We start from the raw sequence: 144,179 nt of genomic DNA, 5'->3' as shown, positions 1-144,179 counted from the left end.
TCAAAGGAATGATTGATTACAAAGATTATCAAATGTGATAAGGGGGGAAGGAAACCTGTGTTTGGCACATATCTTGCGTTCTACAAAATTGCCAGGAAAACAAAAGGAGTGATCTTCATAGGGAACCAGTGTGATGATGGTTGGTGAAATAAAAAACATTCAAAAAATAATCAAAAAATATTCACGGAAATATTCACGGAAATATTCATGAAAATATTCAAGAAATATTCAAAGGAATGATTGAATACAAAAATTATTATATGTGATAAGGGGGGAAGGAAACCTGTGTTTGGCACATATCTTGCGTTCTACAAAATTGCCAGGAAAACAAAAGGAGTGATCTTCATAGGGAACCAGTGTGATGATGGTTGGTGAAATAAAAAATATTCAAAAAATAATCAAAAAATATTCACGGAAATATTCACGGAAATATTCATGAAAACATTCAAGAAATATTCAAAGGAATGATTGAATACAAAAATTATTATATGTGATAAGGAAACCTGTGTTTGCCACATATCTTGCGTTCTACAAAATTGCCGGGAAAACAAAAGGAGTGATCTTCATAGGGAACCAGTGTGATGATGGTTGGTGAAATAAAAGATATTCAAAAAATAATCAAAAAAATAATCAAAAAATATTCACGGAAATATTCACGAAAATATTCATGAAAATATTCAAGAAATATTCAAAGGAATGATTGATTACGAAGATTATCAAATGTGATAAGGGGGGAAGGAAACCTGTGTTTGGCACATATCTTGCATTCTACAAAATTGCCAGGAAAACAAAAGGAGTGATCTTCATAGGAAACCAGTGTGATGATGGTTGGTGAAATAAAAAATAATAAAAAAATATTCACGGAAATATTCAAGGAAATATTCACGAAAATATTCAAGAAATATTCAAAGGAATGATTGATTACAAAGATTATCAAATGTGATAAGGAGGGAAGGAAACCTGTGTTTGCCACATATCTTGCGTTCTACAATATTGCCAGGAAAACAAAAGGAGTGATCTTCATAGGGAACCAGTGTGATGATGGTTGGTGAAATAAAAAATATTCAAAGAATATTCAAAAAATATTCAAAAAATATTCACGGAAATATTCACGGAAATATTCATGAAAATATTCAAGAAATATTCAAAGGAATGATTGATTACAAAGATTATCAAATGTGATAAGGGGGAAAGAAACATGTGTTTGCCACATATCTTGCGTTCTACAATATTGCCAGGAAAACAAAAGGAGTGATCTTCATAGGGAACCAGTGTGATGATGGTTGGTTAAATAAAAAATATTCAAAAAATAATCAAAAAATATTCACGGAAATATTCACGGAAATATTCATGAATATATTTAAGAAATATTCAAAGGAATGATTGATTACAAAGATTATCAAATGTGATAAGGGGGGAAGCAAACCTGTGTTTGACACATATCTTGCGTTCTACAATATTGCCAGGAAAACAAAATGAGTGATCTTCATAGGGAACCAGTGTGATGATGGTTGGTGAAAAAGAAAATATTCAAAAAATATTCAAAAAATATTCACGGAAATATTCACGGAAATATTCATGAAAATATTCAAGAAATATTCAAAGGAATGATTGATTACAAAGATTATCAAATGTGATAAGGGGGGAAGCAAACCTGTGTTTGCCACATATCTTGCATTCTACAATATTGCCAGGAAAACAAAATGAGTGATCTTCATAGGGAACCAGTGTGATGATGGTTGGTGAAATAAAAAATATTCAAAAAATTAATCAAAAAATATTCACGGAAATATTCACGGAAATATTCATGAAAATATTCAAGAAATATTCAAAGGAATGATTGATTACAAAGCTTATCAAATGTGATAAGGGGGGAAAGAAACATGTGTTTGCCACATATCTTGCGTTCTACAATATTGCCAGGAAAACAAAAGGAGTGATCTTCATAGGGAACCAGTGTGATGATGGTTGGTGAAATAAAAAAATATTCAAAAAATAATCAAAAAAATAATCAAAAAATATTCACGGAAATATTCAAGGAAATATTCATGAAAATAATCAAAAAATATTCACGTAAATATTCAAGGAAATATTCATGAAAATATTCAAAAATTTTCAAAGGAATGATTGATTACAAAGATTATCAAATGTGATAAGGGGGGAAGCAAACCTGTGTTTGACACATATCTTGCGTTCTACAATATTGCCAGGAAAACAAAAGGAGTGATCTTCATAGGGAACCAGTGTGATGATGGTTGGTGAAATAAAAAATAATCAAAAAATATTCAAAAAATAATCAAAAAAATAATCAAAAAATATTCACGGAAATATTCACGAAAATATTCATGAAAATATTCAAGAAATATTCAAAGGAATGATTGATTACAAAGATTATCAAATGTGATAAGGGGGGAAGCAAACCTGTGTTTGACACATATCTTGCGTTCTACAATATTGCCAAGAAAACAAAATGAGTGATCTTCATAGGGAACCAGTGTGATGATGGTTGGTGAAATAAAAAATATTCAAAAAATAATCAAAAAATATTCACGGAAATATTCACGGAAATATTCATGAAAATATTCAAGAAATATTCAAAGGAATGATTGAATACAAAAATTATTATATGTGATAAGGGGGGAAGGAAACCTGTGTTTGCCACATATCTTGCGTTCTACAATATTGCCAGGAAAACAAAAGGAGTGATCTTCATAGGGAACCAGTGTGATGATGGTTGGCGAAATAAAAAATATTCAAAAAATAATCAAAAAAATAATCAAAAAATATTCACGGAAATATTCACGAAAATATTCAAGAAATAGTCAAAGGAATGATTGATTACAAAGATTATCAAATGTGATAAGGGGGGAAGGAAACCTGTGTTTGCCACATATCTTGCGTTCTACAATATTGCCAGGAAAACAAAAGGAGTGATCTTCATAGGGAACCAGTGTGATGATGGTTGGCGAAATAAAAAATATTCAAAAAATATTCAAAAAATAATCAAAAAAATAATCAAAAAATATTCACGGAAATATTCAAGGAAATATTCATGAAAATAATCAAAAAATATTCACGGAAATATTCAAGGAAATATTCATGAAAATATTCAAGAAATATTCAAAGGAATGATTGATTACAAAGATTATCAAATGTGATAAGGGGGGAAGCAAACCTGTGTTTGACACATATCTTGCGTTCTACAATATTGCCAGGAAAACAAAATGAGTGATCTTCATAGGGAACCAGTGTGATGATGGTTGGTGAAATAAAAAATATTCAAAAAATATTCACGGAAATATTCACGGAAATATTCATGAAAATATTCAAGAAATATTCAAAGGAATGATTGATTACAAAGATTATCAAATGTGATAAGGGGGGAAGGAAACCTGTGTTTGCCACATATCTTGCGTTCTACAAAATTGCCGGGAAAACAAAAGGAGTGATCTTCATAGGGAACCAGTGTGATGATGGTTGGCGAAATAAAAAATATTCAAAAAAATAATCAAAAAATATTCACGGAAATATTCACGGAAATATTCATGAAAATATTCAAGAAATATTCAAAGGAATGATTGATTACAAAGCTTATCAAATGTGATAAGGGGGGAAAGAAACATGTGTTTGCCACATATCTTGCGTTCTACAATATTGCCAGGAAAACAAAAGGAGTGATCTTCATAGGGAACCAGTGTGATGATGGTTGGTGAAATAAAAAAATATTCAAAAAATAATCAAAAAAATAATCAAAAAATATTCACGGAAATATTCAAGGAAATATTCATGAAAATAATCAAAAAATATTCACGTAAATATTCAAGGAAATATTCATGAAAATATTCAAAAATTTTCAAAGGAATGATTGATTACAAAGATTATCAAATGTGATAAGGGGGGAAGCAAACCTGTGTTTGACACATATCTTGCGTTCTACAATATTGCCAGGAAAACAAAATGAGTGATCTTCATAGGGAACCAGTGTGATGATGGTTGGTGAAATAAAAAATATTCAAAACATATTCAAAAAATATTCACGGAAATATTCACGGAAATAATCATGAAAATATTCAAAAAATATTCAAAGGAATGATTGATTACAAAGCTTATCAAATGTGATAAGGGGGGAAAGAAACATGTGTTTGCCACATATCTTGCGTTCTACAATATTGCCAGGAAAACAAAAGGAGTGATCTTCATAGGGAACCAGTGTGATGATGGTTGGTGAAATAAAAAATATTCAAAAAATAATCAAAAAAATAATCAAAAAATATTCACGGAAATATTCAAGGAAATATTCATGAAAATATTCAAGAAATATTCAAAGGAATGATTGATTACAAAGATTATCAAATGTGATAAGGGGGGAAGCAAATCTGTGTTTGACACATATCTTGCATTCTACAATATTGCCAGGAAAACAAAATGAGTGATCTTCATAGGGAACCAGTGTGATGATGGTTGGTGAAATAAAAAATATTCAAAAAATATTCACGGAAATATTCACGGAAATATTCATGAAAATATTCAAGAAATATTCAAAGGAATGATTGAATACAAAAATTATTATATGTGATAAGGGGGGAAAGAAACCTGTGTTTGCCACATATCTTGCGTTCTACAAAATTGCCAGGAAAACAAAAGGAGTGATCTTCATAGGGAACCAGTGTGATGATGGTTGGTGAAATAAAAAATATTCAAAAAATAATCAAAAAAATAATCAAAAAATATTCACGGAAATATTCACGAAAATATTCAAGAAATATTCAAAGGAATGATTGATTACAAAGATTATCAAATGTGATAAGGGGGGAAGGAAACCTGTGTTTGCCACATATCTTGCGTTCTACAATATTGCCAGTAAAACAAAAGGAGTGATCTTCATAGGGAACCAGTGTGATGATGGTTGGCGAAATAAAAAATATTCAAAAAATAATCAAAAAAATAATCAAAAAATATTCACGGAAATATTCAAGAAAATATTCAAGAAATATTCAAAGGAATGATTGATTACAAAGATTATCAAATGTGATAAGGGGGGAAAGTAACATGTGTTTGCCACATATCTTGCGTTCTACAATATTGCCAGGAAAACAAAAGGACTGATCTTCATAGGGAACCAGTGTGATGATGGTTGGTGAAATAAAAAATATTCAAAAAATAATCAAAAAATATTCACGGAAATAATCACGGAAATATTCATGAAAATATTCAAGAAATATTCAAAGGAATGATTGATTACAAAGCTTATCAAATGTGATAAGGGGGGAAAGAAACATGTGTTTGCCACATATCTTGCGTTCTACAATATTGCCAGGAAAACAAAAGGAGTGATCTTCATAGGGAACCAGTGTGATGATGGTTGGTGAAATAAAAAATATTCAAAAAATAATCAAAAAAATAATCAAAAAATATTCACGGAAATATTCAAGGAAATATTCATGAAAATATTCAAGAAATATTCAAAGGAATGATTGATTACAAAGATTATCAAATGTGATAAGGGGGGAAGCAAACCTGTGTTTGACACATATCTTGCGTTCTACAATATTGCCAGGAAAACAAAATGAGTGATCTTCATAGGGAACCAGTGTGATGATGGTTGGTGAAATAAAAAATATTCAAAAAATATTCAAAAAATATTCACGGAAATATTCACGGAAATATTCATGAAAATATTAAAGAAATATTCAAAGGAATGATTGAATACAAAAATTATTATATGTGATAAGGGGGGAAGGAAACCTGTGTTTGCCACATATCTTGCGTTCTACAAAATTGCCAGGAAAACAAAAGGAGTGATCTTCATAGGGAACCAGTGTGATGATGGTTGGTGAAATAAAAAATATTCAAAAAATAATCAAAAAATATTCACGGAAATATTCACGGAAATATTCATGAAAATATTCAAGAAATATTCAAAGGAATGATTGAATACAAAAATTATTATATGTGATAAGGGGGGAAGGAAACCTGTGTTTGCCACATATCTTGCATTCTACAATATTGCCAGGAAAACAAAAGGAGTGATCTTCATAGGGAACCAGTGTGATGATGGTTGGCGAAATAAAAAATATTCAAAAAATAATCAAAAAAATAATCCAAAAATATTCACGGAAATATTCAAGGAAATATTCATGAAAATAATCAAAAAATATTCACGGAAATATTCAAAGGAATGATTGATTACAAAGATTATCAAATGTGATAAGGGGGGAAGCAAACCTGTGTTTGACACATATCTTGCGTTCTACAATATTGCCAAGAAAAAAAAATGAGTGATCTTCATAGGGAACCAGTGTGATGATGGTTGGTGAAATAAAAAATATTCAAAAAATAATCAAAAAATATTCACGGAAATATTCACGGAAATATTCATGAAAATATTCAAGAAATATTCAAAGGAATGATTGAATACAAAAATTATTATATGTGATTAGGGGGGAAGGAAACCTGTGTTTGCCACATATCTTGCGTTCTACAATATTGCCAGGAAAACAAAAGGAGTGATCTTCATAGGGAACCAGTGTGATGATGGTTGGCGAAATAAAAAATATTCAAAAAATAATCAAAAAAATAATCAAAAAATATTCACGGAAATATTCAAGGAAATATTCATGAAAATATTCAAGAAATATTCAAAGGAATGATTGATTACAAAGATTATCAAATGTGATAAGGGGGGAAGCAAATCTGTGTTTGACACATATCTTGCATTCTACAATATTGCCAGGAAAACAAAATGAGTGATCTTCATAGGGAACCAGTGTGATGATGGTTGGTGAAATAAAAAATATTCAAAAAATATTCACGGAAATATTCACGGAAATATTCATGAAAATATTCAAGAAATATTCAAAGGAATGATTGAATACAAAAATAATTATATGTGATAAGGGGGGAAAGAAACCTGTGTTTGCCACATATCTTGCGTTCTACAAAATTGCCAGGAAAACAAAAGGAGTGATCTTCATAGGGAACCAGTGTGATGATGGTTGGTGAAATAAAAAATATTCAAAAAATAATCAAAAAAATAATCAAAAAATATTCACGGAAATATTCACGAAAATATTCAAGAAATATTCAAAGGAATGATTGATTACAAAGATTATCAAATGTGATAAGGGGGGAAGGAAACCTGTGTTTGCCACATATCTTGCGTTCTACAATATTGCCAGTAAAACAAAAGGAGTGATCTTCATAGGGAACCAGTGTGATGATGGTTGGCGAAATAAAAAATATTCAAAAAATAATCAAAAAAATAATCAAAAAATATTCACGGAAATATTCAAGAAAATATTCAAGAAATATTCAAAGGAATGATTGATTACAAAGATTATCAAATGTGATAAGGGGGGAAAGTAACATGTGTTTGCCACATATCTTGCGTTCTACAATATTGCCAGGAAAACAAAAGGACTGATCTTCATAGGGAACCAGTGTGATGATGGTTGGTGAAATAAAAAATATTCAAAAAATAATCAAAAAATATTCACGGAAATAATCACGGAAATATTCATGAAAATATTCAAGAAATATTCAAAGGAATGATTGATTACAAAGCTTATCAAATGTGATAAGGGGGGAAAGAAACATGTGTTTGCCACATATCTTGCGTTCTACAATATTGCCAGGAAAACAAAAGGAGTGATCTTCATAGGGAACCAGTGTGATGATGGTTGGTGAAATAAAAAATATTCAAAAAATAATCAAAAAAATAATCAAAAAATATTCACGGAAATATTCAAGGAAATATTCATGAAAATATTCAAGAAATATTCAAAGGAATGATTGATTACAAAGATTATCAAATGTGATAAGGGGGGAAGCAAACCTGTGTTTGACACATATCTTGCGTTCTACAATATTGCCAGGAAAACAAAATGAGTGATCTTCATAGGGAACCAGTGTGATGATGGTTGGTGAAATAAAAAATATTCAAAAAATATTCAAAAAATATTCACGGAAATATTCACGGAAATATTCATGAAAATATTAAAGAAATATTCAAAGGAATGATTGAATACAAAAATTATTATATGTGATAAGGGGGGAAGGAAACCTGTGTTTGCCACATATCTTGCGTTCTACAAAATTGCCAGGAAAACAAAAGGAGTGATCTTCATAGGGAACCAGTGTGATGATGGTTGGTGAAATAAAAAATATTCAAAAAATAATCAAAAAATATTCACGGAAATATTCACGGAAATATTCATGAAAATATTCAAGAAATATTCAAAGGAATGATTGAATACAAAAATTATTATATGTGATAAGGGGGGAAGGAAACCTGTGTTTGCCACATATCTTGCATTCTACAATATTGCCAGGAAAACAAAAGGAGTGATCTTCATAGGGAACCAGTGTGATGATGGTTGGCGAAATAAAAAATATTCAAAAAATAATCAAAAAAATAATCCAAAAATATTCACGGAAATATTCAAGGAAATATTCATGAAAATAATCAAAAAATATTCACGGAAATATTCAAAGGAATGATTGATTACAAAGATTATCAAATGTGATAAGGGGGGAAGCAAACCTGTGTTTGACACATATCTTGCGTTCTACAATATTGCCAAGAAAAAAAAATGAGTGATCTTCATAGGGAACCAGTGTGATGATGGTTGGTGAAATAAAAAATATTCAAAAAATAATCAAAAAATATTCACGGAAATATTCACGGAAATATTCATGAAAATATTCAAGAAATATTCAAAGGAATGATTGAATACAAAAATTATTATATGTGATAAGGGGGGAAGGAAACCTGTGTTTGCCACATATCTTGCGTTCTACAATATTGCCAGGAAAACAAAAGGAGTGATCTTCATAGGGAACCAGTGTGATGATGGTTGGCGAAATAAAAAATATTCAAAAAATAATCAAAAAAATAATCAAAAAATATTCACGGAAATATTCACGAAAATATTCAAGAAATAGTCAAAGGAATGATTGATTACAAAGATTATCAAATGTGATAAGGGGGGAAGGAAACCTGTGTTTGCCACATATCTTGCGTTCTACAATATTGCCAGGAAAACAAAAGGAGTGATCTTCATAGGGAACCAGTGTGATGATGGTTGGCGAAATAAAAAATATTCAAAAAATAATCAAAAAAATAATCAAAAAATATTCACGGAAATATTCAAGGAAATATTCATGAAAATAATCAAAAAATATTCACGGAAATATTCAAGGAAATATTCATGAAAATATTCAAGAAATATTCAAAGGAATGATTGATTACAAAGATTATCAAATGTGATAAGGGGGGAAGCAAACCTGTGTTTGACACATATCTTGCGTTCTACAATATTGCCAGGAAAACAAAATGAGTGATCTTCATAGGGAACCAGTGTGATGATGGTTGGTGAAATAAAAAATATTAAAAAAATAATCAAAAAATATTCACGGAAATATTCACGGAAATATTCATGAAAATATTCAAGAAATATTCAAAGGAATGATTGATTACAAAGATTATCAAATGTGATAAGGGGGGAAGGAAACCTGTGTTTGCCACATATCTTGCGTTCTACAAAATTGCCGGGAAAACAAAAGGAGTGATCTTCATAGGGAACCAGTGTGATGATGGTTGGCGAAATAAAAAATATTCAAAAAAATAATCAAAAAATATTCACGGAAATATTCACGGAAATATTCATGAAAATATTCAAGAAATATTCAAAGGAATGATTGATTACAAAGCTTATCAAATGTGATAAGGGGGGAAAGAAACATGTGTTTGCCACATATCTTGCGTTCTACAATATTGCCAGGAAAACAAAAGGAGTGATCTTCATAGGGAACCAGTGTGATGATGGTTGGTGAAATAAAAAAATATTCAAAAAATAATCAAAAAAATAATCAAAAAATATTCACGGAAATATTCAAGGAAATATTCATGAAAATAATCAAAAAATATTCACGTAAATATTCAGGGAAATATTCATGAAAATATTCAAAAATTTTCAAAGGAATGATTGATTACAAAGATTATCAAATGTGATAAGGGGGGAAGCAAACCTGTGTTTGACACATATCTTGCGTTCTACAATATTGCCAGGAAAACAAAATGAGTGATCTTCATAGGGAACCAGTGTGATGATGGTTGGTGAAATAAAAAATATTCAAAACATATTCAAAAAATATTCACGGAAATATTCACGGAAATAATCATGAAAATATTCAAAAAATATTCAAAGGAATGATTGATTACAAAGCTTATCAAATGTGATAAGGGGGGAAAGAAACATGTGTTTGCCACATATCTTGCGTTCTACAATATTGCCAGGAAAACAAAAGGAGTGATCTTCATAGGGAACCAGTGTGATGATGGTTGGTGAAATAAAAAATATTCAAAAAATAATCAAAAAAATAATCAAAAAATATTCACGGAAATATTCAAGGAAATATTCATGAAAATATTCAAGAAATATTCAAAGGAATGATTGATTACAAAGATTATCAAATGTGATAAGGGGGGAAGCAAATCTGTGTTTGACACATATCTTGCATTCTACAATATTGCCAGGAAAACAAAATGAGTGATCTTCATAGGGAACCAGTGTGATGATGGTTGGTGAAATAAAAAATATTCAAAAAATATTCACGGAAATATTCATGAAAATATTCAAGAAATATTCAAAGGAATGATTGAATACAAAAATTATTATATGTGATAAGGGCGGAAAGAAACCTGTGTTTGCCACATATCTTGCGTTCTACAAAATTGCCAGGAAAACAAAAGGAGTGATCTTCATAGGGAACCAGTGTGATGATGGTTGGTGAAATAAAAAATATTCAAAAAATAATCAAAAAAATAATCAAAAAATATTCACGGAAATATTCACGAAAATATTCAAGAAATATTCAAAGGAATGATTGATTACAAAGATTATCAAATGTGATAAGGGGGGAAGGAAACCTGTGTTTGCCACATATCTTGCGTTCTACAATATTGCCAGTAAAACAAAAGGAGTGATCTTCATAGGGAACCAGTGTGATGATGGTTGGCGAAATAAAAAATATTCAAAAAATAATCAAAAAAATAATCAAAAAATATTCACGGAAATATTCAAGAAAATATTCAAGAAATATTCAAAGGAATGATTGATTACAAAGATTATCAAATGTGATAAGGGGGGAAAGTAACATGTGTTTGCCACATATCTTGCGTTCTACAATATTGCCAGGAAAACAAAAGGACTGATCTTCATAGGGAACCAGTGTGATGATGGTTGGTGAAATAAAAAATATTCAAAAAATAATCAAAAAATATTCACGGAAATAATCACGGAAATATTCATGAAAATATTCAAGAAATATTCAAAGGAATGATTGATTACAAAGCTTATCAAATGTGATAAGGGGGGAAAGAAACATGTGTTTGCCACATATCTTGCGTTCTACAATATTGCCAGGAAAACAAAAGGAGTGATCTTCATAGGGAACCAGTGTGATGATGGTTGGTGAAATAAAAAATATTCAAAAAATAATCAAAAAAATAATCAAAAAATATTCACGGAAATATTCAAGGAAATATTCATGAAAATATTCAAGAAATATTCAAAGGAATGATTGATTACAAAGATTATCAAATGTGATAAGGGGGGAAGCAAACCTGTGTTTGACACATATCTTGCGTTCTACAATATTGCCAGGAAAACAAAATGAGTGATCTTCATAGGGAACCAGTGTGATGATGGTTGGTGAAATAAAAAATATTCAAAAAATATTCAAAAAATATTCACGGAAATATTCACGGAAATATTCATGAAAATATTAAAGAAATATTCAAAGGAATGATTGAATACAAAAATTATTATATGTGATAAGGGGGGAAGGAAACCTGTGTTTGCCACATATCTTGCGTTCTACAAAATTGCCAGGAAAACAAAAGGAGTGATCTTCATAGGGAACCAGTGTGATGATGGTTGGTGAAATAAAAAATATTCAAAAAATAATCAAAAAAATAATCCAAAAATATTCACGGAAATATTCAAGGAAATATTCATGAAAATAATCAAAAAATATTCACGGAAATATTCAAGGAAATATTCATGAAAATATTCAAGAAATATTCAAAGGAATGATTGATTACAAAGATTATCAAATGTGATAAGGGGGGAAGCAAACCTGTGTTTGACACATATCTTGCGTTCTACAATATTGCAAGGAAAACAAAATGAGTGATCTTCATAGGGAACCAGTGTGATGATGGTTGGTGAAATTAAAAATATTCAAAAAATATTCAAAAAATATTCACGGAAATATTCACGGAAATATTCATGAAAATATTCAAGAAATATTCAAAGGAATGATTGATTACAAAGATTATCAAATGTGATGAGGGGGGAAAGAAACCTGTGTTTGCCACATATCTTGCGTTCTACAATATTGCCAGGAAAACAAAAGGAGTGATCTTCATAGGGAACCAGTGTGATGATGGTTGGCGAAATAAAAAATATTCAAAAAATAATCAAAAAAATAATCAAAAAATATTCACGGAAATATTCAAGAAAATATTCAAGAAATATTCAAAGGAATGATTGATTACAAAGATTATCAAATGTGATAAGGGGGGAAAGAAACATGTGTTTGCCACATATCTTGCGTTCTACAATATTGCCAGGAAAACAAAAGGAGTGATCTTCATAGGGAACCAGTGTGATGATGGTTGGTGAAATAAAAAATATTCAAAAAATAATCAAAAAATATTCACGGAAATATTCACGGAAATATTCATGAAAATATTCAAGAAATATTCAAAGGAATGATTGATTACAAAGCTTATCAAATGTGATAAGGGGGGAAAGAAACATGTGTTTGCCACATATCTTGCGTTCTACAATATTGCCAGGAAAACAAAAGGAGTGATCTTCATAGGGAACCAGTGTGATGATGGTTGGTGAAATAAAAAATATTCAAAAAATAATCAAAAAAATAATCAAAAAATATTCACGGAAATATTCAAGGAAATATTCATGAAAATATTCAAGAAATATTCAAAGGAATGATTGATTACAAAGATTATCAAATGTGATAAGGGGGGAAGCAAACCTGTGTTTGACACATATCTTGCGTTCTACAATATTGCCAGGAAAACAAAATGAGTGATCTTCATAGGGAACCAGTGTGATGATGGTTGGTGAAATAAAAAATATTCAAAAAATAATCAAAAAAATAATCAAAAAATATTCACGGAAATATTCAAGGAAATATTCATGAAAATATTCAAGAAATATTCAAAGGAATGATTGATTACAAAGATTATCAAATGTGATAAGGGGGGAAGCAAACCTGTGTTTGACACATATCTTGCGTTCTACAATATTGCCAGGAAAACAAAATGAGTGATCTTCATAGGGAACCAGTGTGATGATGGTTGGTGAAATAAAAAATATTCAAAAAATATTCAAAAAATATTCACGGAAATATTCACGGAAATATTCATGAAAATATTAAAGAAATATTCAAAGGAATGATTGAATACAAAAATTATTATATGTGATAAGGGGGGAAGGAAACCTGTGTTTGCCACATATCTTGCGTTCTACAAAATTGCCAGGAAAACAAAAGGAGTGATCTTCATAGGGAACCAGTGTGATGATGGTTGGTGAAATAAAAAATATTCAAAAAATAATCAAAAAAATAATCCAAAAATATTCACGGAAATATTCAAGGAAATATTCATGAAAATAATCAAAAAATATTCACGGAAATATTCAAGGAAATATTCATGAAAATATTCAAGAAATATTCAAAGGAATGATTGATTACAAAGATTATCAAATGTGATAAGGGGGGAAGCAAACCTGTGTTTGACACATATCTTGCGTTCTACAATATTGCAAGGAAAACAAAATGAGTGATCTTCATAGGGAACCAGTGTGATGATGGTTGGTGAAATTAAAAATATTCAAAAAATATTCAAAAAATATTCACGGAAATATTCACGGAAATATTCATGAAAATATTCAAGAAATATTCAAAGGAATGATTGATTACAAAGATTATCAAATGTGATGAGGGGGGAAAGAAACCTGTGTTTGCCACATATCTTGCGTTCTACAATATTGCCAGGAAAACAAAAGGAGTGATCTTCATAGGGAACCAGTGTGATGATGGTTGGCGAAATAAAAAATATTCAAAAAATAATCAAAAAAATAATCAAAAAATATTCACGGAAATATTCAAGAAAATATTCAAGAAATATTCAAAGGAATGATTGATTACAAAGATTATCAAATGTGATAAGGGGGGAAAGAAACATGTGTTTGCCACATATCTTGCGTTCTACAATATTGCCAGGAAAACAAAAGGAGTGATCTTCATAGGGAACCAGTGTGATGATGGTTGGTGAAATAAAAAATATTCAAAAAATAATCAAAAAATATTCACGGAAATATTTACGGAAATATTCATGAAAATATTCAAGAAATATTCAAAGGAATGATTGATTACAAAGCTTATCAAATGTGATAAGGGGGGAAAGAAACATGTGTTTGCCACATATCTTGCGTTCTACAATATTGCCAGGAAAACAAAAGGAGTGATCTTCATAGGGAACCAGTGTGATGATGGTTGGTGAAATAAAAAATATTCAAAAAATAATCAAAAAAATAATCAAAAAATATTCACGGAAATATTCAAGGAAATATTCATGAAAATATTCAAGAAATATTCAAAGGAATGATTGATTACAAAGATTATCAAATGTGATAAGGGGGGAAGCAAACCTGTGTTTGACACATATCTTGCGTTCTACAATATTGCCAGGAAAACAAAATGAGTGATCTTCATAGGGAACCAGTGTGATGATGGTTGGTGAAATAAAAAATATTCAAAAAATAATCAAAAAAATAATCAAAAAATATTCACGGAAATATTCAAGGAAATATTCATGAAAATATTCAAGAAATATTCAAAGGAATGATTGATTACAAAGATTATCAAATGTGATAAGGGGGGAAGCAAACCTGTGTTTGACACATATCTTGCGTTCTACAATATTGCCAGGAAAACAAAATGAGTGATCTTCATAGGGAACCAGTGTGATGATGGTTGGTGAAATAAAAAATATTCAAAAAATAATCAAAAAAATAATCAAAAAATATTCACGGAAATATTCAAGGAAATATTCATGAAAATATTCAAGAAATATTCAAAGGAATGATTGATTACAAAGATTATCAAATGTGATAAGGGGGGAAGGAAACCTGTGTTTGCCACATATCTTGCGTTCTACAAAATTGCCAGGAAAACAAAAGGAGTGATCTTCATAGGGAACCAGTGTGATGATGGTTGGTGAAATAAAAAATATTCAAAAAATAATCAAAAAATATTCACGGAAATATTCACGGAAATATTCATGAAAATATTCAAGAAATATTCAAAGGAATGATCAAATACAAAAATTATTATATGTGATAAGGGGGGAAGGAAACCTGTGTTTGCCACATATCTTGCATTCTACAATATTGCCAGGAAAACAAAAGGAGTGATCTTCATAGGGAACCAGTGTGATGATGGTTGGCGAAATAAAAAATATTCAAAAAATAATCAAAAAAATAATCAAAAAATATTCACGGAAATATTCACGAAAATATTCAAGAAATATTCAAAGGAATGATTGATTACAAAGATTATCAAATCTGATAAGGGGGGAAGGAAACCTGTGTTTGCCACATATCTTGCGTTCTACAATATTGCCAGGAAAACAAAAGGAGTGATCTTCATAGGGAACCAGTGTGATGATGGTTGGCGAAATAAAAAATATTCAAAAAATAATCAAAAAATATTCACGGAAATATTCACGGAAATATTCAAGAAAATATTCAAGAAATATTCAAAGGAATGATTGATTACAAAGATTATCAAATGTGATAAGGGGGGAAAGAAACATGTGTTTGCCACATATCTTGCGTTCTACAATATTGCCAGGAAAACAAAAGGAGTGATCTTCATAGGGAACCAGTGTGATGATGGTTGGTGAAATAAAAAATATTCAAAAAATAATCAAAAAATATTCACGGAAATATTCACGGAAATATTCATGAAAATATTCAAGAAATATTCAAAGGAATGATTGATTACAAAGCTTATCAAATGTGATAAGGGGGGAAAGAAACATTTGTTTGCCACATATCTTGCGTTCTACAATATTGCCAGGAAAACAAAAGGAGTGATCTTCATAGGGAACCAGTGTGATGATGGTTGGTGAAATAAAAAATATTCAAAAAATAATCAAAAAAATAATCAAAAAATATTCACGGAAATATTCAAGGAAATATTCATGAAAATATTCAAGAAATATTCAAAGGAATGATTGATTACAAAGATTATCAAATGTGATAAGGGGGGAAGCAAACCTGTGTTTGACACATATCTTGCGTTCTACAATATTGCCAGGAAAACAAAATGAGTGATCTTCATAGGGAACCAGTGTGATGATGGTTGGTGAAATAAAAAATATTCAAAAAATATTCAAAAAATATTCAAAAAATATTCAAAAAATATTCAAAAAATATTCACGGAAATATTCACGGAAATATTCATGAAAATATTCAAGAAATATTCAAAGGAATGATTGAATACAAAAATTATTATATGTGATAAGGGGGGAAGGAAACCTGTGTTTGCCACATATCTTGCGTTCTACAATATTGCCAGGAAAACAAAAGGAGTGATCTTCATAGGGAACCAGTGCGATGATGGTTGGCGAAATAAAAAATATTCAAAAAATAATCAAAAAAATAATCAAAAAATATTCACGGAAATATTCACGAAAATATTCAAGAAATATTCAAAGGAATGATTGATTACAAAGATTATCAAATGTGATAAGGGGGGAAGGAAACCTGTGTTTGCCACATATCTTGCGTTCTACAAAATTGCTGGGAAAACAAAAGGAGTGATCTTCACAGGGAACCAGTGTGATGATGGTTGGCGAAATAAAAAATATTCAAAAAATAATCAAAAAAATAATCAAAAAATATTCACGGAAATATTCACGGAAATATTCATGAAAATATTCAAGAAATATTCAAAGGAATGATTGATTACAAAGATTATCAAATGTGATAAGGGGGGAAGGAAACCTGTGTTTGCCACATATCTTGCGTTCTACAAAATTGCCAGGAAAACAAAAGGAGTGATCTTCATAGGGAACCAGTGTGATGATGGTTGGTGAAATAAAAGATATTCGAAAAATAATCAAAAAAATAATCAAAAAATATTCACGGAAATATTCACGAAAATATTCAAGAAATATTCAAAGGAATGATTGATTACAAAGATAATCAAATGTGATAAGGGGGGAAGGAAACCTGTGTTTGCCACATATCTTGCGTTCTACAATATTGCCAGGAAAACAAAAGGAGTGATCTTCATAGGGAACCAGTGTGATGATGGTTGGTGAAATAAAAAATATTCAAAAAATAATCAAAAAAATAATCAAAAAATATTCACGGAAATATTCACGAAAATATTCAAGAAATATTCAAAGGAATGATTGATTACAAAGATTATCAAATGTGATAAGGGGGGAAGGAAACCTGTGTTTGCCACATATCTTGCGTTCTACAATATTGCCAGGAAAACAAAATGAGTGATCTTCATAGGGAACCAGTGTGATGATGGTTGGTGAAATAAAAAATATTCAAAAAATATTCAAAAAATATTCACGGAAATATTCACGGAAATATTCATGAAAATATTCAAGAAATATTCAAAGGAATGATTGAATACAAAAATTATTATATGTGATAAGGGGGGAAGGAAACCTGTGTTTGCCACATATCTTGCGTTCTACAAAATTGCCAGGAAAACAAAAGGAGTGATCTTCATAGGGAACCAGTGTGATGATGGTTGGTGAAATAAAAAATATTCAAAAAATAATCAAAAAATATTCACGGAAATATTCACGGAAATATTCATGAAAATATTCAAGAAATATTCAAAGGAATGATTGAATACAAAAATTATTATATGTGATAAGGGGGGAAGGAAACCTGTGTTTGCCACATATCTTGCATTCTACAATATTGCCAGGAAAACAAAAGGAGTGATCTTCATAGGGAACCAGTGTGATGATGGTTGGCGAAATAAAAAATATTCAAAAAATAATCAAAAAAATAATCAAAAAATATTCACGGAAATATTCACGAAAATATTCAAGAAATATTCAAAGGAATGATTGATTACAAAGATTATCAAATGTGATAAGGGGGGAAGGAAACCTGTGTTTGCCACATATCTTGCGTTCTACAATATTGCCAGGAAAACAAAAGGAGTGATCTTCATAGGGAACCAGTGTGATGATGGTTGGCGAAATAAAAAATATTCAAAAAATAATCAAAAAAATAATCAAAAAATATTCACGGAAATATTCAAGGAAATATTCATGAAAATAATCAAAAAATATTCACGGAAATATTCAAGGAAATATTCATGAAAATATTCAAGAAATATTCAAAGGAATGATTGATTACAAAGATTATCAAATGTGATAAGGGGGGAAGCAAACCTGTGTTTGACACATATCTTGCGTTCTACAATATTGCCAGGAAAACAAAATGAGTGATCTTCATAGGGAACCAGTGTGATGATGGTTGGTGAAATAAAAAATATTCAAAAAATATTCACGGAAATATTCACGGAAATATTCATGAAAATATTCAAGAAATATTCAAAGGAATGATTGATTACAAAGATTATCAAATGTGATGAGGGGGGAAAGAAACCTGTGTTTGCCACATATCTTGCGTTCTACAATATTGCCAGGAAAACAAAAGGAGTGATCTTCATAGGGAACCAGTGTGATGATGGTTGGCGAAATAAAAAATATTCAAAAAATAATCAAAAAAATAATCAAAAAATATTCACGAAAATATTCAAGAAAATATTCACGGAAATATTCAAAGGAATGATTGATTACAAAGATTATCAAATGTGATAAGGGGGGAAAGTAACATGTGTTTGCCACATATCTTGCGTTCTACAATATTGCCAGGAAAACAAAAGGACTGATCTTCATAGGGAACCAGTGTGATGATGGTTGGTGAAATAAAAAATATTCAAAAAATAATCAAAAAATATTCACGGAAATATTCACGGAAATATTCATGAAAATATTCAAGAAATATTCAAAGGAATGATTGATTACAAAGCTTATCAAATGTGATAAGGGGGGAAAGAAACATGTGTTTGCCACATATCTTGCGTTCTACAATATTGCCAGGAAAACAAAAGGAGTGATCTTCATAGGGAACCAGTGTGATGATGGTTGGTGAAATAAAAAATATTAAAAAAATAATCAAAAAAATAATCAAAAAATATTCACGGAAATATTCAAGGAAATATTCATGAAAATATTCAAGAAATATTCAAAGGAATGATTGATTACAAAGATTATCAAATGTGATAAGGGGGGAAGCAAACCTGTGTTTGACACATATCTTGCGTTCTACAATATTGCCAGGAAAACAAAATGAGTGATCTTCATAGGGAACCAGTGAGATGATGGTTGGTGAAATAAAAAATATTCAAAAAATATTCAAAAAATATTCAAAAAATATTTACGGAAATATTCACGGAAATATTCATGAAAATATTCAAGAAATATTCAAAGGAATGATTGAATACAAAAATTATTATATGTGATAAGGGGGGAAGGAAACCTGTGTTTGCCACATATCTTGCGTTCTACAAAATTGCCAGGAAAACAAAAGGAGTGATCTTCATAGGGAACCAGTGTGATGATGGTTGGTGAAATAAAAAATATTCAAAAAATAATCAAAAAATATTCACGGAAATATTCACGGAAATGTTCAAGAAATATTCAAAGGAATGATTGATTACAAAGATTATCAAATGTGATAAGGGGGGAAGGAAACCTGTGTTTGCCACATATCTTGCGTTCTACAAAATTGCTGGGAAAACAAAAGGAGTGATCTTCATAGGGAACCAGTGTGATGATGGTTGGCGAAATAAAAAATATTCAAAAAATAATCAAAAAAATAATCAAAAAATATTCACGGAAATATTCACGGAAATATTCATGAAAATATTCAAGAAATATTCAAAGGAATGATTGATTACAAAGATTATCAAATGTGATAAGGGGGGGAAGCAAACCTGTGTTTGCCACATATCTTGCGTTCTACAATATTGCCAGGAAAACAAAATGAGTGATCTTCATAGGGAACCAGTGTGATGATGGTTGGTGAAATAAAAAATATTCAAAAAATATTCAAAAAATATTCACGGAAATATTCACGGAAATATTCATGAAAATATTCAAGAAATATTCAAAGGAATGATTGAATACAAAAATTATTATATGTGATAAGGGGGGAAGGAAACCTGTGTTTGCCACATATCTTGCGTTCTACAATATTGCCAGGAAAACAAAAGGAGTGATCTTCATAGGGAACCAGTGTGATGATGGTTGGTGAAATAAAAAATATTAAAAAAATAATCAAATAATATTCACGGAAATATTCACGGAAATATTCATGAAAATATTCAAGAAATATTCAAAGGAATGATTGAATACAAAAATTATTATATGTGATAAGGGGGGAAGGAAACCTGTGTTTGCCACATATCTTGCGTTCTACAATATTGCCAGGAAAACAAAAGGAGTGATCTTCATAGGGAACCAGTGTGATGATGGTTGGCGAAATAAAAAATATTCAAAAAATAATCAAAAAAATAATAAAAAAATATTCACGGAAATATTCACGAAAATATTCAAGAAATATTCAAAGGAATGATTGATTACAAAGATTATCAAATGTGATAAGGGGGGAAGGAAACCTGTGTTTGGCACATATCTTGCGTTCTACAAAATTGCCGGGAAAACAAAAGGAGTGATCTTCATAGGGAACCAGTGTGATGATGGTTGGTGAAATAAAAAATATTCAAAAAATAATCAAAAAATATTCACGAAAATATTCACGGAAATATTTATGAAAATATTCAAGAAATATTCAAAGGAATGATTGAATACAAAAATTATTATATGTGATAAGGGGGGAAGGAAACCTGTGTTTGCCACATATCTTGCGTTCTACAATATTGCCAGGAAAACAAAAGGAGTGATCTTCATAGGGAACCAGTGTGATGATGGTTGGCGAAATAAAAAATATTCAAAAAATAATCAAAAATATAATCAAAAAATATTCACGGAAATATTCACGAAAATATTCAAGAAATATTCAAAGGAATGATTGATTACAAAGATTATCAAATGTGATAAGGGGGGAAGGAAACCTGTGTTTGCCACATATCTTGCGTTCTACAAAATTGCCGGGAAAACAAAAGGAGTGATCTTCATAGGGAACCAGTGTGATGATGGTTGGCGAAATAAAAATATTCAAAAAATAATCAAAAAATATTCACGGAAATATTCACGGAAATATTCACGGAAATATTCACGGAAATATTCATGAAAATATTCAAGAAATATTCAAAGGAATGATTGATTACAAAGATTATCAAATGTGATAAGGGGGAAAGAAACATGTGTTTGCCACATATCTTGCGTTCTACAATATTGCCAGGAAAACAAAAGGAGTGATCTTTATAGGGAACCATTGTGATGATGGTTGGCGAAATAAAAAATATTTAAAAAATAATCAAAAAAATAATCAAAAAATATTCACGGAAATATTCACGGAAATATTCATGAAAATATTCAAGAAATATTCAAAGGAATGATTGATTACAAAGATTATCAAATGTGATAAGGGGGGAAAGAAACCTGTGTTTGCCACATATCTTGCGTTCTACAATATTGCCAGGAAAACAAAAGGAGTGATCTTCATAGGGAACCAGTGTGATGATGGTTGGCGAAATAAAAAATATTCAAAAAATAATCAAAAAAATAATCAAAAAATATTCACGGAAATATTCACAAAAATATTCAAGAAATATTCAAAGGAATGATTGATTACAAAGATTATCAAATGTGATAAGGGGGAAGGAAACCTGTGTTTGGCACATATCTTGCGTTCTACAAAATTGCCAGGAAAACAAAAGGAGTGATCTTCATAGGGAACCAGTGTGATGATGGTTGGTGAAATAAAAAATATTCAAAAAATAATCAAAAAAATAATCAAAAAATATTCACGGAAATATTCACGAAAATACTCAAGAAATATTCAAATGAATGATTGATTACAAAGATTATCAAATGTGATAAGGGGGGAAGGAAACCTGTGTTTGGCACATATCTTGCGTTCTACAAAATTGCCAGGAAAACAAAAGGAGTGATCTTTATAGGGAACCAGTGTGATGATGGTTGGTGAAATAAAAGATATTCAAAAAATAATCAAAAAAATAATCAAAAAAATAATCAAAAAATATTCACGGAAATATTCAAGGATATATTCATGAAAATATTCAAGAAATATTCAAAGGAATGATTGATTACAAAGATTATCAAATGTGATAAGGGGGGAAGGAAACCTGTGTTTGGCACATATCTTGCATTCTACAAAATTGCCAGGAAAACAAAAGGAGTGATCTTCACATGGAACCAGTGTGATGATGGTTGGTGAAATAAAAAATATTCAAAAAATAATCAAAAAAATAATCAAAAAATATTCACGGAAATATTCAAGGAAATATTCATGAAAATATTCAAGAAATATTCAAAGGAATGATTGATTACAAAGATTATCAAATGTGATAAGGGGGGAAGGAAACCTGTGTTTGGCACATATCTTGCGTTCTACAAAATTGCCAGGAAAACAAAAGGAGTGATCTTCACAGGGAACCAGTGTGATGATGGTTGGTGAAATAAAAAATATTCAAAAAATAATCAAAAAATATTCACGGAAATATTCACGGAAATATTCATGAAAATATTCAAGAAATATTCAAAGGAATGATTGAATACAAAAATTATTATATGTGATAAGGGGGGAAGGAAACCTGTGTTTGCCACATATCTTGCGTTCTACAATATTGCCAGAAAAACAAAAGGAGTGATCTTCATAGGGAACCAGTGTGATGATGGTTGGCGAAATAAAAAACATTCAAAAAATAATCAAAAAAATAATCAAAAAATATTCACGGAAATATTCAAGAAAATATTCAAGAAATATTCAAAGGAATGATTGATTACAAAGATTATCAAATGTGATAAGGGGGGAAGGAAACCTGTGTTTGCCACATATCTTGCGTTCTACAAAATTGCCGGGAAAACAAAAGTAGTGATCTTCATAGGGAACCAGTGTGATGATGGTTGGTGAAATAAAAAATATTCAAAAAATAATCAAAAAATATTCACGGAAATATTCAAGGAAATATTCATGAAAATATTCAAGAAATATTCAAAGGAATGATTGATTACAAAGATGATCAAATGTGATAAGGGGGGAAGGAAACCTGTGTTTGGCACATATCTTGCGTTCTACAAAATTGCCAGGAAAACAAAAGGAGTGATCTTCATAGGGAACCAGTGTGATGATGGTTGGTGAAATAAAAAATATTCAAAAAATATTCACGGAAATATTCACGGAAATATTCATGAAAATATTCAAGAAATGTTCAAAGGAATGATTGATTACAAAGATTATCAAATGTGATAAGGGGGAAAGAAACATGTGTTTGCCACATATCTGGCGTTCTACAATATTGCCAGGAAAACAAAAGGAGTGATCTTCATAGGGAACCAGTGTGATGATGGTTGGCGAAATAAAAAATATTCAAAAAATAATCAAAAAAATAATCAAAAAATATTCACGGAAATATTCACGAAAATATTCAAGAAATATTCAAAGGAATGATTGATTACAAAGATTATCAAATGTGATAAGGGGGGAAGGAAACCTGTGTTTGGCACATATCTTGCGTTTTACAAAATTGCCAGGAAAACAAAAGGAGTGATGTTCATAGGGAAGCAGTGTGATGATGGTTGGTGAAATAAAAAATATTCAAAAAATATTCAAAAAAAGAATCAAAAAATATTCACGGAAATATTCAAGGAAATATTCATGAAAATATTCAAGAAATATTCAAAGGAATGATTGATTACAAAGGTTATCAAATGTGATAAGGAGGGAAGGAAACCTTTGTTTGCCACATATCTTGTGTTCTACAATATTGCCAGGAAAACAAAATGAGTGATCTTCATAGGGAACCAGTGTGATGATGGTTGGTGAAATAAAAAATATTCAAAAAATATTCAAAAAATATTCACGGAAATATTCACGGAAATATTCATGAAAATATTCAAGAAATATTCAAAGGAATGATTGATTACAAAGATTATCAAATGTGATAAGGGGGGAAGGAAACCTGTGTTTGGCACATATCTTGCGTTCTACAATATTGCCAGGAAAACAAAAGGAGTGATCTTCATAGGGAAGCAGTGTGATGATGGTTGGTGAAATAAAAAATATTCAAAAAATAATCAAAAAAATAATCAAAAAATATTCACGGAAATATTCAAGGAAATATTCATGAAAAATATTCAAGAAATATTCAAAGGAATGATTGATTACAAAGATTATCAAATGTGATAAGGGGGGAAGGAAACCTGTGTTTGGCACATATCTTGCGTTCTACAAAATTGCCAGGAAAACAAAAGGAGTGATCTTCATAGGGAACCAGTGTGATGATGGTTGTTGAAATAAAAAATATTCAAAAAATAATCAAAAAATATTCACGGAAATATTCAAGGAAATATTCATGAAAATATTCAAGAAATATTCAAAGGAATGATTGATTACAAAGATTATCAAATGTGATAAGGGGGGAAGGAAACCTGTGTTTGGCACATATCTTGCGTTCTACAAAATTGCCAGGAAAACAAAAGGAGTGATCTTCATAGGGAACCAGTGTGATGATGGTTGGTGAAATAAAAAATATTCAAAAAATAATCAAAAAATATTCACGGAAATATTCACGGAAATATTCGCTAAAATATTCAAGAAATATTCAAAGGAATGATTGATTACAAAGATTATCAAATGTGATGAAGGGGGAAGGAAACCTGTGTTTGCCACATATCTTGCGTTCTACAAAATTGCCGGGAAAACAAAAGGAGTGATCTTCATAGGGAACCAGTGTGATGATGGTTGGCGAAATAAAAAATATTCAAAAAATAATCAAAAAAATAATCAAAAAATATTCACGGAAATATTCACGAAGATATTCAAGAAATATTCAAAGGAATGATTGATTACAAAGATTATCAAATGTGATAAGGGGGGAAGGAAACCTGTGTTTGGCACATATCTTGTCTTCTACAATATTGCCAGGAAAACAAAAGGAGTGATCTTCATAGGGAACCAGTGTGATGATGGTTGGTGAAATAAAAGATATTCAAAAAATAATCAAAAAAATAATCAAAACAATAATCAAAAAATATTCACGGAAATATTCATGGAAATATTCATGAAAACTTTCAAGAAATATTCAAAGGAATGATTGATTACAAAGGTTATCAAATGTGATAAGGAGGGAAGGAAACCTTTGTTTGCCACATATCTTGTCTTCTACAATATTGCCAGGAAAATAAAAGGAGTGATCTTCATAGGGAACCAGTGTGATGATGGTTGGTGAAATAAAAGATATTCAAAAAATAATCAAAAAAATAATCAAATCAATAATCAAAAAATATTCACGGAAATATTCATGGAAATATTCATGAAAATATTCAAGAAATATTCAAAGGAATGATTGATTACAAAGGTTATCAAATGTGCTAAGGAGGGAAGGAAACCTTTGTTTGCCACATATTTTGTGTTCTACAATATTGCCAGGAAAACAAAATGAGTGATCTTCATAGGGAACCAGTGTGATGATGGTTGGTGAAATAAAAAAGATTCAAAAAATATTCAAAAAATATTCACGGAAATATTCACGGAAATATTCATGAAAATATTCAAGAAATATTCAAAGGAATGATTGATTACAAAGATTATCAAATGTGATAAGGGGGGAAAGAAACATGTGTTTGCCACATATCTTGAGTTCTACAATATTGCCAGGAAAACAAAAGGAATGATCTTCATAGGGAACCAGTGTGATGATGGTTGGCGAAATAAAAAATATTCAAAAAATAATCAAAAAAATAATCAAAAAATATTCACGGAAATATTCACGAAAATATTCAAGAAATATTCAAAGGAATGATTGATTACAAAGATTATCAAATGTGATAAGGGGGGAAGGAAACCTTTGTTTGCCACATATCTTGTGTTCTACAATATTGCCAGGAAAACAAAATGAGTGATCTTCATAGGGAACCAGTGTGATGATGGTTGGTGAAATAAAAAATATTCAAAAAATAATCAAAAAAATAATCAAAAAATATTCACGGAAATATTCAAGGAAATATTCATGAAAATATTCAAGAAATATTAAAAGGAATGATTGATTACAAAGGTTATCAAATGTGATAAAGAGGGAAGGAAACCTTTGTTTGCCACATATCTTGTCTTCTACAATATTGCCAGGAAAACAAAAGGAGTGATCTTCATAGGGAACCAGTGTGATGATGGTTGGTGAAATAAAAGATATTCAAAAAATAATCAAAAAAATAATCGAATCAATAATCAAAAAATATTCACGGAAATATTCATGGAAATATTCATGAAAATATTAAAGAAATATTCAAAGGAATTATTGATTACAAAGGTTATCAAATGTGATAAGGAGGGAAGGAAACCTTTGTTTGCCACATATCTTGTGTTCTACAATATTGCCAGGAAAACAAAATGAGTGATCTTCATAGGGAACCAGTGTGATGATGGTTGGTGAAATAAAAAATATTCAAAAAATATTCAAAAAATATTCACGGAAATATTCATGAAAATATTCAAGAAATATTCAAAGGAATGATTGATTACGAAGATTATAAAATGTGATAAGGGGGGAAAGAAACATGTGTTTGCCACATATCTTGAGTTCTACAATATTGCCAGGAAAACAAAAGGAATGATCTTCATAGGGAACCAGTGTGATGATGGTTGGCGAAATAAAAAATATTCAAAAAATAATCAAAAAAATAATCAAAAAATATTCACGGAAATATTCACGAAAATATTCAAGAAATATTCAAAGGAATGATTGATTACAAAGATTATCAAATGTGATAAGGGGTGAAGGAAACCTGTGTTTGGCACATATCTTGCGTTCTACAATATTGCCAGGAAAACAAAAGGAGTGATCTTCATAGGGAACCAGTGTGATGATGGTTGGTGAAATAAAAAATATTCAAAAAATATTCAAAAAATATTCACGGAAATATTCACGGAAATATTCATGAAAATATTCAAGAAATATTAAAAGGAATGATTGATTACAAAGGTTATCAAATGTGCTAAGGAGGGAAGGAAACCTTTGTTTGCCACATATCTTGTCTTCTACAATATTGCCAGGAAAACAAAAGGAGTGATCTTCATAGGGAACCAGTGTGATGATGGTTGGTGAAATAAAAGATATTCAAAAAATAATCAAAAAAATAATCAAAAAATATTCACGGAAATATTCAAGGAAATATTCATGAAAATATTCAAGAAATATTCAAAGGAATGATTGATTACAAAGGTTATCAAATGTGATAAGGAGGGAAGGAAACCTTTGTTTGCCACATATCTTGTCTTCTACAATATTGCCAGGAAAACAAAAGGAGTGATCTTCATAGGGAACCAGTGTGATGATGGTTGGTGAAATAAAAGATATTCAAAAAATAATCAAAAAAATAATCAAAAAAATAATCGAAAAATATTCACGGAAATATTCACGGAAATATTCATGAAAATATTCAAGAAATATTCAAAGGAATGATTGATTACAAAGATTATCAAATGTGATAAGGGGGGAAAGAAACCTGTGTTTGGCACATATCTTGCGTTCTACAATATTGCCAGGAAAACAAAAGGAGTGATCTTCATAGGGAACCAGTGTGATGATGGTTGGCGAAATAAAAAATATTCAAAAAATAATCAAAAAATATTCACGGAAATATTCACGGAAATATTCACGAAAATATTCAAGAAATATTCAAAGGAATGATTGATTACAAAGATTATCAAATGTGATAAGGGGGGAAGGAAACCTGTGTTTGGCACATATCTTGCGTTCTACAAAATTGCCAGGAAAACAAAAGGAGTGATCTTCACATGGAACCAGTGTGATGATGGTTGGTGAAATAAAAAATATTCAAAAAATAATCAAAAAAATAATCAAAAAATATTCACGGAAATATTCAAGGAAATATTCATGAAAATATTCAAGAAATATTCAAAGGAATGATTGATTACAAAGATTATCAAATGTGATAAGGGGGGAAGGAAACCTGTGTTTGGCACATATCTTGCGTTCTACAAAATTGCCAGGAAAACAAAAGGAGTGATCTTCACAGGGAACCAGTGTGATGATGGTTGGTGAAATAAAAAATATTCAAAAAATAAACAAAAAAATAATCAAAAAATATTCACGGAAATATTCAAGGAAATATTCATGAAAATATTCAAGAAATATTCAAAGGAATGATTGATTACAAAGATTATCAAATGTGATAAGGGGGGAAGGAAACCTTTGTTTGCCACATATCTTGCGTTCTACAATATTGCCAGGAAAACAAAAGGAGTGATCTTCATAGGGAACCAGTGTGATGATGGTTGGTGAAATAAAAAATATTCAAAAAATAATCAAAAAATATTCACGGAAATATTCAAGGATATAGTCATGAAAATATTCAAGAAATATTCAAAGGAATGATTGATTACAAAGATTATCAAATGTGATAAGGGGGGAAGGAAACCTGTGTTTGGCACATATCTTGCATTCTACAAAATTGCCAGGAAAACAAAAGGAGTGATCTTCACATGGAACCAGTGTGATGATGGTTGGTGAAATAAAAAATATTCAAAAAATAATCAAAAAAATAATCAAAAAATATTCACGGAAATATTCAAGGAAATATTCATGAAAATATTCAAGAAATATTCAAAGGAATGATTGATTACAAAGATTATCAAATGTGATAAGGGGGGAAGGAAACCTGTGTTTGGCACATATCTTGCGTTCTACAAAATTGCCAGGAAAACAAAAGGAGTGATCTTCACAGGGAACCAGTGTGATGATGGTTGGTGAAATAAAAAATATTCAAAAAATAATCAAAAAATATTCACGGAAATATTCACGGAAATATTCATGAAAATATTCAAGAAATATTCAAAGGAATGATTGAATACAAAAATTATTATATGTGATAAGGGGGGAAGGAAACCTGTGTTTGCCACATATCTTGCGTTCTACAATATTGCCAGAAAAACAAAAGGAGTGATCTTCATAGGGAACCAGTGTGATGATGGTTGGCGAAATAAAAAACATTCAAAAAATAATCAAAAAAATAATCAAAAAATATTCACGGAAATATTCAAGAAAATATTCAAGAAATATTCAAAGGAATGATTGATTACAAAGATTATCAAATGTGATAAGGGGGGAAGGAAACCTGTGTTTGCCACATATCTTGCGTTCTACAAAATTGCCGGGAAAACAAAAGTAGTGATCTTCATAGGGAACCAGTGTGATGATGGTTGGTGAAATAAAAAATATTCAAAAAATAATCAAAAAATATTCACGGAAATATTCAAGGAAATATTCATGAAAATATTCAAGAAATATTCAAAGGAATGATTGATTACAAAGATGATCAAATGTGATAAGGGGGGAAGGAAACCTGTGTTTGGCACATATCTTGCGTTCTACAAAATTGCCAGGAAAACAAAAGGAGTGATCTTCATAGGGAACCAGTGTGATGATGGTTGGTGAAATAAAAAATATTCAAAAAATATTCACGGAAATATTCACGGAAATATTCATGAAAATATTCAAGAAATGTTCAAAGGAATGATTGATTACAAAGATTATCAAATGTGATAAGGGGGAAAGAAACATGTGTTTGCCACATATCTGGCGTTCTACAATATTGCCAGGAAAACAAAAGGAGTGATCTTCATAGGGAACCAGTGTGATGATGGTTGGCGAAATAAAAAATATTCAAAAAATAATCAAAAAAATAATCAAAAAATATTCACGGAAATATTCACGAAAATATTCAAGAAATATTCAAAGGAATGATTGATTACAAAGATTATCAAATGTGATAAGGGGGGAAGGAAACCTGTGTTTGGCACATATCTTGCGTTTTACAAAATTGCCAGGAAAACAAAAGGAGTGATGTTCATAGGGAAGCAGTGTGATGATGGTTGGTGAAATAAAAAATATTCAAAAAATATTCAAAAAAAGAATCAAAAAATATTCACGGAAATATTCAAGGAAATATTCATGAAAATATTCAAGAAATATTCAAAGGAATGATTGATTACAAAGGTTATCAAATGTGATAAGGAGGGAAGGAAACCTTTGTTTGCCACATATCTTGTGTTCTACAATATTGCCAGGAAAACAAAATGAGTGATCTTCATAGGGAACCAGTGTGATGATGGTTGGTGAAATAAAAAATATTCAAAAAATATTCAAAAAATATTCACGGAAATATTCACGGAAATATTCATGAAAATATTCAAGAAATATTCAAAGGAATGATTGATTACAAAGATTATCAAATGTGATAAGGGGGGAAGGAAACCTGTGTTTGGCACATATCTTGCGTTCTACAATATTGCCAGGAAAACAAAAGGAGTGATCTTCATAGGGAAGCAGTGTGATGATGGTTGGTGAAATAAAAAATATTCAAAAAATAATCAAAAAAATAATCAAAAAATATTCACGGAAATATTCAAGGAAATATTCATGAAAAATATTCAAGAAATATTCAAAGGAATGATTGATTACAAAGATTATCAAATGTGATAAGGGGGGAAGGAAACCTGTGTTTGGCACATATCTTGCGTTCTACAAAATTGCCAGGAAAACAAAAGGAGTGATCTTCATAGGGAACCAGTGTGATGATGGTTGTTGAAATAAAAAATATTCAAAAAATAATCAAAAAATATTCACGGAAATATTCAAGGAAATATTCATGAAAATATTCAAGAAATATTCAAAGGAATGATTGATTACAAAGATTATCAAATGTGATAAGGGGGGAAGGAAACCTGTGTTTGGCACATATCTTGCGTTCTACAAAATTGCCAGGAAAACAAAAGGAGTGATCTTCATAGGGAACCAGTGTGATGATGGTTGGTGAAATAAAAAATATTCAAAAAATAATCAAAAAATATTCACGGAAATATTCACGGAAATATTCGCTAAAATATTCAAGAAATATTCAAAGGAATGATTGATTACAAAGATTATCAAATGTGATGAAGGGGGAAGGAAACCTGTGTTTGCCACATATCTTGCGTTCTACAAAATTGCCGGGAAAACAAAAGGAGTGATCTTCATAGGGAACCAGTGTGATGATGGTTGGCGAAATAAAAAATATTCAAAAAATAATCAAAAAAATAATCAAAAAATATTCACGGAAATATTCACGAAGATATTCAAGAAATATTCAAAGGAATGATTGATTACAAAGATTATCAAATGTGATAAGGGGGGAAGGAAACCTGTGTTTGGCACATATCTTGTCTTCTACAATATTGCCAGGAAAACAAAAGGAGTGATCTTCATAGGGAACCAGTGTGATGATGGTTGGTGAAATAAAAGATATTCAAAAAATAATCAAAAAAATAATCAAAACAATAATCAAAAAATATTCACGGAAATATTCATGGAAATATTCATGAAAACTTTCAAGAAATATTCAAAGGAATGATTGATTACAAAGGTTATCAAATGTGATAAGGAGGGAAGGAAACCTTTGTTTGCCACATATCTTGTCTTCTACAATATTGCCAGGAAAATAAAAGGAGTGATCTTCATAGGGAACCAGTGTGATGATGGTTGGTGAAATAAAAGATATTCAAAAAATAATCAAAAAAATAATCAAATCAATAATCAAAAAATATTCACGGAAATATTCATGGAAATATTCATGAAAATATTCAAGAAATATTCAAAGGAATGATTGATTACAAAGGTTATCAAATGTGCTAAGGAGGGAAGGAAACCTTTGTTTGCCACATATTTTGTGTTCTACAATATTGCCAGGAAAACAAAATGAGTGATCTTCATAGGGAACCAGTGTGATGATGGTTGGTGAAATAAAAAAGATTCAAAAAATATTCAAAAAATATTCACGGAAATATTCACGGAAATATTCATGAAAATATTCAAGAAATATTCAAAGGAATGATTGATTACAAAGATTATCAAATGTGATAAGGGGGGAAAGAAACATGTGTTTGCCACATATCTTGAGTTCTACAATATTGCCAGGAAAACAAAAGGAATGATCTTCATAGGGAACCAGTGTGATGATGGTTGGCGAAATAAAAAATATTCAAAAAATAATCAAAAAAATAATCAAAAAATATTCACGGAAATATTCACGAAAATATTCAAGAAATATTCAAAGGAATGATTGATTACAAAGATTATCAAATGTGATAAGGGGGGAAGGAAACCTTTGTTTGCCACATATCTTGTGTTCTACAATATTGCCAGGAAAACAAAATGAGTGATCTTCATAGGGAACCAGTGTGATGATGGTTGGTGAAATAAAAAATATTCAAAAAATAATCAAAAAAATAATCAAAAAATATTCACGGAAATATTCAAGGAAATATTCATGAAAATATTCAAGAAATATTAAAAGGAATGATTGATTACAAAGGTTATCAAATGTGATAAAGAGGGAAGGAAACCTTTGTTTGCCACATATCTTGTCTTCTACAATATTGCCAGGAAAACAAAAGGAGTGATCTTCATAGGGAACCAGTGTGATGATGGTTGGTGAAATAAAAGATATTCAAAAAATAATCAAAAAAATAATCGAATCAATAATCAAAAAATATTCACGGAAATATTCATGGAAATATTCATGAAAATATTAAAGAAATATTCAAAGGAATTATTGATTACAAAGGTTATCAAATGTGATAAGGAGGGAAGGAAACCTTTGTTTGCCACATATCTTGTGTTCTACAATATTGCCAGGAAAACAAAATGAGTGATCTTCATAGGGAACCAGTGTGATGATGGTTGGTGAAATAAAAAATATTCAAAAAATATTCAAAAAATATTCACGGAAATATTCATGAAAATATTCAAGAAATATTCAAAGGAATGATTGATTACGAAGATTATAAAATGTGATAAGGGGGGAAAGAAACATGTGTTTGCCACATATCTTGAGTTCTACAATATTGCCAGGAAAACAAAAGGAATGATCTTCATAGGGAACCAGTGTGATGATGGTTGGCGAAATAAAAAATATTCAAAAAATAATCAAAAAAATAATCAAAAAATATTCACGGAAATATTCACGAAAATATTCAAGAATTATTCAAAGGAATGATTGATTACAAAGATTATCAAATGTGATAAGGGGTGAAGGAAACCTGTGTTTGGCACATATCTTGCGTTCTACAATATTGCCAGGAAAACAAAAGGAGTGATCTTCATAGGGAACCAGTGTGATGATGGTTGGTGAAATAAAAAATATTCAAAAAATATTCAAAAAATATTCACGGAAATATTCACGGAAATATTCATGAAAATATTCAAGAAATATTAAAAGGAATGATTGATTACAAAGGTTATCAAATGTGCTAAGGAGGGAAGGAAACCTTTGTTTGCCACATATCTTGTCTTCTACAATATTGCCAGGAAAACAAAAGGAGTGATCTTCATAGGGAACCAGTGTGATGATGGTTGGTGAAATAAAAGATATTCAAAAAATAATCAAAAAAATAATCAAAAAAATAATCGAAAAATATTCACGGAAATATTCACGGAAATATTCATGAAAATATTCAAGAAATATTCAAAGGAATGATTGATTACAAAGATTATCAAATGTGATAAGGGGGGAAAGAAACCTGTGTTTGGCACATATCTTGCGTTCTACAATATTGCCAGGAAAACAAAAGGAGTGATCTTCATAGGGAACCAGTGTGATGATGGTTGGTGAAATAAAAGATATTCAAAAAATAATCAAAAAAATAATCGAATCAATAATCAAAAAATATTCACGGAAATATTCATGGAAATATTCATGAAAATATTAAAGAAATATTCAAAGGAATTATTGATTACAAAGGTTATCAAATGTGATAAGGAGGGAAGGAAACCTTTGTTTGCCACATATCTTGTGTTCTACAATATTGCCAGGAAAACAAAATGAGTGATCTTCATAGGGAACCAGTGTGATGATGGTTGGTGAAATAAAAGATATTCAAAAAATAATCAAAAAAATAATCAAAAAAATAATCGAAAAATATTCACGGAAATATTCACGGAAATATTCATGAAAATATTCAAGAAATATTCAAAGGAATGATTGATTACAAAGATTATCAAATGTGATAAGGGGGGAAAGAAACCTGTGTTTGGCACATATCTTGCGTTCTACAATATTGCCAGGAAAACAAAAGGAGTGATCTTCATAGGGAACCAGTGTGATGATGGTTGGCGAAATAAAAAATATTCAAAAAATAATCAAAAAATATTCACGGAAATATTCACGGAAATATTCACGAAAATATTCAAGAAGTATTCAAAGGAATGATTGATTACAAAGATTATCAAATGTGATGAGGGGGGAAGGAAACCTGTGTTTGGCACATATCTTGCGTTCTACAAAATTGCCAGGAAAACAAAAGGAGTGATCTTCATAGGGAACCATTGTAATGATGGTTGGTGAAATAAAAAATATTCAAAAAATAATCAAAAAAATAATCAAAAAATATTCACGGAAATATTCACGAAAATATTCAAGAAATATTCAAAGGAATGATTGATTACAAAGATTATCAAATGTGATAAGGGGGGAAGGAAACCTGTGTTTGGCACATATCTTGCGTTCTACAAAATTGCCAGGAAAACAAAAGGAGTGATCTTCACAGGGAACCAGTGTGATGATGGTTGGTGAAATAAAAAATATTCAAAAAATAATCAAAAAAATAATGAAAAAATATTCACGGAAATATTCAAGGAAATATTCATGAAAATGTTCAAGAAATATTCAAAGGAATGATTGATTACAAAGATTATCAAATGTGATAAGGGGGGAAGGAAACCTGTGTTTGGCACATATCTTGCGTTCTACAATATTGCCAGGAAAACAAAAGGAGTTATCTTCATAGGGAACCAGTGTGATGATGGTTGGTGAAATATAAGATATTGAAAAAATAATCAAAAAAATAATCAAAAAAATAATCAAAAAATATTCACGGAAATATTCACGGAAATATTCATGAAAATATTCAAGAAATATTCAGAGGAATGATTGATTACAAAGGTTATCAAATGTGCTAAGGAGGGAAGGAAACCTTTGTTTGCCACATATCTTGTCTTCTACAATATTGCCAGGAAAACAAAAGGAGTGATCTTCATAGGGAACCAGTGTGATGATGGTTGGTGAAATAAAAGATATTCAAAAAATAATCAAAAAAATAATCAAAAAAATAATCGAAAAATATTCACGGAAATATTCACGGAAATATTCATGAAAATATTCAAGAAATATTCAAAGGAATGATTGATTACAAAGGTTATCAAATGTGATACGGAGGGAAGGAAACCTTTGTTTGCCACATATCTTGTGTTCTACAATATTGCCAGGAAAACAAAATGAGTGATCTTCATAGGGAACCAGTGTGATGATGGTTGGTGAAATAAAAAATATTCAAAAAATATTCAAAAAATATTCACGGAAATATTCACGGAAATATTCACGAAAATATTCAAGAAATATTCAAAGGAATGATTGATTACAAAGATTATCAAATGTGATAAGGGGGGAAGGAAACCCGTGTTTGGCACATATCTTGCGTTCTACAATATTGCCAGGAAAACAAAAGGAGTGATCTTCATAGGGAACCAGTGTGATGATGGTTGGTGAAATAAAAGATATTCAAAAAATAATCAAAAAAATAATCAAAAAAATAATCAAAAAATATTCACGGAAATATTCACGGAAATATTCATGAAAATATTCAAGAAATATTCAAAGGAATGATTGATTACAAAGATTATCAAATGTGATAAGGGGGGAAGGAAACCTGTGTTTGGCACATATCTTGCGTTCTACAAAATTGCCAGGAAAACAAAAGGAGTGATCTTCATAGGGAACCATTGTGATGATGGTTGGTGAAATGAAAAATATTCAAAAAATATTCAAAAAATAATCAAAAAAATAATCAAAAAATATTCACGGAAATATTCACGGAAATATTCATGAAAATATTCAAGAAATATTCAAAGGAATGATTGATTACAAAGGTTATCAAATGTGATACGGAGGGAAGGAAACCTTTGTTTGCCACATATCTTGTGTTCTACAATATTGCCAGGAAAACAAAATGAGTGATCTTCATAGGGAACCAGTGTGATGATGGTTGGTGAAATAAAAAATATTCAAAAAATTTTCAAAAAATATTCACGGAAATATTCACGGAAATATTCATGAAAATATTCAAGAAATATTCAAAGGAATGATTGATTACAAAGGTTATCAAATGTGATAAGGAAGGAAGGAAACCTTTGTTTGCCACATATCTTGTCTTCTACAATATTGCCAGGAAAACAAAAGGAGTGATCTTCATAGGGAACCAGTGTGATGATGGTTGGTGAAATAAAAGATATTCAAAAAATAATCAAAAAAATAATCAAAAAAATAATCGAAAAATATTCACGGAAATATTCACGGAAATATTCATGAAAATATTCAAGAAATATTCAAAGGAATGATTGATTACAAAGATTATCAAATGTGATAAGGGGGGAAAGAAACCTGTGTTTGCCACATATCTTGCGTTCTACAATATTGCCAGGAAAACAAAAGGAGTGATCTTCATAGGGAACCAGTGTGATGATGGTTGGCGAAATAAAAAATATTCAAAAAATAATCAAAAAATATTCACGGAAAAATTCACGGAAATATTCACGAAAATATTCAAGAAGTATTCAAAGGAATGATTGATTACAAAGATTATCAAATGTGATGAGGGGGGAAGGAAACCTGTGTTTGGCACATATCTTGCGTTCTACAAAATTGCCAGGAAAACAAAAGGAGTGATCTTCATAGGGAACCATTGTGATGATGGTTGGTGAAATAAAAAATATTCAAAAAATAATCAAAAAAATAATCAAAAAATATTCACGGAAATATTCACGAAAATATTCAAGAAATATTCAAAGGAATGATTGATTACAAAGATTATCAAATGTGATAAGGGGGGAAGGAAACCTGTGTTTGGCACATATCTTGCGTTCTACAAAATTGCCAGGAAAACAAAAGGAGTGATCTTCACAGGGAACCAGTGTGATGATGGTTGGTGAAATAAAAAATATTCAAAAAATAATCAAAAAAATAATCAAAAAATATTCACGGAAATATTCAAGGAAATATTCATGAAAATGTTCAAGAAATATTCAAAGGAATGATTGATTACAAAGATTATCAAATGTGATAAGGGGGGAAGGAAACCTGTGTTTGGCACATATCTTGCGTTCTACAATATTGCCAGGAAAACAAAAGGAGTTATCTTCATAGGGAACCAGTGTGATGATGGTTGGTGAAATATAAGATATTGAAAAAATAATCAAAAAAATAATCAAAAAAATAATCAAAAAATATTCACGGAAATATTCACGGAAATATTCATGAAAATATTCAAGAAATATTCAGAGGAATGATTGATTACAAAGGTTATCAAATGTGCTAAGGAGGGAAGGAAACCTTTGTTTGCCACATATCTTGTCTTCTACAATATTGCCAGGAAAACAAAAGGAGTGATCTTCATAGGGAACCAGTGTGATGATGGTTGGTGAAATAAAAGATATTCAAAAAATAATCAAAAAAATAATCAAAAAATATTCACGGAAATATTCACGGAAATATTCATGAAAATATTCAAGAAATATTCAAAGGAATGATTGATTACAAAGATTATCAAATGTGATAAGGGGGGAAGGAAACCTGTGTTTGGCACATATCTTGCGTTCTACAAAATTGCCAGGAAAACAAAAGGAGTGATCTTCATAGGGAACCATTGTGATGATGGTTGGTGAAATGAAAAATATTCAAAAAATAATCAAAAAAATAATCAAAAAATATTCACGGAAATATTCACGAAAATATTCAAGAAATATTCAAAGGAATGATTGATTACAAAGATTATCAAATGTGATAAGGGGGGAAGGAAACCTGTGTTTGGCACATATCTTTCGTTCTACAAAATTGCCAGGAAAACAAAAGGAGTGATCTTCACAGGGAACCAGTGTGATGATGGTTGGTGAAATGAAAAATATTCAAAAAATAATCAAAAAAATAATCAAAAAATATTCACGGAAATATTCAAGGAAATATTCATGAAAATGTTCAAGAAATATTCAAAGGAATGATTGATTACAAAGATTATCAAATGTGATAAGGGGGGAAGGAAACCTGTGTTTGGCACATATCTTGCGTTCTACAATATTGCCAGGAAAACAAAAAGAGTGATCTTCATAGGGAACCAGTGTGATGATGGTTGGTGAAATAAAAAATATTCAAAAAATAATCAAAAAAATAATCAAAAAATATTCACGGAAATATTCAAGGAAATATTCATGAAAATATTCAAGAAATATTCAAAGGAATGATTGATTACAAAGGTTATCAAATGTGATAAGGAGGGAAGGAAACCTTTGTTTGCCACATATCTTGTCTTCTACAATATTGCCAGGAAAACAAAAGGAGTGATCTTCATAGGGAACCAGTGTGATGATGGTTGGTGAAATAAAAGATATTCAAAAAATAATCAAAGAAATAATCAAAAAATATTCACGGAAATATTCACGGAAATATTCATGAAAATATTCAAGAAATATTCAAAGGAATGATTGATTACAAAGGTTATCAAATGTGATAAGGAGGGAAGGAAACCTCTGTTTGCCACATATCTTGTGTTCTACAATATTGCCAGGAAAACAAAATGAGTGATCTTCATAGGGAACCAGTGTGATGATGGTTGGTGAAATAAAAAATATTCAAAAAATATTCAAAAAATATTCAAAAAATATTCAAAAAATATTCAAAAAATATTCACGGAAATATTCACGGAAATATTCATGAAAATATTCAAGAAATATTCAAGGGAATGATTGATTACAAAGATTATCAAATGTGATAAGGGGGGAAAGAAACATGTGTTTGCCACATATCTTGCGTTTTACAAAATTGCCAGGAAAACAAAAGGAGTGATCTTCATAGGGAACCATTGTGATGATGGTTGGCGAAATAAAAAATATTCAAAAAATAATCAAAAAAATAATCAAAAAATATTCACGGAAATATTCACGAAAATATTCAAGAAATATTCAAAGGAATGATTGATTACAAAGATTATCAAATGTGATAAGGGGGGAAGGAAACCTGTGTTTGGCACATATCTTGCGTTCTACAATATTGCCAGGAAAACAAAAGGAGTGATCTTCATAGGGAACCAGTGTGATGATGGTTGGTGAAATAAAAGATATTCAAAAAATAATCAAAAAAATAATCAAAAAAATAATCAAAAAATATTCACGGAAATATTCACGGAAATATTCATGAAAATATTCAAGAAATATTCAAAGGAATGATTGATTACAAAGATTATCAAATGTGATAAGGGGGGAAAGAAACCTGTGTTTGCCACATATCTTGCGTTCTACAATATTGCCAGAAAAACAAAAGGAGTGATCTTCATAGGGAACCAGTGTGATGATGGTTGGCGAAATAAAAAATATTCAAAAAATAATCAAAAAAATAATCAAAAAATATTCACGGAAATATTCATGAAAATATTCAAGAAGTATTCAAAGGAATGATTGATTACAAAGATTATCAAATGTGATAAGGGGGGAAGGAAACCTGTGTTTGGCACATATCTTGCGTTCTACAAAATTGCCAGGAAAACAAAAGGAGTGATCTTCATAGGGAACCATTGTGATGATGGTTGGTGAAATGAAAAATATTCAAAAAATAATCAAAAAAATAATCAAAAAATATTCACGGAAATATTCACGAAAATATTCAAGATATATACAAAGGAATGATTGATTACAAAGATTATCAAATGTGATAAGGGGGGAAGGAAACCTGTGTTTGGCACATATCTTTCGTTCTACAAAATTGCCAGGAAAACAAAAGGAGTGATCTTCACAGGGAACCAGTGTGATGATGGTTGGTGAAATAAAAAATATTCAAAAAATAATCAAAAAAATAATCAAAAAATATTCACGGAAATATTCAAGGAAATATTCATGAAAATATTCAAGAAATATTCAAAGGAATGATTGATTACAAAGGTTATCAAATGTGATAAGGAGGGAAGGAAACCTTTGTTTGCCACATATCTTGTCTTCTACAATATTGCCAGGAAAACAAAAGGAGTGATCTTCATAGGGAACCAGTGTGATGATGGTTGGTGAAATAAAAGATATTCAAAAAATAATCAAAAAAATAATCAAAAAAATAATCGAAAAATATTCACGGAAATATTCACGGAAATATTCAGGAAAATATTCAAGAAATATTCAAAGGAATGATTGATTACAAAGGTTATCAAATGTGATACGGAGGGAAGGAAACCTTTGTTTGCCACATATCTTGTGTTCTACAATATTGCCAGGAAAACAAAATGAGTGATCTTCATAGGGAACCAGTGTGACGATGGTTGGTGAAATAAAAAATATTCAAAAAATATTCAAAAAATATTCACGGAAATATTCACGGAAATATTCATGAAAATATTCAAGAAATATTCAAAGGAATGATTGATTACAAAGGTTATCAAATGTGATAAGGAGGGAAGGAAACCTTTGTTTGCCACATATCTTGTGTTCTACAATATTGCCAGGAAAACAAAATGAGGGATCTTCATAGGGAACCAGTGTGATGATGGTTGGTGAAATAAAAAATATTCAAAAAATAATCAAAAAATATTCACGGAAATATTCACGAAAATATTCAAGAAATATTCAAAGGAATGATTGATTACAAAGATTATCAAATGTGATAAGGGGGGAAGGAAACCTGTGTTTGGCACATATCTTGCGTTCTACAATATTGCCAGGAAAACAAAAGGAGTGATCTTCATAGGGAACCAGTGTGATGATGGTTGGTGAAATAAAAGATATTCAAAAAATAATCAAAAAAATAATCAAAAAAATAATCAAAAAATATTCACGGAAATATTCACGGAAATATTCATGAAAATATTCAAGAAATATTCAAAGGAATGATTGATTACAAAGATTATCAAATGTTAAAAGGGGGGAAAGAAACCTGTGTTTGCCACATATCTTGCGTTCTACAATATTGCCAGAAAAACAAAAGGAGTGATCTTCATAGGGAACCAGTGTGATGATGGTTGGCGAAATAAAAAATATTCAAAAAATAATCAAAAAAATAATCAAAAAATATTCACGGAAATATTCATGAAAATATTCAAGAAGTATTCAAAGGAATGATTGATTACAAAGATTATCAAATGTGATAAGGGGGGAAGGAAACCTGTGTTTGGCACATATCTTGCGTTCTACAAAATTGCCAGGAAAACAAAAGAAGTGATCTTCATAGGGAACCATTGTGATGATGGTTGGTGAAATGAAAAATATTCAAAAAATAATTAAAAAAAATAATCAAAAAATATTCACGGAAATATTCACGAAAATATTCAAGAAATATTCAAAGGAATGATTGATTACAAAGATTATCAAATGTGATAAGGGGGGAAGGAAACCTGTGTTTGGCACATATCTTTCGTTCTACAAAATTGCCAGGAAAACAAAATGAGTGATCTTCATAGGGAACCAGTGTGATGATGGTTGGTGAAATAAAAGATATTCAAAAAATAATCAAAAAAATAATCGAAAAATATTCACGGAAATATTCACGGAAATATTCATGAAAATATTCAAGAAATATTCAAAGGAATGATTGATTACAAAGATTATCAAATGTGATAAGGGGGGAAAGAAACCTGTGTTTGCCACATATCTTGCGTTCTACAATATTGCCAGGAAAACAAAAGGAGTGATCTTCATAGGGAACCAGTGTGATGATGGTTGGCGAAATAAAAAATATTCAAAAAATAATCAAAAAATATTCACGGAAAAATTCACGGAAATATTCACGAAAATATTCAAGAAGTATTCAAAGGAATGATTGATTACAAAGATTATCAAATGTGATGAGGGGGGAAGGAAACCTGTGTTTGGCACATATCTTGCGTTCTACAAAATTGCCAGGAAAACAAAAGGAGTGATCTTCATAGGGAACCATTGTGATGATGGTTGGTGAAATAAAAAATATTCAAAAAATAATCAAAAAAATAATCAAAAAATATTCACGGAAATATTCACGAAAATATTCAAGAAATATTCAAAGGAATGATTGATTACAAAGATTATCAAATGTGATAAGGGGGGAAGGAAACCTGTGTTTGGCACATATCTTGCGTTCTACAAAATTGCCAGGAAAACAAAAGGAGTGATCTTCACAGGGAACCAGTGTGATGATGGTTGGTGAAATAAAAAATATTCAAAAAATAATCAAAAAAATAATCAAAAAATATTCACGGAAATATTCACGGAAATATTCATGAAAATATTCAAGAAATATTCAGAGGAATGATTGATTACAAAGGTTATCAAATGTGCTAAGGAGGGAAGGAAACCTTTGTTTGCCACATATCTTGTCTTCTACAATATTGCCAGGAAAACAAAAGGAGTGATCTTCATAGGGAACCAGTGTGATGATGGTTGGTGAAATAAAAGATATTCAAAAAATAATCAAAAAAATAATCAAAAAAATAATCAAAAAATATTCACGGAAATATTCACGGAAATATTCATGAAAATATTCAAGAAATATTCAAAGGAATGATTGATTACAAAGATTATCAAATGTGATAAGGGGGGAAGGAAACCTGTGTTTGGCACATATCTTGCGTTCTACAAAATTGCCAGGAAAACAAAAGGAGTGATCTTCATAGGGAACCATTGTGATGATGGTTGGTGAAATGAAAAATATTCAAAAAATAATCAAAAAAATAATCAAAAAATATTCACGGAAATATTCACGAAAATATTCAAGAAATATTCAAAGGAATGATTGATTACAAAGATTATCAAATGTGATAAGGGGGGAAGGAAACCTGTGTTTGGCACATATCTTTCGTTCTACAAAATTGCCAGGAAAACAAAAGGAGTGATCTTCACAGGGAACCAGTGTGATGATGGTTGGTGAAATGAAAAATATTCAAAAAATAATCAAAAAAATAATCAAAAAATATTCACGGAAATATTCAAGGAAATATTCATGAAAATGTTCAAGAAATATTCAAAGGAATGATTGATTACAAAGATTATCAAATGTGATAAGGGGGGAAGGAAACCTGTGTTTGGCACATATCTTGCGTTCTACAATATTGCCAGGAAAACAAAAGGAGTGATCTTCATAGGGAACCAGTGTGATGATGGTTGGTGAAATAAAAAATATTCAAAAAATAATCAAAAAAATAATCAAAAAATATTCACGGAAATATTCAAGGAAATATTCATGAAAATATTCAAGAAATATTCAAAGGAATGATTGATTACAAAGGTTATCAAATGTGATAAGGAGGGAAGGAAACCTTTGTTTGCCACATATCTTGTCTTCTACAATATTGCCAGGAAAACAAAAGGAGTGATCTTCATAGGGAACCAGTGTGATGATGGTTGGTGAAATAAAAGATATTCAAAAAATAATCAAAGAAATAATCAAAAAATATTCACGGAAATATTCACGGAAATATTCATGAAAATATTCAAGAAATATTCAAAGGAATGATTGATTACAAAGGTTATCAAATGTGATAAGGAGGGAAGGAAACCTCTGTTTGCCACATATCTTGTGTTCTACAATATTGCCAGGAAAACAAAATGAGTGATCTTCATAGGGAACCAGTGTGATGATGGTTGGTGAAATAAAAAATATTCAAAAAATATTCAAAAAATATTCAAAAAATATTCAAAAAATATTCAAAAAATATTCAAAAAATATTCAAAAAATATTCAAAAAATATTCACGGAAATATTCACGGAAATATTCATGAAAATATTCAAGAAATATTCAAAGGAATGATTGATTACAAAGATTATCAAATGTGATAAGGGGGGAAAGAAACATGTGTTTGCCACATATCTTGCGTTTTACAAAATTGCCAGGAAAACAAAAGGAGTGATCTTCATAGGGAACCATTGTGATGATGGTTGGCGAAATAAAAAATATTCAAAAAATAATCAAAAAAATAATCAAAAAATATTCACGGAAATATTCACGAAAATATTCAAGAAATATTCAAAGGAATGATTGATTACAAAGATTATCAAATGTGATAAGGGGGGAAGGAAACCTGTGTTTGGCACATATCTTGCGTTCTACAATATTGCCAGGAAAACAAAAGGAGTGATCTTCATAGGGAACCAGTGTGATGATGGTTGGTGAAATAAAAGATATTCAAAAAATAATCAAAAAAATAATCAAAAAAATAATCAAAAAATATTCACGGAAATATTCACGGAAATATTCATGAAAATATTCAAGAAATATTCAAAGGAATGATTGATTACAAAGATTATCAAATGTGATAAGGGGGGAAAGAAACCTGTGTTTGCCACATATCTTGCGTTCTACAATATTGCCAGAAAAACAAAAGGAGTGATCTTCATAGGGAACCAGTGTGATGATGGTTGGCGAAATAAAAAATATTCAAAAAAAAATCAAAAAAATAATCAAAAAATATTCACGGAAATATTCATGAAAATATTCAAGAAGTATTCAAAGGAATGATTGATTACAAAGATTATCAAATGTGATAAGGGGGGAAGGAAACCTGTGTTTGGCACATATCTTGCGTTCTACAAAATTGCCAGGAAAACAAAAGGAGTGATCTTCATAGGGAACCATTGTGATGATGGTTGGTGAAATGAAAAATATTCAAAAAATAATCAAAAAAATAATCAAAAAATATTCACGGAAATATTCACGAAAATATTCAAGATATATACAAAGGAATGATTGATTACAAAGATTATCAAATGTGATAAGGGGGGAAGGAAACCTGTGTTTGGCACATATCTTTCGTTCTACAAAATTGCCAGGAAAACAAAAGGAGTGATCTTCACAGGGAACCAGTGTGATGATGGTTGGTGAAATAAAAAATATTCAAAAAATAATCAAAAAAATAATCAAAAAATATTCACGGAAATATTCAAGGAAATATTCATGAAAATATTCAAGAAATATTCAAAGGAATGATTGATTACAAAGGTTATCAAATGTGATAAGGAGGGAAGGAAACCTTTGTTTGCCACATATCTTGTCTTCTACAATATTGCCAGGAAAACAAAAGGAGTGATCTTCATAGGGAACCAGTGTGATGATGGTTGGTGAAATAAAAGATATTCAAAAAATAATCAAAAAAATAATCAAAAAAATAATCGAAAAATATTCACGGAAATATTCACGGAAATATTCAGGAAAATATTCAAGAAATATTCAAAGGAATGATTGATTACAAAGGTTATCAAATGTGATACGGAGGGAAGGAAACCTTTGTTTGCCACATATCTTGTGTTCTACAATATTGCCAGGAAAACAAAATGAGTGATCTTCATAGGGAACCAGTGTGACGATGGTTGGTGAAATAAAAAATATTCAAAAAATATTCACGGAAATATTCACGGAAATATTCATGAAAATATTCAAGAAATATTCAAAGGAATGATTGATTACAAAGGTTATCAAATGTGATAAGGAGGGAAGGAAACCTTTGTTTGCCACATATCTTGTGTTCTACAATATTGCCAGGAAAACAAAATGAGGGATCTTCATAGGGAACCAGTGTGATGATGGTTGGTGAAATAAAAAATATTCAAAAAATAATCAAAAAAATAATCAAAAAATATTCACGGAAATATTCACGCAAATATTCAAGAAATATTCAAAGGAATGATTGATTACAAAGATTATCAAATGTGATAAGGGGGGAAGGAAACCTGTGTTTGGCACATATCTTGCGTTCTACAATATTGCCAGGAAAACAAAAGGAGTGATCTTCATAGGGAACCAGTGTGATGATGGTTGGTGAAATAAAAGATATTCAAAAAATAATCAAAAAAATAATCAAAAAAATAATCAAAAAATATTCACGGAAATATTCACGGAAATATTCATGAAAATATTCAAGAAATATTCAAAGGAATGATTGATTACAAAGATTATCAAATGTTAAAAGGGGGGAAAGAAACCTGTGTTTGCCACATATCTTGCGTTCTACAATATTGCCAGAAAAACAAAAGGAGTGATCTTCATAGGGAACCAGTGTGATGATGGTTGGCGAAATAAAAAATATTCAAAAAATAATCAAAAAAATAATCAAAAAATATTCACGGAAATATTCATGAAAATATTCAAGAAGTATTCAAAGGAATGATTGATTACAAAGATTATCAAATGTGATAAGGGGGGAAGGAAACCTGTGTTTGGCACATATCTTGCGTTCTACAAAATTGCCAGGAAAACAAAAGAAGTGATCTTCATAGGGAACCATTGTGATGATGGTTGGTGAAATGAAAAATATTCAAAAAATAATCAAAAAAATAATCAAAAAATATTCACGGAAATATTCACGAAAATATTCAAGAAATATTCAAAGGAATGATTGATTACAAAGATTATCAAATGTGATAAGGGGGGAAGGAAACCTGTGTTTGGCACATATCTTTCGTTCTACAAAATTGCCAGGAAAACAAAATGAGTGATCTTCATAGGGAACCAGTGTGATGATGGTTGGTGAAATAAAAAATATTCAAAAAAAATATTCAAAAAATATTCACGGAAATATTCACGGAAATATTCATGAAAATATTCAAGAAGTATTCAAAGGAATGATTGATTACAAAGATTATCAAATGTGATAAGGGGGAAAGAAACATGTGTTTGCCACATATCTTGCGTTCTAAAATATTGCCAGGAAAACAAAAGGAGTGATCTTCATAGGGAACCAGTGTGATGATGGTTGGCGAAATAAAAAATATTCAAAAAATAATCAAAAAAATAATCAAAAAATATTCACGGAAATATTCAAGGAAATATTCATGAAAATATTCAAGAAATATTCAAAGGAATGATTGATTACAAAGATTATCAAATGTGATAAGGGGGGAAGCAAACCTGTGTTTGCCACATATCTTGCGTTCTACAATTTTGCCAGGAAAACAAAATGAGTGATCTTCATAGGGAACCAGTGTGATGATGGTTGGTGAAATAAAAAATATTCAAAGAATATTCAAAAAATATTCACGGAAATATTCACGGAAATATTCATGAAAATATTCAAGAAATATTCAAAGGAATGATTGATTACAAAGATTATCAAATGTGATAAGGGGGAAAGAAACATGTGTTTGCCACATATCTTGCGTTCTACAATATTGCCAGGAAAACAAAAGGAGTGATCTTCATAGGGAACCAGTGTGATGATGGTTGGCGAAATAAAAAATATTCAAAAAATAATCAAAAAAATAATCAAAAAATATTCACGGAAATATTTACGAAAATATTCAAGAAATATTCAAAGGAATGATTGATTACAAAGATTATCAAATGTGATGAGGGGGGAAGGAAACCTGTGTTTGGCACATATCTTGCGTTCTACAAAATTGCCAGGAAAACAAAAGAAGTGATCTTCATAGGGAACCATTGTGATGATGGTTGGTGAAATGAAAAATATTCAAAAAATAATCAAAAAAATAATCAAAAAATATTCACGGAAATATTCACGAAAATATTCAAGAAATATTCAAAGGAATGATTGATTACAAAGATTATCAAATGTGATAAGGGGGGAAGGAAACCTGTGTTTGGCACATATCTTTCGTTCTACAAAATTGCCAGGAAAACAAAATGAGTGATCTTCATAGGGAACCAGTGTGATGATGGTTGGTGAAATAAAAAATATTCAAAAAAAATATTCAAAAAATATTCACGGAAAATTTCACGGAACTATTCATGAAAATATTCAAGAAGTATTCAAAGGAATGATTGATTACAAAGATTATCAAATGTGATAAGGGGGAAAGAAACATGTGTTTGCCACATATCTTGCGTTCTAAAATATTGCCAGGAAAACAAAAGGAGTGATCTTCATAGGGAACCAGTGTGATGATGGTTGGCGAAATAAAAAATATTCAAAAAATAATCAAAAAAATAATCAAAAAATATTCACGGAAATATTCAAGGAAATATTCATGAAAATATTCAAGAAATATTCAAAGGAATGATTGATTACAAAGATTATCAAATGTGATAAGGGGGGAAGCAAACCTGTGTTTGCCACATATCTTGCGTTCTACAATTTTGCCAGGAAAACAAAATGAGTGATCTTCATAGGGAACCAGTGTGATGATGGTTGGTGAAATAAAAAATATTCAAAGAATATTCAAAAAATATTCACGGAAATATTCACGGAAATATTCATGAAAATATTCAAGAAATATTCAAAGGAATGATTGATTACAAAGATTATCAAATGTGATAAGGGGGAAAGAAACATGTGTTTGCCACATATCTTGCGTTCTACAATATTGCCAGGAAAACAAAAGGAGTGATCTTCATAGGGAACCAGTGTGATGATGGTTGGCGAAATAAAAAATATTCAAAAAATAATCAAAAAAATAATCAAAAAATATTCACGGAAATATTCACGAAAATATTCAAGAAATATTCAAAGGAATGATTGATTACAAAGATTATCAAATGTGATGAGGGGGGAAGGAAACCTGTGTTTGGCACATATGTTGCGTTCTACAAAATTGCCAGGAAAACAAAAGGAGTGATCTTCAAAGGGAACCAGTGTGATGATGGTTGGTGAAATAAAAAATATTCAAAAAATAATCAAAAAATATTCACGGAAATATTCACGGAAATATTCATGAAAATATTCAAGAAATATTCAAAGGAATGATTGATTACAAAGATTATCAAATGTGATAAGGGGGGAAGGAAACCTGTGTTTGCCACATATCTTGCGTTCTACAATAGTACCAGGAAAACAAAAGGAGTGATCTTCATAGGGAACCAGTGTGATGATGGTTGGTGAAATGAAAAATATTCAAAAAATAATCAAAAAAATAATCAAAAAATCTTCACGGAAATATTCAAGGAAATATTCATGAAAATATTCAAAGGAATGATTGATTACAAAGGTTAGCAAATGTGATAAGGGGGGAAAGAAACATGTGTTTGCCACATATCTTGCGTTCTATAATATTGCCAGGAAAACAAAAGGAGTGATCTTCATAGGGAACCAGTGTGATGATGGTTGGCGAAATAAAAAATATTCAAAAAATAATCAAAAAAATAATCAAAAAATATTCACGGAAATATTCACGAAAATATTCATGAAAATATTCAAGAAATAATCAAAGGAATGATTGATTACAATATTATATGTGATAAGGGGGGAAGGAAACCTGTGTTTGCTACATATCTTGCGTTCTACAATATTGCCAGGAAAACAAAAGGAGTGATCTTCATAGGGAACCAGTGTGATGATGGTTGGTGAAATAAAAAATATTCAAAAAATAATCAAAAAATATTCACGGAAATATTCACGGAAATATTCAAGAAATATTCAAAGGAATGATTGATTACAAAGATTATTATATGTGATAAGGGGGGAAGGAAACCTGTGTTTGCCACATATCTTGCGTTCTACAATATTACCAGGAAAACAAAAGGAGTGATCTTCATAGTGAACCAGTGTGATGATGGTTGGTGAAATAAAAAATATTCAAAAAATATTCAAAAAATATTCAAAAAATAATCAAAAAATATTCACGGAAATATTCACTGAAATATTCATGAAAATATTCACGGAAATATTCATGAAAATATTCAAGAAATATTCAAAGGAATGATTGATTACAAAGATTATGAAAATGAGATAGGGAGGGAAGGAAACCTGTGTTTGCCACATATCTTGCGTTCTACAAAATTGCCGGGAAAACAAAAGGAGTGATCTTCAAAGGGAACCAGTGTGATGATGGTTGGCGAAATAAAAAATATTCAAAAAATAATCAAAAAAATAATCAAGAAATATTCACGGAAATATTCATGAAAATATTCAAGAAATATTCATGAAAATATTCAAGAAATATTCAAAGGAATGATTGATTACAAAGATTATCAAATGTGATAAGGGGGGAAAGTAACATGTGTTTGCCACATATCTTGCGTTCTACAATATTGCCAGGAAAACAAAAGGAGTGATCTTCATAGGGAACCAGTGTGATGATGGTTGTTGAAATAAAAAATAATCAAAAAAATAATCAAAAAATATTCACGGAAATATTCACGGAAATATTCATGAAAATATTCAAGAAATATTCAAAGGAATGATTGATTACAAAGATTATGAAAATGAGATAGGGAGGGAAGGAAACCTGTGTTTGCCACATATCTTGCGTTCTACAAAATTGCCGGGAAAACAAAAGGAGTGATCTTCATAGGGAACCAGTGTGATGATGGTTGGTGAAAAAAAAAATAATCAAAACATATTCACGAAAATATTCACGGAAATATTCACGGAAATATTCATGAAAATACTCAAGAAATAATCAAAGGAATGATTGATTACAAAGATTATTATATGTTATAAGGGGGGAAGGAAACCTGTGTTTGCCACATATCTTGCGTTCTACAATATTACCAGGAAAACAAAAGGAGTGATCTTCATAGGGAACCAGTGTGATGATGGTTTGTGAAATAAAAAATATTCAAAAAATATTCAAAAAATATTCAAAAAAATATTCAAAAAAATATTCAAAAAATATTCAAAAAATATTCAAAAAATATTCAAAAAATATTCAAAAAATAATAAAAAAAAACAAAAAAAATTCACGGAAATATTCATCGAAATGTTCATGAAAATATTCAAGAAATATTCAAAGGAATGATTGATTACAAAGATTATTATATGTGATAAGGGGGGAAGGAAACCTGTGTTTGCCACATATCTTGCGTTCTACAAAATTGCCAGGAAAACAAAAGGAGTGATCTTCATAGGGAACCAGTGTGATGATGGTTGGCGAAATAAAAAATATTCAAAAAATAATCAAAAAAATAATCAAAAAATATTCACGGAAATATTCACGAAAATATTCAAGAAATATTCAAAGGAATGATTGATTACAAAGATTATCAAATGTGATGAGGGGGGAAGGAAACCTGTGTTTGCCACATATCTTGCGTTCTACAATAGTACCAGGAAAACAAAAGGAGTGATCTTCATAGGGAACCAGTGTGATGATGGTTGGTGAAATAAAAAATATTCAAAAAATAATCAAAAAATATTCACGGAAATATTCACGGAAATATTCATGAAAATATTCAAGAAATATTCAAAGGAATGATTGATTACAAAGATTATCAAATGTGATAAGGGGGGAAGGAAACCTGTGTTTGCCACATATCTTGCGTTCTACAATAGTACCAGGAAAACAAAAGGAGTGATCTTCATAGGGAACCAGTGTGATGATGGTTGGTGAAATAAAAAATATTCAAAAAATAATCAAAAAAATAATCAAAAAATATTCACGGAAATATTCAAGGAAATATTCATGAAAATATTCAAAGGAATGATTGATTACAAAGGTTAGCAAATGTGATAAGGGGGGAAAGAAACATGTGTTTGCCACATATCTTGCGTTCTATAATATTGCCAGGAAAACAAAAGGAGTGATCTTCATAGGGAACCAGTGTGATGATGGTTGGCGAAATAAAAAATATTCAAAAAATAATCAAAAAAATAATCAAAAAATATTCACGGAAATATTCACGAAAATATTCATGAAAATATTCAAGAAATAATCAAAGGAATGATTGATTACAATATTATATGTGATAAGGGGGGAAGGAAACCTGTGTTTGCTACATATCTTGCGTTCTACAATATTGCCAGGAAAACAAAAGGAGTGATCTTCATAGGGAACCAGTGTGATGATGGTTGGTGAAATAAAAAATATTCAAAAAATATTCAAAAAATATTCACGGAAATATTCACGGAAATATTCAAGAAATATTCAAAGGAATGATTGATTACAAAGATTATTATATGTGATAAGGGGGGAAGGAAACCTGTGTTTGCCACATATCTTGCGTTCTACAATATTACCAGGAAAACAAAAGGAGTGATCTTCATAGTGAACCAGTGTGATGATGGTTGGTGAAATAAAAAATATTCAAAAAATATTCAAAAAATATTCAAAAAATAATCAAAAAATATTCACGGAAATATTCACTGAAATATTCATGAAAATATTCACGGAAATATTCATGAAAATATTCAAGAAATATTCAAAGGAATGATTGATTACAAAGATTATGAAAATGAGATAGGGAGGGAAGGAAACCTGTGTTTGCCACATATCTTGCGTTCTACAAAATTGCCGGGAAAACAAAAGGAGTGATCTTCAAAGGGAACCAGTGTGATGATGGTTGGCGAAATAAAAAATATTCAAAAAATAATCAAAAAAATAATCAAGAAATATTCACGGAAATATTCATGAAAATATTCAAGAAATATTCATGAAAATATTCAAGAAATATTCAAAGGAATGATTGATTACAAAGATTATCAAATGTGATAAGGGGGGAAAGTAACATGTGTTTGCCACATATCTTGCGTTCTACAATATTGCCAGGAAAACAAAAGGAGTGATCTTCATAGGGAACCAGTGTGATGATGGTTGTTGAAATAAAAAATAATCAAAAAAATAATCAAAAAATATTCACGGAAATATTCACGAAAATATTCATGAAAATATTCAAGAAATATTCAAAGGAATGATTGATTACAAAGATTATCAAATGTGATGAGGGGGGAAGGAAACCTGTGTTTGCCACATATCTTGCGTTCTACAAAATTGCCAGGAAAACAAAAGGAGTGATCTTCATAGGGAACCAGTGTGATGATGGTTGGTGAAATAAAAAATATTCAAAAAATATTCAAAAAATATTCAAAAAATATTCAAAAAATATTCAAAAAATATTCAAAAAATATTCAAAAAATATTCTAAAAATATTCTAAAAATATTCTAAAAATAATCAAAAAATAATCAAAAAAAACAAAAATATTCACGGAAATATTCATCGAAATATTCATGAAAATATTCAAGAAATATTCAAAGTAATGATTGATTACAAAGATTATCAAATGTGATAAGGGGGGAAGGAAACCTGTGTTTGCCACATATCTTGCGTTCTACAAAATTGCCAGGAAAACAAAAGGAGTGATCTTCATAGGGAACCAGTGTGATGATGGTTGGTGAAATAAAAAATATTCAAAAAATATTCAAAAAAGAATCAAAACATATTCACGGAAATATTCACGGAAATATTCATGAAAATACTCAAGAAATAATCAAAGGAATGATTGATTACAAAGATTATTATATGTGATAAGGGGGGAAGGAAACTTGTGTTTGCCACATATCTTGCGTTCTACAATATTGCCAGGAAAACAAAAGGAGTGATCTTCACAGGGAACCAGTGTGATGATGGTTGGTGAAATAAAAAATAATCAAAAAAATAATCAAAAAATATTCACGGAAATATTCACGAATATATTGATGAAAATATTCAAGAAATATTCAAAGGAATGATTGATTACAAAGATTATCAAATGTGATGAGGGGGGAAGGAAACCTGTGTTTGCCACATATCTTGCGTTCTACAAAATTGCCAGGAAAACAAAAGGAGTGATCTTCATAGGGAACCAGTGTGATGATGGTTGGTGAAATAAAAAATAATCAAAAAATATTCACGAAAATATTTACAGAAATATTCACGAAAAAACTCACGGAAATATTCACGAAAATATTCATGAAAATACTCAAGAAATAATCAAAGGAATGATTGATTACAATATTATAAGTGATAAGGGGGGAAGGAAACCTGTGTTTGCTACATATCTTGCGTTCTACAATATTGCCAGGAAAACAAAAGGAGTGATCTTCATAGGGAACCAGTGTGATGATGGTTGGTGAAATAAAAAATATTCAAAAAATAATCAAAAAATATTCACGGAAATATTCACGGAAATATTCAAGAAATATTCAAAGGAATGATTGATTACAAAGATTATTATATGTGATAAGGGGGGAAGGAAACCTGTGTTTGCCACATATCTTGCGTTCTACAATATTACCAGGAAAACAAAAGGAGTGATCTTCATAGGGAACCAGTGTGATGATGGTTGGTGAAATAAAAAATATTCAAAGAATATTCAAAAAATATTCAAAAAATGTTCAAAAAATATTCAAAAAATATTCAAAGAATATTCAAAAAATAATCAAAAAAAACAAAAAAATATTCACGGAAATATTCATCGAAATATTCATGAAAATATTCAAGAAATATTCAAAGGAATGATTGATTACAAAGATTATCAAATGTGATAAGGGGGGAAGGAAACCTGTGTTTGCCACATATCTTGCGTTCTACAAAATTGCCAGGAAAACAAAAGGAGTGATCTTCATAGGGAACCAGTGTGATGATGGTTGGTGAAATAAAAAATATTCAAAAAATAATCAAAAAATATTCACGGAAATATTCACGAAAATATTCATGAAAATACTCAAGAAATAATCAAAGGAATGATTGATTACAAAGATTATTATATGTGATAAGGGGGGAAGGAAACCTGTGTTTGCCACATATCTTGCGTTCTACAATATTGCCAGGAAAACAAAAGGAGTGATCTTCACAGGGAACCAGTGAGATAATGGTTGGTGAAATAAAAAATAATCAAAAAAATAATCAAAAAATATTCACGGAAATATTCACGAAAATATTCATGAAAATATTCAAGAAATATTCATGAAAATACTCAAGAAATAATCAAAGGAATGATTGATTACAATAATATATGTGATAAGGGGGGAAGGAAACCTGTGTTTGCTACATATCTTGCGTTCTACAATATTGCCAGGAAAACAAAAGGAGTGATCTTCATAGGGAACCAGTGTGATGATGGTTGGTGAAATAAAAAATATTCAAAAAATAATCAAAAAATATTCAAGGAAATATTCACGGAAATATTCAAGAAATATTCAAAGGAATGATTGATTACAAAGATTATTATATGTGATAAGGGGGGAAGGAAACCTGTGTTTGCCACATATCTTGCGTTCTACAATATTACCAGGAAAACAAAAGGAGTGATCTTCATAGGGAACCAGTGTGATGATGGTTGGTGAAATAAAAAATATTCAAAGAATATTCAAAAAATATTCAAAAAATATTCACAAAATATTCAAAAAATATTCAAAAAATATTCAAAGAATATTCAAAAAATAATCAAAAAAAACAAAAAAATATTCACGGAAATATTCATCGAAATGTTCATGAAAATATTCAAGAAATATTCAAAGGAATGATTGATTACAAAGATTATCAAATGTAATAAGGGGGGAAGGAAACCTGTGTTTGCCACATATCTTGCGTTCTACAAAATTGCCAGGAAAACAAAAGGAGTGATCTTCATAGGGAACCAGTGTGATGATGGTTGGTGAAATAAAAAATATTCAAAAAATATTCACGAAAATATTTACAGAAATATTCACGAAAAAACTCACGGAAATATTCACGAAAATATTCATGAAAATACTCAAGAAATAATCAAAGGAATGATTGATTACAATATTATATGTGATGAGGGGGGAAGGAAACCTGTGTTTGCTACATATCTTGCGTTCTACAATATTGCCAGGAAAACAAAAGGAGTGATCTTCATAGGGAACCAGTGTGATGATGGTTGGTGAAATAAAAAATAATCAAAAAATATTCACGAAAATATTTACAGAAATATTCACGAAAAAACTCACGGAAATATTCACGAAAATATTCATGAAAATACTCAAGAAATAATCAAAGGAATGATTGATTACAATATTATATGTGATAAGGGGGGAAGGAAACCTGTGTTTGCTACATATCTTGCGTTCTACAATATTGCCAGGAAAACAAAAGGAGTGATCTTCATAGGGAACCAGTGTGATGATGGTTGGTGAAATAAAAAATATTCAAAAAATCATCAAAAAATATTCACGGAAATATTCACGGAAATATTCAAGAAATATTCAAAGGAATGATTGATTACAAAGATTATTATATGTGATAAGGGGGGAAGGAAACCTGTGTTTGCCACATATCTTGCGTTCTACAATATTACCAGGAAAACAAAAGGAGTGATTTTCATAGTGAACCAGTGTGATGATGGTTGGTGAAATAAAAAATATTCAAAAAATATTCAAAAAATATTCAAATAATATTCAAAAAATATTCAAAAAATATTCAAAGAATATTCAAAAAATATTCAAAAAATATTCAAAAAAATATCCAAAAATATTCACGAAAATATTCATGAAAATATTCAAGAAATATTCAAAGGAATGATTGATTACAAAGATTATCAAATGTGATAAGGGGGGAAGGAAACCTGTGTTTGCCACATATCTTGCTTTCTACTATCTTGCCAGGAAAACAAATGGAGTGATCTTCATAGGGAACCAGTGGGATGATGGTTGGTGAAAAAAAAAATTCAAAATATCATCCAAAAAATAATCAGAAAAGAATCAGATAATATTCATGAAAATATTAAAGAAATATTCAAAGGAATGATTTATTACAAAGATCATTATATGTGATAAGGGAAGAAAGAAGACCTGTGTTTGCCGATCTTGCTTTCTACAAAATTGACAGCACAACAAAAGGAGTGATCCTCATAGGGAACCGTTGGGTTAATGATTTGTGGAAAAAAAAATTCACAACAATCAATATAATCAGAACAATTATTGATTACAACGATAATGATATATAATAAGGGGAGGAAGACCTGTGTTTGCCACATAGGGAACCTACGGGTTAATGGTTGGTGAAATGTAATAGTTTTGGTGAGGGCAGGCCAATTCATTTGTAAATTATGTGTCTTGCCAGATTAACCACACCCCTTGCATTTCCATACCATGGTTGACTTTTTTGTAGAGCATGTCCAAGAGCACTTGTGTGCCAAATTCCAAGTCCAATCGGACATCTGGGAAAAAACTGGCCTAAAAAAAAACTGCCAAGACAAATTCCTTGTATGTCTGACATATTTTGGCAATAAATGTTTCCTGTTTCCTGATCCTGACTCCTGATAGGGGACGCTATAGAGACCCCCATGAATATGTGCATGTGTGTGCTGACTCAGCGCACACACACACTTTAAACCAGCTGTGTAAGTGAACCGCTGGCCGGTGGGTCTTGGTTTGGGGTTTGATGCTGGGTTTGACCTTTACTCAGATGAATACGTTTGAGCTTCTGTCAGCTTCTCTCATCTTATACATTTTTCATATGTAATTTATTTTTAAATACAATACGTTCCTCTAAGACTAGTCGTAGCGAGGACCCTAATAACAATATATAACAATCCTATGATAGTTATAACATGTCCTCTATGTAGTGAAACACAGATTTATTGTAATAAATCACAAATTAGAAGAGAGTGCTGTGTCTGATCGGAGCGTAGCCTCAAATGGACATAACACTCGACTGATAGTTATTCTCATGTTGTGAACCATTGAAACTCTGGAAATGGATGATTTTAACTCCAGTTCCTGTGAAGTGTGTTTGTCACAGAGCCAATGAGCTTCGGCCTTGAGGCTCCTCATCAGCGCGTCCCGTAGGATCTAGACAAAGGTCAACACCTCGCCGTAGTTCTCCTTCACTCTGGTGACGGTATCTCCTGACCGGCCTGCCGAGAGGCTCCGCCTCTGGTTGTTTGTCTTCACAGAGCGCCGTCACCCTAAAAGTGTGTGCATGTGTGCGTGTGCACGTGTCCACCACCTCCTTCGGGGGAGTTTAACCAGGTTGGTTTGCTGTTCCCGCCGCCAGCAGCGTGCTGTTACGGGCCCCCGACCTGAGGTCTGCGCCGCCGGCCCGCTGGGCTCTTGCTCTGTTGTTGTAGCGCCGTGTGCCTCGGTAGCCAAGCAGCAGCTGAGTCCTGCAGAGCTGCAGCGGCTCAGACACACACACACACACACACACACACACACACATTGGATCCATACGGGCTTCAGCAGAGATCTTATATTTCACTTCAGAGCTGAGTCAGAAACTTCCTGCACAAAGTCGCTCTCCACGGTGCCTTTTTACAGACGTCTCAAGACAACGGTCCATTTTACTGTAAGTTACTGTGAGGATCTTTCACCTGGTTGTGAATCCTTTTTACTGTAGTCCTATGATACAGGATTGGGAATCAGGACCAACTGCTGCCATTGGTGGTCGGTCCAAAGTGCAACACGTGTCTGACCAGAAACAAAAAGATTGTTGGTGACTGTTCGCCCCTGAGAGGTTTGTTTGCTTCCTGATAACAGACAACCTGAGACGGGACGCTGACTCAGCACCAGGTTCAATAACGGGACCCTTCAGGTCTTCAGCGTCTGCATCCATAGACACAAGGAATCAATGCACACAGCGTGTGTGTGCACGCACACAGTGCAGAGCCTGGTGCGTTAGTATGCACTGCATGTCATTAGGTGGGATTAACCCTTGTGTCAAAGAGGGGGTGGGCGGGGGGGCGTTTGCCTCTATTTTGCCTTCCTGGCCTCCATCAAGAACAAAACGTCCCCAACCTCGAAGTAAAAAAACAAACAGAAAACTGCTGTAAAGATTCACACCTTCACAAGACAGCGTGAGACGAGGCCTCTGACACCGGAGGAACCAATTGGTGTGATGGGGAGGATGGTTTCCAGCCAGCGGGTGCAACAGTAACACTGGAATACGTGAATAACTCCTCCCAGGCGCTCTGATGGCATTAGTGTGTGCAGGATTAAAGCCCCCACCTCCTCGAAACACTCCCGATCCTTTATTCACGTGTGGCTTCTATGAGGAGGCCCCATCTGATACCTGATGTTCTGTTTCTGTGCTGCTCTTGTCTTTAAACATTGATGAGTCAGCACACACACACACACACTTTAAACCAGCTGTTTGAGTGAACCGCCGGCCGGGGGGTTTTGTTTTTGGGGTTGGGGGGGTGTTGCTGGGTCTGAGCTTCATTCAGATGAATACATTTGAGTGTCTGTCAGATCAAGTGACAACGTGGACCTCCAGCGGTCAGTGGAAGCTTCACAGGAGAGCGAGCCGTGTGATATTAAGACATGTCTCTAATCGGTGTCTCCGTCCTGTGTCTCTCTTCAGGGCAGAACGTGGGAGGCGGACACATGAAGCATGAGAGGGTGAAGCTGAGGCTCAGCTGACCCTTCCCCTTCCTCCACCTCCTCCTCTTCTCCCCCTGTGTACCATTTGGTCTTCGCTCAGGTCCGCGTGTCTTTTGTTCTTGTCCTCAAGGCGTCTCAGCAGGCGTTTATTCCGCCGTCGTCGTCACATGAAACTCTCTCAGCTTGACGGGTTCGTTCAGCAGAAGCAGTTTGCTCTGGTGCTGAGGCAGTAAAAAGGCTCAAGATGGATCTCGTGCAGCAGGTTTGTTTCACTCCGACTGGCCGAACCTCAGCGGCCGGACGCCAGACCCAATGCCCTCGATTAGCAATGTTTTGCTAACTTGGTAATGCTAACAGCTGGCGCACGCAGGGCATCAGTTACATTATGATGTTAAGTTATTAGTTCTAATGATTACGTTACAGGATAAAAATAATACATGTTTTGTTTTTCCACGTGAAGCCACTTTGAGTCTCGAGAGTCTGAATGTTTCAGCGTGTGATCGACTAAACATCTGGAAGAACGTGACCTCTGACCCGGTCCAGAATGTGTGCTACGCACATCAGGGATACTCGCTAGTGTGTTCCAGCATTTTCCTGTCCTTTCTCCCTTCTTCTGCGTTACGCTGCCCCCTACTGTTCCCAGACCGACACTACAACTTATCCACAATAAGCGGGGCGCTGGAGCCTCTCCCAGCATGCATTGGGAATAAGGTGTGGCGTGACAGGCCGTCATAGCGGAACAAGATATGGGATAGTTGAGAATTGCCTGAAAGAAATAAAATAATCTGTAGCTTTTGAATCTAAAAATAATATGAAAAGAGAGATATTATTTATTAGACACTTGAGGACATATATACAATCGATATTTAATAAGTTTAAACACGTTAACCCTCCTTCCAGGTGGAGGCCGAGAGTCATGAGCTGGTGGACGGCTCCCTGGTGGACCTCTGCGGCGCCACCTTGCTGTGGCGCACCGCCGAGGGCCTCTCGCGCACCCCCACCCTCAAGCACCTGGAGGCGCTGCGGCAGGAGATCAACGCGGCGCGGCCGCAGTGCCCCGTGGGCTTCAACACGCTGGCCTTCCCCTCCATGCGGCGCAAGGACACGCCGGACGAGAAGCAGCCGTGGGTGTACCTGCAGTGCGGCCACGTGCACGGCTACCACGACTGGGGCAACCACCGCGAGGAGCGCGAGGGCCGCCAGCGCGAGTGCCCCATGTGCCGCGCCAAGGGCCCCTACGTGCCGCTCTGGCTGGGCTGCGAGGCGGGCTTCTACCTGGACGCCGCCCCCCCCACGCACGCCTTCAACCCCTGCGGCCACGTCTGCTCGGAGAAGACGGCGGCCTTCTGGAGTCAGATCCCGCTGCCGCACGGCACGCACACCTTCCACGCCGCCTGCCCCTTCTGCGCCCAGCAGCTGAGCGGCGAGCAGGGCTTCGTCAGACTCATCTTCTAGGGGCCGCTGGACTAGGCGGGGGCGGCTTCCCAGCATGCTTTGCGTGAGGCAGACCCTGCAGTACGGAACGGGGGATACACACGTTTGGTTTTCTTTCCTGTGCCGCTGAAATATGAACTTTGATCCCGACTTTTTTGTCTCTCTCTCATTTTTAAGTGACCTTTGTATTGATTTTTTTTCATGAATGACGACAAAGATTTCTATATTTTCACGTGAAACCAGAACCAGACCGAGGACACTGCTGGCTTAAACATTTTGTTTGTTCCTTAAAAATAACTTTCAGCAACAGTATTTTTCTAAATTACTAACACGTATTCATGTTTATTGTTGCAATATCCATGTGTGTGCATCTCAGAGCTAATTTAAACAGAGACGTTTATTTATGGCTTCACCCGTTATCCGTGCGTAGTGTTTTCATTTTAAAATACAGTATATTGTTGATCAGATACAAAGTTTTAAATGTCTTCTGAGGGTTTCGTCTTTCCCGCTCGGGTCTGTCCTATTTATACCCCCCTCGTCCTCTGACCTCGTGTGTCCGCCCCTCCTTTCACGTTCAAAGCAATAGATTTGGAACTCAAACCTCACAAAGCATTGTGGGAAAATGAGCCCTCCAGACGTGTGTGTGACACTCGGATGGACTCCTCCCTCCCTTTAAAGTCCCACTGACGCCTTTCTGTTGGTGAGTGAATCTCCTCTGGTCACATGTTGGCAGCGATGTAGCACACACACACACACACACACACACACACACACACACAATCAAACCGGCTCACCTGCACAGGTAAAACGCTGATAACGGGTATTGATCCCGGCATTGATCTGAAATAACAAACCTCAGCTTGTGTCACGTCCGACACGCTTTCAGAGGCCCACGCAGATTCTAAACAGATGACTTGTGAGGAGGGGAACTTAAAACGTGCTTCTCTCTCTCACCTGAGTGGTCGCAGTGCAGGAAGTCCCGCCCATCCAAACACGCTTCACTGTAGCCGTTTGACTCAGGTTTAAAACACACAAACGCACACGTGGATTCATGCTGCACGGTTCTCTGTCGAGCTTCAACAATCACTTTGTGGTTGTTGTTGTTGTTGTTGTACGAGCGTTTGTTTAAAACTACGTAGGCCTGAAAAATAAAAGCCTGCAGGTGAATGAAAACGTTAAATGATGAATCGTTGCAGTTAATCCCATAAGAGCTTTGATTTTATAAGAGAAGAGACGCTGATTTGAGATTTGACTTAAATATTTATGTACGATTTAACAAACTAAAATGACGAAAGTTCTCATCTGTGTTTCTTCAGTAAAGCAACGATTCAAGATGAATGTGACGTTCGGTGCTCCTCGCTTAAACTTTTAATCCCAATTTTGGTCCAGAAATGTTTAATTTGATGCTTTATTAAATCCTTTAGCTCTTAAAACCAAACGCACACGACCATCAATCTAGAATTGAACGAACCCGCCGAATCAGATCAAACGCTGAGTGTTAGAAGTGAGGTCAGAGGTCACAAATCCTACAATCGATGACACGTGGAAGACGCAACAACACACACTCTGTTGAGAGAGACACACAGTCGTACTGTAGAAACCCATTAGAGAGTGTGTGTGTGTGTGTGTGTGTGTGTGTGTGTGTGTTCATTCTACCACGCACTCGTTCTCCATAAACACGGATTCATTCGGACTCGGACTGCAACACACTGGGTCACCTCAGGGAGAACACAATGACCTGTGACACACACACACACACACACACACACACACAGCTCTCTTGAGGTTTCCTTGTGATACAAACGTCAGTTTTCTTCCTCCCGATTTTTTTTGTTTGTCTCTGAGTAAAATGTGAGTAAAGGGCTTCACTCTGTGTCTCTGTACTGTTATCTTCTACTTCCTCCTCCTCTGCTTCCTCTTCCTCTTCCTCTTCCTCGGCCTCTCCTCGTGCTTGTTAAGGCAAAAAGCAAAGAATGTTTCCAGCAAACACTTTTTTTGTAACAACTTTAAACAATAAAGTGTAAAAGTGACACATTTCACATTTCGTGCTGGTTTATGATGAAGGAAATACAAAGTAAATCTGTTTGTGTTGCAGCTTGAGACCTGAACCCTATAATAACATTATATAACATTATGTCACATGAGCGCTGCAATCCAAACAGAATATAAATAACAAATGTAAAAAATTACCTAAATGTAACTGACTGCTGCTTCACGTATTATCGTATTATTGGAAGTAAGCAGGATTTTAATGTGGTTTGTCAGAGTAGCTAATTCTAACTACTTTATATATTTTAGTACCTTAAATAAATGCAGTTAAGTTAAAAGTAGTTAAGTATAAGGTACTATGACTCCAACGAAGTATTCTCTTTATTGAATTGTATAACCTGTTTATTTCATTGAACTTTTGAGTTGATTTGTTGTCGAGTTGCGTTTATCTGATTTACAAGAATCCATTTGAATAACAAGCTTTTGTTATTATGATTTATATATTATGTTAATGATGTCGTGCACAAACTATAATGTTTGTTTAGGTTTTAAATTTATGGAGAAAACACCAAAGCATTTTTTGAAACTGAGTTTCAAATGAAAACAATCTGTCAGTGACTCACTGAGGCTTCATTCTTTGGAAAGGTGCTATAAATAAGTTCTATACACACACGCGTGTATTATATGAATATAAATATAGCAAACGATGAGCTCAATTTTCAACGACCTGCGGCTGGAGGGGAAGCTGTGCGACGCTGTGATCCGCGTCGCCGGTCAGGAGGACTTCAAAGTCCACAAGGTCGTGCTCTGCAACTGCAGCGCCTACTTCAGGTGTGTGTGTGTGTGTGTGTGTGTGTGTGTGTGTGTGCGTGTGTGTGTGTGGCAGCAGCTGGAGTTTTGGGGCCACTGCTGGAGCGATGGAGGAATGTTTTTCATCAGTCAGGGCTGAAGACTAAGTTTGAAAATGACAGACGTGATGACAGAATGACTTCAGTCCCTCGGACCATAGAGCAGGGGAGGCCTTTGGGCGGGACTTAGTGTGATTGACAGGTCTACCAGACGTATACAGTATCACACCTCCTCATTGTAAATATGGATTTTTTGGTTCCATGGAATTATTTACTTGACTTTGAGAAATATCTTGTGTTGCATCACATCTTTTTACTAAATAATCCTCTCGGGCAGAATTGTCATGACAAAGTTCTGGTTCCCTGAAGTCCTCCTCTGGGCCCCACAGAGATCTCTTCTGCACCGAACCGCCGGCGCCGCAGAAGATCTACACCTTCCCCCACGTGTCGCCCGCCGCCATGCGCCTCCTCCTGCAGCACGCCTACACCGGCTCCGCGGCCCTGACGCCGGAGAACGTGCTGGAGCTGCTGGAGACGGCGGGCCGCCTCGCCGCCACGGCCCTGGTCCGGGCCTGCTGCGACTTCCTGGAGGGCCGCCTCACCTCCGCCAACTGCGTGGACATGTGGCTGCTGGCGGACTCCCACGGGCGGCCCGAGCTGAGGCAGAAGGCCTACCACCACCTCCTGCGCCACTTCGAGGAGGTGGCGGCGCACGCGGAGAACTTCCTGCAGCTCTCCGCCTGGCAGCTGGCGGACGTCATCGAGCGGGACGAGCTCCACGTGGGGCAGGAGGACGCCGTGTTCCGGGCCGTCCTCCGCTGGGTGGGCCACGCCCCCGAGGACCGCTGTTGCCACCTGGTGATGCTGATGAGCAAGGTGACCGCGGATTCATGACGCGTGGGTGTAGCGCGCGCGCGCGCACGGACGTGGTGTCTTTATGGTGCACGTTTAACGGACCGTCGAAGGTCTCAAACAAGATTAAAAAAAAGAACCATCGTTTGATATCAAAGTCTTCACCTGGACAACGTCTCGCCCTCCTCCAGGTGCGCCTGCTGTTGATGCCCAGCCGCCACCTGGCTGGCGGCGTGAGTCAGAACCCCGTGGTGAGGAGGAGCCTGGAGTGCGTCACCATGGTGCTCAACGCCATGACGGCCATGCGCAAGCCCGCCGCGGAGAGGCCGCTGACCCGCTCGCGCCTGCCCCCCGCCGCGCTGCTGGCCGTCGGCGGCTGGGACAGAAGCGTCCCGAACACCCACGTCCAGCTGTACGACGCGCGCGCCGACCGCTGGATGGGCGTGGCCCGCGGGCCCTCCCGGGGCTTCCACGGCTGCGCCGTCCTCAACGGAGCCGTGTACTGCATCGGGGGCTTCGACGGGGAGCGGAACCTGAGGAGCGTGCGCGCGATGGACGTCGCCACGCGGACCTGGTGGGACGCGGGGCCCATGCGCAAAGCCCGCAGCCACCTCAGCGTGGTGGCGCTGGACGGCTGCATCTACGCCATGGGGGGCTGCGACGGCTTCGGCGTGCTCAGCACCGCCGAGCGATACCGGCCCGACACCGGCAACTGGACGCTGTTGGCGCCGATGCACCGACAGCGGAGCGACAGCTGTGCGGCGGCGCTGCGCGGCAAGGTGACGTCACAGGGGGGGGGCTATAGGGGCTGCGCATAGGGATGAAAACCATCTTTAAGCAAAGAAGCGTCTTTCGAGATGAATACGTCCCTGGTAGAGACCCGTCAATCACAGTAGCCCCGCCCTAAAGGATCCCCATTTGACTCTACGTGGGTCATCGTTTACTAAACATCGAGATCATAAATAACTCGAGAGAGAAGTCGTGATCTTCATTGGCGTTGTGGCTTTCCGACGCCGGGAAGCAGAGGAATTTGATAATAATGACGTCATAGTGCCAGTTACCGCGGCAACATGAACTGTCGTGGCTTTTCCCAGGTGTATATTTTCGATGGCATCCCCTTGAACACAGCTGGGGCCAACGCAGAGTGCTACGACCCTCACGCCAACCAGTGGACGCTGATCGCCCCGATGCTCGCCGGCTGCAACGTGGCGCAGGCCGCTGCCTACGGAGACCAGATCTACGTAGTAAGCAGAGCTGCACATTGATGTCGTTCATTCACAGACTACCCGTGGGGCCTTTTTCTCCTTGAGATGGACTTCATGAATCAACAGAATATTTTCTTTCTGAAAGACCGTAATTGACACATTCAATTCTATTGGTGGCTCGGGAACCGTTCCTTTGGGTGAAGGTGACGCTTCTCGTTGACATTAAAACACCACCCCGGGGGTGTCCGTCCTCAGGTCGGCGGCGTCAGACACTTCTCCGCCACGAACAGAGTCCTCATCTACGACCCGGCCTCTAACCGGTGGAGCGAGGGGACGCCCATGATCTCTGCTCGCTCCAGCTTCGGCTTGGCAGTGTTGGAGGACAAGCTGTACGCCGCCGGCGGCTACAACAACCCCTGCTGCGTCCGCCAGGTGGAGCGCTACGACCGGGCCACCGACAGGTGGAGCCCCGTCCGGGACATGGCCGGGGCCCGGTGGGGCTTCTGCCTCTGCGTGGTGGAGCGAGAAGTCTACGCCGCTCAGCACTTGTCTCAGATATCAGGGGGAGTTCCTGCAGGTCCGTGATTGGGCTGATGGAGCTTCCTACCTCAGCAGGAACTACCAGGGCAAGCTTCCATTTTTAATTTATTAAATAAAGATCTCAATCATTAGGTCATATTGCACTTTATTCGACACGTGGTCACAGATCAACACTTATTGCTTACAGGCTGTGTGTGTGTGTGTGTGTGTGTGTGTGTGCGCGTGCCGAGTGACAGCTGGGCCGAGGCCTCATGGAGGTTTCACTGGACACAAAGATCATAATGTGACATCACAGGGAGTGTACAAAGAAAGGCTGCCGAGGACGCACACACGGCGTTACGTAAAACAAACAAGACTGGAGGGCAGTAAAAAGACACACACACACACACACACATCTCCTCCACTTGCAGTTGAGACATAGATCCATCACCCCTCTTGTCACGGCTGAATTGACGTCTTTATGGAATCAACAGTTAGAAATCTGACTTCATGACCCCTGTTTGCTGTGTGATCGACACACAGATTATTAATATTACTCTAGAAGAGATGGTGAATCTGCTCTGGCAGAAAAAAACAAGTTAGAAAAGGGTAAAAAATGAAATACAAACGTGTTTCTTTCTCTATCATAGATTTAAGTTATTTAATAACATATATAGCGTCTACAAGTGGCTCATGTACACTATTAAAGGTTAAATAACAACCTGTTCCTCCCACAGTGGACTGAGACAACAAACTGGGATGAGGCAGACTGGGTCACATGATGAGGGTGTGTGTGGACGCTCAGTGGTCCATAATGCGCAGGTTCCCCGACACGATCTTGTTTTCCAGCATGGAGCCGGCGGGAATGTCGATCCGATCGCCGTGGTTGGCGATGACGATGACTGTGCCCTGAGAGGAGGAAGGTTCCGTTACATTAAAACACGCACGCGGCGGGGGATGTGATTGTTAAAAACGGCGGAGTCCTTTCTTGCCTTGAGGGAGACGTTCTTCCCGAGGGTGACGTCTCCGGACACCGTCAGGTGGTCGAGCTCCAGCATGTCGGGGATGCTCTCGAAGCGGGTCAGGTACTCCTGCACCTGAACACGAGGGACGGAAGCTTCAAACTACTCTTGTAAAACATTTAAACCTTTCGGAATTACAACTATTTGAGACATTTCTCCGACAATAATAGCAACAATTACCATAATTTACTTATTTGTATTTTCCTTCCGGAGCCACTTTGGCCGCCGATAAAAGTAGAAAGAAATACCCGTCACATGATCATTGTTGGCGGTCACCTGGGTGAAGGAGCTTCCCAGCTTGACGTGCGGCGTGGTGGGGAACTCCCTCTTGGGGCTCATGGTGAGGGAGCCGGCGTCCAGGCTGTACAGGTTGGACATGACCAGCAGCAGGTCCGACGTGGTCTTCACCGGCAGGAAGCGGCTGCGCGGCACGTTGATGCCCAGCGCGTTGTCGAAGCACTTGATGGCGGCGCCGACCGCCGTCTCCAGCTGGACCACGTTCTGCCCGCCGTCCAGAGTCTGCGGGAAGGAGGGCGGTTAGGGACGCGAACATCTGGCCACACCCATCGGCCCCTCTCGCGTGTTCATCTCCTGAGACTAGCGGCGTCAGCGCTGCACTCACTAAGGTTTCCTCCTGCCAGCTGAAGCTCGCCGTGGGACCTCGAGTCCTACTGACTGGAAGGATACCGCAGCTGTTGAGTCATCTGCTCACCTTGGGGTTGACGATGATCTCCAGGTCCATGGCCTTCTGCTCCTGCAGCCGCTTGATGGCGCTCAGAGAGATCCACAGGTTGTTGGTGTTGAAGATCTTGAACTTCGAGACGGATTTGAACTCGTCCACGTGGGCTTTGGGCACCTGAGCGATCTCCAGCAGACGCAGCTTCCCTTCGTACTGGATCAGCGTGCCGCCCTGACAGAGACAAACATTACATTCTATAACATATAAATTCAATCTTCTCATAATAAAACACCTGCCTATTTAATACTATCGTGAACGTGTCCAGTGATCCATCATCCTGTGTATTGATCACCGGACACAGATATTACTCATAGCCAGCAAACACACATTCTATGAATCCAGAGCGCGGTTCTTCTTTTGGGACGATTTCATCCGTGAAGGTCGTTCCAATGAAAGCAGACTAGAGATGGAACGTTACGAATTAATCAGCAATCATATCATAAATCAGGGATATTACCTGAAAAAGCTCTCTTGCCATTATGGTTGAAATCTTAAATTGTTGTGTAAGAAAGAGCCGACTCACATAATGTTGGTACTTTAATGTATGTACCTTGTATTTATTCATAAGGACTGATTTATTCAAGATGTTCACAAAAAGGGATATTTGTAAAAGAAAAACACGTGTCTCGTGTGTTTCTTAGAATCATCAGAAATACATTTAACGGGATTATTGGGATAATATTGTGAATGGAAACCTTTTTGACCGGGATACTCAAAATATAAAGAAAAAAATCATCTCTAGTAGTAACGACAAGGTTCTAAAATGTCAGTTGTCTTCCATTTTCCCACAATTACTCCCAAATAATAAATGCAGCAATAAAGACATTTGTTTTTGGTTGGATTAAACTGCGTTGAAGCCCAAACATCACGCCCATGTGTGCAGATAGATCCACATACGTCCTCACTGCACTGTGGATGCACGGCGGCGCCCTCCACCCACCTTGACGTCGGCGCGCGTCTTGTCCGTCACCTCCATGATGAACTCGCAGCGCTTGCCGTTGGGCTGGTTCACCAGGTGGTGCAGGATGTGCAGGTCCACGGTGGCCCCCAGGTTGTCGATGTTGGACACGAAGATGTACTCCTTGCCCTGCGCGATCAGCTGCTCCAACAGGCCCGAGTTGTAGAAGCTGGCGTAGATGTCCCCGTGGCCCGGCGGGTACCAGCCCTCCGCGCTCTGCCCAGTCATGCTCAGGCCGGTGGACACCGGGAGGAGGGACTCCTTGTTGACGCGCGGGTACCTGGATGGAGGAGGAGTCAGTCTGCAGGTCACTTCCTGCGGTATTCAGTGTTATTGCAGCACAAACCAGAATCTCCTCTCGGCGTTCAACACTTTTACTCAAGAAGAAGGTTCACTTTCATCATAGTTGCTCTACTTAGTTTCAGATTCAATGTTGCACTATTGGTAAGAAAATGTTTAAAAGACAACTTGAATGTTCTTCAAACTGGAATCTTTTTGATGGACTTTGTATAGTACCAAGTCATCTTAAAGTTTATTTAGCTTGTTCGGCCACCCAACAATCTTCAATCAGCACACACGGGTCTCAGTGACACGTCACATCATTATTTATCCAGAGTTCAGTTTTCACCACTGAAGTCCGTCGGCGTGAGAACAAACCGAAAAACTTCTTCCAGAATCAGTCTGCGTCTCATTAACGAGATTAATCACACAAAGACTAAACCTGGTGAGAGGAATCCTCCTCATCGCTGCAGGGAGGTGTGTGTGTGTGTGTGTGTGTGTGTGTGTGTGTGTGTGTGTCCCGGTGAGGCAACAAGCCAAAGCGTCTCTCAGAGATCAAAGGGATCCCGTCTGCTTTAGAAAGTGTTTCCGAGAGGAGCCGGTCAGCTGAGAGCAGAGGAGTCACATGACACTCTGACTTCAAACGGCTTCATGTTCTAACAGACCAGAGAACATTGTGACCTCTCGACCCAGAAGGAAGAGGAAGCGCAGAGAAACTTATTAAGGGTCGCAGTGATCTTCTTCTCATGCCTCCTCTTGAAGATTTTAGAATTCACTTTTCTGTGTTAAGACGTCTTTTGTATCTTTGTTAAACACATTGTCGAGTTGTAAACTTTTATAATAAAGCTGCTGACCTTTATTTGGTCATGTTATCAGTGTTGTTGTGCGCATTTCTGTGTTTTTAGTCCCGTCCACTAATTATTTACTCTTCACAACAACTCCAAACAATCATTTAGATTTAATTTAGTTATAAAGAAACAGTCTGCTGGATTTGCATTTAAAATAAAACTAAAAACTTACATTTCAAAAAGAGGAACTAGTAATGGAACCCACAGAGGACACAGACGTTTACGTCCTGTCTCACTTCCGCTCTGCTGACAGAGGACGACGGTTGTCCACGTTAGCTCGTGCGTTAGCGTGTTTGCTCACCTGCTCTGGTTGAAGGTGTGTATCTTGACCCGGTGGTGTGTGTATTTCTGCAGGATCTTTTTTGTGTCCTCATCCGTGTTGAAAGAGTTCATGAGGACCAGCGGCACGTCTGTGTCGTAAGTCTTGTTCAGGTGCTGTGGGGGGGGGGGCAAACATTGACTTTAGCACGAGCGTCGTCACCATCCAGACACGATGGACTTCGATGAGAACTCAAACCTTCCGGCGGACGTCTGGATTCACGTTTACATGTTTGTGTGCACACGCATGCGTCTGCTTGTGCACACAACCTCTTTTAAAAGGAAACACACCTTTTCTGAGAACCGTGACGATGCTTCAGGGTGTCAAAGGGCTTTGTGGGGCGGAGCCATCCCGCCGCACACGAACGCACTCTGTGGGAGGCGGGACTAAGGGACGACAGTGTAAACACCCGCGGAGGACTAAAAGGACCTCTGTTGGTGCATCTAAAAGCAGAATGTACTTTATAATTCAGCTGTTCTGGTTTGTTGGGGAACATTAGAGCTTAATGTTTTATAGTAGATATAAAAAGGACACGAGGAGAAACCGGAAGGCCTCAAAACGTTCCAAATATTTAGGATCTTAACATTTTATCCACACAACTACTAACTATATGATTTAGGGCTGCCGCATATCGTTTACTGACTTATAATAATGAAATATAATTTTCTAGGATGAAGAAATATATAAAAATATAAAACATTAATACATTGGGATTTCAATACTGTCAAAATCTACATATACTATTTTAACTCAATGTGTTATGAGTCGGTCTTTCAGGTGAAGCAGTAAACGTTCTACATGATTGAGAGTTCACTCGTCCTCAGAGTACAAGTCTGTCTCTGTGTGTGTGTGTGTGTGTGTGTGTGTGTAAAAACAGGGATCCATTCTCCCTTTTCTAAATGAGCCGATTCACTCAGGAGGTAATGTGAGTCACACACACACACACACACACCCCCCCCTCCAGGTATCACACTGAACTCTCTTTTGCCCAAATAACGGACTCTGCGGGGCCTCCGATGGAAGTCTACCAGAACCTCGCCTGCATTTCCTCGACAGTGTATCTGGTGCTCCACATGAACTAGTTTCTACATTTCCAGTCAGGTCTTGGTCAGGGTGAATATGTGTGACAGCTTCCTTCTCTGTAGTGACCAGCAGGGGGCGACTCCACCGGTCCCATAGACGTCTACGAGCAAATGACTCGTACCTCAATCTGCTGCACCGTCAGGTCCAGGAAGGTGTTCTCGTTGCGGACGCTGATCAGGCTCTTGGGGCCTTTGCATCCCATGCTGGTGCCCAGGCCTCCGTTCAGCTTCACCACCACCAGCTTGTTCAGGCAGTCGGCCACGTTGTCCGGCGGAGCGGTGCCGGCGATCTTATCGTACGGCTGGATCTGGAGGAGAAAGACGGGGAACATTTAACGAAGGAAAAAAAAAAACGCTTTACAGCTCCTTGATTTCTATGTGTTGTTATTTTGCAGAAAGAAAAAACACCCGTGTGGAGACGCGTTTGTGTAAGTGGTGCAGATGATGAACTCCTGTGTGAGTATGTAGCTGCATCACAGCTCACTTCAGCAGATCTTCCTTCGTCTCACAGGAAGGAGCTGTTCACATCCCGTTAACCCTGAGACGCTTCGTTTCAATTGAAGATTTAAAGCAAAAGCAGCACACTCGTAGTATTTCTCTTCAGGCTGAAACAAGGTCACTTTCACTTGGATTTTATTTTAAAATGAAAGTTAGAAGCAGCGAGCCCTGTGAAGTCATTCAGGGACAGCGGATTCCGACCATTTCTGTTAGAAAATCAGAGGCGGAGAAGTAAACCATCTAAACTATCAGTGACAGCGGACCAGGCGGCAAACTCCAGATATGAAAAGTAAAGCTGCATTCTGTGTAGTGACCAGCAGGGGGAGACTATGAGGAAACGACTACTTCTCTCTTGTTTTATTCCCTCAGTAAACATTGTACACATGCGTTTATGGTCTCAGTCTATAGTTTCACGTCTTCTTCGCTGCAGCATGATGTCCATTTAGTAAATTGTCCATTTAGAGTCCAACAGACCATAACGCAGGGGATGCTTTAGGGCGGAGCTACACGCTGATTGACAGGTCTCTACCAGCCACATATACAGCGTCTGCGTCTTCCTCAGTCCCAACATGGTCACTTCCTGTTCACTAAGACGGGGACCTATGTAGTCCAGGAGGACTCGGCAGACTGGAGGTCAGTCCAGACCACCAATCAGTGGCGTCTCTATGGAATGCCTTTTTAGTCAAAATTAAATAAATGAATAAATACATAAATACATGAAACATGCATTTGAAATACATCATGAAATAAATTAGGCAATAAATATTAAATACATTTAATTATTTCATGGTACTTTTATTTCATAATGCCGTTTTACATTTCACATTCTTATATGCAAATCAGGGGGCGTGGCTACATCTAACATTCAGAACAGACAACAGAGCCGTGTGCAAAAGGAGGCTGGCTAAGGGACGTGAGATTAGCGCTGCTACTACAAGCACAGGTGCTGGACGCCCGCCTCTGGATATTCCTGTATATTGGATTTCTCGGGTTGATAGACCGGACAACACAAAGTTAGTCAGCTTGTCGGCAGGAATATCCAGTCCCTTAGCCAGCCTTCTTTTGCACACGGCTCTTATCTGTTCTGAATGTTAGATGTAGCCACGATTAATTTTGACTAAAACGGCATTCCATACGTCTCCACTACTGCGTCAGCTTCTCATGTACAGACTTTCCAGCGCTCTCTTCGGTTGTGTTGCGAGATCATAGATTGTGGTTGGGATTTACAAAACGCACAGTCAGTTTCCCTTTGTTGCGCAGATGCTGTCTTTTCAAAACATAAATGATATGATGATATGCTCGCGCTTTACGTTGCAATAACAGTTTTTTAGTATCTGGTTGAGAAATGTCCATCTTCCCCACACCTTAAGACGGCAATATGTGGATGGATAATTCCCGCGGGTCGGCCCGTGGTCTCAGCGAGCTGCAGCACTCTGCGTGAACCGGCTTCATGGACTCAAAAAGCTTCTGAATTATTCATCTCGTTGGGGAGGATTTAGACTCCAGCGGTTGTTGGATTAGTTTGGTTGACTCGTCTTCAGTTTCTACTCTTCAATTCGTCAGGTTTCCCTCTTCAATCTTCGTCCTCAAAAGCCGGAGTCTCCTCTCCGCCGTCTTTACTTAACTCCGCATTTCATTCGTGTCCTCCGTCAGGTTCAAACTAACCGGGCGGCTTTGGGGAGTTGTGCGACGGCTCTTCCTTCCACCGAGGAGGAAGACAGACGAAGGCTTTGTGCGTTTTAGGGCCCAGAGGAAGCGACACACAAACCAGCCGGTTTGTCATGTTCTGGACCTCTGGTTGTGTTTCAAGTGCAAGTGTGTGTGTGTGTGTGTGTGTGTGTGTTGGGGGGGGGGGGGTTAAGATGTAGTTTTAGAATAGTTTTTTTAGAGTTTTTTACTTTTTTCTTGGTAATAATGCAGTTATGAAGATATTATATTTGGTACAATCAGCTAAAGAAATGTTTCCTTTTTGGCTCCTATGAAGTTATTGGTTGATAACTGATACTTTAAAGAACAATTGTAATCGTTTTAATCCCCCAGTCAGAGTGGAGACACTAAAGAATAGTTCACCAGTAGGAAGCTAAATAGCAGAGTGACCGTAAGGAGTTCACAATATTCCATGTATGAGATATTGATATTGCACATAAATAAATTCATGCCAGTATTTGGTCTGCATTGATTGTAATGATTACTAAGAACCAAGCAAGCTCAACGTATGAAAACGGAGCCCCTTTTAAATAAGTCACTAATGTCACGATGAAATTAATGAGAAAGTTGTCAAGTTGCCGTTTATTGCAGATGTCCAAACATCTGTCATCTATTTGCCTGAATGCCTTTGTTGGGATGCAGCTGTGCGCCAAAGCTTTCAACACAATCGCAGTCTCACGGGCCCGTTTCCATAGTCACAGGTTCTCCTGAACTAAAAGTGGGATTTTACTGTGTGGAGGAGCCACATGTCGGCTTCAGTAAGGGAACTTTGGTCACATGACGTTCAACGGCACATATGAAAATCACTTCATGTTTCACAAAGCGATCGCTTGGTCAAATCTGCTCTCAATACAAACAAATCAGCATGTTGTCTGGTTTCAACTCAACAATTCACAGCGGCAACGTCAGCAATTACAAATGTATAGAAACATATTAACGCCCTGCTTTGTAAACTACAACAGAACCCGACCGATGAGATGGGTTTGGCCGAGTTGAACTTAAACATGAAACTGACTTTTGATTCGCAGCATTTCAACCGGCGGAGGACTCCACCCCGTCTGAACCCATCACAAACTGGTTCAATCTTTGAGCTTCCCACATAACCAGGAAACCGAAGGCTCCCTTGTGATGGAACGCCAAGGAGAACCAGGAAATCCTGCTCAGCCTGAACCAGAGCAGATGTCATGACTCAGCTGAGCGTGGGGGGGCAGTAGATGTGACGCTGTGACCTTGCACAGGATCCGTATCAGTGGTGGAAAGTCATTTCTACTGTTATTTATTCACAGATGTGGATTTTATAACCTGTGTCTGTAGTGTCATGTAGGTACGATGGATCCCATCACACCTACATGACACTCACCTGATGGCTGGTCGGTTCAACTCTGGGAGATTTGTTTTTACAATTTAATGAAACCAGTTGGTCCTCGGCGACCAATGTCCCAGAACTAATGTGTCCAAACGTCTTGTTTCCTCTAACCCGACCTTTGACCCCAGCTCATTGTCCCGCTGGGTTTAAACATTAATAACGCTGAAGCCGACGCTGCTGCCAACGAGCCGGCTCCTGAGATGCGGCGCGTGTGATTGCATCACGAGTGGCTCCGCTGGGGCTCAAACCCCCAGTGAAACGGCACGTGTCCCGCGTAGCAGTGGGACGGACGAAAGGGGACGCGAGGGACGCGTTGCTCGCTCAGACATGGAAGCATAACTCTAGTAGATAGAAGCCATCACACACACTCAGCTTTGATGGTTCTAAACTGTGTAACCGGGTGTCAAAAGGTCACAAGTGATCTTTACTAATTACCTCGTTAGATACACAAGCTCCAAACTTGGTTTTACAATTGCTGAATGACTGAGAATCAACCAGAGAGTAAGGAATTCACCACGAGCCGACGGTGTGATTTACAGTCCTTCAATAAAAACAGGTGAATGATTCACAGTCGGGAAACACCGAGGAACAAGAGCCAAGGATCCAAAAAGCACACGGCGGCAAAAGACGACTTTCAAGTGGAAAGTAAACAGTGACTCTCAAAGTCAGGAAGCCGGCTTCTCCGTCATCCCCCAGGGTGCAACTGAAGGCCCTCCTTTATTCTTATTGTATACAACGTCTATAACGTATACAACGAGGACCGTGAACAGTTTGACCTTCCAGTTACAGACAGCGCTTCCTCCATCAAACGTCGCCATCAAACGTCCGATTAGTCCAACAACCGATTAGTTCACCAGCAGGAAAAGGTCACCAACAACAAAGTCATTTTTTGCAGATAAATGTAGTTTTTAAGCATCGCAGAGAGATGTTAGCCTCAAAACTGGATAGTAGAAGCAAGGCTCCCGTGGGCTTAGAGGTGTGTTCACTCATACTTGGGGTTATTTTTAAATCTTTGCTATGTGGCCTCTGACAACAGACACTGTGTGCACACATTAACCATCAGGAACTCAACACAATATCCAGTGGTAAGACAGAAACATGGGGATGCTGGTCGGATGTTATTTTTTAGAGATGCGTTGCTCCATCACCATAAACTCTCCTTCGCACACAGAGAACGAATGAAGTGGACGTACCGAGTCCTCTGGAGGTCTTTGGATCTTGATCCACTCGATCGACGGACCCTTCACCTGCAGGAATCTGTGGAAAAGATTCTTAAAGCCCTCAAAGTCTTTCCTGGACACCTGGAAGAACAAACGGGGCTTCATTTAAACCTGTATTCATCTCAGGCACGATGCAGATGCTTCATATGACGTAGAATAGATTAATAACAGTCTTTGACGGCAGAATAATCCATTAGTAGGATGGTCGGTCGGTCACTCTGGAAGCCACTTGCTTGACCAGTGTGTAGTTAGGAGTGTGTACTGAGGGCGTTTGTGAGGACCTGGTCGCCGCGTGGTTCTATGATTCACATTGAAGTACAACGAATCAACTCATGATACTTTCTGATGAATTTGAGGCCACGTCGAGGATAAATCGACAGGACGCATTACGTCACTACCGGGCCGACGAAACGGGTGTTTGTGACTTCATGACGTGTGTGTGTGTGTCTGTGAGTGTTGGCGCGGCGCTGCAGTATGTGTCACTTTTATGTTTTCACAGTATTTGTGTGTGACCCCACCCGGCCCTTTAAATCACAACCAGGCGGTCGATGTGGAGGGAGGGGGGGGGGGAGGAGGTTGCCGTACCTCTCGCTCTTCACCCGCGGCCGTGTTCAGCAGCTTCTCCAGCTCAGCGTGCATGGAGCTCTCCAGCTGCTGCCGCATCATCTCCTGGAACTGAGCCATCCCTTCGTGGACCGCTCCTTTACTCAGACCTGGGGGGGGGGGGTTAGAGTTTTCAAGCATGCCTGAATTCTGACACATGGCTCTTAACTCAAACCATCTGCGGCAGAAACGGAATGTTCTGCTGCGGTTCTACGATAAGTCCTGCAAACTATTAACTGGTAGTTTTTGGTTTTGTAGAAACTTAAGAGCACAACTGAAGACTTAAAATGGTTAAAAACTCATTTCTACGCCGCCGTTGATCAAATGACATAATCACATGAATGTTGAGTAAGAAGCTATTTGTTCAAGGGCGGCCGTATGAACTAGAACAGGAGTCATTTTGCAAGACGTTGTTTTGGTCTTTTAATGCTTTTTTAAATGCGGAATCACTTCTTTACTCACTTCTCTTTGGCAAACTCAAGATTTAAAGTGGTTCCTTCTAAATTAATTTGGAGAAACTAAGCTTTGTCGATAAAATAAATAAAAATATTCTGGAGCCACCAGGAAGGTTTGAATGTGGCTATCAGGTGTGTGTCATTATAAATGTTAGAAGTCACAATACAGATATGGAAACTAAACCATTATTTTTACCTAAACTCAGAAATATTGTGTAGTTTCCTCAGCTGTTATAGATATTACACCTTGCAATTAATTGCTTTCAAATTGGCATACATGGTAATAACCGTTTTTAATGTTGTTAATAGAGTTGTTCTGGTCAAACAGGTTCAGGGAGGCGTTAGTGTGACATAAAAACAGAAGCGAGTAAGATTCCACTTCAGTTAAAATGAAAGAAGGAGATAGGAAAGGAATTCACATAGCTGCCAAGCTGTGGGTAATTTTTCCCAATCCACCAATCTGCTCTTTTATAGATCCATTTCATTGATGAGTACATCCATCGTTTAGTGCAAAATACCTCACCGTTTCCTACATTGGGGAGGATGACGAGTTTGCAGCTTTTGCAGCCACATCGTCGGATGAAGTGATTTAGAGATTATCAACACTAAAGTGATAGTTTGCTTTCTAAAAAATGCCCAAAAGTGATAGTGGAGCAGCTTCAGGACGCAGGCAGCAACGAGGCGCTGGTGGTTGTGTGTAAGCATGCAAACCGGACAGCGCGGACACACACATGGTGGAGCCCACGAATCCATCATACATGAGGACACCATACATGAGGACACCATACATGAGGACGTGAGTGAATTACAGCTGTCCATCACGTCCAGGATGTGTTCACCACCGGTCTGCAAAGCCACCCGGCCACAATGTGAGGAACATCATTGTGTTCAAATGAAAATGGAACTACTGAAGAGCATCCCTAAGACACCAGAAGGGAAGGAACGAGAAAAAAAAAACTACTCCTGGAGAAGTTGATTTTATTTTTTTAAGTGGTAAACCTCAATTATGAGCATATTAAAACATGTCCATCTACTTACCTTCTACATAAAGTGCCATGTTTAAAGCTGCCAACTGGCGACCGGTTCAGAAACACGATCTCGTTAGAAAATAAAGTAAATCCTCCAACAAAAAATAAGAAAATACTTCAAGTTAAAACGAACAGAGTTAAATCCTCCGCAGCGTTCGCGGTGAGCGCCGAGGTATCATCGAGTAAAAAAAAGTCTCTTCGAGGAATAATGCGTAGCCACCGGCTCATTAATTCAGGTGAGCACAACCTGTCCACTCGCAGGTGAAGGTCTTCTCCCCGAGCAGCGTCATGGTGTCTCCGGGGCGCCGCGACACTCGCGCTTTTCTACCCGCATTCCTCCTTCTGCGTCGCTTTTTTTTTTTTTATACTTTCGACACGTCACAGACCCCGCGTGTTAGTTTCCCTCTGGCCCCGCCCCCTCCTCCGCTATACTTCCAATACGCCATCAAATCGACAATTATTAACCGGCGAATTGCTCCCCGCTCCACCGGGAACCGACCTCCGTGACGGGGAGCTTCACAGGCGACACGGCGGGAATAAATCCAAGAATGACCGATGGGTGGAGAGAGTTTGTGTGCGTGCTAAAGAAAACAAATAACTCCCCTTCACGAGTGTGCCGCCTTTATTTAACCATAACCGAAGTCTACGACGGGGCCCTGAACGCCACACGAACGTGTTCGATTTAAACCACAGTTGACGTTAAAAAAAAAGAAAGAAACAACGACACTTTGACGTTGAAAACCCAGAGCAACCGTCGGGCTAACAGCTAGCTAGCTAAGCGCACCAGCTCCACTCGCCGGGCGGGCTTTTTAGACCGGGGTGATGTCCGCAGACAGAGAGGTGCGATGCGGTACCGTTAGAGGCATGTTCTTACTGTGTGACTTGCAGGAGGCGGCGGCAGAGAGAGTCGAAGCGGGTCGGCCTGGTCCTGCGGGTTCGAGCCCAACCACAGCAATCCCGCACAGGCGACAACGGGGTACACGCTCAAATATATAGAGATATATTAGTGTCTTTAATGGGCTTTCGCCTTAAAACAACTGGCTTCTGTTTCCCGTGGACGTCACAGAAATGTGTTTTTTTAAACGTTAAATGAAATAGCAACTGCTGGGGGAAAACGCCATTAACCTTAGTTTGATGATATTTTAGACAACGGAGCCAATCCAGCCAATGAGAACGTGCCAGAAAGACGGCAGCCAATGGGAACGCTGCTTAGCCCATGACGCCAATTTTGCCAACCAATAGATTTCTGCAACGTGCGATAAGGTTTCTGTCAGTTCCGGGATAAAGACAAATTAAAGTGTCGTAAAACCCCAAATAAAACCTCATCATTTGGGTTAGGGTATTTATTGAAGAGCTTTAAAGTAGCGATTCATACTTTAAAGTAGGTCCAATATAACAAGTAGTACCACACTGATTGGGAAGCATTTATGCCAGCATTTTATTTTATTTTATTCCTCGTGCACTGTAGTACTGTCTGCTGTTATGCACCAACCGCCAAGTCAAATTCCTTGTATGTCTGACATATTATGGTAATAAATGATTCCTGATCTTGATGAGATTTATGAGATTTACCCGACTCATGTTGGAGTAGTGGATGTTTTTGGTGATTAATCATTTTTAATGATTAGAACTCATTTTAATCAACACTATAACTGTATTGATATTATATAATCATTCCTGGTGCTGTCTGGAGGTAAAAAATAGAAAATATTTCCTCTGGTGAAACTATGACCCTGCATTGTACGTCTGATAGACATTAACCATCTGCAAATACCTTACATCACAATACAGGGAACTATAAAAACATTGGTCCGTGTGATTTATTTTCACCCCAAATGATAGCTGAAATATTTTAGAATTCCTGTGTTATTTTATACCTATATGATAAACTGTTAAACATTATACTCACGCTGAAACAATAAAGTTCAAAGAGTAAGAAAACATCTTAGTTTATAGCACCATCCACCTGTTTACGTATAAAACAACAGTCAGAGGACTGAAGTCTTTATCGGCACAACCTAGACGAGAAGCAGCAAACTTCACAGACCCTCGGGTTAACATAAACATTCCTGTAAAAATGCCCTAACACAAAATTACCCAAGTAAAATCTAAATCGAGGCAGGGGAGAAAAAAAATCCTAGGCCAGTTGTCCCTGTTGCATTTTGCACTCAGTTAAAGACACTTTTCCATACACGGCCAATAAAATGTTGTTTGACTTTCTGATGACTTTCAGAACGACACAGGAAAACATTCACTCCTGCAGCCAATTTACAGTCCGTGCTGCAAAAACCTACAAATGCCTTCATTCCATTTTTTGTCTGTAAGATAACATAAGAAAACCTCAAAAACACAACTGTTTAGATTTAGATTTTATTAATCAGCATTAAAAGTTTTCAATTTCAGCATCTGAGGACAAAATATATGCAACAATAATTTGTGTTTTCTCACCCAGAGGAAAATACTCTACCTGCTAACAAATGAGATGGACTTTAAATGTTCCACAGAATACTCAGGGTGGAGTTCTACTTGTGCGTCACACTGCTGTGGAAGTCGCTGGTGATGCTGTGCGATTAACTTTACACTCATAAACACTGACTCACTCTCTTACACACACACACACACACACACACTCTCTCTGGGATTGTCGGAGTGCTTCGTCACAAGCGTGCGTCTGGAGTTTGGCGTCCGTCTGAGTGCTGGTAGGGCGGCGTTGCTGGGTGTAGTCATACTCCCAGGAAAGACACAGCAGTGTCTCTCTCCTCCATCAGCTCTGCCGCCGTGGCCTCCATCTTTGATCGTGAAAAGTCGTTGACGGCGAGGCCGTCCACGATCTTCCAGGTCTTGTCCTGAGGAGGCAAAAAAACAATGCTTTTTAGAAGCGGTTGCTTCATATGTGCAGCAGACATTAAAAGCATGCAGGAAGGTGCAGGCTCACCTTGATCCGGACAGGGAATGAGTAGATGAGGTCCTCTGGGACTCCGTAGGAGTTGCCGGAGGAGTAGATACCCATGGAGATAAACTCCCCCTGAACAAAAGGAGGAGACACTGGTTAAAACCAACCAGCAAGCTTTTGCTTCTGAAAAGTGAAACCGAAGTTGACGTTTGTTAAACCTGCATTCCCTCTAATGTCCATTAGGTTGTTTTGAAGACTTGTGTTTTCAGCAACCAGTGAACAGGAAGTTACCATATTTGGACTGAGGAGGATGTAACTATGTAGTTTCTGGTAGAAGCCCGTCAATCACAGTGTAGCCCCGCCCTAAAGCAGTTGCCCCCTGGTGGTCACTAGAGAGGTTGCAGTATAAGACCCTTCCACATTGGCTTAGTTAAACTCACTACATGAAAATATTTGGTCTCATCTCATTTTTTTAATTTTCCATTTTAGTGTTTCTTTGTTAAAAGTATACTTTCTGTTATTGTTACTAGGAGGCGGGCCCTCCCACCTCGCCATGACATTTAAATATGGCGTTTACCTCAGGGGTGCCCGACCAGATGTCCTTCATGTGGTCACAGATGGCCTTAGCGGCGGACATGGCACTGGACAGCTTCCTGGCCTTGATGACGGCGGCGCCTCTCTGCTGCACGGTCTGCAACACGAGAAGAACCGCGAAGTCTGCCAATCAAGCAATTTCAGAACACACTAAATCCACTGAGCTAACGTTCTTCCACTCACGGCGATGAAATCTCCTTTGAGCCAGGCGTCGTCCTTCACCGCTTCGAAGCAAGCGAGCTCGCTGCCGGACATGTTGACCAGGCAGTGGTGCACGTCTGGGTACTGGGTGGACGAGTGGTTGCCCCAGATGATCACGTTCCTCACCTGTGTGGCGGGGACGCCACAGCGCATTGCCACCTGACAAAAAAGGTCTGAGAGTGTTAATTTGTTAAAAGGAACGTTGTGAAGGGGGGAACCATGAGGAAAAGGCACCTGAGAGCGAGCCCTGTTGTGGTCCAGACGGGTGAGGCAGGAGAAGTTCTCCTTGGGGATGGAGGGAGCCGACTTGGCTGCTATCAGACAGTTGGTGTTGGCGGGGTTTCCTACAACAAGCACCTGCAGCGCACAAGCACACGCACACACTGGAAGTCATGTGCAGGGCTAGTTCAGAGATTGATTCATTATTTTGGTGATAAACATAAAGTTCATTATTCTTTTAACATAAATGTTTTGTTCTGCATACTTTGTGAACATATATTAATTTTGTTTGAGTAGAATTAGCTGTGTAGGTTTATTATTGTAAATGTCAATGAATACATTTAATACTATATAAAAGCTGTACATATGCATTATGTTTAAGGTGCTATGAAACTGAAAGCATATGGTTTAGCATTAGATGATCAGAGCACAGCAGCATTACGGGTTTAACTCTGAGGAACATTTCTAACTGTGGAACTCAGCCGGAGGAAGAATAGTTTCACTAAAGGACTAATCATCTAAACTCCGAGTCCCGCCTCCGTACCTTGACGGTCTTCTTGGCGAACTTCTCCAGAGCGGCTCCCTGACTCTTGAAGATGGCCACGTTGGCTTTGAGCAGGTCCTTCCTCTCCATGCCCTCCCTCCGAGGCATGGAGCCCACCAAGATGGCTGCGTCCAGGTCCCGGAAGGCCACGTCCTCCTTGTCGGTGGGGACGATATCTGAGGAGCAGAGGTTAAGGGAAATCATTAATGGTACTTTTTTTTAAGCCACACAACAAATTCCTACATCAACATCTAAATACACTTTTGTCTTTGACTCAGAGATTTTACCCCTGAACACATTTTGGGGGCAGACTCTGGTTTGGACCTGGCCACATCTCCAGGGTTACACAGAATCAGTCTGTGATTCCCCCCTGACGCGAACATTAAACCTCTTCATACATTCCCTAAAACAAAGTACAGCGGCGCTCCGGGTCCACGTCGTCCACCAGGAGAACGATTTGAAACCAAACTTATTTCCTAAAACCACTCGTGCAAACCGGTTTGAGGGATCCATTGTGCCCGGAGCGTGGTCTCTGCAGCAGTAGGTTAATGCGGGGGGGCCTCTCGCAGCCAAACAAAGCAAAGGAAAAATACCAGGTCACAATGGAGGCGGAGCATAATGGCGCCTCACGGCTGCATGTCATGTCAGAGACTGCTGGGATGACATCAAAAGTCTGAATGGAAACGACTGAGGGTCTCGGAACAAGGAAAAAAACTCCCAACTGCAAAAGTGTTTAATGATATTTAAATCAAACGGCAGGAGGTAAACTTTCCACTAAGAATAACTACAGGCATAAGGCATATAAGAATCTACACCACAATACTTTACAGTGTCCCACCCAAAGTTCGTCACCTCTCAGAAGTGGGAGAGCGCAGTCCTGCAGCTCCATGACGACGCCATCCAGGACCGGCAGCATGGGCGTGATGTCCAAGAGGAGCAAGACGACCGGCTGAAAGGGGGAGGAGATAAAGGGTATGAAATGAATTTGAATCAATTAACATACACATCTGAATCTAAATGACACTTGAATGTCACAACTCTGGTGACCTATAAATGACTGTCTCTGGAACGGAGGGTGAAAGCCGACGCCACGTGTCCAACGGATCAAGTGTTGTGTTTTTAAAGTCGGCCTCGGCACCGACTTCAAGGGCGATCTTGGCTGGCCCCGTGGTGCAATCGGATCCCTTCCCACAGGGGGAAACATCTGTCCAATGCCTGTATCGTGTATCACCTGGAACAGCTGTCTGCTGTGCGTGTTTGTAGGTCGGTTTCCTGCCTTAACACGGTCTAATGAGATCAGGGAATCGAGCAAAGCCCTTCTTTACCTGATCTTTGCCAAAGACATCTCCCTTGGCGATGCTGAACAGCAGGGAATAGGCGATCTGCCCGGCAGCACCGGTCACCAGAACTCTAATGGGCTCAGACTGCAGGGACACAAGAACTGGGCTGGTCAGTGTGCACAGGTACGATTATGGGGGGGCAAGTGTTGATTGTCCAGGGTATGCGTTGGGTCTATTCCTGTCCACATGATTTACTAAAAGCAGGAGGGCGAATGGGGGGGGGGTGCGCTTTAAAAATAGACTCCCCATGCAAAACTCACTGTTACATGACAAAAACATAAAAAAACACGATATAATTAGATTATTAAGCTCATCGATATATTTACCATTCACTCATAATCAATGTTGCACGCTACCAAAAGCGTTCACAAGAATACAATTTAAAAATAAATAATTAAAAAGTCTCATCTCGACACAGACTACAAGTGTAGCTCATCGTCTCATTCGGTCACGTGGAATAACTTCCAGCGTTAAAGCGCCCTAAAATAATACAATAATCTCTCACTCACCATGTTCGCACGATGCCTCGGACTGCTTTCCCTCCGTGGATCTCTCTCCCACGTCTCACTCCTGCGCGGAGGTCACTCGTATTTAACTCCTCCGCGGATCACGACACGCCTAACCGCCTGACGGCAGGTCGAACCCCCTGGTCGTTGTAGTTCTTTACTAGTTATGTAGTCCAATTTTCGAAAAAGTTTCAAGAAGCGTCGTTATCAATAGCGGGAGCTCTCTCGCTGTCCAAACATCCCCGTGACGAGATATCTAACGAGCCAACGCTAGCGAGGTGCGCCGCGGGCTGCTAGGAGGTGCTAACGACCTAGCGGTTAGCACAGCCCCGACGGAAGCGCCGCTTGCGGTTGCCTAGCGACCCGACGGCGGCTAGCATCGAGGGCACGGCTCGTTTGCGTGCTACGTTAGCTACGTTAGCTTAGCCGCGCGCTGGGCGGACGAGGGGCAGACCCGTCGTGTGCAGTCGGGGCGACCCGGTTGTTTCTGGAGGAAGTGACACGTTTATTTGGCACAAAGCAGGAGAAGTTGTGACATTAATGGCCGACGTGATGCTCGTGGAGCGCCGGACGTTCGTTGCGTCACTGAAGTAATCGAGGTGAGTTGATGATGGAACGTTAACTAACGTTAATATGTCCCCCCCCCCGTATGTACCAACATCGTCCACGCTGTTAATGAAGTACGACTAGTACTTAGCTAACTTACATGGTAAAGTTTATATTCGTCACATTAAGACATCAACAACCGCCTTAATTAATAATAATTCATACGCATATTGACCATCTATCTGAATCAGATATCCAGCGAGCTGTTTTGGGTTGAAAAGGCGTTGCAAATTGGTTTAAAAGTTTTTTCAACATCTATTCGTAGACGTTGAAAATACGTATACATATATATATATATATATATATATATATATATATATATATATATATATATATATATATATATATATATATATATATATATTTATACCACATTTCATCGTGATTTTTAATACGATAATCTTTATTTTTATTTTGGAGGTTTACCATCGATATTTAAAATTACGTGGAAAACGGGTCTATACGTGAACGTCTTTTCAACGTCTACTAATACAGGTATGTTAACAGCTCTTAACAAGGACAAACGTTATTGTATTAATTTGTATTTATTATAAATATAACACTTGCTAAATAAAAAAAAATACAAAAATAAAATATATTCAGGGAAATAAACTATGAAATTAAAAGTGCAGAAACCACATGGTAGTAGTTTAGAATTCTGTGTTTGTAGCCAATTTGTCTGAATCTATTGAACTTCATTTTCAGATTCTGTAACCAGATCTGGGTCACTGAGTTGGGATAGTATACCTGAAATCATCTCCATCTCATCCTCACTTGATGATTCTTTGAGTAAAGGAGTCAGAATGCGCAGAGCACCCCTCAATTGCAGATTCCTCTTGTCAACGAGTTTATTCAATTGAAATAATTTTATTTTGCTCAGCTGTACAGTCTGTAAACATGCAACATCCGGTCCCAAAACCCTCACATTGGCACAGGAAAGACCCCCCCCCACAAATGTAAAAAATCCCCTTCAACTGGGAGAAACCTGAGTGAATAAACAGTGTAGGTGTGTACAGTATGAACAACTTAAAGATGTACAGTACATTCAATTCCTACGACAGAAATGATTCAAGTATTGTGGATTGTTAAGCCAGGCGTAAGGCAGGACCAGTGCAGGGACCACCTCCATCAGATGTAACCTCCACCCACAGAAACCTGTGAGGAGGAGGGCAAAGACTTCAGGGAAGAGGCAAAGTTGGTAATTTTGGGTTTACAGTAATCGCAGCAGGTGTTAGAACCATCATTTATAGATTGTTTACTTATTACATCATGAACAAGATAACAATTCATCTGCTACTTATTGCATTTCTGGAGTCACATCTCCAGGTATATTACACAGTATCATGCTTTAAGCACGCAGTAACTTACAATGTTTCGTCCCTCTGGTTTACAGACCACAACTTGTATTGATGATAGTGATATTAAAACGTGTATTTTCAATATGAAATGGGAAAGGCAATAATACTATATGCATTAGCACTAGCAACACCAAACACACAGAAAACATTCTGGGATGTTGTTTACTTTTGGTCCAGGTCATCACGCTCCAAGCTAGCATGCTAACTAGCAAACTACCTGCGCTAACGCTAACTAGCTTACCAAAAAGAACAGCGTTTCCCGCCTGGAGTGAGCAGCAAGTAAAACAGCTGGTTATAGTTCCAGCTGTGCTTCATCCAAACACTCAGTATTGGAGCCGATAGTCATGGTTCTTCTCTTAAGAACCTTTCATTCTGCTTTTTCTTTCTTATAACGCGCAGGAACATTGATTGACTAAAACATAACGGATTTACCTGCTCTAATTATATTTCTGCTACTAATTTCAGAGGGCATTTCTGTTGTCATTTCCATTTGTTGTTTGTTTAAATAATATCTTTTTATTTAGTGTTGTGCCGAGAGGAAATTTGCATGACTTGGATGGTTATCTCCCAAACTCTTTTTGGTGTATAGATGTTTTTGTCTGTGTACATAATAAAATATAGCTTCATCCGGGATTTGGATCCCCTGCTCCATCAGAATATTGAGAAAAGGCTTTTCATATCGACCAAAATCCCTGTGCAAGTTTTCTTCATGATAAAATCAACTTATGATATCTGCAACTTTACCAGGAGACTCCTGTGTTTGCTTTCCTCGCCTGGCAGCTTGTCATGAGGGGTTAGACATACCTCGCTTTGTAAAAAAAAAAGGAAATAATGAAGTGTGTGAGGGTGCTTTTTCATCCCACCCTACATGCACATATCCCACACAGCACACAAACACACCCACCCACGTGCACACGTACAGACTACACGCCGTCACGCTCTGAGTTGTGAGAATTTTCACGTGGAAAGCGGCGCGTCTCTTGGCCTCCGTCCCCTCGGCTGACCCCTCTCTATGTCCATCATCTTCTCCTCCTCCTCTTTTGTTCCCCTCCGTCATCCCCGCCTTCCTCAACCTCCAGCCGGCTCCGTCCTCTCCCACTTTATCTCCCCTCCACTTGTCCTGCAGAGTGCACCTGAGTGACCCCGTCGCGTTGGCAGGTGGGAGGCAGATAGCCAAGCACACGCACCGGGCCTCGGCATCGAACCTCTTATCTGCTTCCACTAGTTCTCACATGGTGCAGGCGGACACGGCGAGATATTAGCAGCGGTGGGGGTTGGCTTTCATTCACACTATCGCATCCATACGTTAGGGAACCGTGGCGGGATAATGACATCGCCGATGTCTTCCTCATCGTATCCAACGTGCCGTCACCCGGTTCATCTCATCGGATGGCAGATTTAATATTGTATTTTTATTTACCTCCCTGTAATACAGGGCAGCTGTCCTTCTGCCCCGTCCTGTCGTTAGGTGCAGTAGCCAAGAGAGACCTCTGGGTGTCAGTGTAGAGCTGCACTTACCAGTTCAGCTTGTAAACTGGTGCTGAGGGTTTTGTAGTGAAGCCACTTGTTGCCGCAGCTGAAGTTTGGGCTTCAACATCCGGGTTTGTGACAGTTTCACACTGAAATGTGATAACAACGTTCTTTGTGTCCAAACTCTCAGCTCCACATTGTCAAGTTGAATTTGTCACAATCTTAACAAGCAAGTAAAGTATGTTTTAATACAGTTACAAAGTGCTCAAGGGATTGTGGGTCAGAATAGCCACAACTGCATGCTGGCTTGAACACACCATGAATTGGTCTTCATTCGTCCCCAATGAGGAAGAATCAGTAAGAAGGCAGGATGGAGGCTGTGACGCTGAATAGTTTCATGCTCTTTGAAGCACCTGCTCTCTCATCGTGGGCCACAAGGGGGCACCAAACCGTCACATGTCGGCCTGCTCGTCGGCGTTCCTGTTGATGCCTGTTGACTTTATTTTTTATTGTTTTTAACTCACTAAAAGATAAACACACCAGAATGCAGAGCCAGTTTGATGTGGCAGAAAACACACCGCGGGGAGGGGGCTAGAGGTCTTTACGTTGTTTTAGCATAACAAGGACCCCCCCCCCCCCCACGCACACACACACTGACCCGACCACACCGCCTTTCATTAACTTCAAAACCCAAATCCATCCAATTGGACTGGACGATGGGACCTCGCTGCCTTTGCTGGCGGTCACACCCTCCCGCACAGCCACAATGGCGGGGGCCCGTAACCACCCAGCGCTCCCCCGTCCCACCAGAGGCTGGCGGCCTGCAATTCACCAGAAAAACGCAGCTTGTCCCTGTTTGTCTGCTGCACTCACTAAAAAGCAAAAGAATGTGTGTGAGCTCCCCCCCTCCCACCCGCAACAACATGGCTGTGTGGGGATTAAGGCCCATTCCGAGTGGCTCCGGGTCGTGCGGCAGATGTTAGCCAGGATAGCGCTGGTTGCCGTGCCGACAGTGAGCCGGGCGGGATCAGCCCTGCCCAGACAACATACATGTTGTCTGGGGGGCTCAGACTCCCGCTCACATTCACAGAAGGAGCGGATGGCATTTAACAGCATTTGCCACAGAGACACTGGTGACATAAAAGTTTTGGTTTGCGACTGTCGTCGTTTAGCTGATGGAGGCACTTCAATGGGAAGAGGATACGGCGTCTAACAAGACATGACTTGACCCCTCCATCATGTGTGTGTGCGTCTATCAAGTTGGACGGACACAAGCTCTACGTCCATTGTGTTCTCTGCGGACAGGTTTTCACGCTCGGCTGTTTTTTAGGCTGGCGGACAGATGGAGAATAGCCAGATGTTTGTGTGTCCATGCTGCTGGTTTCAAACCTCAGCAGCAGCTTCACAGACCAGCGACGTCCTCCATGATGAGAATAACTCCTCCCCGATTCTCTTCCTGCAAGAATGGACAAACTTTGTTGAAGTTGCCAGATTGTGTGTGTGTGTGTTCAATTGCCCTTGGTTATGCATGCCATAGTCAGGGACTGTACGTATACGGACCTGTATACGTGGTCAGATGTTTTGAAGACTGTTTTGAAGTTTGGCAATTCCATCGTTTCCATCTTGGATTGCAGCCGTCGCCATGTTGTAGGTTTTATTTAGTGACCAATGAACAGTAGGTGACCATATTTGAAATACGTGGGAGTGACACAGAGACGATGTATATCACTCTGCTAGAAGCCTGTCAATCAGCGTGTAGACCCGCCCCAAAGCATCCCTGCTTATGGTCTGTTTGACTCTACACGGACCATAATTTACTAAATGAACATCATGCTGTGTTGAAGAAGACTTGAAACTAGAGACTGAGACCATAAATCCATGTTTCATGTTTACAATGTTTATTGAGGGAATAAATCCAGAGAGAAGTCAGTCTCTCATTGACTTTGGAACCAGAGGAGTCGCCCCCTGGTGGACACTACAGAGAATGCAGATTTAACACACTTATTTCTGCTTTAAACCAACCATGATTTTTCAACATGAATATTTAGGTCCGTTTGAGAACCCCTCTGTCCAAACTAAACATCCAGCTGTGGGGACAAAGTCTGACGGACAAGAAGCGCCAGGGAAGAAGCTGCAAAGGGATTTTCTCCCTACTTATAAACGAGGAGATGACACGCCGTCCGTCTCTGAGGTCACGGCAACGAGAATCAACTTCTGGTTCCGAGTTTCATCGACATCCGACCACGTCAACTTGTCAGAGAGACAGAGGGGGGGCCGGGGGGGGGGGGCCAAGGTGTCATGGCCTTGTCTGGGAGGTGACAGACAGAATGTGTGTGAGACGTCTAGGGGACACTCAGGGTGACCTTTCCTTCTGCCGGGGTCCATCTCGCTCTATGCATCCGACAACAACTTTAAAGGAACCCTGAGCCTTGACAGGTGTGTGTGTGTGTGTGTGTGTGAGAGAGAGAGAGAGAGAGCGGTCAGGAGGTGAGGGGCGAACAACAGGCGGCCCGAACAGCTTTAGGAGAGAGAAAATCCAACAACACAAACAAAACCACGGTCAGCGTGACACTGCCTCACCGTCGCTGAGACCGGGATGTTCGAAGGGAGGGCGGGGGCACCGGAGAGGCTCATGTGCCCCGAGAATATCTTGTATAAGTAGGCAAGCGAGGGTGCCGGCGGGATTGGGGGGCCTTGTCTCTCCTGGAGTGTGGGGGGCACTCTGCTCTTAGAGGATCGTCGGCCGTACTGGTTCACGTGTGAATTTGACCACGTATCCTTAAAGACGTGATAAGCCCCGCCCCTGAGACCCTGCCCGAGCTCTCCTCTCTCCGGGTCATTACTGCTGCTGTGTTTGTGTTTCTGCTCCAGGCACTCGGGTAAATACTTCCCCCACTGCCCTCCATTACCTCCTCTAATAACGTTGACACATCTGCTTAGAGGAGCCCCCCCGTCACACCGAGGAGCGGCAGGCTTTAAGGATTACATTCTGGATTATTTGGCCTCTGAAATGACGTTTTAACGAAACTATTCAGAAGTGCGTGATGTTCACACGCCGTCCCCTCGTAGAGATGTAAATCGTTTACAAAGCCTGAGGCACTCATGAGGGGCGAGAGACAGACGATCTGATTTATTGTGGCTACTTGTGCTGAAGTCACCGCAATAATTTGTGCTGTTATGCAACTCTGCTTCTCACATTAGTGAACTGAATATTGTTTTGGGGGCTTTGTGCACGTTGTCGGCTGAGACGCATCTTGGGCTCCAACCCGTTATTATTTGCATTATTTTACATTTCCCTGACATAAGAATCAGAAGCCATTTGTTGCCACGTATGTTACACATAGTAAGAGTCATTTTACTTGCTGCAATATAATGCTAAAAAATACAAGCAAGAATTAACAATACAAACATCTGAATAATAAAATAATGAGCAGATTAATCCATAACAAATAATATTAACGATCTGTTGCAGCGCGAATGACTGAATGAAATAGTAGTTACCACGGTAACCGCTGAGATCCTCACACCTCGTCCGCTGTCTTGCTCTGTTCCTCTGGACACCTGAACTTTTCAACTCTTCACCTCCACGTGGCCCAGAAAAAAGTGAACTGAAGTGATCTAAACACACTCATTGTGTTTGTGCGCGCACACACACACACACACACACACACACACTCACTCGATAAAAAGACTTGCCCAACGGACATGTCACCCGAGCCTCATTTTCCCGCTGACACTTCTATTCTTCTTCTGCCGCCAGCTGAATGGGCTCCTGTGGAACTCTGTTAAGTGTGTGTGTGTGTGTGTGTGTGTGTGTGTGTGTGTGTGTGTGTGTGTAAATGAAAGCTGCCTGGCGCCACATCACCACCTTCCACTGTCTTCCACCAAAGCTCCGTCTTGTATTGGGACAGATGAGAAGATGTACTTCAGGTCCGCCGCCTCTTTTTCTTCCCTCAGCGGGTCGAGTTTAGTAACGTCTCGGGCCCTCAAAGTGAGAGGAGGGAGACGGGCAGACAGAGGGACAGAGAGGAGGGAGACGGGCAGACAGAGGGACAGAGAGGAGGGAGACGGGCAGACAGAGGGACAGAGAGGAGGGAGACGGGCAGACGGAGGGACAGAGAGGAGGGAGACGGGCAGACAGGGACAGAGAGGAGGGAGACGGGCAGACAGAGGGACAGAGAGGAGGGAGACGGGCAGACAGAGGGACAGAGAGGAGGGAGACGGGCAGACGGAGGGACAGAGAGGAGGGAGACGGGCAGAGAGAGGGACAGAGAGGAGGGAGACGGGCAGACAGAGGGACAGAGAGGAGGGAGACGGGCAGACAGGGACTGAGAGGAGGGAGACGGGCAGACAGGGACAGAGAGGGGGGAGACGGGCAGACAGAGGGACAGAGAGGAGGGAGACGGGCAGACAGAGGGACAGAGAGGAGGGAGACGGGCAGACAGGGACAGAGAGGGGGGAGACGGGCAGACAGAGGGACAGAGAGGAGGGAGACGGGCAGACAGGGACAGAGAGGAGGGAGACGGGCAGACGGAGGGACAGAGAGGAGGGAGACGGGCAGACAGAGAGACAGGAGACAGACAAGAACTCCTGAGCCTCGATAGTGAACTCTAGAGGCTCCAATGTTTATTTCACCACAGAACGATGCAGATTCATCGTCGCCTTTAGCCACGCCCCCCGGCCCTCCTTTTACTCATCCAATCAAAATGTCTGGTTTTGACCCGTAAACGACCAGCAGAGCGAATAAAGACTCGGCAGGATGCTGCTGGCTCCCATTGGGCCCGTCGTCCCGGCAGTCGATTGACATCATTAAGGCTCCTTACACGGCGGCCGCGGTCACAGACTTTGCACACGCGTCTCCTCAACCAGACGAGCTGTTATCTGTTGTCTGAGCGCTCTCAGCCCCCCCATGTGATACGCGTTAGACCCCCTCTCATGAACCGGTTTCTTTGTTTTATCCGTTTATTTTCATTATCTCGCCCCATCCTCAGAGTTCCGTCCCGGCGTCCCCCCCCCCCGACATCACACAGGGAGCTGGAGGACTCGTCCCTCGGGGGTAAACCGGAGATAAGGGGGCTCTTATGGTATCATATGTATGTAAATGTGCGCATGTGTACATTTCCTCAGGTTAAGAAGATAGACGAGGGTGCATCCGTACTGTATGGACCTTCCCTCATGCATAGGTAGGCGGTTACGAGTTCACATATCAGAAGTTTGAGAGATAGGACGTCAGGGGGGCGTGTGTTTACTGAATACATGAGTGTGTTCCTGCAGAGTGCGACAGGAACAAAACAGGACCGGGCAGTAGCTGAGGGAGGGACGAGAGAGAGGGAGATAAAGGCTCGTGGGGGGAGAGAACATTTGAAACACTGTGCTCTTGAGAGATGAGACAATAAAGAGCTCCGTAAGAAAGCTGCAGGAGAGAGAAAGAGAATCAGACTGAGACCAAGGCGGAAAAATGAGCAGCGAGAGAAAAATTGCCATGAAAGAGAGTGAAAGCCTGCTGACGGGGGTCAGGGAGCTTAATGCATTTGTAAGCGGAGGGACCTCAGAGAAACACGGGGGCAAAAAAAGGATGGGTGGTAAAAAGAGATTAAAAGGTACGGGACAAGTCACAGAAAAATACCAAAGAGAAACTAAAACGTCTACTGAGCCGAGTGACTGAGTGTGTGTGTGTGTGTGTGTGTGTTTTGGGGCGAGGGAATGAGGCAAGGCTGTGATGGTCGGGTGTCAGTCACCCCATGGCAGCTCTCTAACCCTGTAATTTACCACATCACTCTCCTCCCTGTGACGGGGCCACTGCACCAGCCGACAGCACTGCCTCCGGCGTCCGTGTGTGTGTGTGTGTGTGTGTGTGTGTGTGTGTGTGTGTGTGTGTGTGTGCATACCTGTGAGAGCAGATTCTTGAGATGTTAAACAAAATGTTGTTTTATTTCAGGCCTCTGAAGGAGTCGCCTCCGTCAGAAAATGACTCTACATTCCCTCAGTAAACATTGTACACATGCGTTTATGGTCTCATTCTCCAGTTTCAAGTCTTCTTCAACACAGCATGATGTTCATTTAGTAGGTTATGGTCTATTTAGAGTCAAACAGACCATAAAGCAGGGGACGCTTTAGGGCGGGGCTACACAGTGATAAACATAAATGAAGCGGTTATGTTTTTATTTAGTTCATTATTTTAACCATGTGATTTAGTTTTTCACTCTTGAGTACAGCAAAGTACAAAATGTATGACTAAGTTAAAAAAACAAATTCTTATTCTTTTTCCTAACTTTCCACGGCAGGCGTAGTTATGAGATCAAAGGAAAAAGATTGCCTGTGTGTGTGTGTGTGTGTGTGTGTATGTGTGCCTATATCCCTCCCTCCCCCAGACATGTTTGACATGTCATACATGTCAAACATGTCTGTTTGAGATGAACTATGAGGCCTTCTTCTAACTCTTTGCACACACAGACAGACAAACACACACACTCACAGAAACACGGTAACCGCCCAGAGGGGACAGAGATGCAGAGAGCAGACAAGGTCGGAGTTCCTGTGGACTGTCTTTGAAAGAGGAGTCGTGTGTTTTCCCTCCCCTCCTTTGATGTTAAAGCAGCCTCCTCGCTAGTGTAAAGACAGGCCACAATAATCCTCACACCCCCACATCTCCACACACACGCACACACACACACAAAGCTCTGCGGGGAAACAGGTCCACAGCAACCCCAGCCAGAAATCAGAATGAATGTGGCAGGTGTGTGTGTGTGTGTGGCGGGGGGGGGGGGGGGCGCTGTGTTGAGTACCACAGCTTTAAAAATCAAAAATCTAATCTCTCAAAAATATCTTCTCAGATTATTCCATTTACAGAAATATTACCGTTGTATTTCCGTTGTAATATGTGCAATATTGTCTTTTAAAATGTAAAACTATCAAACCAACTGCCGGCCACCAGGGGGCGATGGAGCTCGTTTTAGAGGAGCCGGTCGCGCCTACCTTTCAGGTGAAAAACTTTTGAAAATGTTGCGGCTGCAGATCAGGGGAAGTTTTTTTGTGAAGCAGGAAATGCTCTGAATGACAATGAGCCTAATTTAAATGCAAAGATTTGTACATCAGCGGGAATTTTGCAAAACGTTAAATAACGAAAAACAGTGATGCTGCAGCGCCTCTTACGTCCTCTGATGATGCCGTCTTGAAACTCATAGAAAAAGCAGCTAAAAGCTGTTCTGGCAGTAATGGATATTTTACTGATTCCACAGGAGGAAATGCTTTGTCTTCAAGTGGCTAACAGACAGAACTATGTTAGAAGGACATGTTTCACAGTTTGACTTTGTCTTTCTGTGAAGTGTTGATATCTGTGAGTTTAATAGCAGCAAGTCCTCCTGGCTGATCTTAAGTTGCTGGATAAAACCCATCCGGTAAGAAAGTGTCACATTTGCACGATAGAACATGGCTAAGTTAGCTAGCCAGCTAACTAGTCAACTAGCTAGCCAAGCTAACGGACAAGAAACATAACGACTTTCCCGACTTGCTTAATAATCGTTCAAATTGACAAACGTCATGTGTTTGTTTCATGGCTTGATTAAAGTTTTTTTTCTCGCCCCCATATTTTTTGACAGGAAGGGGCGCGGCTTCACCTTAGTGTCATAGCCGCCAGGTACGTGGCCACGCCCCCTACGTGACCTGTTTGTGTTGTCTCGTCCAGATATGCGTCTGTGGTCGTGTTTGGCTCTTTATCTTTGACCTTGTCTCCCCCTGCAGACTCGGGTCTCCCCCCTCGTGGTCAGATGGCGTTTTGCTTGGCTGAGCTTCACTTGTGGTCCACCAGGAGCTCCCTCCAAGTGAAAGGTAGCACTCCGCTTTCTTCTTCTCCTCCTCCTGTCACCTCCGCCTCGCTCCGGCTCCTTCTGTCCTCACTCACTTTGTTTTCACAGCTTTCTCCTCTTCCATATCTTCTCTAACGATCTGTCTCCGTCATCGCCGTCGCTCCCTCCGCCTCTTCACACTCTCATTACCGTACCTTTTACAACCTTAATCCGTCTTTTTACATTGTTTGCAGTGTAATTGGTTCACTTAACCACAATTGATTGTTTTTTGGAGAATTGTTATAATAACTGTACTTATTCCATAACCACATTTTTCTTTTGTGTCAGACGTTTTATTTTTAACATTGTTATTTTTAATATTTGTCTTAACTCACCTTGAGATGTTGTTGTATACAAATTAAATGTATTATTATTATTGTGACTAATACAAACAAAGGAATGCCACTGTTATACATTTAAAAGTAACATTTAATCCACTTTCTAGCATTGGATGAAAATGTTTGAATACAGGTTATAAAAATGTATTCTTCGCATTATAGGGATGCAAACCAGCGGGTGACGTCACAATGACTCCGCCCACTTCTAATGTCCATCTTTATGATGCAGTTTTCCCTCAATTCTGGACCAATTTTAAAAAGTGCTGTCTCCTCTCACACATACATGTGAGAAAATAGGGTTGAAAAATAGCCTTTGGCACGAACCACCTACATCTCCGTCACGCATTCAATAAGAAACTAAGACACGCAAAAACAACGCCTGAGGGGGCGGGGCTTAAGTTAGACTTTTCTCTTAGTTTTTTTGCGCTACGTATCGGTCCATCTCCTCTGTCAGATGGAAATGCTCCATTCCTCTATTTTCTTGTTTTTCTCCTCCCTTCCATTCTGTCTTGTCTTTCACAGTCTGCTGAGCTTCAGACGACGATAGTGTCTCTGGGAGGCTGATGTGTGTGTGTGTGTGTGTGTGTGTGTGAATACACAAAGCTACGACGGGGTGTACATCCCAGGTGATGGTGACATATCCTCATTTGTTTGTGTTTTTTTCTCCCTCCCTGCTTTTGTGTGTCTTGTGCTATCTCGTAAAATATGTGGAGGGATACAAGTGAGCGAAGAGGCCTAGTCGCTGAGGTGTAACACCTCGCATCGGCTCCGCCCCTTACATCACATAGATGACATGGATCACAACGTACATCACATGCGTCGGCCTGATGTTCATGAGCACGCATGTACGGTGTTGGCACGTGCACAGGCGACGTCTGCCCAGTTTGTGAGCTGGCTGGCTGAAACCTGCGTGAAGGCAAAGATGTAGTTTGTCTGGTATTCCACTGTATACTTGACGTTCGTTTATTCATGACTCGCTTGGAGCTAGCTGGAGCTCCCGACCTTCAGTGAAGGTCTATGCGCTCCTCTGCGGGAGGAAGGAAGGAAAGGACCCACGTACAGGTGGGATCTTTGTCCTGGTTTGATTTTAAACCACACTGTCGATCGTGAGACAACTACAGACTCAGAATAACTGTTCTTCAAACAGCTCTGCATCTTGAGGGGAAACTGACTGAAGCATCTGTTCCCCTCTGCTCAGCATTTGCATTTGTTCAGTTTCAGAGTCTCCTGCGTTTTTGCATCTTTTATATTTTCATCTCTGAGTGATGAATGTTTTTTTTCATTTGCCGCAAGTCGTTAACCTCGATATGTATGCGGGTATACTCAGGGATATAGAATCATTACTAGTGTCACAAATGGAAGAAGTGACATTAAGCCTTTGCTTAAAGTGGTGTGTGTGCGTATGTGTGTGTGTGTGTGTGCGTGCGTCCTCTCCTGTTGTATTACTGTGACCCGGCCTCAGCAGCAGTGCAGCGATAAAGAAACGATGTGTTGGGCGAATCCGAGTCTGTCTGCTTAAGGTTTTGAGGCCTGCAGGAATAACACTGACAAAAAAAAGCTATGCTCAGCAGTTTGTGTGTATGTGTGTGTGTGTGTGTGTGTGTGAGTGAATGTCTGTGTGTTCCTTTTGTAGCCGCCTGCTGAGTTTGTGCGTGTGTGTCTACTTTTAAATGTATATGCTGCATGTGTGTAAATGGGTCCCTCAGGTGGGTTAAGGCACACTCCCATCTTTATTAATACCATCGTGCCCCCCTCCCTCACCCCTCGGACCCCCCCGACCCCTCCCCTCCCTCACTGGCTCTTATCTAAACCCTGGTGCTGGCAGACGGGACAGGCCGCTGGCTGATAGCGATTGTTTATCCCACGGTTTGGAATTGCTGATCTGTCTTCCGCTTCCCCCTGACAGCTAGATGCTCATCTCTCTCCCTCTCTCTCTCTCTGTCTCTCTCCCACTCTCTCTGTCTCTCTCTCTCTCTCTCCCACTCTCGCTGTCTCTCTCTCCCACTCTCTCGCTCCACAGATACAGATATTGGCACCTATCAGTACTACAATAAAGGAGAGCCAGGTAAATAGTGTTTGTATTGGATGTCTGTTTGTGTTTGAGATAAGTTTGTCTTGTTGTTATTTGTGTGTGCATGTGGGGGGGGGGGTATGTTTGATTTTGTTATATATATGAAGAAAGGCTTTACGCTGCCTGGGCTGCAAACACACGGACACACACACACTTAGAGGCTATTAGCATGTAGAAATTGCAGCCTAAAGCCTTATGCACATACCACACACACACACACACAGACACACACACACAGGTGATTATCTCTGACTGTGTTCCTGTTGACCCGGGGTCCCGACACACAACGATAGTGGAAACTAAACTGTTGACTTTCTCCTGGATCACATAGCAAGAGGCCCCATGTAGTCAGCCTCATATTGCCTTGGGCCCGGAGGCTTCTCTCACCACCAGGAGGTCCTCAGACCCCCCCCCCCCCCTCCCCAGGGACCAGCTAGTCACTTCCCTCCGAGAGTCATACAATTGGCGCGGTTGCGACTTGTTTGTCTTATAAATGAGATTCCGCTGACTGATTTGAACCTAAATTGTCTCTCACGATTACTCTGCATATGTCGCTCCGAAGCTTATAGCTCAAAATAAGGGGACTCGATCTTTGTCCAAAATGTCCCAAAGTATAGAATATTGAGCTGCAAAGCTGCTTTAAGTTGCATAAACACTTCTTAAGAGTTCTCTTTAAAAGCAACATGTAATTATCTTCATCTTTGTTGGGTTCCTACATCACTCTTTCCTGACTGTGTCCGTCTCAGATGTTCCCGCCTCTTTGTCGCACTCATAATATTGCCGTCGGTTGTCACTCTCTGGACGGTGCGTCTCGTCCTCGCCGGGTCCCCCTCTCCTCTCTCTCATCTGAGAAGCTGCCTGCTCTTTCATTCCAATCTTCACTCGAGAGACGATGCTCTCGCTCCAAATCCTTTCATTAGTAAAGTGTGGCTTGATGTAAGAGAGGAAGAAGTGGGGGAGGGGGGGGTTGTGACGACGAGGTGCACCACAGTAGATAACATAAAAAATACAGTGAGGATTCTTTAAACTGCATTCTCTGTAGTGACCAGCAGGGGGCGACTCCTCTGGTCCCATAGAAGTCTATGAGAGTCTACTTCTCTCTCGATTTGAATCAACACGCCGAACTCAAACCTTTTAAAACATCAGTACAAAAAACCAGGGTATGAGGTCACCATGACAACGTCCACTTATCATGTACGGTCTATGAATCCATACTTTAAAATAATAGATACTGTCTGAATATCTTGGCTGGTGCCGTTGTTGTGACCTCTTCGTTGCAGCTCTGCATCAGGCTGCCAAGCTGTTGGTTTGAGCCCCAAAAATACACCAATTAAGATCCTCCCAATTTCCCCCAAAACTCTCTAATATTTGCACATTCCCTGTCTTTTAATCTGTAAGCGCTGGAATGGAATAAATTCAACAACACATGTTTACATGACCTGGATCAAAGTATTGTCCTTTTGAAATATTAATGGAATATTAGCGTATTTATGTAAATGTTGAAACAAAGTCTGTGTGTGTGTGAGTCGTCACTGTTTGGTCGATGGATATTATTGAACAAACATCTAGGTTTATGTCCTCAGCTCCCCACTAGAGGTAGACCCAGGCCCACTGGAGCAGCTCTAAGGTCCCCCCCCCCACACACACACACACACACACTTCATCCCCCAGAGCAGGTGCCTGTGTCTGCCCCCCCCCCTCTCCTCATCTGATTAATACTGCTAATCCTGGAAGGTGTTCCCGGCCACCAGACCTCCCTGTGTCCCCCGCTGGTGACCGGGGGGCCCACGGGGCCAGGTCCCGGGTTACACTCGACTAACCAGGTCTCGTGAAGATGAAAAAGGGGGATGTTTGAGCCCCGGATTACTTTTAACACAAAATCTGTTAGCGTGTTGTTTACACGCGTGTTACAAATATAACCCCATTTTTCAGTTGTTTTTTTTTGTCATTGTTTTTCACAGCTAATCCTCTGGAGCATCACTATTACAACGAGAAACTCCGTTTCTGTGAAGGTACGGAGGAGTCAGAGGGCGATGGATTGATCACACTCGTGTGTGTGTGTGTGTGTGTGTGTGTGTTTGGGCCCAGTTGTTGAACATCTTCACAGCCGACTGTCCTACGTCATCTCTCTTCTCACTACAAACACTCTTATCAGGGGAGGAACACTCACCCCCCCCTCCCTTCTCCCCCGCCCCGCGCCCCCTCCTCTCCCTCATTTGCATGCATCTGTTTACCTCCCCCTCCCACTCGTGCTTAATACGGAGCCCCGATCCTCAATGGTTCGTTTCAGTGACCATGAAAAGGACTGTAAAATAAACCCACTCTTTCCATCCTCCCACTGAACATACATGAAGTATGTACAGTATGTATGTATGTGTGTATATATATATATATATATATATATATATATATAGGACATTTTGGGGGGCAGGTGCTCAAACCAAAACAAAAGGGCACCCGTTGCCAAAATTATTCATGATATTAAAAATAATAATAATATTTTCAACTTGTATATTTATTTGTGTTAACAAACTAACTCAAATTGAATAAATAAAAATAAATATATATAAATAACTGGTAAAAACAGACAAAACCAGCCCATATTGTGCTCAAGCAATAAGGTACGAGAGGCTGTACTTTATCGTCAATGATGTTACAGTCCGAGGGTGTTGTTAGCGGCGGCCTTCGAACTTACTAAAAATATTAAGTAAATACCTGCCTTTCAGCAGAAATAGCCACCAAACGTTGTGCATCACATTTCCGTACCCTAGAGACAATAGTCCCGTCTGTTGCTATGCAACAGAGACACAGCATTGGAAACATTGTGTTTGTGGGTCTAGCACCAGAGGTTTGTTGATTAGCAAGGAGATTGACTTAACATCCGAGGTCTCCTTGCTCGTTGCTGCTCTCGGACCATCTCATTCATTCACATCGCTCATGACGTCCACTTGAATGGTCGTCTTTGGCTAAAAGGTGTCCTGAAACGGCTGCGAAAGGTCGCATTGCCCGAAACCGGTTACTTGTAGCGTTTTTTTTTTCGCCGATCGCCACTAAGCTAAAAACTGAAATAACAACACTCGCACTGCCACACAAGTCCTTGTCCTTCTGGGGTCTCTTTCCGTCATCACCTGTCGGTCCGATGCTGCAGCCGTTTGGCGCTCAGCACTGCACGAGCACGAAGAGGCGGAGGAGGAGGAGGATGGAGGGGGGAGGGGCGGGGCTTGTGAGCATGTCGGGGCAAAATTCTCACAAGAACTCAAATAAATGCCCCGTCAGATATTGAAACACACTTGGGGGGAATTGATGACAGAGACAGTAAATTTTGTTTTAAATATTGATGAATGAAGAAAAAATAGGCACTTTTCTCATCCAGGGCAAAAGGGCAGCTGCCACTTGCACCACTGGGCATCTGTCTGTCCACGTGCCTGATATACATATATATGCGCTACATATGCGCAATATACATGCACTTAAGCAGAGGCAGATGCATTCATTCCATTAGCTGTTTTTGCTTCATACTCTCCTGTCCCTGTAGATGGAGGGGGGGTAAATTAAAACCAAGGGGTAACGCGTGGGGTCGCCTGTCTGCCGACTGCGAGGTTTCTGCAAAAACTTAACTCTAGAGCACCAAAAGTCCTCACGAGTAAAACAAGTTAAAACACTCGCGTGCATCGGCATCCAGCAGTGCATTGTGGGACGCCTTTACCCCGCTCCTCGCCTAATTCCACCTGATTCCGTCTTCTCGCCACCTTTTGCCTGGACATTGAGTCCAACGTCTTCATCCTCCCTGGGTTTTGTTGCCACATTCTTCTGAATTTCCATGAGGGTCTTTTCTTATATAATATATATATTATTTTGTTTAAAAGTCACATGATCCTTTGACTGTTTTCCCCTCTGTAGCTCGGGGCCATTCGTGGACCCCCAGGAACCGCCGACCGGAGAAGCTCCGTGATTCGCTGAAGGAGTTGGAGGTAACCCCCCCACCCCCCCCTCCCCCCGCGTCTTCTTCCTCCCTCTGGGGATTTGAGGAGTTTTCCCTTTCCGAAGCGGCCGATTGATTAACAAATAGGGGCATTCTTTCTCCCGCTCCCGTCACTCTCGCCGTCGCTCCGTTTGTTCCCCCCCCTCCCTCTCCTCTCTCATCGCCTCTCTTTGGGCCCAGCTCTGTCATCGAGGGGGATATTTGAGGGGATCAGGGGGCTGCAGGCCGCCTCCTCTTCCTCCCTCCTTTCCCTTCCTCTCCCCTCATTCATCCGCATCCACCCCCCCCCCCTCATCCCGTACTTGAGGCCGTACAGACCAAGCTTTGTTTGCTGGAACCTGTCTGTGGCTGTTACACACACACACACACACACACACTCCCCTCCCATCCACCTCCCTCCTCTCACCCGTAACCATTGTTTGAAACTAGAAACACCTCCACACCTCCTCCTCCGTCCCTCTCTCCTCCCATCCAATCACCCCAGCTGGGCTTGGAATGTAGCAGGAATGACTGACCTTACACACACACACACACACACACACACACACACACACACACACACACACACACACACACACACATGTACACACTCGCACAGTCCTTACCTGCGTTTAACCCCCCCCCCCCCCCTCTGTGAGCAGGAGCTGCTGCACTGGACGAGTTTACCTCCAAGATGATTAACGCTCTGCTGGTTTCCAGCTACAAGGAGCTTCCATGAAGTGTCTCTGAGCACCAGGGTCACTGCAGAAAAGCTCTCATTCTGCTGCTGCAGGGCCCTTCTCAGTCCTGGTCATGGTCCTCCTGGACCTCCCTAGTGGGGAGCCAGCGAGAAGCTCTGCTCCTGGAGGAGGAGGAGGAGGAGGAGCTCATTAAGAAGAACTATGTAGAAATAGAACTTCTTCTGTCTGATGGTCTCGCTTACTGATGTAGGTCTGTAGAGGATCCGGACCAAATTGAGACCGCTTCAGAACCAGTTACAGGTTCCTCACTGGAACCGGTTTGTGTTACCGTGGTTACCGGTTGTATTTAGGCCCCCCTCTTCTTGTTCTGTTTATCCGTCCGACTCATTCAGGAACTGTTGCAGACCAACACGTGCGTCCACAGCAGGTGGAGGAACAAGCATTGCTGCCAGGTAGATGCCCCCCTTCTATTTTATTACTTTTTATTTTATAGTGCTTAAGATCACACATTTACCTCGAGGGACTTTGAAACCATTCATATCTTAATGTAATTATTTATTGCCCTTTTTTAAGATTTCTGCTTCCCCCTTTTTTGATTTACTTTTTACTTTTTAAATGTCTGTTCTGTATCTTTTTATATTATTTGATTTGTGTGAATGCAAATTAATGTGCTTTTGTGATTTAGTTGTTTTTCTTTGTGTAATTGTAAATAAGCTTTGATGCAACGATGCGCTGGTTACAATCCAAAACCAATCTTTAATAAAAGGCGCTCCGCTATCTGCCGAGCGTATGACGTCATCTCACCGGATGACATTCGCTTCAAAACAAAACTTTATTGACTAAAACAAAGCAACAAACAGGAATTATCCCTCTTACCAAAAGTTATCTCTGTGTGTGTGTGTGTGTGTTGCAGGTGTTTCTTAGCAGTGGAGTCCTGGTGACTCTGAACCTAAATGGACCTCGGCTTGAACAAGTTTATGTGGACCGAACATTAGTGGGTCGCCTTCCAGGCACCACTGTGGCTGATGGTGAGTCACGCACACACACACACACACACAAACACACACTTATAGACACATTTCTGACTGTAAGTGCCGCTGATCGGAGTTGTTGTTTTCTTTTTTAACTTTTGGGTATAGAGTTTTTTTATCATTGAGATGTCTCAAGTTCTTTAAATATACAAACAAACAAAAAAGTAGAACAATTATTATTGCGCTGTTTGCATTCAGTTATTGAATTGAAAAAAGTTTAAGCAGATTTGTATTTAACCACATGACAGGGCTACATCTTTGCCACACACACACACACACACACACACACACACACACACCAAAACAACTAACAAAGAGAAACATTTTGATTCAATGTTCAATTTTTTAAAACCACAAACCCATCAACCTCCCACTTTCTCTCCCACTGTAAGCACCGATTGTGTGTTTACACCTGCTCACCACACACACACACACACACGTACACACGTACACACGCTCCCCACTCTCCTCGCCACTTTGTCACGCTAGCACTCTCTCACACACGTAACAGGTGCCACAGGTGAGCCGGGCGACTCTGCCAGCTAATTGCGGGCAAATCCTTTTGTGCCGTGTGTGTCCAGGGGCCTTCCCTTAAGAGCATCCATCAGTGTTTTTCTCTCCATCACGCGTTCCTCCAGGGAGTACCGCCCCCCCCCCCACACACACACCACACACACACACGCACACACACACACTGTGCTCCCTCAGACCCGCCAGCAGAGAATAAGGGGCCGTGGACACCGGCCAAAATCTGCTAATTATTTCTTTCTTTCTGTATCAATTATTTGTTCATAACACCACCCTCCCTGCTTCCGTCCGGGGTCTCCAGACACCTGATAAAGCCCCTGCAGTGCACACACACACACACACACACACACACACACACACACACACACACACACACACACACACACACACACACACACTCACTCTCATAATTACAGACTTTTTTTTTCTTTTACAAAGACCAACAAGTACTTACTGTATGTCCACTCTCATTTTACAGACTCACACACACACACACACACACAGGTACACACCCACTCACCCCCTGCTGCGCTGCATTCAAAGCCTCAGAGGCAGTAATTATTAGAGTAATGGTTGTGAGAGGGTGGGTTCCGGGGATTGTGTGTGTGTGTGTGTGTCTGTTGGGGGTCGGGGGGGGGGGGGCTGTTCCCACATCTGTCACTTAGCTTTAGACAATTAGAGTAGAGAACCAGACCAGGTCACACCCACAAACACATTCACAACGTACAATTAAGGAAACAGTTTACAATTACAGTCCAGTTTGTGGAGTGGTGAAAGTGTGTGTGTGTGTGTGTGTGTGTGTGTGTGTGTGTGTGTGTGTGTGTGTGTGTGTGTGTGTGTGTGTGTGTGTGTGTGTGTGTGTGTGTGGGGGGGGGGGTTGTGACCTATGCAAAGTAGAAGTGTATTCAAACTACAATACAAACGTTATTACATCTGTCACCTACATGAGCATTGACACGGCCGTGTGTCTACAAACAACCACCGTTCACTGATAAAGACATTTATTTTATCATGTAGCGTTGTGCTAATATTTGGCTAGCTGTGGCTAACGCTACGCTGTGCAGCTCTCACCCGTCTGGCTTCTTCCACCATCACCTCCGCCCGCTGCGCCCCAAGTGGTGGAGGAGGTTCTGAGTGAGCCATCCAGCTTCCATATTGTGTTTATTGTCAGAAGCCAGCAAATACGCGGGTGCATTGAAAGCGGCAGAAGCGAGCGCTCACTTATCCCTTTTTACTTCCCTCATTGTTTCAGCTGTTGTCAAACCTGGAATCCACAGCTCGTCACAGACGCTGAATTCATTTATTTTTAAACATTTGTCAGAACAGCGATCGTCAACTTTGTAAGAGGTTCCGGTGTCTGAATGCGGAAGAGAATCCTCTGTCTGATTAGCACGGATCCATCTGCGTGTTTGAGATGCGAGCTGGCTCGTCTCTTTAAACTTTCCACGCCGGTTACCTTCCAGAGCTTCGATTGCATCAGGCGGAGCGGCAGATTACACATATTTTACGCCATCAAAGTATTACCGGCTGCCTTTTGGCCGACTGCTGGGCCAAGCCGCGCATATGCTCCCCGATTAAGCATCCTAAGTGATTTTTCATAGCCGGTTTCATTTACCCGTGTTTAAATGTGCTTTGGTTAAGCCCATTGGCCTCTTATGTCAACACGCTGCTGAGGAGATGGCATTAACTGGATTTAGCCGAGCGTGTGTGTGTGTGTGTGTGTGCGTGCTGTAACGTGGCAGGTTTGTTTTATTGTGGCTTGTGGGTGTAAATATGTGTTAGAATGCATAAAGAGTGGTTGCAGGCGTGTATGAATGTCGCTATCTGTGCATTTGTCTGTGTGTGTTTGTCTAGAGGGTAAATATGAAGAGATGTGTGTCTGTGTGTGTGTGTGTGTTTGTCTAGAGGGTAAATGTGAAGAGATGTGTGTGTGTCATGGCGGGTCACGAAGGTCTGGCCCTTAATACCAAATCAGCCACCTGGTCCCGGATTGGGCCTCAGTCTGCTTTTCGTCTCCTCTTCCCTCGTTTGGGAGCCAATGGGATTAATTCTAATCCCGTTTATAGACACCCTGAGAGATCAATACTAAACTGCATTCAACTTGATTTGTCTATAATCTATTACAAAGACGCTTACTGTTGCATTAAAACGTTGTTTTGGAAAAGCCGCAGCTCTGTTAATGGCTGTTTAAGCTTTGAATCGGTTTTCATTAATAATAATGATCCAACTTCCTCACGAGGACGAACCGACTCTGTTGACCTGATTTTTAAGATGCTCGTCTCTCTGCATCTTTCCAGCAACGTTTCACTTCCCCTCTCGTGACTATTTGCATATTAATTTAAAATGTACACACAACGGGACGATTTGAAGTGTAATCACGCCGACTCGTTTATAAATACACACGCGCTGCGGTTAATTGGCGGTTAGATTTCTAAATCTCGGGGTGCAGCCTTACTCGTTCAACTCAAAGCAGGATATCTGAGAGACATGTGTAACAGCCCCCCCACTCCCCCCTTCCATTTAATTGGTTTCATAAACAGATTAATTTGAAGGAGAGGGGGGCTTAATTGCTAATCGGCGTTTCCGTGCAGCTCCTAAAGAGTTGAACAGGATCAAGTGGGTTCTTCTCCCACAAAAAGGCCTTCAGAGCCTCCAGTGCTCCACGAAGGATTCAGGAGGCAGTGAGGAGGAGGAGGGAGGAGGAGGAGGGAGGAGGTAGTGTGACGGGGGGGGAGAAGAAGTGAGAGGGAGGAGGAGACAAACTAATCCAAACTAAATATGACAGATAATGATGAACGTCAAATAGCTTGTTGAAGTCTTTTCCCATCAGACAAGGAACACAAAGATTCACAAACGCACATAAAATGCTGAATGTAATGCCTTCTATTTGTATTAATATATATATTTTAGTATATATATATTTATACATACATACATATACCCGGTAAAGAGATGGACACAACCAGCCTCTGACACAACACCTTAAAAATAAGAGCACACAAAGAAATCACAATCTCAGAAGAGAGCTTGAAAACAGTTTGACGCTGTAAATACGGAGAGAAACTGTAAAACCCTTTTTTCAACCCTTTACAAACAGACCGCGGGTGATTGTAGTTTTTCACGAAGCTGTTGCATCACAGCTTGAGCCTTTGCAGTGGAGAGACGAGGCTTTTCCTCAGCGCTGTTACTTGTGATGACATCATGTGCTGTGTTTAATTTTGCCAGAAATACCAACAAGCACCGTGAAAATACTTTCTATCAGCACCTCTTACTCCTTCTCTACATTTCTACTACTTTTATATATCTTATGGATCAACATGCTGTGTGTTTACATTTAGTCCGACTGTGATATATTTGGTCATTAATGACCCAATTTAAATACTTGTATGACTTATTTCAGTTACATTGTAAACTGTAAATTCTTTCCTTTTTAAATATGGGATTCTGACGTTGTAGTTTCCCTGACCGGCAATGTCGGCCGTCACTTCGTGGCCCCAAAAAGACCTAAATATCAATATCTGTTAGTGTTGGCGATTCATTTTACACTAAATGGAGGCTTCATGGTTTCACAAAAACACAACCACACATGTGTGCAGTTTTGTCCGAGGAGACAAAAAACTCCTTTACTCTGTTTGTAAGTAATGACCTCTGGTGACCTTTGTGGTGATGTCATTCCCAGCCGTGCTCGCCGATAGGCTGATTGTGCTGTCCTTCCTGGACCAGAGCCAGGTAGCTGCAGTCTTCCTCCAGCAGAAGAACCAGGACTCCCCAGAGGCCAAACTCTCCCCTTCTGACATCAGGGTAATAAACACAACCAAGCATTTTGTATATCCTGTTTATTCTATAGTGGACGGAAGCACACCTCCTACAGCAATATTTATATTTACAGACATGCTATGAAAGGTTCAATGTTGCTTTCAACTTAAAAAGGGGTTTTGCCACATGATGAAGGTTCTCCAGCCTTCAAACAGCTGTTACACGTGTGGAGTAGGGATGGGAAGATTCACCGGTTCGCATCGATGCATCGGCGTAAAAGCTCACGATGCGATGGCCCGGATCAAGAAAGTGTGCACCGGATACCTTGTGGGATGAATCGCGGTGCATCGTTTCTAACATTTTTACATCGGTACGATCCAATGTATTTATACAGATTCGTGTGCAGGCGAACACCACTCCTCTCCAACTGTTTCTAAGCGCGCTCGTCTCCTCTGCGGTCAGTGGCCGATTCTCGTGAGGTCTCGCGCGAGTTGGAGGAGAGACGGTGGGAGAGCGTTAGCATGGCGGATGGAGAGTTAGACGTCCCGAAAACTTGCAATAAATCCAAGGTTTGGCAACACTTTGGATTTCCAAAGAAAGATGGGAAAGTCGATAAATCCCATGCCATCTGTAAATAAATCCCATGACATCTATATGTCGTGCTGCCATAAAGTACACCGGCAGCACAATTAATTTAGGGACGCACCTGAAGAGGCGACACGGTGAGACGTCTGCCTCCTCCTCGGATTCAGGGACGGCTACAGTGGCTCTACCAGTACAGTTTGTGGATCAACTCATATTCCTTAAGAAAAACCTCAAAATCGGACAAATGAGTGTGATTCAGTAAATTTAGTGTGTGAGGCAGTTGATCCATATGTTTAGAATGAAGCAACTTCTGTTGTGACTGCCAGGTATGATTAAAAAAAAATGTTACATTAAGAGAACACTTACACACATATACACATACATGTTATCTTTTGTCAGAGACCTTGTTTATTATTTGTTGTCTGACAAATAAATAATTCATTATGTACCATATTAAATTGCATTAGTAGCTGCCTTTATGTATCTTTAATGTATCGGATCGTTGGCAGTGCATCGAGATGTGTATCGCATCGTCCTCAGTGATGGAGATGCACATCCACATAGTGTGGAGGTGCAGAGGACGGACGTCTACCTGAGGACAGGAGGACCTCCCTCTGTGCGTGTTGGAGCTTCACTGTTCTCTGATGAGTTAGTGCATGTGAGCGTCTCCCACCAGCTAAGCTCTACTCTGAGAGCCGTCCGTTAAATGAGCGAGCTCGACTTTTACGTCCATCGATGTGAGGACTCAACGTACATCACATGACCCGTTGTTGCCGTGGGAAACGCGGCCCCTCGCTGTCCGTCTGTCACTCTCGCTCCTCCGAAACAACACTAGTGTGTCCTCCTCCGCTAGCGCGCTAACCGCTAACCCGGGCATTATCACGTTACTGCCCTTTTGTTGAGCAGTGTGTGTACGTGTGTGTACGTGTGCACGTTGGTGTGTTTGAAAGCAATTGTTGCTGCCGTGCGTCTGTCTCCAGAAGCAGAGCCCTGATAAGACCCCCCCCCCCCCACACACACACATACACACCTCTATCAATGCATGTGCATGCAACCTGCAACATACACACGTGTGCACAACACACCCATCCCCCACAACAAACACACACACATGCACATCGTCCTGGTCCAGTGGGCTAAGCTGGAGAAGGGAGAGTGAGGGGGGGGGCTTAACTAATCCGGCCCAGAGAAAGTGGTTTTTGATTATTGCTGACCAGCAAACGGCAGCAGAAAAAAGAGATGGGTATGGATGGTGGGGGGGGGGGGGGGGGGTGGACTGTGGGGGGGGGGGTTATTAACCCGATGATTTTCTCTTCTTCTTTTCCATTTATAATCTGGCAGTGATCTCCCGTTCAGCTGTTTGGAGCAACTCTTTGTTCCCTTTATCATAAGATGTTCCATCATTTTAATTCATCTCTGCATTTTGGGTCCAAAGCACAACCCCCCCCCCCCCACAACCCCCCCACACCCCTCTCCCTCAGCCTCTCAAGGGGGCAGGAGGGGCAGATATGGACCACTGAACCCCAGCTTGTCGATTTACTAACCGCATGTTTCTGTGCTTTTGAACCAAAAGATCCTTCCTGGGAGTGTGTGTGTGTGTGTGTGTGTGTGTGTGTGTGTCTGTGTGTGTGTGTGTGTGTGTGCGTGAAAGCCAGGGTCATAGTGTAAGACCTGTTATTTCACCTGCATCCAAAGTGCTTCTGGATGAAGTGTGTGTTTGTTTAATTGTGTGTGTGTGTGTGTGTGTGTGTAAAAGCTTTTTCATACCAGTGTCTCTACATGTATGTACATGTGTATTTGTGTGTGTGTGTGTGTGTGTGTGTGTGCCCCCTCAAGCGTTGCGAGGGCTCATTACTGTGCGTCTCTTTGTTGTGGCCCGTAGAGCGTTGCAGACCTTCCCAAAAAAATATGCACATCACTAAAACAGAGAGCCACAACAGAACAAAACACACACATTAATAATGGAAGATTAAAAACAACCGTACATATAAAAAGAAGAATAAACCAGGCGGGGGGGCACGAGTGATTTTTGGGAGGTTTCAGAGTCCTCAGGTGTCTTATTCCAAGCGAAGCACTAAGATATTCCAAGAAGATACCCGGCTGTCCTCAATGCCCCTCCTCCCGCGTGTGCAGGTGGCGTGTGTGGAGGCGGGCGGGCGCGGCCGAAGGCGCCGCGTACACGTGAGCCTCAACCGTCTCCAGGACGTGGCGCTCTGCTGGTGGGACCTGGACGAGCCTGGCGGGGGGCCGTGGACCCCCACCGACACAGCCGGTAACAACCTGGTGCTGCTCAGCTGCTCACCTGCTGAAGGCCTCAAGGTACCAGCACGCACGCACACACACACACACACACACACACACACACACACACACACACACACACACACACACACACACAAAACCTGCTCTAACGGTCTGCAGCTTTGAGACTGGACTGTGTGGGTTTGTTTTTGTTCAAGGTCACCGGTTCTGGTTCTGATTCTCTCACCTTCAGACTGGACATGCTGCCCTCAGAACCAACATAATGGACCTCGTGTTTTGTTGATGCTGGTACATCTACATTGTCGGTAAAAATCATGAGTACCTTCGCTTGAGGAAGTCGTCCGGCTCGCTGTCATAGTAGAGAATAAAAAAAATAAAGCCTTCTTATTCATCATTAAATATCACACTATATTTATGCAGGGGGACCTTATCAATCATGATAATTACATTCATTTTTTATTCTAGTTTTCCTTTAAATAAAACCAAACGTGTGTCTGTGGAATGTATTTGTTCACTAGCAGCATGTTTTATTGCCATTGTAAGACTCGGGTAGCGTGATAATAGCTTCATATAGATAAATAAATCATAACCATTCATTTGGCCGCGATCATTATGTCCCGCGTGTAGTGTGAAATTATCAGTCGGGCCGAGCCGTCATCAGCTGAGGCTGAAGGGAACGATTTCACCCCCACATCTGTCAACGCGACCAATATCTCCACTCCTTTTAAATGAAGTAGTGCAGGACAGTGTGGGCTGGAAAATCAATCTAATATTTTTAACATGGGCTCTCATTATGACTCAGCAGAAAACCGGCTCGGATGAACTCAATCGCAGCAACTATCACTGTACACGAGTGAGAAGTCTCACGAGTGACCGTGACTAAGGTCCCTCCTCAAAAGGATTCCTAATTCCTCCACAGAGGAGCTGAAGCCCAAAACTCCCGCCGTCTTTTCTTTATGTTCTCATCCCCACGCTCCCAGAGAGACGAGAACACAAAGCTGTGTTTTCAATCGGAGGCCCGTGTCGTGGTGGATTGGATTGGGGACGGCGTGTTAAGTCACCTCGAGGGTGGCACCTCCCCTCTGCACCTGCCTGCACCCCCCCCCCCACCCCCCCACCTGCTCTGTATCTCCCTGCTGCACCTCCCTGCTACACCCCCAGCGCTGCACCTCCTTCCGAAGCGAGCAGGAGGAAGCTGAGCTGTGGTACACACACACACACACACACACACACACACATCCTCTGGCCTTTGGGAGGAACCTCCCTGATTCTATGTCACCCTAGGATTGTCCTGGTGCCAAATGCAGATCAAAGATGCCCCCCCCCCCCCCCCCTCCCCCCCCAAAATCACCGTACTGGGCTTAACTCGGCAGTGAGAACCGAGAGAGGGAGAAGGGAAGAGAGTCTGCGAGAGGAAAGATGAGCGTTACCAATTGCACGCTATGAAAACAAATTCATGCAGGAGAGAATTGGAGGTGTGGGGGGGGGGGGGGGGGGGCAACATGAATATTGAAATAAGCAAAGCTGTTTGCAGCTTCTCCTGCTTCTTGTTTTTTGGAACGCTCTTCACATTTATCACACTCCTTCACCGAGTTTATTCTCTCTGTCTCCTCCACCCCCCCAACACGCACACACACACACACACACACACGCCTCCTCCTCCTCCTCTCCTCCTGCCTCCCTCCACGCTCCAGGAACATTAAAGTGTCTTCGCGGGGCTGCGGCATCGCGCTCTAATGAAAAGCGTTTGTTGTCATTTTTCAGATGCGCGGTGTGAAATTAAGCGAGCAGTTTATGTAAGAGCCGTGGCGGGAATCAAACGCCCGGCACACATCAGGAGACGCCAGCTACCTCAATCGCTTCAAGCTCATATATATGTTCCTTTTGTTCACTTCGCTATCTGCAGCACTAAGCCAATTTTCTAGCCAGTCTCTCGGCATTTAAAGAAGTCTGATTTCTTTCCCTATGTGGTCTTAATTTGTATGCCCCCCCCCTCCCCCCTCTTCCTCACGCTGATAAGTGAAGCCAGGGTATGCAGGGGGGGGGGGGACACGTACATACTTTGTTTTTAACATTTTTAATCGTCCCTCCTTCATGCTTCCCTCCACACAAACACACACAAACCGTTTCCTGGAATTGAATAATCAGAATGAAAAGAAAGCAGCAGATGAATGTTGCTTCTTGCGTCTTGTTTCATGATTGTACGTGTGTATTGATGTTTGTGAGCACACTCTCTTATGTTTTGTTTGTTTATTAAGCGTAGGCCTGTCCGTTATCTGCCACCAAACAGTTTCGCTGCACTCGTTTGATCTGCGTTTGTGTGATTTCTGTCAGCTTTTAATTATTAGTGACTTTAGCACTGTGCATGGAATTAAGTCTTTTTGCCAAACATTAAATTATTTATAAAGAAGGTATTTATACACATATATATTTATTTGTACTTCCTGTCCTCAACAACTACGAGTTAAAGAAGCCACATCAAAGGTGGGAAATGGCGTTTTCAGTCTGAATGTGCAGAAGCGCTCATGTTCAGCGGTGCGCTGAAGGGTTGGTGTGGAATCCAAAGTGCAGAATTACCCCAAAGCTCCAGCGCTTTGTGAAAAAAAAAAAAAAAAAAGAAAATCCCACAGTTTGAATAATCGTCTCTTCTGTGCTGCAATTATGTTCCGTGGTAGCAAATTATGGCAGTTACGGTGTGAGGAATATTCTGGCTCTGTGCTTTTCCTCACATGGGCACCTCAACAGTAACCCTGATTCACACACCTCAAACGCCCCCCCCCACCCCCCCCTCCATCCCTTCATCCCTCGACTCTCCTCCGAGTCCCTCCGTCCCGCCGTCCCTCCCTACCCGTCTCTCCTCGTCTTTCTCTGCTCCGTGAGCTGGAAAATTGGCTTCAAAAGGCCACTGCTGTGAACAAGGGCCAGCCACACAGTCGGGCCCGTCCGCTTTATCTTCCACGCCACGGAGGGGGGAGAAAAGGTGCCGGAGAGAGGAGAGGAGGGAGGGGGGGGGGGAGAGGGAAGGAGAGAGGGAGAAGAATGGAGAAGAATAGTTTTGACCAGTCACTGAAACCAATAACTGGGAGAAAGCTTCTTCCTAGAGGTCTCTCTCTCTCTCTCTCTCTCTCTCTCTTTACTCATTTGCATTCTCTCTCTCTCTTCTGACTCTCTTGCACATCCGTTCCCTCCATCCATTGACCTCATTTATCAGTTTCAACGAGTGACCGGCTGTTCTTTCGGACGTCCAAAGTGTGTCTTTATTGGACTTTGTTCAGGTGGCAGTTTGCAAATTGTCGCTCTATAAACAGTGAAATAGTCGTAGATAAAATAAATATTCTGAAGAGTCTCGTAAGATACAAACTGTCCTCTCATCCTATATTTAACGTGCGTGGTTGGCACATTAATCAGCTGCAGATAAATCTGTGTCATCGTTGGACTTCCTGCTTACGGCAGCATGAGTGTTCTGCAGTCCTACGTTTGGAGGGACTCGCCTGTGACCCTGAACGTCTCTAATCGCTCTAATCTCCCAATCGGCTGCGTTGCCTTCGTGGCCTTAAGAAGTGACCTCGGAGTCCAAACGGTGCCGCGCTGACGGCAACGAATGTTGTGACTGTAAGAAGACAGCGAGAGGCAGTTTGTGCTTTGCGTTTCCCACCGTGGACCTTTTAGGGCGAATTGTAAACACTCAAAAGGAACTCACACTGGTTCAAAGCCTTCTGGGTGTAAATATCTCAAACGTGGATCTCTGTGTAAACATTTTACTCGTCAGATAAATGATGAGTACAAGAAGTTTTCTGCAGATTAATAAACCGTCAGCATCACTATGAACCAGCTGTGTGTATTAAAACTGTTTTAATAATGAGGAACTGATGTTTTAGGCTCTTTACCCTCCGTATGGAGGCCTTTAATTGATTTATAGTGTGGATAATAAAAGAATCTTAAATAATATATATTGATAAATATCAAATCATTATTAACTTGAATTGAACTACAGTTGACACCGAAGTCAATTACTCTCCATTATCTTGTTTCAGAATGTGTTCAAATAGAGACACAAATGCTCGGGAACTCTCAGGATTTAGTCGCTGCTCTGTTGCTGACACTGCTCCTCCCCCCCCCCCCCCCCCTCCCCCTCGAGGGGTCACTGATCAGGGGAGGCAAAGCTGAATCAGCTGCTCCTCATCCACGATGGTGCCACGGTAGCATCCTGGCACAGCGGGTAGCGGGCACTAGCAAGCCGGGCACGGGATGAAAAGCTGAGAGGATGAAATGAGATGAGGTGGTGGTGGGGGGGAGGGCACTCTGTATGATGGACTCAGGCAGCAAACTGACAAGTAAAGCCGAAGCGTCATTTCTGAGAGATGTATTCTGTGTGGTGACCAGCAGGGGGCGACTCCTCTGCTCCCATAGACGTCTATGAGGAAATGACTCTACTTCTCTGTAGTGACCAGCAGGGGGCGACTCCTCTGCTCCCATAGACGTCTATGAGGAAATGACTCTACTTCTCTGTAGTGACCAGCAGGGGGCGACTCCTCTGCTCCCATAGACGTCTATGAGGAAATGACTCTACTTCTCTCTGGATTTATTCCCTCAGTAAACATTGTAAACATGAGTTTATGGTCTCAGTCTCTAGTTTCACGTCTTCTTCAGTACAGCGTGATGTTCATTTAGTAGGTTATGGTCCATTTAATGAACCATTGTTCAAACAAACCATATGGGCAGAAGATTCTTTAGGGCTGATTGACAGGTCTCCCACAAGGCATTGTCGGTCTGGAAGTTATTTTGTCTTTCAACTTTAACATTTTCACAGTGTTTTCATTTTAAGAAAGTTACTTATTATCAATTATTTTGGTCACCTGCGATTGTCTCCCACTCGTTAGTGACGGCCTAAAGAGGCAAGATGGCGGCGGCAAAAAAAACGTGGTGATGGCCGCCTGTTGCGGCGCGTCGACGGACCCGATGGGAACTTGCCGCCTGCATGTTGGCGCGTTAGCTTGTTTACTGCGAGTGTCACTTTGTCCCTGCAGAAACGCAACTCTCCAGAGAACCGCACCCTCCCGAAAGACGACCCCGCCCCTCACATGGGCCGAGCTCCTGAAATGAACACACAGCGCCGGCCCCCTGGGGAGCAGCAGGAGCTCGCCTTGGGGGATTATGGAGCGGAAAAAAAACCTTTCAGGAGGACAGTCATCTGCTTCTCTCCTGAGACCCAGAAGAAGGGAAAAAAACCTCCTCTCTCTAAGTCCCTTTTTGCCAAAGCTGCCAGAATACTGGCAGCTTTGGCAAAGGAACGTCCGGCCGCCGATCCTTCTTTCTGTCTACATGGCGAAAAAGAAATGGGCTCGTTTAGCCAAAGCTGCCTCTGTCAGAGCGGCTCCGATGGAGGCTTCGGCGAGGGGAAATCCTTCCTCCGTCTCCTGTCCTCCACCCTCCGGTCCACGTGCCTGCCGGGGTTTTTATCGACAGCGCCACCCGTGACACGGCCTTTCTCCGTCGGTGTCGGCGCTTGGCGGCGCCCGTTCCTCCCGCCCGCCCCCGTCAGAGCTAACTTGTGGATTCGTTCATTGGTAGTAATTGGTTCTTCCTGGTCGCCATCGTGGCTCCTGGTGAACAGAGCAGCTTGTTTATCACCTCGCCGTGCTCGGGGGGGAGGATGTTGTTGACCTTGAGCTAAAACAGAGCTCTTATCATTAGCTGTCTTGATTGACAGCCGGGTGTTTATGGAAGGTTCTATTTGTTTGGGGGGGGGGGGGTTAAGGGGCTTCTGTCATTTTCTCTCACTGTCTTCCTCCTTTTATTGTAGAAACGGGTTCGTTCATCTACGTTGCTCAGGTAGAACCTGTTGAAACGGGAACAGAAGGAAGTTCGGAGTTTGGTTGAGACTAAACTACTGAGGACTGAATCCTCCTTCTGACCTTAAACTGTCTCTAAAGTTTACAGTGTGTTCTCCACGTGGACCCATGGGAGTTATTCTCAGCTCAAAACACTCCCCAACACGATGTCATCCCTAAGATCAAGAATGCTGACTCGTGCTAATCAACGGACACAAAGCATTGGACTCGATGGCATTATTACAATCACATGTCATGGCCATACTTTTCCCTCAAACGCTAAATGTCACTGTGGTGCAAGAGGACAAGTCTGCGATCGACGGGGGTATCAAGACTCATCCTCTGTGCTCCTTGAATGGCACGGCTGGAAAGCCTCTCATAATGGTCTAATCTGGAATCAATGTAGTCTGAAAAGTTTTATTTATCTATTTTGTTGTTGTTCATGAGTGGATTCTCCAGTCAGAGCACTTTGCTTTAAACGTCTTTGGTGTGAACGTGTCATAACAAATGTTCTTCTTGTTCTCCTGCGAGAGGAGGGAAGCACTGGAGGCCTGAGGAGCAGAATGAACGACTTCTTTGAAATCACTTGAAATCATCATCGTAATGTGATTGTCCTCTGCTCCCCCCCCCCCTCCCCGAAAGGCCCTCGCCGCCCTCCGGACTGAAGGGAACCCTCTGGACTGCCGCTTCAGCCTCCTCCGGCCCCACCAGCTGCTCACGGTGGAGCTCCCCGCGGCGCCCTCCGGGCCCGGAGCGGCCTCCTGGGCCGACGCCTGCGTCTACGACTGCTCCCCGGGCCGCCTGCGCCGCCTCTCGGCGTGCCGCGTCCCGCTGCCTTCCCGTCCCATCTCCTGCTCGCGCCACCCCTCCGAGGCCTCGCTCCTCCTGGGCCTCGCCGACTCCTCCCTGGCGCTGTACGACCGGCGGCGGGGGGTGTCTCTGCTGGCCCCCTGCCCCGTGCGGCCCAGCCTCCTGGCCTGGCACCCCGCTGGGGCCGTGGTGGTGGTGGTGGGCGGAGAGCAGGGCGAGCTGGTGTGCTTCGACGTGGGCCTGGCCCCCGTTGGCACGGCGCTCCTGGCGGAGGAGGCGGAGGAGGCTGCCACGCTGAGACTGGCCGAGCACCTGCGGTGCGCCGGAGGGCTGCAGGGTCTGCAGTGGGCCGCGGGGCCCGAGGCCGACGCGCTGATGCTGGCGTTTCACGGGGGGCCGCTAGCCGCACTGAGGTTCAGACTGGGTGAGCGCAATGAGTTCCAGGAAGCGTTTGATCGGTTAAGAGGTTGAGTTATCTGTGGCGTCCGTCAGTGGAGCCTCACGTTCCAGAAGCTCTGCGCTTAGATCCATGTGGGAAATGAATGAATCTCATTTAAAGTACCTTTTCAACGAAGGGATTTCTTCTTCTTAAATGCTGCCCACTAACTACTAAGACCTTCATCACACGCAACATTTCTTGCACTTCTCTGGGGGGTTTTAAGTTGTTGTTGCTAGGAAACCGCTTCATGAACTTTTTACCAGCTGATATTCAGCAGTAGAGTTTCAATGAGTGAATGAGTGAAAAAGAGCTTCACTGTGAAGACCGAGGGAACTATCGACATCACGCTCCTCACACCTCCTCGTCAACTCCTCTTCCCTCCTCACACCTCCTCTTACCTCCTCTTACCTGCTCTCACCACCTCTGCTCTCACTTCTCGCCTGCTCTTACCTCCTCTTCTCATCTCCTCTCTTAGCTCCTCTTCTCACCTCCTCTTCCCTCCTTTCACCTCCTCTTACCTCCTTTCACCTCCTCTTCCCTCCTTTCACCTCCTCTTACCTCCTTTCACCTCCTCTTACCTCCTTTCACCTCCTCTTCCCTCCTTTCACCTCCTCTTACCTCCTTTTACCTCCCCCTTCCCTCCTCTCAATTCTCACCTGCTCGCTGCTGAGGGAAGTTAATTTGTTGGCGGGCGGGAAGGTGAGCAGGAGTCACGCTCTCAGAGGTCATTCAATAATCGCCCCGGGGCAAAAGCCCCCCAGGTGCATTCTGGGATGCATTTTTCCGATAAATCGTTTACAGTGGCTGCGCAGTCCCTCGGGGCCCCCAGATAAAGTTTGCCAATCAAAATTTTTTTTTTCAGTAGCAGCCACCTCAGTGGTACACAAACACACACACAGACACACACTTGTACGGGCAGAACCAACACACTCGTGCACGTATTCAGCGTCTTTAATTGTGACTTTGGAAAGAAGATGTGACAGTGGCAGGCAGCCCTCTGCACAAGTTTGAGAGCAGGATTAAGGGGGTGGAAGGTAGTAGATTGTGTGTGTGTGTGTGTGTGTGTGTGTGTGTGTGTGTGTGTGTGTGTGTGTGTGTGTTTGTGTGTTTGCCTGTGTGCGCACAGGGAAAGGGGAGGGTGTCTTCCAACAATAGCTTCCCCTCCTCTGATCGTCTGCCAAGGTTTTGATGAAGAAAGTCACTGCACGTCTTTTCTCCACGATAATTCTTCCCTCACACACACACACACACACACACACACACACACTTGTATTCTTCTATTTCTGTGCTTCTATGCACACACACACACACACACACACACTCCAGCTCGTTTGTTTGCGCTCCCTCTCGTTGCCGTGTTTCATGAGGCCGCTACATGACAGAAGAGCGAGTGGGGAGACGGAGAGGAAGAAAGACTTGGCCGAGCTCCGAGTTCTTTCTCTTTTTTCTTTCCATAGGAGGCAGCCGTCCCTGGTGTCACCCCCCCCCTCCCCCCCATACGCCCCCATACGCCCCCCCAACCCCCCCCCCCCCGCCTGCACCGAGTTATCTCATCTGGGCACGCGTTGGCAGACCGGGGAATGTGCAAAGAAAAATAGTCATTTTCTGAGGGGATGTGAAGACATAGTTAACGTTTAATTACATAACGGGGTTTATTACTAGTGTAAATAAAACGTGTGATTACTCACTGATGCATAAAAAACTCCACTGCACAAGTGTGCTTTCTTAATTTTACGAGTAAACCTCTTTCTTTAAGTCGAGCCAACAATCTGAGTTCAAACCACCCGATTAATTACTAGTTTGGCAGCTTATTGTGAAATTATCAATTGAATTTCTAAAAGGACAAATTTCTCCAAACTGTGACTGTAATGTTCACATTAAGAGAGTTTCATGGCAGATTCTTTATTTCAGAATACTTCATTATTCCGTATGTACTCGTTGTGGACTGGTAGTGTACTCGTGGAGATTTTGATGGCGTTTGGGTTGTGTACTTTTGGTGTTCCTGTTGTGGACTCCTCATGCTGTCGTTGTGTACTCCTCATGCAGTCGTTGTGTACTCCTCATGCTGTCGTTGTGTACTCCTCATGCAGTCGTTGTGTACTCCTCATGCTGTCGTTGTGTACTCCTCATGCAGTCGTTGTGTACTCCTCATGCTGTCGTTGTGTACTCCTCATGCAGTCGTTGTGTACTCCTCATGCTGTCGTTGTGTACTCCTCATGCTGTCGTTGTGTACTCCTCATGCAGTCGTTGTGTACTCAGCGTTTTCTCTTCGTGCCGGCGGTTCGAGTCCTGCTGTTTGTTCGTGCTGCTGCTCCACGTTGTTGTGCGTCTGACACCGCTGGTCAAATAGTTGGTGAAGACCGACTTGGAGACACACACACACACACACACACACAACGCTCAACACATTTATTAGCCACATTAGCACACTCGTTAGGAGATTTGGGGGCTCGCTAATTGCCAGCTTGTCATTTTAATTGCTCGAACAACTCCGCCGCCCCTGCACTCACACAGACGCACACACACACACTCACACAGACGCACACACCTTAATTAATGAGACGGGGGTTGTTGGTGACTTGTGCGGCCTGCAGTCCGGCCCGTTGACGTAGCGCTGTCAGTGAATACATAATCCTGGAGGAGGACCGACTGTTTATGGATCAGTTACTCACCTCTTCTGTTTCCTCTCGTGCCTCCACCACGAGAGAAGAACTGAGAAGAGTCCTGGATGAATTTAAGTAAAGCAAAATTAAACGAGAGGACCCAACATGGGACCCAAACAAGCCAGAACCAGGTCAGAGCCATTGCTATAATATTGATATATTTTTTAACAGTAACATAAACGGATTGTTACACATTAGAGGGGTTCCCCTTTACCCCCACAAACATAAAGTGTACAAATAGACAAAGTAGTTATTACGCTTTTTATCATGGGTGCCATTTTCGGAGCCGAGGCGAAAAAAGAGGTTAATGTCCAACGGGTTCCAACACACACTCTCACACAACAGAATAATTAAAGTCTGCTTCATACTGCGTGCACCTTGACCTTTAACCCTTTACAGTTTGTCCCACCGGGGATCAAACAAGTCGATGTCAGTCGCACCGATGTGGAGGCCGACCCACGGGACGCCTTCTTACGCTGCGAGAGAGTCGGCGCGGCGGCGCTCTGCCAGGTTGACCCCGTTGCACATTCAAAGCGTTCTGCTCTGACAGGGGCTCTGGGCGGAGGGCGGGCGGGTCCCGTCGAGCTGCTGCAGCAGCGGCTGCGCTGCGGCAGGGTCAAAGAGGCGCTGGGCATCCTGGAGGCCATGGACTGGTGCATGATGGGAGACGAGTGCTTCCTCGGCCTGACCTCGGTCACCAACCACCTGCTGAGGCTGGAGCTGACCGCGGAGCTAGAGGGTGGGACAAAGGCGTCAACGTACGGAGACGTAAAGCTGAAAGCGGGTAACTTCTGGGCCTGTGTTTATTCTGTGTGTTTGTGCTGTTTGTCTGCAGCCCAACTGGAAGCGGCGCTGGGTGTGTTTTACGCCCCCCCCGTCGCCCCTCTCTGATGTCGTGATACTCGAGTACAGGCGCCCAATCAGCAAGCTCGCCCGCCGCTTCTTTCACCACCTTCTCAGGTACCGACGTCCCCCCGGCGCGAATGGGATCACCTTGTTTGAGTGGGACGGTCGATCGCGCTAACCATTCAAACAACTGATCCGCTGTGAAACCTTCTTGAAAGCGGGAAAAGCCTCATGAGAGTCATAACAACATGTCAGCAGAATACACCCCCCCCCCCCAGAAAAAATAAAAGATATTCTCTGTGAAGATGACATTTAAATTCACTGCCGCTCACTTTGTCTCTTTCTATAAATGTCTGAAGAGGAGCCGTTGCCATGACGCAGCACCTCGCATGCACCTGTTCAGGCCGTTGCCCCCCCCCCTTCTGCCATGAGAGCCTTTTGAAGCAGCTGTTTGACTGAAATAGACCCCGTTGTTCAACGCACGCCGCCACTCTCCCCCCAGCTTCCTTTCTTCCTCCGCTGTAGCCGATCTGGCATCCCTCCTCCTCCCTTATCACCTCCCTGCATTCTTTTTCTCTCCATCAACATCAAATGAAGAAGCTCCCCCTCCTCCTCCTCCTCCTCCTCTTCCTCCTCCTCCCATACACCTCCACTCTGCTTCTGCTTGCTTCATGTTGGCTCGAGAAAGTTGAGGTGTTTTGTTCTGATGAGAGTCCCCCCCCCCCAGGTTTGACTGTGGATGCTAGGAAGAGGACTCGCTGCTCGTTTGTGTGTGCGTGTTTCCTTAATGGTCAGGATGTGTCCGTCCTCCCCCAGGTACGGGCGCCTGGAGAAGGCCTTCCTCCTGGCCGTGGATCTGGAGGACAGAGATCTGTTCATGGTGAGTGGAGACGAAGGCGGGGGGGCGGTGAGGTGGGGGGGGGGGGTCACACATACACGATATGATCAAATCGATCAAATAGAAAAGTTTCTGCAGGACGAGAAGCGTTGAATTTCGTTATATTTTTGACTCCTTGATTCAATAAGCTGATCCATTAAATTCTTTGTTCACCCGAGATGAATGAATGATACTAAAGTACATATTTCATTTATTTTTTTAATATATTCCACAAACCTTTGTCCTCTTTTATTTTGTAGTTTTCTAATCCTGTAATATAAAGATACGAATTCCTCCCAGTTCATTCTGCAAAGAGTCTTTTACGTGTGTTTTTTAAATCAATAAGGTTTGAGGGCATGTTTATTTATAGGTGATGTGTGTTTTGATTTAATGATCATCAACTCTAATAAGCTGCATTTCACCCCGTTTATTAATGTAATTAGTTGCATCCTGAGGAACGCTATGCACCGCTGGGAATAACACACGTTTAATATCGTCTTTCCTCCGTACTTCCACACTTTGGCCAGTAAGATTGTGAATTGTATTAAATCACATTTGTTGTTGTATTAAAAGGCCTTTTATTAACACAAACAGGAACACGTGGCTCACAGGCAGAAATGCAAAAGGAACTCTCCATGAACACTAAGCTGACGCCACATAACGGTTTATAGCATTTGAGGGGATTGATTTATAAGCTTTAAATGCAGAACCTGCGTGGATCACGTGACCCTTCATCCACAGCGCCGCTCTTTACTTTTTTACACTTTTTTTGCGTTTCATTAAAAATGTTTACATGGAAATGTTCTGTAACACCACACAAGCCTCTTCCAACTGCTCACTGACTGTTGTTCTCTTCTCACTTTCATCTGCACACGACTTGTGACCCACACGCGTGTGTGTGTGTCTGTGTGTGTGTGTGTGTGTGTGTGTGTGTGTGTGCGTGTCAGAGAGCAGGTGTGATCTCAGTCTTTTCACAACCTCCGTGGCCTCGGCTCGGCCTTTTCCTCTCCTCTCATCTTCCCTCTAACTCGCTCTTTTTTCCACTCCACGCTGAAATGCTCCTCTATGTGTTTGACCCCCTTTTTCATGATGGGGGCCCCCTCCTTGGCTCCATGCTTCACCAACACCCTACACACACACACACACACACACCGTGGCTCCCTCAATCACACTGATAGCACTGGTTCCAATTACCTCCCCACTAAGTAGTGCTGCTGGGAAGCCGAATTGAAAAGGTGGAGTCGAGCCTGTGGACCTTGAAAGAGCGCAGGGGCAGGAGGGGGGGCAGGGAGCAGAGGGAGGGGGGGGGGGGGGGCATCGGATGGAAAGCTTTATGACAAACCCAATAAAAAAAGAAGCGAAACCACTTTGGACGTGTAGAGATTAAAGGGAAAGAGGAGCAGAAATGTATCAGGAGATGAGCGTAAATAATGTTTGAATCCAACAAGAGAAGTTCATTTATTCCCTTATAGGGTCGCTTACATTAAACATGGCCGTGTACAGACTCCGCGTCTCTGTGTGAAGAATTACCAGGGAAGACTCGTGTGGCTTTTTATTCTCAGAACAATGAACAGAAAATGTTAAGGAGAATTGTGACTCCTAGTTACTGGTGACGACTGGACATGAAGTGACACATTAAAGTAGAATAATCTTTATAAGCCTCCGTCTGGACCCCAGCAGACTGAAGAGAGTCACGTGATATCATTTCATCTTAGAGCCCAATTAAGCATTTTCCAAAAGGTTTTCTCCGACCCGACAACGGTTTAAGGGTTTGTAATATTCTTCATTTTTAACCGTCCACCAAGAGAGCAGCGGCTCGTTGACACTTCACCCCGTCGCTCTAATGAGGGTTTGTGTTGTTGCTTTAACCTGCTGGTCAGCTGATTGGGTTTAGGTGGAGGAGGTCAACGAGGGCAGCGACCCCCCCACCTTTCACCCGACTCCCTCTGACTTCCACAGAACTCGATTACGCACCATCGACTTGATAAAAGCGTCAAACAAACGTAGATGACCAGGCTCACCTCTGGAGCCGCCCGGCGTGATGTCCCCCCCCCCCCCCCATCTGACACAAGACCCCCACCCCTTTGGAGGAACATTGTTCCACAGCTGACAATAGAGGCCCCTCCAAACCTTTTGTCCAAATGAAACTCTTTAGTGTCGGGCTAAGGAGGGAGGAGTTGGTGGAGGTTTGGGGGGGGGGGGGGGCAGAGGGACTAGCAGGGGGTTACTGAGTCGTTTGCATTTTTTTCCACTCATAATTGGCGCTGTTCTGTAGCTCCCTAATAAGCCTTTGATAATGAGTTGATAAAGTAACCAATTAGGTCATTCGCAAGTCCCCCCCCCCGGCCTCCTCCTCCTCTTCTTCTTCTTCCTCTTGGCTCTCGATGTAGCTCGTTAATTAAATCAAATTGTGTGATAGCCAAGTCCGATGCCGACTCATTGTGTTCCACAGTGGGGGGGCGAGGGGGGTGGGGGGGGCTGTACTGTTTCTTCTTAGATACGCCAGCAGTAAAGAAAGCTGTCGGGTTCACCTCCTCTCCTCCTGCTCCATCTGACACCGGGCTGATGGAGGAGTAGCCGAAGGTGGAGGTGGAGAGGATGGAGGAGGTGGAGGTGGAGAGGATGGAGGAGGTGGAGATGGAGAAGATGGAGGAGGTGGAGGAGATGGAGGAGGTGGAGGTGGAGGATGGAGGAGGTGGGGTTATCACACGTCTTTGTCAATAAGCGACAGTTGTTGCTCAGATGTCAAACGTTAAGTCCTTCACAGTGAGACGCGAGGCTCCTGATACCAGGTGTGTCATTGTGCGTCATTGTGCTGCAGGGTAATTAGTGAACAAACCGGGGGGGGGGGGGGGGGCAGCTCTGTGTGTGTTTACATGGAACACAGAATGCAACTTGTTCTCTCCAGATGTCAAACAACGTCCTCGGTGAACGTCTCTGGTTACCGTCACAGACAGTAGTTTTTCCTGTAAATTCAACATCTTCTCACATTTGTTCACTCAGAAATCACCAGATCCCCCCCCCCCCCTTATCAATAAGTCCCCCCGCTCCCTGTGGATGGTGTTTGCCTGAAACCAACTGATCCCGTCTGTTAGCGCCGCCGTGTGCCAGTTCCCCTAATCCCTCCCAAATATCAGTCAATATCGGGCTCTTAGTGTCCAACAACCCCCCCCCCCCCCCCCCCCCACCAACCCAGCCTCGACTCCCCCAAAACGCCCCCCTTTATCAGACGCTGCAACCCTAAAGCTCTTATATAAATAAGATTAGTGTCGCATTTGAGCGTCGGGGAATATGAGTTGTAATATCTGATGGTTTTATGTGCAGTATTATTGTTATCCCAGATACTCCCCTCTGTCTGTCTCTGTCTGTCTCTGTCTCCCTGTCTCTGTCTGTCTGTCTGTCTCTGTCTCTGTCTCTGTCTGTCTCTGTCTCCCTGTCTGTCTCTGTCTCTGTCTCTGTCTGTCTCTGTCTCCCTGTCTGTCTCTCTGAGGAGCTAAGCTGGAATAAAGCAGCGCGGCATCGTTCGTATTGCCCCCCCCCCCTCCCTCGTTGTGAGACGTTTCTGTTATTCCGTCCTCTCACCTCGCCGTCATGTCGCCACCTTTCTGATCTTCTGCCGCTCTGTTAGGAAGCCCCCCCCCCTCCCCTCGTATCTAATGGAGGGGCCGAGCGAGCCTCCTTTTGACGCCGTCTTGTTGTCGGCCATTTTCACATTTCCTCCTGACTCCTCGCCACAGAGGGCGGGCCGCGCTCTGTAATTACCCAATATGTTCCCATTCATACTCTTCAATTTCAGCGCCTCTCTGCCCTCCTCCCTCTTCCCCTCCCAGCCCCCCCCCCTCTTCTTTTCTTTCCTCCGGGGGTACAAAAGCGGGGTTACAATCCGGGGGTATTAGGGCCGGGTGCAGGCCCAGGTGGGGGCCGGCTTTGGCCAGCTGAGGGTTATCCGCGGCGAGGCCCCGAGTCACGGCGCCGGTGTCCTGTGATGTCGCTGAGGCGGAAGACTTCCCTTAACACGCTGCGCCCTTTGATGGGCCCTCGGGCCCTCGCGCCCGGCCCGAGGAGACCCCGCGACCCCTCCCTGGGTGCCAGGGGCAGCGTGTGATTCGCTCTCTGTTCAATCAACCTGAGCGGTTCTGCAGCAGAATCTCACACCGTTGATGCCAAACTAACGACGTTTGGTTTTCATCACTTTGATTCGTGTGTGTTTAACTTCCTGTTTCAGAGCGACTGGGAGCCGACCGGTTCACCGGCGGTTGTTGGGGGGAGGGGAGGCATTTATTACACTAAGAAAGCTCCTTCTCTAACGTCCTAATATGTAATAATGATTTTGTTTAAATTGGAAAAGAAAAGCTAATGTTTTCCATCTGGTCTGCGTGAATCGCCTGGAACCTTTCCTTCATTTCTTCCCTGTAAAGTTTCATTTCGTCACCTTTTTTCATCAAATACAGCTGGCGGTCTAAATATATATTCAGAACAATGAGGACAAATGAATTTGTGTGTCTGGTATTTTACTGGGTGAACTGGTGGTTGATGAACACATGAGGTCTGTGCGGCTCGAGCAGAGCGACTGAGCGAACACGCCGCTGCGTCTGAAAGGTGAAACTGTCCCTCGCCTCCTCGCCCACTTTTGAAATGTGACAGATAACATCCTCCCTAGTTAAAAAAAAAAGGGGAGGGACAAGGGTGTGAGAGGGGGGGGGCAGGCGGGCTGATTTCAAAGTTTTTGGAGGAACCGGCATTTCCTCCAATCGGCGCTCTTTCTGATGTTGGCCTTCAAACGGCTCTTTTTTTTTCTCATTTCATCTGTTTCTTCTTTCACCCGCCAACCTCTCGCCCCCCCACCAGCCCAGCCCCCCTCCAAAAAAAAGGAACTATTGTCATCGGAGTCTAGATTCATTTTAGATTAACATTCTGCTTTCTTTCTTTCTTGCATTTCCTTCAAAGGACCTCCATTATGTTGCCAGCGATAAGGCCGAGGTGGTGCTAGCGGACGTGGCTAAGAGGCGAGCTAATGAAATCCAGGCTCAGACCCTCGCAGGCAGCGGTAAGAGGAAAAATAATCACACGGTTTGACTGAAAAGACACCAAGATGTGGTTTTTCCCTCTCGTCTGAGGTGCGAGGTGGACTCCCGATAACCTCGGTAACTCGCCCACTCCGACGCGCTCCGCCGATATCCAACACCGCCGCTTCCTGCCGGATTCCCGCCGTCGCCGTTCAGCGACACAAAGAATTAAATCACATCGTGTTTGACATATTTGTGTAAAAACGCCACACAACCTGTTGCCCTTTTCTGCCGGCGAGATGGTGAAAAATAGAAACCAAACTTTATGGTCACTTTATTTAAAGGTCGCATTTGAAAAACAAACTACTGGAAACGAGGAAATTTATTAAATCACACAATCAAATAAACTCAGACATAAAGAGAATATATAGAACAGCGTTTCATGACTTCTTACTAGAATACAAATATCTTTCCAAAAAGTAGCAGTTATTTCTAATCTTCAGGTTAGTTGCTCCTCTGATTAAATGAAAAATATTGAGTTAAAGAAGTTAAATTATTTCATAAAAGACTAATTAAATACTTTACAGGTTTTCAGAGGACAAACACGCTAAGGCCCTGTTTTGTGTGTGTGTCGTTACTTCAGGCTGCACTGCTGCCCTTTGACAAACGCTCCCCAAAGCACATACCAGAGGGGATCAAGCCCAGGTCCTTATTACACACACACACACACACACACACTTACACAATTCCTCACAGAGGCTTCAAGGGCCAACGGGTGAGCAGAAAACATTCAAATTTGTGAGGGAACTAGATGAACATGTCTGATGAGTCCTTAATTGGTGATTAAAACACACCAGAAGGCAATGTGCTCGAGTGTGTGTGTGTGTGTGTGTGTGCGTGTGTGCGTGTGCGCTCACGGACAGCCAAATGAGGCGAGAGAGGTATTTAACTCCACGTATAAGGTCAGACCTTCAGGCCGTTTGTCTGGGAATGGAAATGAGCGATTCTGTAACTATGAGGCTCGGCTGCATGCGGTTTCTTTCTTGTGTGTTTGGTTCTAATGTGATGCACAACACGCACACGCCTCCTCATAAGCCTCTTAATTATGTCCTAGATGATTTACCTCCATCACCTGCAGCACGTCCTATCCTTGGACAACAGCGCTGCAGAGAAAGAGGGAGGAAGGGACAGAGGAGACGAGGAACAGGGGAAGGTGGGAAAAGAGGAAGGAGGGCGATGATAGAAAGAAATAGAAAGTGGGAAAAAGAACATCAATCAATGAAGATGAGCAAAAACAATTATATGAATAAGTAAAGAATATTCACGGCCCACCAGCTTTCTTTTTATTTGTTCCATTTTCAGTTTGTTTTATTTTTTACCGCTGTTGTTGGCTAAAGGAAGGAAGGTTTAGTGCAGTGACCAGCAGGGGGCGACTCCTCTGCTTCCATAGAAGTCTATGAGGAAATGACTCTACTTCTCTGTAGTGACCAGCAGGGGGCGACTCCTCTGCTTCCATAGAAGTCTATGAGGAAATGACTCTACTTCTCTGTAGTGACCAGCAGGGGGCGACTCCTCTGCTCCCATAGACGTCTATGAGGAAATGACTCTACTTCTCTGTAGTGACCAGCAGGGGGCGACTCCTCTGCTCCCATAGACGTCTATGAGGAAATGACTCTACTTCTCTGTAGTGACCAGCAGGGGGCGACTCCTCTGCTCCCATAGACGTCTATGAGGAAATGACTCTACTTCTCTGTAGTGACCAGCAGGGGGCGACTCCTCTGCTCCCATAGACGTCTATGAGGAAATGACTCTACTTCTCTGTAGTGACCAGCAGGGGGCGACTCCTCTGCTCCCATAGACGTCTATGAGGAAATGACTCTACTTCTCTGTAGTGACCAGCAGGGGGCGACTCCTCTGCTCCCATAGACGTCTATGAGGAAATGACTCTACTTCTCTGTAGTGACCAGCAGGGGGCGACTCCTCTGCTCCCATAGACGTCTATGAGGAAATGACTCTACTTCTCTGTAGTGACCAGCAGGGGGCGACTCCTCTGCTCCCATAGACGTCTATGAGGAAATGACTCTACTTCTCTGTAGTGACCAGCAGGGGGCGACTCCTCTGCTCCCATAGACGTCTATGAGGAAATGACTCTACTTCTCTGTAGTGACCAGCAGGGGGCGACTCCTCTGCTCCCATAGACGACTATGAGGAAATGACTCTACTTCTGTCAGTAAACATTGTAAACATGAGTTCATGGTCTCAGTCTGTAGTTTCAGCATATTGATAAGCCAGCTCATGAATAATGAGTCGCTGGCTTCAAGCAGAGGGCTCCAGTGAACAGGTGTCTCACTTTACACACAGACACACACACAATACACAATACACACACAGACACACACAATACACACCTCCACGATCAGCTGGGGCTCTGTTGTACTTTTCTCGCTGACACATCTTTTATTCCGTTTTTCAGACTACGTTGTTTTATTTACGTCAACAGACCAAATGATCAGATTCTTTGTTGAAGTGGAGATCCTTGTCAAAGGAACGGTGCTGAATTATTAAGTTATTAAATATCTTAATGTGGTTCCTTAAACACACATTGCAGTTTAAAACGTACGTTCTAGTGATGTTGCAGAGAGATGTTGTAGAGGATGGATAAAGGATGACGTCTCTTACACAACGCGCACTAAAACAGCCAGACTGTTAAACATTTTTTAGGATGAAATATATATATATATATAATATAACTTATGTCGTTACTAAAACAAATCCAGGGGCTCATTGTTATTAAACATGGCAGCAGAAAACAAACATTTGTTCTCCATTATGGGATGTGTGCTGGTAACAAGCATCTTCATCGGGGAGGTCGGCCCGACGGCGAGGAAGTACAGATATCAGCCACCGGCGTGCACGGTCACGTCCTCACTCGTGCACGTTTTAAATGCACATAAAACAACCCGGGAATCCTCGACGTGTCGCTCTGCAGCCGCAGGACGCTTTGGCACCGGCCGACAATCTTCATGTTTAACACACGCACACACGCACACACACACGCATGCACGCACTTACAATGCAGCTCATATTGAAAACAGCCCTCGGGGACACACGTGTTTGTGTAAATGTGTGTCCTGCACGTGTGCGTCAGAAACAATAACATCAACGCTTCATTGACTCACCGGCTCATTTGAGGTTAATACGACTTTTGTTAAATTGTGGATTTATAAAGGAACCGGCCCGCCCGCTCTCCCCAAAAGTTAAACCAGAAAACGCCTTTGAGCGCCTTCAAAGCTGCAGCGATGCCGCTGCTGTGTGATGTGGGCCGTCGCCACCCTGCATCATTTCATTCATCATAGAAACGGGTTGATTTGCATTGGAAAGAAGAGGCTGCTGAATCAACAGCAGATCTGGTGGCTCTTCAAGGTGGACTCAGAAGAAAGCACTTCTCATATTCACACGCATCCATTGGAACCTGAAAGATTCCAGCTTAGTCCCTGCGTGGCGGCGTTGGGGCGGCTTACCGCCGTCTGGCTGACGTGTGCGTTGATTCGGGGAGATGCGGCGTGCGAGAGGAGGCGTCTTTTCTCTCCTCGCCTCTCCTCTGCCAGCAGGAGAAGCCAAGTCGCTTCGCCTCGTCGTCGCGTCACAAAAGGCCGACGTGACTGCGGGGCCTTTTTTCTCTTCTTCCTTTTTTCCGACGGACAAAGCTTTATCTGAAGATCCACTTCTCCACCTACTTGCTCTTTCTCCTCGGCGTCGTGGGGAAAGCCGGTTAGCTCCGGCGTGCTGGAGGAAGGATCCAGCAAACCTCCGTCGCCTCCATTCAGGAACTTTACCGGCATGACATGTTCACCAGGAACGTGCATTTAAAGGAGCCTCCGCTCGCGCACCAGCAAGACGTTTTGATCTCAAGGATCTTCATCGGGCTTTGTTGGTTAAACAAAACGGAACATGCAACATAGATAAAACACACACGCTGGGTTCACAGCTGCTTTCGATCTGCTTCATTCAAAATCAAGGCTAAACTAATCAAAACAGTGCCAGATAACCGGGTTATTCAGCCCGAGGGGATTAAATGAGCTCAAATACAGTGGAAACAAAACAAGCCATGTAAAAAAACAAGAAGTTGTATCATCTTAAAATATATACGAGAATTACAAAAATATCATCATGCCATGAGAATTTACTGTCGCCGGTTCATTTCGATTTTTTAGGTTTATTTTGGCAAAGCAATTTAAATCAAAGTTAAAAAAATGCAAATCAATTATTTTACATTATCTGAACTACAATAAGATATTAAAACTTAATCAATAATACATATTCTACTTTGTTTTGTCTTATCTGTGAAATATGAAATAACTCTCGGCCTGGTGTTTGTTCACTTTGGTGTTGTTGTTTTTGTTTAGCAAGTGGACACAACAATCTGCACGTTTCTCGACTCTTCCTGAACGTGTCCGTGTCGAATCACATCAAGTCGGAAAGATTTTATCAAGTGGTTTGATGCTGACATTAAACAAAATGAATAAAAAAATAAGAGTTATCAAGATTCCAAATATAAAAAAAACTAAAAAGTATTTAATAGAATAAACTCAAATATACTGAAGGCAAGAAAACGTCACATTGCGTTTATTAAAGACCTTCGTGTCAAATGTTTGGATTGTGAATTAAACTGTCACTTACCTGTGTGTGTGTGTGTGTGTGTGTGTGCTAGAAGGAGGCGGGTGTGGTGTGTTGTTTGCCTGCAGCCTCGGGGACGGACGGACTGAGAGGAACCAGAGTGCATCAGCACCTCCGAACCCAGAAACTCCCACAACACAGTGAGTGTTTTAAAAGGAGCATCTTTATATAGAAAAAACTGAATTCTTATAGAAAGATGACAGAAACAAATTTAACCGCGACTATTTGCTTCAGAGCTTGTAAACCGATATTTGACATAGTTTTACTGGTATCAAACGTCGAGTTTACTTAAAATCATCAAGAATAACATCTTTCTTCAAGGATTCCTGGTGATGGGACATTTTTTAAGTTCATGTTGAACTTGTCAGGAAAACGAAACCAAAGCGTGGAGTTAACCGTCTGATTGGAATGCCGCCGGGAGGTGGCGAGGACGCCCCGGATGTTCTCAAGAAGATAAACCAGAGAAGCTCCAAGCGGACTTTGTGCGCAGAGGATTTATAGCTTCACTCTACTGGTCGTCTCGTTGACTATTGTCTCCAGAAGAACCGCACGCCGGCGCCAGGCCACGTTTCAAATGTCAAACCCACATCCGTTGTGCGTCTCGCGCTTCCAGCCGTCCCGGCGCTGAAGCCGGGAGCCACAGTTTAAAGAGAAAAGCCCAGCAGGGGTCCGTCCATCTTCCAGTGCGGTTCAGTAGTAAAAAAAAAAAAAACCCTCCCCGGTTTCCGAGTGATTGTTTAACACACTCGTCTACGAGGATGACATGTTGAAACGGCGTGACTAAAGACGGCTTTGTCCCGGCCTGACTCTCACGCAAACAGACACACACAAATACAGCCATCCACGTCTCTATTGTTGTGCGAGCGGAGCGACGGCATTGCTCCTCACGTATTGGAGTATTTATATGGGATTTGTGTGCATTAGATTAAAAAAAGGCCCTCTTGTTCCTTTCATCCTCGTAGGCTTTTCATGGCTGTTTGACTGTAACACTGATGACTCTCTGCGCCCCCCCCCCCCACCCCCACCACCCCCGTCACCACCACCTCCTCGCTTCTCTAAGCCCCCTCCATCCAACCCAAATCCCTTCCTATCAGCCAATTTAAACACGCTGGGTCCAGAGAGACGGAGGCGCTCCGTCCTAAGCTCTTTTTAAAAGCAGCAGAAGCAGCGAGCGGTGAAGGCCGGGTCGCACCACCTCAGGTCTTCTTCCCTCCACAGCTGACGGAGGCAAAGAGGACGATCCCCAAACCCCCAGAAGATCACAGCCACAGAGAGACACAAAAAGCCTCCGCTCGCTTGTTTTTTTTTTTTTTTTTATTCCCGCCTTTAGAACAATTTTCCACGTTGAAACCGCTCCGTCTTTGTTGTTTTTTTGTAATCTGGTCTCCGATGAAGTTTCATTGTTTCTCGTGTGAAGCCAGCGGCGGCTTAGCGGAGATGGAGACGGGGAGAGGCTTTGTGGCGCAGGCGTTCCCCCGCTTGGCTCGCCGAGAAAAGAGCAGAGGAAAGAGAGCGGCGAGCACAATGCCCCCCCCCCCACACCCCCTCTCCACCCCCCCACATCAAGAGGAGGAGAGAGACGGAATCTGGGAAGCATCCCAACGTTCTTTGATGGCTGCTGGCCTCTCGCTCGTCACGTGCTCCTCCGTCAGAGGAGGCAGAGCGGACGCCATCTTTCTATTAGCGGAGGCCAAAGTTTGAGCCTATGAGCCTGATTCACATCAACGTCACACCGGAGCGCCCAGAGCGCCAGGTGGTGGAGATGGAGGTGAGAAGCATCGCTCCCCCTTGTGATATCTTGTGAATCAGGTGCTCATACTCGTTTTTCTCAATCAAGCTGCGTCTCTACAGGAATGATATTAGTTAGTTTAGCCATCCAAGATACTTCGGTTTAGATTTAGGAAAATAACCACGGGAGGAGCTTAAGCTCTAAGAAGTGATGCATTTTGGGTCTTTACCTTCCACTCACCTTTGTGCTGCACGACATCCTGCACAGCGGCCTTCAGGCGGAACAGTTCAACACCGGCCTTTTTTCTCAGGTCAGCGGATCATTAAACCTTTGATGTTTGCCAGTCGTCTCTTTGTTGCTCTGCAGTGATGGGAGAGCCAATCAGAGGAGACCACAGGAGAGCGATCACGTGACCGTGAACCCCGACGTGTTCGTGTCCCTGAGACAGACAGGTGTGTCCCTCTCTCTGTCTGTCCGTCTGCTTCAGTTCTGATGAACAAAGATAAATGTGTTTCTCTAAAGTAGAAATATACAAATAAATACTCATCACGCCGATAAGTGAGATGCGTCGATAAGGTTTGCTCAGGAGCTTTTTCTCGCTGTGTCTGGTAAATGTCCTCAAGTGATGTCACAAGTTTGCAAGCACAGGCCCAGTTGTGCCCTTTCCTCACAGTCGCTGAAGCATCGCTTCCTCTTCCTCTTCCTCTTCTTCACTCCCTCATCTCCTCCCGGCCCGCTCTCTCCATCTTAATAATTCCATTTTTCCGGGCGATTAGCAATTGTCTCGCTATATCAAATCGCTCCGTCGTTGGATAATCCGGACTTTAGGCTATCGAGGCAATTAGCATCTGCGTTTTAATGTCAATCAGAAGCTCGTTAAGGAATCGCTCAGAGCGAGAGGGCGATGGAGTGACAACACGTCCTACCGAGCGAGCATGTAACCTGCTCCGGCACCAGCTGTGTGTGTGTGTGTGTGTGTGTGCGTGTGTGTGTGTGTGTGTGTGCGTGTGTGCGTGTGTGTGTGTGTGTGTGCGTGTGTGTGTGTGCGTGAGACATCTCGCATGTCTAACGTTGTGCTGGTTGCACTTGTTTAAAGAGTCACGCTTGTTGCCGTGTGTCTTGCAGGAGGCGCCGAGGCAAACGGAGACGCCGCTAACGTGAGTCGACCGAGCAGAACCTGAATGATTTGTTCTTCCTGCTGACAGAATTCACACGGCTGTTATAGAATCATGACGTAGTCCTGTAGTGAGTACACTACAGGACAGCGCACCACCTTGCAAAACTAGAAAAAATATTTATATTTTTGAATAATATACTATTATTCTGTCTGACATAATTAAATATGACCGAAGTTTTTTAAATGACAAAAAGTCCTTGTGAAGCTTTAGGAGCCAGAGATGCAAACACACTTTTCAACATAAAACAACGTGAATTTTTTTGACATACTAAACTATGACGGTATGTATATAGACGACATATCAATACTAAATGGGAAGTTTTGTCCTTTTTCTCATTTATTTTTAAAGTTGTTTCTACTTCATTTCATTTAAAGAATAAATGTTGCTTCAAGCCTTTAAAATATTTTTTCCACATCAACATATCAGTTAAATCCCGTGTTGATCAGCTCTTCGTATGAATGTTTAGGACACAATATTACTGTAGATTCAGGTGAAATAGGACCTCAGGTAAACCCACTTGTAGGTGAAACGATCCGTGAAGCAGGTCGGAGTCGACCGTCTTTAAACGGGTCGTTCACATCGATGGAACTGACGTCCCTGTTTGCTCTTCCTCAGGATGAAGACCTCGGGATGCTGCAGGTCGTCCATTTAGGAATAGTTTGAGTCTGTAATAACACCTGGATGATGAAATGTTATATATATATTATGTATATATGATTGTGTTGTGGACACATTCGTTTTGAATCTGTTTTCTTTAAGATTAAAATCATCTTCATCATATTCTTACACTAGTTAATAAAAACAATACGTTTTAAACCTTTTAATTAATCATCGCCTCTGATATTGAATGTTCCAGGCTTCCTGTGTGTGCGTGTGTGTGTGTGTGTGTGTGTGCGCGCGCGTGTTTTATCGATGAGCGCGCGCCTTCAAAGCGCCGCGCGGCTCTTTTCCTGAACAGCCGCCACGTGCGCGCGTCACCGATAATCTGACAGCCGTAATCCCGCGCCGGGCCCGATCTGTTCACTGCGGCTTCTCACAGGATTTCCGACCGGAAAATATAAAGGCAACAACAACAAGTGACGTCTGAAACGGACAGAAGATCCGCGAGCACGTTTTCCTCTTGTTTAATGGCTTTAAAACAAGGGGGGGGCAGAGGGAGAGTGGGGGGGGCAGAGGGGGCAGAGGGTGGCGGAGGGAGGGGGGGGGGGCAGAGGGGGCGGGTCAATTTCCGCCTGATACTGAAACACCACAATGTTGCGTTTGAGAAGAATGCTCCTCCTGACACGTTCCTCCACAAACCTGAGTGACAGCTTCAATGGAAAACTGAGAAATCGCTTAACAGCCAGCACGACCCCCCCCCCCCCCCTTAACAGTGAAATCTCTCTCATAATACAACAAAAAACACCAGAGTACAAGACCCCTCCTCAGTTACCCTTTAAGCAATTATGTCAGCTTTGTACAATCATAAATAGTTATGCTTCATTATTTAAAATGAGGCCTGCAGCGTGTTTCTGTAGCCGGTGCTCTGGAGATGCCTGGCAGAGATTATTAGTGGGATTAACATACTGTGGAGCGGCCTTGTTAACATTTGGAAGTGAATGGAGCCTCCAGCACGCGCTATTATCCCGCTTATCTCACTGTGGTTTTAATTCTCTGCTCTGCGCAGTGATTCTGCGGAGGCCTCATCACCTCTCACGATGGCTCCGATCGGACTGATGACGTCTCCCCTCGGGGTGGGGGGGGGGTGTGGGGGGGGGGGGGGGGGGCTGGGCTGTCTCTTCTGTAGGTTATTTTCACAAGCAAGATCAACCCCCCCAAAAAAATCTGTTACAGACAAACATGTCAGGACCATTAAAGGCGTCACAGAGACACAATCACTGACCTGTTCAGAGCGCATCTCGAGTCAATGGATGAGATGAATACTAAATACTGACAGACCTTATCGTTTTAATCTATGATTACAAGAGACGGATAATCAGGGTAAGATGGAAGTGTTGGTGGACGCCGTTGGGAGGCGTTTTTTTAACTAGACATCAGCTGTACGTAAGATACGTCTCTACATCTGATCGTGATGACTCAACTTTTTACATCGACATCTGAGCGTTTTCTATCCCAAAAGAAGCGACGAGGTATCACTGCACATTTATTTGTAAGCAAATGTATCATGTTTAATGTCGTATCTTATAAAACATAAAAACCTTATTTTGGTTGATAAAAATGGTGGATTGATAATTCTTTAAGTTTAAGTTTTTTATTCAATACTTTATTATTTTTTAATAACGTCATAAAACTATAAGGGGAGATAAAATGGTTATTTTATATTGTTATTTTGGCACAAAAGCAAAAAAATTTCCTCCTAGGAAGTACTTCTTCCTACGGGGTCAAAGGTCGGAAATGCAGTTTAGATTTGTATCAGTAAGATGTGCTTCAATACGTCATTTCCCTGAAGATACGCGAGCGGGAGAAACGGCGTCAGTGAAGAACAAACCAAAAGGAGGAAATGTGACGGCGATCTGCTGATACACGGAGACGACGTGGGGGGAAACGCTGAAGCCTGCAGGCCCAACGGGCCTCCATTAAGCCCCCCCTCGTCTCAAGGGCTGCAGGGGTAGAGACAAGTTGTGACTCGGGACCAGCGTCTGCTGCGGCATCCAGATGAGATAATACGAGGCCTCCTTTAAATACCTCTGTGTTCAGCCCCCCCCCCACCCCCTCTCTGACTGGAATGAAGTTCTGTCCAGAAGGCAGAAGAAGAGCTGCTTCAATCAGTACTGACATTCCAGCTGTAGGCTACATAGTGTTGCACGCTAAGTGCTAACACACTGGACAAAGCCTAATCAATCACTTTGACCCGTTTAAAACACCAATCACATCGTTTTAAAAAAGACCTGTGATGGGAAGCGTTTTGATTGCCTCTCGATGGCTCTCAACATGGTGGCAGCTGAGCCTTGTGGCTAAAAAATACCGCTTTGGATGATTAGTCAATCAAAAGTATTCTGTGATTATATGACGATCAACTTCTTCTTCACTCGATTAATATTTGCAGCCCTTTCATCATTGTGCGCGTGTTAGCTGCTAATATTAGCATCGGCCTGCGTCACTGAGCGGCTAGCGTGGCCGCAAACTACTGAGTTCGGCTCATTAAAACATGGCTGATTGAGTTTAAATACCTTCGCTAAAGTAACTCAATGAACCAACAATGACTTTTCACCAAAAGGTTTTCTGTTAAATGTGACATCTGTTTTTCTAAAGCCGGAATAACGTCCACAGGAGCCTCCTCTCCTGTGGAGTTTCCCTCCAGAAGAACAATGAAAGAGGCTCAACTTGAATCTTCTCCATGTTAAACCCACCTGGAACCTCGCTGTGGGGACGACTAAGCTGCTCTCCACCTGGGCTCAGCTCTGACCCCCCCACAGGAACCACCCGCCTCCTTCCAGGGGACATCGCTGGCTCTTATTTTTGCGTTCTTGGACACACTCGCAGCGCGGCATCCAGCTCCATGTTTAACAAGAGCAAGACGCAGGAGGAGAAAATAGAGAGAAACCGGAGATGGAGGCTCCGCCCACCTCAGGTGTACAGTTGACCCCTGATTAACCTCCCAGGTAAATACAGCCCTCCTCGATATCGCCTCTCACTCCTCCATGGTCGACGGCCAATCAGAGACGAGTGTTTTCTTCCACTTCTGTTGCTGCACGTAAGTATAGAAGAAAAACCTTCCCAGCATGCAGCGCTCCAATCAGAACATGTGGTCCTTCCCATCACACACAGTTCAACTCCGCCGAGGCCTCACGCACCAAACGCACAGCAACTCTGCTTTCTGGAACCAAATCAAAACCACTCGGTTCCAGTTCATCTGGTGTCAACAGCTCCAGCGAGAGGTCAAGAGGTCAACGGGCGACAACAGCGACGCAATGCCATCGATCGGCCTATTGAACCGAGTGTGATGACCCTCAAAACACACACACGCGATATAAAGTGCTCTTTAATGAAGTATCCCTGAATGCTGCTTGAGGAAGTCCTTCCACCGGCTTTGCAGATTTGATATTAATCGGTTTCAATTAAAGATCTGATTTCATGTTGGAATCTATTCACAACATCCTGTCAAACAAAACACTCAACAGGTGAACTCTGCGTCTGAAACCTTCTGGAAGCCCTCAAAGGATTTAGATCTCTGAAAAACAAAGTTTGTGTTCAACAAAGAGGAACTATTTGATCATGGAGGATGTTTGGGTTTTATCTCTTGTATTTTTTGTTCTTCACACTACGACAATTAAACTTTCTCTACTTTGGTTTATTCAACGAGGACACAAACACGAACCTGATGAATATTATATTTGACGTTTAGGGCGAAATTGATTTAGTTTGCGCTCAAGATGCCAATGTTTAGTGTCATTTATTTTATGAATCTTGAGGTGGATATTTATTTATGATTATGGATGTTTTTTATAATCACCGATGTTTTAAAACTTGTTCTGAGACATAAATTAAGATGTTTGTTTGAAGTAAAACATCTGCACCGTAAAGCTTTAACATCCATCTTTTGATAACAGAATCAGGAAAAAGGTCCTTAAAATGAAACCAGCAGCTGAACAGAGAAGTGAATGAAAATGTGTTTCAGTAAAACAAAGTCATTCATTTAAATACTGACTCAGAGAAAGTTTGTTAAATAAACAACTACAGGAGGAAGAAATGTGTTTGTAAAGCACACGTTTCCTCTTTTTTAATAAACACTATCATACTTTGTGTTGTGTGTGTTTTCATTCTAAAATAACGCGTTTTATTTATTAACGGGTTAACTTGAGACGAAGATTAAATATTACTTTCGTGTCATGCAACGTTTCATTTCCCAAACTAAGGAATTCTTTAGGCGGAAAATAAAGTTGTTCCACTTATTGATGTTTTGTCCTGAAAGCTGCAGAGAAACTCTTCTTCTCCCCGCAGCGAACATCTCTCTTTATGTAAATTGGAGTCGCAGCAGCTGAATAAATATCTGCGGTTCAGTTAAACGGGTTTTTGCGCGTCCACGTGGATCCGCATCAAACAAACACGAACAACTTGTTTCTTGTTAAGAGGGAGAACGAAATGTTCAGAGATCTCGATCCTTTGGAAATGAGAAGCGACATTTCTTCTTCTCTCTTTCATTCGGTCGATTTTAGAGACCAGAACTCAAATATCGGAATAAAATAAATCAATCAATAAGAGATTCAAAAAACAAACTAAATATATCAGGATTAGTTGGTCAATCGATTATTCGTGACCAGACAATTCATTATTAATTAACAAATGAGCGACTTTTGACTCACGTGAACATTTTCACTTTGATTTGTTTGGGAAATAAAACATCAACATGATCTTTAAATAAAAACGTGATAAATCCTCCTGGTTTAAAAAAAAAAAAAGTACATTTGAGTCATTTTTTTTCTCAAAATCTGGCATTTCGTTTTAATTAAAACACACGCGCACAACTGGTTTTATTTTGGAGGGGCGCGCGGTAATTACCCCTCGGTCACGTCTCGCGGCCCAATATTTGTTTTTTGTTTTTTCTCAACATCAGTTTGAAAAGTCGCGCGTGTTTCAGGATTAAAACCGGCTGCCCTCTAAAGCGCGTTCACGGCCTCTTTTAATTATGGACTCATTTGCATTTACGCGGTATAGAAAAATATGTTACAGAACATTTAGCTCTCAATACAACGCGTGATTAATTACAAACGACAGAAAACAGCAACGTTGAGTTTGTAGGAGGATAAAAACGGGACTCCGGTTGGGAACCGAGCGGAGACAGAATCCACGGAGGGAGATCAATATGACTGAACGGATCTTTATTGGATGAACATGAACGTAGCGGCGGCGCCTTGAAGATACATTCAACATCTTACTGTCATTTTTGGAGCTTTTTTTAATCCACATTTTTTTCCTCTCCAGAAAAATAAAAACGCTGTGACTCCAAGATCGAGCCAAGTGCTTCAAACATGTCCGGGGGGCGGGGGGGGGGGTGCGGGGGGGGGGCTTTGAGAATGTATAGTGGTTAGAATAATAATAATAATCCGGAAAACAAACTGGTCAAACGTCCAGAATATCCGCTTCTATGTTTTAGATTTTCTTTTCCAACACATTTCAAATTGCCAAAACATTTTTCTTCGGAGTAAAACAACGAATATAAAAGCTGAACTTTATGGCCAATTTGATCTCTTTGGAAAGATTTACATGTTTTTTTTTTAATTTTCTTCTTTTCCTCCCAAATAAACAATTTAAAATTCGGAAAGACCAAAAAAGAAGCCCACCAACTAAACACGGTCAATGCAACTGACCCAAATACATATTTACATATTTCAGCTCCTCAACGTCGCTGACTAAAAATCTCTCATCCTAAAATAACCAATTTGAGAAATAAAAACTATACAGGGTTTGATTTGGGGGGTAAAGAGGTGCAGCAAAGGGGGGAAGATTCCTCCCGTCCGGAGAGTTCTCTCTTCTCACAACTTTAGGGACCATTTCTCTTGTGGTTTGTTTTTTTTATATTTATTTTAAAAAGATGTGGAATGAGAGGGAGGGATCAAAAAAAAAATTCAAGTCAAATTGCTGATCTTGTGGTTCATAAACTCTTTTTGTCTTTTGAAAAACAAGCAATATGCTAATCTGGGAAATGCAAAAAAGAAGAAAGGGGAGAAGAAGAGGGAGCCGGCGAGCAGTTAGGGGCAGGCTGGGTGGGGGGTTGGGGGGGTCGGGTGGGGGCAACAAAAAGCTGGATCACAAGACCTGGAACCTCCAGGAGGCCTGGTCTTTGTAGTCCAAGCAGTCCGTGGTGTTAAAGTTGAGCTTCCACGAGGAGGCCGCAGTCTGCTCTTTGTAATCCAGGCAGTCGGAGGAGTTGAAGGCCAGGCCGGAGCCGCCGTAGGCCTGGTGGTGGTGGTGGTGGTGGTGGTGGCCCGACGACTGGCTGATGTGGTGGTGCGGGTGGCCCGACATGGAGGAGGCCGCCATGGGGCTGAGCTGGTGGGGGTGGTGGTGGGAGTGCATGGGGGCCAGGTAGGAGCTGCAGTCCACGCCGCTGAAGTAGGAGCCGGACGGGGCGGGGTAGCCCTGGCCGTAGCCCGGCGTCTGGTTGTAGGACATCGGGTAGGAGGCGGCGGCCGCGGAGCCCGTCATCGAGCGCTGCATGCAGGAGGCGTTGGAGGCGGGCCCGGGCTCGGGGAGCGGGGCCACGGCGGGGGCCGGCGCGTTTCCGGGGGAGATGGCGGGGCTCCAGATGGAGGACACGGCGCTGATGGAGGTAGAGGTGCTGCTGAGTGCCGCCGCCGCCGCCGCCGGGCCCGCGTGGTTGGCGGAGGAGGACGAGGAGGACGAGGAGCCCGTGCTGGAGACGGCGGGAGGCGTGAACTGCCCGCTGCTCTCGGAGCCCGTGCTCTCGCGGGCCGGGGACGACTTCTTCTTGGGCGGCCGGGCTTTGGCGCTGTTGCCGCTCTGCTGCTGCTGACGGCACTTGGCCCGCCGGTTCTTGAACCACACCTGCAACCCAAGAACACCAGGAGAGGGAGGAGGGGGGGGGGGGGGGGGGGGGTTAGCAACCGGGCACACACAAGATTTGCCCCAGGACACCCCGGGAAAACATTACGGAGGAAAATTGTGGGTTATTAGCTATCGAGGTTCATTTCCACCCTCTTGGCCCGCATCAACCAGGGGTCCAATTTCATACCTGGCTCTTAGATAACAGGCTACTGGATTTCAGCACACGAGGGGGGGTAACTGGAGAGGGCAGCACCATGTACAGAGCGCTGCCGCACACACACATCCTGACAATAACTCACTTAGTTGTGTGTGAGAGGGAAAAAGAAAGAAGGAGGCCTTCCTTAGTTTCCCACTGACGCCTTTCAAGAGGTATTTGTTCAACATTGTCGTCCTGCAGCCGGTGGTTTGAGGCGATTTGTTGGGACTATTTGCTGGCTTAGTCTGCAGCTCTTCAGAGCAGATCCCGTATTAATATCACATTACGCAGCCTTCGGTTAGGTTGCGTCAATCAATTATGAAATGGTCGACTGTTTTGGATTAAAAATAAGCTTTTGTTAGTAACATCGATGTGGGTTTTATTTGGATGCTTTCATTAAATCATTACGCAAAGTGGTTAAACAGGTAAGGCCACAAACCAAGGTGGGAAAGAGGAGATTGTGTAAATAACTACGACGCCTGAACGCAACAGGTTACAGGCGCTTCACCACATTAAACGTTATAACTTTTTAACCTAAAAAGTCTAAAATCATCCCACGCTTTTAAGCATTAATTACTTAAATATTCATCCTGTTCCATTGCATAATAAAGTACGTTATTAGTCATATTGATTGGTATAAATACCATAAACATAGATCCTATCCTCTAGCCTGCTAGCTAGCCGTTAGCTAACCCTAATTAGCACATGACGACATCAGCGGTCTTTATCACGACATAAAGTGAAGATTTTTTATTATTATTTTACAAATTTTTTTAAATCACAAATTAATTGATAACGAGTAACACGTGCAACAAAATCTGCTCCGTAACCATGGTGACGTTACGCTTTCCGGTAAAGTGATTTCTACCTTTTAAAAACCCTGTTCGCGTGATATTTACGGTGGGACGTCCCGCCGGTCGGAGGCTCGAATCGGGTCTCACCTGGACTCTGGACTCCGGCAGGTTGATCTTCAGGGCGACCTCCTCCCGCATGAAGATGTCCGGGTACCGGGTCTTAGCGAACAGAGCCTCCAGGATGTCGAGCTGAGAGCGCGTAAAGGTGGTCCGCTCCCGCCGCTGCTTCCTGGGGGTGGCTGCGGAGAGACACCGGAGAGACACCGGACGATTACCGGAGAGACACCGGAGGATTACCGGAGAGACACCGGAGAGACACCGGAGAGACACCGGAGAAACGTGAATAAAACGCATCAAGACCGGAGACTTCGGCCCCGCTTAAATACCATTTAGAAGTTGA

General features: G+C 40.7%; 6 protein-coding genes across 8 annotated transcripts in view; 3 read left to right on the top strand and 3 right to left on the bottom strand.

Annotated features, from left to right (window-relative positions):
• The first annotated feature begins 59,367 nt into the window (after nt 1–59,367).
• On the top strand, nt 59,368–62,860 carry LOC120815453 (E3 ubiquitin-protein ligase pellino homolog 1). The gene is made up of 2 exons (XM_040170286.2): nt 59,368–59,650; nt 60,289–62,860. Exons 1-2 carry the CDS (start codon nt 59,633–59,635, stop codon nt 60,841–60,843), a joined length of 573 nt encoding a protein of 190 aa, XP_040026220.2. The 5' UTR covers nt 59,368–59,632; the 3' UTR covers nt 60,844–62,860.
• Nucleotides 62,820–66,387, top strand: LOC120815450 (uncharacterized). The gene is made up of 3 exons (XM_078104260.1): nt 62,820–65,290; nt 65,606–65,755; nt 65,972–66,387. Exons 1-3 carry the CDS (start codon nt 64,004–64,006, stop codon nt 66,299–66,301), a joined length of 1,767 nt encoding a protein of 588 aa, XP_077960386.1. The 5' UTR covers nt 62,820–64,003; the 3' UTR covers nt 66,302–66,387.
• ugp2b (UDP-glucose pyrophosphorylase 2b) lies at nt 66,385–79,599 on the bottom strand. 2 transcript variants are annotated; one of them, XM_040170282.2, is made up of 10 exons: nt 78,370–79,599; nt 76,859–76,986; nt 76,247–76,354; nt 71,605–71,790; nt 70,383–70,516; nt 68,937–69,234; nt 67,970–68,167; nt 67,534–67,776; nt 67,228–67,332; nt 66,385–67,144 (listed from the first exon to the last, which is right to left on the bottom strand). In XM_040170282.2, exons 1-10 carry the CDS (start codon nt 78,386–78,388, stop codon nt 67,037–67,039), a joined length of 1,527 nt encoding a protein of 508 aa, XP_040026216.1. In that variant the 5' UTR covers nt 78,389–79,599; the 3' UTR covers nt 66,385–67,036. The 2 variants fall into 2 exon arrangements, with proteins under 2 accessions (XP_040026216.1, XP_040026217.1); XM_040170283.2 differs by having other exon boundaries at nt 79,234–79,539.
• A 1,116-nt stretch (nt 79,600–80,715) lies between these two features.
• mdh1ab (malate dehydrogenase 1Ab, NAD (soluble)) lies at nt 80,716–85,145 on the bottom strand. 2 transcript variants are annotated; one of them, XM_040170284.2, is made up of 9 exons: nt 84,660–85,145; nt 84,136–84,234; nt 83,663–83,759; nt 82,811–82,986; nt 82,282–82,404; nt 82,030–82,206; nt 81,830–81,943; nt 81,295–81,384; nt 80,716–81,205 (listed from the first exon to the last, which is right to left on the bottom strand). In XM_040170284.2, exons 1-9 carry the CDS (start codon nt 84,660–84,662, stop codon nt 81,083–81,085), a joined length of 1,002 nt encoding a protein of 333 aa, XP_040026218.2. In that variant the 5' UTR covers nt 84,663–85,145; the 3' UTR covers nt 80,716–81,082. The 2 variants fall into 2 exon arrangements, with proteins under 2 accessions (XP_040026218.2, XP_077960385.1); XM_078104259.1 differs by having other exon boundaries at nt 82,030–82,404; nt 84,660–84,799.
• wdpcp (WD repeat containing planar cell polarity effector) lies at nt 85,017–136,051 on the top strand. The gene is given in 19 exon segments (XM_078104258.1): nt 85,017–85,255; nt 95,831–95,917; nt 98,293–98,337; nt 100,305–100,355; nt 102,244–102,314; nt 103,398–103,457; nt 103,919–104,033; nt 108,244–108,365; nt 111,039–111,224; nt 117,641–118,232; nt 121,461–121,649; nt 121,746–121,780; nt 121,782–121,870; nt 122,573–122,636; nt 127,581–127,680; nt 132,351–132,456; nt 134,412–134,497; nt 135,171–135,202; nt 135,839–136,051. Coding segments are annotated over 18 exon segments (2,052 nt in total). The 5' UTR covers nt 85,017–85,255; nt 95,831–95,856; the 3' UTR covers nt 135,887–136,051.
• Nucleotides 136,052–141,027: 4,976 nt separating this feature from the next.
• Nucleotides 141,028–144,179, bottom strand: part of otx1 (orthodenticle homeobox 1) — a 5,830-nt gene continuing 2,678 nt past the window's right edge. The window contains exons 3-4 of the mRNA XM_078104257.1: nt 143,867–144,018; nt 141,028–142,729 (exon numbers count right to left, since the gene is read on the bottom strand). Of these exons, the coding sequence (XP_077960383.1) occupies nt 141,971–142,729; nt 143,867–144,018 (911 nt within the window). The 3' untranslated portion in view covers nt 141,028–141,970. The remainder of the gene's footprint in view (nt 142,730–143,866; nt 144,019–144,179) is intronic.

The sequence above is a fragment of the Gasterosteus aculeatus genome, chromosome 6, assembly GCF_964276395.1.
Source record: "Gasterosteus aculeatus chromosome 6, fGasAcu3.hap1.1, whole genome shotgun sequence".
Taxonomy (NCBI): domain Eukaryota; kingdom Metazoa; phylum Chordata; class Actinopteri; order Perciformes; family Gasterosteidae; genus Gasterosteus; species Gasterosteus aculeatus.
This window is presented reverse-complemented; position numbering and strand designations above follow the sequence as displayed.

What these genes read in the sequence shown, in the direction of transcription:
- LOC120815450 (XM_078104260.1), top strand. Translation starts at nt 64,004, where the DNA reads ATGACAAAGTTCTGGTTCCCTGAAGTCCTCCTCTGGGCCCCACAGAGA. An exon ending in CGGCGGCGCTGCGCGGCAAG is followed by an intron (nt 65,291 to 65,605) that starts GTGACGTCACAG and finishes GGCTTTTCCCAG; the next exon opens with GTGTATATTTTCGATGGCAT. An exon ending in ACGGAGACCAGATCTACGTA is followed by an intron (nt 65,756 to 65,971) that starts GTAAGCAGAGCT and finishes GTCCGTCCTCAG; the next exon opens with GTCGGCGGCGTCAGACACTT.
- ugp2b (XM_040170282.2), bottom strand. An exon ending in AAAGACCTCCAGAGGACTCG is followed by an intron (nt 71,791 to 76,246) that starts GTACGTCCACTT and finishes TTTCTCCTCCAG; the next exon opens with ATCCAGCCGTACGATAAGAT. An exon ending in AGATCATCGTCAACCCCAAG is followed by an intron (nt 67,777 to 67,969) that starts GTGAGCAGATGA and finishes TCCTTCCCGCAG; the next exon opens with ACTCTGGACGGCGGGCAGAA.
- mdh1ab (XM_078104259.1), bottom strand. An exon ending in CGCTCTCCCACTTCTGAGAG is followed by an intron (nt 82,987 to 83,662) that starts GTGACGAACTTT and finishes TCTGCTCCTCAG; the next exon opens with ATATCGTCCCCACCGACAAG. An exon ending in TCTGGTCGGGCACCCCTGAG is followed by an intron (nt 81,385 to 81,829) that starts GTAAACGCCATA and finishes CCTTTTGTTCAG; the next exon opens with GGGGAGTTTATCTCCATGGG.